We start from the raw sequence: 144,179 nt of genomic DNA on the forward strand, positions 1-144,179 counted from the left end.
ATTTGTGATTACATAAATATTCACCCTTTTATGTAAGAAAGCAACCTAAATCATTACTAAGCACTTTAATAATTTTGTTTATTAACCATAAGGGTGATACTGAATGAGACAAGGAATCATTTTGTAGCAAAGGAAAGGAAAAAGATAAAGAACAAAGGTGAGTCAACCTGTGACATCCAGAGGCTACGTCCCTATCTGCTCCTCGTGTATTTTTTTTATTATTAGACTGTGTCACTACAATCTGTTAGGGCGGCGCATAGCATTCACCAAAGAACAAAAAATCTGAGACCTTATCTCGTAATTACGAGATTACGAGATCCGGATCTCGTATTTACGTATTTCGTAGCTTGTATTTATTTTCCTCGTATTTACGAGATACGAGACTTGATACGAGATACGAGAGTGATCTCATAAACATGAGATCGTTTGAAAACCTGCCTTAGATTATTAGGGTTTTTAGGATGTCTTCAGTATTACAGTAGTTCTTTGATAGTTTTCAAAACGTCCAATACATTATTGTAAAACAGAAATGTAGATACAAAATTCGGAGGATTTAGGTTTTCGAAATGTCAACAGATAAGTAAACTGAGTGACACATCGTATCCATGGCAACACGATACCGGTTTCCTGTAGAAGTTGGTCACACAAGTAAAGTCTTTAACGTTTAATGTGACATTATTTAAAATTCTATGTCGAAAATGAAACATGGAAATTGATATTTAGATCATATTCAGTAAGTCTTTGGATCGCCTAAATAAAATTGAGAATTAAGAATTAAATTAAGTTATCCTAAACCATAATGCCATTGTCGTCTTAAATAGCGACAAATAAATACCTTTTCTACACATCTTGAACATTGGATTTTTAGAAATTATTACACTCTACACTCAATTTTTACATGCCAAATTGGCTATTAATAGAACTAATAGATATGTAATAGATTTCTAGGACTACTGTGATACTGAAACATCCTAAAAATCTAATTAATCTATAAGGCAAGTTCTGATACGTTCTCATATTTATGATTTGACTAAGTCCCGTATCAGGACCTGTATCTAAGTCCCGTATCTGCATAATTCGTAAATACGAAATTCGGATCTCATAATTACGAGAAACATAACGTTAGTTTTCTCGTTTCTCGTTACAAGACACGTTTTTTTTCATGAACTTGTTATAATGCAAATTTTCTAGTCGTGATTACATTTGTGTGTGCGTGAGTGCATGTGTTTTTCTGTTTGTCTGAGATTTTTTTATAAAACCACTGTAAAAATACAGTTACATGGGGAAGGCTTGCATTCATAATCCTACTTCAATAAAAAGTATCCCAGAGTTATGTTTCTCGAGTTCTGTAACTCGTACGAAATACGGATCTCGTACGAATCGAAACGTATCTTGTAATTACGGGATACGATCTCTAATTTGTTGTCTTTGGTGAATGCAATGCACCGCCATATATATGGAGCGACAAATCACAAAAAAATGTTCACATCATTTGTACTTGAACTTACAAGCAAATAGTAGTTTTTATTTGTTGTTTTTATTGAAGTATGATTATGAATGCAAGAATTCTCCATGTAACTTTATTTTTACAATGGTTTTGTAAACAATCTCAGACAGACAGAAACACACACACATACAAATGTAATCACGACTAAAATAATGTACATTTTAAAAAGTTCATGAAAAAAAATACGTGACGTCATTTATAAGAGCACATGACCAACTATCGCGTGGTCATGTGACGAACAGAAAGCATATGACTGCTTGTATTGGCGGCCACCCGCAGCTTTCCAGGATGGAGCGGACTGTGGTTTTGTCTGTTTTGTGTTTCATTTTGTCTGTGCGGTTCTGCTCATCTCAGACTTATGTCCTGGACGATAAACTGGGACTGGGGAGAGTTTTTGACGGAATTGGAGGCTTGAGTGGCGGAGGGGTGAGTTCAGCCCTTGTTTCAGTACTTCCTGGTTTGTTATCGGAATTGTCCTCATTAGAATCAGCATTCTGGATTTACTGCTAATAAACCTTTTTGTAAAGTAACGTTAATTTACCCTTTAATGTCCTGTAGGCGACATCTCGGTTGCTGGTCAATTATGCGGAGCCATACCGGAGTCAAATATTGGACTACTTGTTTAAGGTGCGAGGAAGTCAGTCAGACGATTTGGAGGTGACTGTAGAAACTAGCGTTAACTATTTTGTTTTATCATTCTACAGCCAAACTTCGGAGCCTCTTTGCACATGCTAAAGGTAGAGATCGGAGGAGATGCTCAGACTACTGGTGAGTAATATTTAACACTGCGACCACAGACAAAGTTGTGTAGTGTAAATGAAATAAAATGCAATGAAAATGCAAACGAAAATGCAAATTTAAAATAAGTTGAAACAGGGACAACAAAAGACAAAGAAAAGTTGTGGAAAAAGCATAAGAAACAAAATTACTTCTAACATCTAATAAGGTTGACTGACATCAGGCCAGTGTGATGAAAACCTGTCAGAATTGGATTTTTTTTTGGAAATGGTCTGCACTTATATAGCGCTATTGGCACTCAAAGCACTTTATACTGCTTCTTATTTACCCATTCACACACACACTCATACACCAATGGGGGAGCTGCTATGCAGCTGGCCAACGCTCACCAGGAGCAACTAGGTTGGGGTTCAGTGTCTTGCTCAAGGAAAATTCGACATTTGCCCGGAGTAGCTGGGGATTGAACCAACAACTGTGAGATCGGTGGACAACCGCTCTACCTTCCTGCTCCACAGTCGCCCAAAATCATGGAAACTGTGCTAAAGAGGAGAGGGTCCATGTGACAATTTATCAGTACACAGTTCAAAAGCTGGCATCTTTAATGCATATGGCATGGGTAACTGGCTGTGAGCATTAATTGAGAGATAGTTGAGATATATGTATGTAATGTAAATGTATGTAGATACACACACATACATTTACGCACTTACGTGCACACGATAGGTTTTGGCACCACATGCTGCCATCCGAATGCTGTCTTTTCCAGGATAAGTCTTGCTCATTTAAGCAACATAATGACCAACCACATTCTGCATGTATTATAACAGCACGGCACAGTAGTGAATGAGTTTTTTCCCCCAGAACTTACAAGTCTGGTGATGCCAGCTATATATAAAGCGCTATATAAAGACACAACAACAAAACGTAGATTATACAACAGTTATCATGTAATACATGCCTTTCTTTACTCAAGTAGAGAGAGTAAAGAAAGGGTCACAAAAAACATGGAATCCACAAATGGTTTCACTTTTGCTATCTCATTGTATCTTATTGTTTTGAAATTGGATTGGTATAATTTTCAGATGGAACAGAGCCGTCCCACATGCACTATGAAAATGATGAGAACTACTTTCGAGGCTATGAGTGGTGGCTTATGAAAGAAGCCAAGAAGAGGAACCCAAACATCATTCTCATAGGTAAAGAATTCATTTTATTGTCTGCTCTTTGCTCAAAAAAGGTCTGACAAACACATCATAAGATTGTTTAAATGAACTAATAAGTTTTACAAGGTTTTTACAACATATGGTTGGACAGGTTTATTGAGCATCAGGGGACACTTTCTTTGCTATGTCACAGAATTGCTACAACCTTCATAAACACTACCCATGTTGCATTTGCTAACAATATGCAGGGCTGATTGAAAATATCTTACTGGGCATATAAACTTAAGACTGATTAAAGTTCAGCTGGGGGTTGTCAGTTTAGTGTTTCCTGTGTCCATTGGTGTAACAAAAAATTGTCATACTTGCATATGTTTGGTTGGTGTCTTTATGAAGGTTTGCCCTGGGCATTTCCTGGTTGGGTGGGCCATGGTAAGAACTGGCCCTATGATTTCCCAGACATCACAGCAGAATATGTGGTCAAATGGATCCTTGGCGCCAAGATGTACCATGACTTAGACATCCAGTATGTTGGGGTATGTACTTGGTTACTTTTTAATCTCAACACTGTTCAAGTGTTATGTTATAAACAAGTAAATGTTCTGCACTTATATAGCGCTTTTCTACCTATTGGCGCTCATTCACACTCACACACACTCATACACTGATGGGGGAGCTGCTATGCAGCTGGCCAACACTCACCGGGAGCAACTAAATTGGGGTTCAGTGTCTTGCTCAAGACACTTTGACATGTGACCAGAGGAGCCGGGGATTGAACTTACAACTGTGAGATTGATGGACAACTGCTCCGCCTTCCTGCGCCACAGTCGCCCAGGTGACTTATTTAGATGTTGTCAGATGATACACAAGTGCAATGACTGTTGCTTTACTTTACTAAATGTGTTCCCGCGTATTTCTTATTCTCTTTCTTTCCTAATACCAGAACTAGAACAAATGAGAAAGTGGCCATATCAAAACAGGATGTTGGATGTGTGTGGGTGCTTGGCTGTCAAGAACTGCGGACCTACTTTATTTATTTGCCTTTTACCCTCTCTGTTCTTTTTGGCTACTTGCAAAGAAACATTACCCTTATCTAGAAAATGAATAGTATGCAGTTTGCTATGTTGAATGTGTTTCTGCCCCTATATTCATACTTTTGGCCAGCCTTATTGTTGGTAATGATGACACTGAACTTAACCATGGACTCAGCAGCATTGTGTAAACAAGATAACTTCCCTATGAAACATGAGCTGTCAAGTGATCAGGCACAAAGCAAAACCTTTGCATAATCATGTTTATTTATAAGTAAAAATGTGGGTGGACAGGAACTCTATTACCTAATCTGTTGCAGAAATCCTGCATATCTTAAACTGTGACAATTTGTTCTGTATATTTGGAGATAATTAGCAATATTACATGTGCTACATTTAGCTTTCTGAATATACAGTTGATTAGATAATCTGGATTCCCCTTGTTTGATCATCTTATTGCTTCTGGTGGTTGGTCCTTTTTTATTTTTTATTTTGTTATTTGAATCTGACTCTTGCATTGTTGCATTGATGTTGCTGCTCCTACATCTAAGCCATTAACTGGAGTTATTACAGATGCAGGTAGATTAACGCAGTGTCAGGTAACAGTCATTCCGTGTGTGCGTGTGTGTGTGTGTGTGTGTGTGTGTTCTTTCTATATTTATATATAAAGAGATCGATAGAGGGAGGGAGGGATAGATGGGTCAAGGAGAGATCATTAATGGAGCGATGCCGCTTCGTATTTAGAACAAAGTCCCTCTAAAGTCTGACAGAAAATTTAACCAACACAAAGTGACTTGTTGAGGTCCAAATAAGTCTCTTTCCTCTGTGAATTATAAAAAAAATTCCATTGTAGATCTTCTGTGTGTCCCCTTTTTTCCTGTCTCTCTCCCTGCACTTTCACTCTGCTGCACAAAAGAAAAGTCATAAACCATAGTCATAAGCATTTTCTGTCACTGTACAGTTAAAGTTTATGTGCCAGGCTTCTAAAAGTCTTAGTTGGAGGAAAAATCTGGTTACTCTGGTGCTGCATGTATATGCGGATTGCCAGTAACCACGTTTCTTAAGTGCTTGTAAATACTATTCTCCTGTTACTTAGGTACATGTAAATGCAGTCCTTAATAAAGTCTTTTTAGAGTTCCTCAAGCTAAATAACGTGCATATACATGCTACTGAGCAAGTTAATCAAACAGCTGACTGAAAATGTATCTTTTACCATAAAGTTGGGATGGTAGTTGGAGGGGCAATTCCGCTCTTCTTGTTGTAACTGGACTCTTACTGGATCATTTTCCTTTGTGCGTGGGGTTTACATTAAAAAACAATCATGTAGCCTGCAGACCCATTTGTCAAAAGCTGCGGGTCTAGAAATGATGTGTGTTCAGGGACACAAGAGTTCAGTCTGGCAGTCAGACGTACGAACATTGTCAATCCATAAACAGACTTCTACTATTGTTGGCCAACACCTCAGTATGTTATGGGCATGTAAGAGAAAAGTAAAAGTGTGTAAATCTGCTGAAAAGCTTTCTCAGGAAAGCCTTGAGATTTAGACATGAGATTTAGTTTCTCTGTGTGCGGGGGTGTGTCCTCAACTCACCATTGTAAATGTGTTGCTCAATATGGACACCCATCAGCACAACAGTTAAGCTACACCTAAAAATACAGAAAAGTATAATATGGTTTGTTTAGTAGAGGTTCCATAATTTTTGATCAAAACAACTGTAACTTATCTTGCATGTTACTTTTTTGCATGAAATATTATATGTAAGACTGGATTGAGTTTCAGCACTAAAGAACAATAAATCTGGATATGTTTGCTGTGTTAGTAAAACTCATTTTCATCTGTTCAGGTTTGGAATGAGCGAAGCTATGACAGCAAGTACATCAAGGTAATCCTCATCTCTTTATCTTTTAAAGTCTAGTCACTGATCAGACAAATGCTCAGCCCAAAATGTAAATTAAAAAGAAAAGCAGCCACCAACATTGGTTCCTCTGAGAGCATGTCTTTGTTGCCAAGGTGCTCCGGAATATGCTGGATAAAGTTGGTCTAACTGGTGTTGGCATCATCGCAGCAGATGGCAATTGGAGCATCGCTAATTCTATGATCTCTGACCTGTCTCTTAATGATTCCATTGAGGTGATTGGGTAAGTACTGTCAAACTAAGAGGCCATGCTGCACTACATTTGAAAGTTTGACTCTATGACCATTAATTTGACCCAATCATACTGCCTTTGTGCGGCTGTAGTTCAGTTGGTAAGGCAGTCGTCCATGGACCACAGGGTCAGTGGTTTGATCCCTAGTCCCGGCTATATGTCGAAGTGTCTTTGGGCAGGACACTGAATCCCCAGCTGTGCGGGGATGGGAAGCCCTGAAATTGGGGAGGGTTGCGTCAGGAAGGGCAACTGGTGTAAAAATTGGACCAAATCAACATGCGGACAATGATCCGCTGTGGCAACCCTGAACTCATGGGATAAACCAAAAGGACCAAAAAAAATACTGTTTTTATCACTCATGTTGGGCTTTAAAGGCATGACTTCCACCATGCAATGATGTGAGTTTATCAAACGGCAATTGGATCCCTGAAAAATGATTGACTAAACAATTGATGCACACATGGTGAAAGTGTGCTGGTCATCTAGCTATTCTTATATTTTTAATACTGAACTGTGAGCCAAATGTTTGTGGCTGTTTTTCTGATCTGTTTCTAGATTAATGTGATATATGCAGTTTTTGGAAAGCATGACTTTATCACTATTGATGTAGCACGCTTAGCATCTTAAGTGTTTTTAAAGCTGCCCTATTTGTTTAAATTATTTTTGTTTTATACTATAGTGGATCAAATAATGTGTAAGATATTGAGTATAGTGACAAGCCCACATGCAGTTATTACCAGGGTTTAAATGAAAATCTCTTCAGTCGGTGTCAGGTGAAGTAGCATATCCAGCAAATATTCTTTATTTTCTATTTGCACATTAAACATGTATAGCACATAGGCGTCCATGAAACCTGGAATGCAATAACACTTACAAAATTAAATTCATAAGGATCATTCAAAAGAAAGCAGTTGCTAACTGCTAAATTTATAGCAGAATAAATGAACATTTCATGCAAGAGCAGTAACTAAAGAAAATAACATGAACATGGATTTATGTGGCTAATACATCTTCAAGATGACAAAATAATTAGAAGAAATAAATAGAAGCTAATCAAATAGGGAATTAGAAACTAATGGTGCATTTACATGACCAGTGCCAAATGACTGGACTCTAGTAAAGCAGTATTCCTAATGGTGCGTTGTGTTTTACACTGTTACACTCCTGTGTGGTGGGTAGGAGTGCAACTTTTTTTAATTTAACATGCTGTGCCTGGTTGTTTGTTTTTAAAAGCCTTTCTTTTTATTTAATTATTTGTGTGTGTGTTCTTCTAACATACATTGTATAATGTGATAAAAACACCTAGTAGTTAATCAGTACTTGGTGTGTTTGCAATCAGATTTTCCTTTGAATTTAAAATAATTCATGTCAGGTAATAAACCTATTCTCTGCTTATTAAGTTGGTTCTAATTAGCTCTTGCCCAGCTGTCACTGATCTCCTCCACAGCATATTTACACAAAGTGGAGCTCTTCTAAACCTACTGGGATTTGATGGCTGTTACTGTCCCAGGGATCTGACACCAGAAGTGTGAATGCACCATAATGCACCTCTTACAAATCTTACTAGAGCTTACTAAACCCTAATAATCTGACAGTTATTCTCTATAATAATTCATTGTCTTGTTTTATTAATTTCCAGAAAACATCTGAAAATGGTACAATATGCCTTTGCACAAGTGGTGTTATTTTGTCAGACCAACAATTCAAACGACCCCAAATATAAAAAAAAAAGCAATACAGTGCATTTTTAGTCTTTGAGCTTATCACTTAGTTTTAAAGCCTGAAAGCTAATCCTAAATAATTTAATTTAGTCACTATAGGCAGCTGTTTTCATTGAAAATGCCCTGCTAAACCCACTCTTAATGCAGCTTTATAATCAGTTTTTATTACATTTGTACTTACAGGTTTATGATTTCTGTGTGGTTGTAGCAAATATTGTAAAGCAAACCAAAGCCCAGACTGTCACAGTGTAAATCTTTTTTCTGCTCTCCTTCTCCCTGTTTGACTGACTGGCTGTACTAGCTGCTGCGGTACACTCTGGATAAGAATGGTCTGGAGTGGGTCAAGATCATAGCCAGTGACAACCTGTGGGAGCCCATTGCTTTCTCCCTGCTGCTCGACTCTGAGCTCAGCAGCGCTGTAGATGTGATAGGGTAGGATTCTTCTGAGAATGATGCCTCTTTTGCTAGCTACTCTTAATGTTGCTGTGACAGTCGCCATTACTAAAGGTTTTGAGTGTTTGGTTTATGATGCTTGATAACATGCCACAGTACTAACATAATAACTGATATGCCTGTGATAATATTTTGCATGCAACTATCTTGGATTCTTTCGTGTGCTTGTTGATTTCATGGTGTGTTGCTTATATCATCTTTTTTAAAACCTCTTGTGGAGACAGAAACTCTCAAGTCCAACTGAAGTGAAATGTCACATTAAGTTTCCATCTCCTGCATTCATATCTGCTGCCAATCTCTTGTCCTCTTAGATCAGTAAGAATAGTCTTCTAACCTAAACCTTAAATGCATGTCCTGGCTTGTTGAGCAATCTATTACACAATTAGCTGCTCAGCTGACACACATTCGGTTGCATGTAAATATACCTGCCTGTGTCATTTTGCTCCAGTTAGATATTGCTGTGCTCTTAACTCCTCAAAACTACTAACAACATAACATGTAGCTACAGCACAGCTTTATATACTTTGTTTCCTTGTTCCTCCCTGCTGACAATCAAATGCTGACACTTGCATATGACACAAACGGATGGCACTCACACAGACACTATCAGAGTGCTTATGACATTCTGTGAATTCTCTAAAGACTGTTATTAAAAATTTGCACTGCCTGAACTGCCCACAACATAGCGAAACAACAATTTAATATCCAGATAAAGCATAAATGCTCAGAGCTGAATGTGTTTTTCTACTTTTTTTTCATCAGTTAAATTTTCGGTTTAACTTATTTATTTTTTGGGTTGTTTGATTGGTGCTCTCTTCATATGTGTGTTGGTGACGCTAGATCTTGCACTTCCACAATTGGACACCCATTTGCTACAGGTTGTTGAGCTCTGTTATGTTATTATATCAACCTGACCATGTATGTAATACATATGACATCCAGGGCCCACTACCCAGGCACCACCACAGTGAAGGAGGCCCTGCAGACGGAAAAGAAGCTGTGGTCGTCGGAGGACTACAGCACTTTCAATGATGAGGTGGGGGGGGGCTGTTGGGCTCGGATCCTCAACCAGAACTACGTCAATGGGAACATGACTGCGTAAGAAACTCCAAGAAGCTTTTTGTGGCACAATAATCAGCACTTCTGGGGATAAATACATTTTTCACCAAGTGCTGTATTTGATTAACGTGGCATTTACTTTTTAAAATAGTTACATTCATTTTTAACAAAAGTTAAAATGTACTCAGTTTATCCTAAGTAAAGGAAAACTAAAATACAAGTCATCAAATCAAGAGAACCAGAAAGCATAGTGAGTCCAGGAATGACTTTAACTACGTAAGTTAATCCAGTGTTACGATGCTTGCTTCATCTTTCAGCACAATCTCCTGGAACTTGGTGGCCAGCTACTATGAGGAGCTGCCTTTTGGCAGAGACGGGCTGATGACAGCTGAGGAGCCCTGGAGTGGAAACTATGTGGTCGAGTCTCCTATCTGGATCACAGGTTTGTATTACGTCTATTACAGTATGTAGTGATAGATCTCTTGTGCTATTATGGGCTATGTTAACAGGAAAAATCAAATAAGTCACAGAGTTACTAAAGCAGTGCAGCTGTTAATTTGCTGACAGATGAACAGCTTTGTCCAGTGCTTGGCTAATGAGTTTGTACAAATTACTTAACAATATGTTTGCTGATGTTGTTTTTTTTCTTTTTTTTTTTTTTTTTTCTGTAGCCCACACCACACAGTTCACCCAGCCAGGATGGACCTACCTGCAGACTGTTGGACATCTGGTAGATGGTGGAAGTTATGTGGCCCTGACCGATGGGAAAGGAAACCTTACTATTGTCATAGAAACCATGGCAAGTTAGGCATTCCTGTATTCTGAACTTTTGGGTTGCCTGTTTTAGTGCAACACAAAATGCCACTGAAATGCACCCCCCAGTTGAGTCATAGACAAAGATGCACCAAATAATAGACACATTTACATGCTGTCTGCGAGTGAAATTCTCACACTAGACTGCTTATTTGTCTGCAGACTGTTTTTTATCAATTAGCCAGCATGAGCGCAGACATCGGCCGATGCCAGTTTTGAAGATGTTGTCCCATTCATTTGGTTGACCATTAGTCAACTATGACTCCACCACCACCACCACTATGCTGCTGCTATGGAACTTTAATACACTTTTATACAGAATGTTACAGTAAACCCATTTTGAATTTGCAGTGTTTAAAGGTGGGGTTATACTTCTGTGTTCTGCATGTATACGTACATACGTGGTCCACGTTCAGGTAATGTTTACATGTGTTGGACATGCATGTCCACAAGGGGCAGTTTCTAGTTTAACAAGCCACAAAATGAAGAAATTGAAATTAAATGCGCATGTAAACAATTCACAACACTTAACAAATAATTAAAGAATTTAAATGATAAAAGGGATAGGACCTGATAAACTGAATTTCACAGAAGCATAGAGCAAAAAATTACATAGACAAGAGAGAGAATTTGAAGTATTTAGAGTTTCCTTGTTTTACCTAGTCATTGCTAAGACAAGGATATGATGTATTTGATAGACATGGAGAACTACAATGTCCAGTGTTTTGTCATTATTTCATAAACCTATATAAATGGAAGAGAACAATGACCAAATGCTAAATTGTGAAACTATTTCACTTGTCATTAAGCAAATAGTTTGTGTCCCATGTGAAGTATAGACTTTTATGCAAACCCAGTCTTTCTTATTTAGCTTTTTTTCCCTAAAGCTGAAATGCTCAAAACACAAAATTTAAAGAACCCTGTAGCGTTCTAATAAACATACAGCCTTTGAATGTAAATCTATTTGGATGGCAACTCAAAACACAGGAGAAGAGAGAGAGGCAGTCAGAGAGAGAGAGAGAGAGTCAGAGAGAGAGAGTCAGAGAGAGAGAGAGTCAGCGAGGGAGAGAGAGAGTCACAGAGAGAGTCAGTCAAGAAATATCATTCCGCCTTAAGAGGGCTTTCTGTGTTCAGTGTGTGGGGGGAGCAGTATATTCAGTTAATCAAAAGACGCATGAATTAGCTCTGAATGTGTCGAAATAACCCCACTGTTTGTCCTGGTAAACTAGTTCTCCTTGTTTTTGTAAATTTTAATTTAAGTTTAATTTTTTCATAACATGCACTAATTCACTGTTAAGGTTTCAATATTAGATTTTAGAATAAAGAGTAAAATAGCTGGTATATTATTTTGTTATTTCTAAAGAACTACCTTGATTTGAAACACATATTACAACTATTACTGCCATTTAAAAATGATCGGTAATCTCTGAACAAGCAGTCTCAAGACACCAAATTTATTTATGTCAAAATTGCAAATTGTAGTACTGTCAACAATCATCACAATATGAGGTAAAGCCCTACTGGTAATGTTTTCACCTCAAGTTCTGCACAGTGGACTATTTACTTCAAAACGATCTCCTTACTTACTGTAAGAGACAAGATGAAAATGAAGACAATAGATCTGCATATCAAAGTTTCAGTTTTCAAACTGAACTTAGGGGTCAGGTCTCCAACTGCACATGCACTGACTGTAGTTACACATTAACAGTTGAAACTTCTCTGATGAAGGGTTTTTTGCTGCCTTTATAGACTCATAACCATTCCGTCTGCATTAGACCCCCACTCCCTCCATTCAATCTGACATCCCAGAATGCAACGTTCCAATTGAAGGGATCCTTTGTAAGTAGACTTTCTATCAAACTGTTGGTGAGTAATTCCCTTTGATTTAACATTGTTCCTTTTCCCCAGGCCTTCATCAAGGAGCTCCAAGTATGGCGGTCACAGTTTAACTTCAAGACAAACAAGCCCTCTTTCTTTGAGAAACTAAAGCCACTGAAGGTGAAGACAGTTTAGAAATGTATTAAAAAAAGGTTCTTGTTCCATAAAATGTTCAGAGTTGTTTATGACAATTGTAGCTTCTGGATGGATCATTCACCTTAAATCTGGCTGAAGATGAAGTTTACACCTTAACCACAATCACAACAGCACAGAAAGGTGGGTATCCAGACCCACCTCCTTCAGCTCGCTTCCCTAAAGCCTACAAGGACAACTTTAATACTCGTAAGTACAGAAGCCAAATGATAATTCATTTCTTAAAATAATTGTTCACGGAAAGTTTTGGACAAAACTATAATGAACGCCCCTTTGATTACATTTCACAATACTTCAGCTACAGATTTGTCATGTTTGCATTGCTTTAGGCAGTAGTCATGAGTACTTTTACCACTGTGTGTTGTATTTTCTGTCTAACTCATGCTTTCTACACTCAAGCCCTCATGGTGTAAATGTCACCTTTATTCCCTCGTAGCAAACCCTCTGTTCTCTGAAGCCCCATACTTTGCTGACCAGACAGGAGTGTTTGAGTACTACAGAAACCTGACTGACCCTGGACTTCACATCTTCACTTTACGACAGGTTGTTACTCAGCGACCTGTCACATGGGTGGCAGATGCGGACCAAACCATCAGTGTCATAGGAGACTATCAGTGGTGAGATGACAGGACTTTAAAGAACCTTAAAAATGTACACTGATCTTTGCAAATAAGTAAACTGTAGTGGTTTTCTATCCATATCCTGTTGTATTACAGGCAGGACCTGACAGTTATATGCGATGTCTTCATTGAAAGAATGTATACCGGTGGTGTTTTCATAGCAGCACGGGTAAATAAAGGAGGCGAGTCAGTCCGCAGTGCTAAAGGAGTCTTCTTCTGGGTGTTTGCAGATGGCACCTACAAAGTTACCAATGATCTTGGTCAGTAGGATCAATCCCTGCACCATTACACATTTTACTACAGACTGAAAAACAGGCAAAAGATGTAGGATTTTAGTATATTAACAATAAATTCAACATTGTTATTAATAAAGTATTTTTTTCCATAGAAGATATAGTCCAAAGCTTTGTTATTGCTGGACCTCTCATTGGTGTCTAATGCTGTATTGCTTCAACAGAAGGTCAGACTGTACTGGCAGAGGGAAAGTCTGGTACCCGTGCATATGGGTGGTACACTTTATCACTCACTGTAAATGTAAGTAAACAATTTATAAATTATCTGTTTTCTTTTTCCCTCTCTCTATATATTCACTTCGGTTTTAGAAATTGTGGATTCAACTTGAGATAAGGATTACATGACATCAGTGGACTAAACTAAGCTTTAGGGCATGAAACTCACCCCGGCTCAGTGTGTTTGGGTTTGCAAAAGTTTCAGCAATAAAGGTGCTAATAAAAATAATTTCCCCAACTAAGGAAAATTACTATAAGACTTGAGAGAAATAAATAAATATTGCAGTGTGCATATTAGCTCATCAGTTCCTATGCATTTCTGATTTTATAGGTATATCGCAACATACACCCCCAAAAGGGTGCTTAAAATAACTGGGTGAGATTTAAAAAGAATGACTTACACATTTGATCTGACATGTGTAAATAAAATGATTTTGTAAATAGATGTAATGTAATGAATAATATTAAAAAGAAAAATGGAACATTTCATCAAAATGCATTCTGAGCTCCCAAAAAGTCCAACCAGGTGTATATATGTAAGTGTATATAACATCTATCTATATATATATATAGATAGATGTTAGGAGTCTATAAAAAGTGATACTACATATGTTGAAGTGGTTGAATGTCTGTACTAAAGTGTTTATGTCTGCCTGTCACTGTGATTGTCTGTCTTCCAGGGCCAGTATGCATCAGGGAGTCTAAACGGATACACACTATGGAAGAACGCAGTGATACTGAATCCAAAGAATGGTTGGGCTGCCATAGGAACACAGTCATTTGAACTGGCTCAGTTTGATAACTTTGCTGTTGTGGCAGACTGATGAAACTGAAGTCATGATTTACACTGCACTAATAATCTAATTAATTTATTGACTTGATTAGGGCATTGATTTAACAGTGTAGATGTACTCTTATGTTTGTTTGTTATAGTTTTTTTAAATGGATCGAATAGATTTCACAAAATGATCAATGAAGCAAGTGGGCACATAATGTAACATACTAAATTGTTGGAATTTGAAGGTTATTGTACAATGACTTTTAATGAATAAAATTAATACATAACTTTTTAAAAAATGGCTTAAAGCTTTGTATGTAATAAAGGATGAAATGTGGCAAAAAAAGATCAGGAGCAATTAACAAATTTCTTTGTTTTTCTTTACATCACAAACTTTACCCAGATCACAGACAGAATATAAAGTTTAGGTGAGTAAAAACACATATGGAGCTTGTGTATCTTGCTCATTTATAAAGTTTTAATTATCAGGATGCTCAGCAACATGATTTTCTCCCACAGTCCAAAGACACACTTGGGTTAATTGGTGTTGCTAAATTGCTCCTAGGTGTGAATGTAATTGGTCTGTCTCTGTAATTATCCCGGAGATGGAGTGGTGACCTGTCCATGGGTGGACTCTGCCTCTTGCCCTATGATAGCTAAGCCAGGCTCCAGCCCCCAATGACCCCACACCCGATAAGTGTTACAATCGGATAGGTATTCGGGATGCTGCTCTGTAGTATTGGAGTTTACAGATTCACTGTTGAGATAAAAAAAAGTACCTCATCACCTGCAGCTGTAATGTAATGTTTTCTACATTACAGTACAAAGTCTTAGCTTTTATCTGAGTAGGTTCACATCATTATAGAAAGAACTATGTGAGTAATACAGATTTTTAAAAGCAAATGGCAAGTGTGACAATGTTTTGGACAATCATATGTCAACTGTTAGCAGGCTGAATGCACAAATAAATCAGACGTTCGTTAGAAATGTTTAAGAGTCGCCTTTTAGATTTTATGTGTAGTTGTCTGTCAATATGAGGTGACCACGTGCAGAAAAAAATTAGGCTTGTGTATCCAATTACTTTTAGTCCCTAAACCTGCAAAACTAATTTTGCAAGCAGAATCCTCAATAATGTAGTATAGTACTAATACTGCAATCCTTACTGCAATTTTACACCTACGCACTTTAAAAAAATCTTAAACTAAAGCGGTTTACAGATTCGCACCAGAATAAACCAGCCTACAAACTTGTGTTTAAAGTTTCCCCTGTTACCGGATATTTTCAAATTTCAAACAGGGCGAGGACGTGGGCAGGAGCACGCGCGTGAGCGCGCATCACTACGGCAACAGGACACCAACAACTCTTGCTAACGCTTCAGCCGATGATGGAGAAAATCAAACAGTCACCAAAACGAGTTTTTATCAACAACATAGATTGTTACGCATCCAAATGCATTGCAAAGGTAAATATATTTGATTGTTGGATGTCGGAAGTCACGGTTTTAATTTGACTCAGCAGTTGTTAGGCTAAGTAACGAGGTTAGCTCTTTAGTAGCCATTCTTACTACAGCAGGGATTGTAGCTTAGCACACACTGATTACCGTGGAACACTTTCAGCAACGCAAAGCTGATAATGAATGAATCTTTGCAGTTTTTGTCCGAATATGTCGTCGGAGCATTACCTGAACCAGATGAAGAAGCGGAGGAGGAGGCGGAGGAGGAGAAGATGATACCAAACCAGAGCAGAACTCCAGATTTTCAGGTTGTTGGAACCGTTTCTGAAATACTTGTTGAGGACAGACCATATGTGCTGGAGGAATATTTAGTAAGTACTTAATCCAACAATAGCTGTCCATTTAAAGTGGTGTGCTGAGTGTTAAGCCTTTTCCAGTTACTTTTAAACTTTGAGAGTGGATTTCTATTTATTTCTTTTTTTGTTTGTTTGAATGCAAGCACATGGGCAGGGATGAGCTTCTTCCAAAACTGTTGAACTGTGATGTTGTCATCTACAACATTACTCAACATACTGATCAGGTAGAAGAAGCCTTATGGGCTGTTTCAGGTAAGCAGTACTGTGTCGCTCCAAAGTCAGTTTATTGTCTGTTACCTTTAAGACTGTTCACAGTTCATTTGTCAGTTGAATCAGTTTTATCTACAGTAAGTGTCACACAGAAGTGCTGTGTGTTATGTAATGATCCACAGCCATACTGTCTTTCTGAGAGTAGTAGAGCTACATACTGTATCATGAACATTATGAACTCTTAATCTGTATGTACAATGTGATCAAAATCTGTTATCGAAATCAATATACAGTATGTCCATTAATGTCATGAATGACATTTTGTATGTATTTTTGTATTTTGTAATGTATTAACATTTGTCTATGGAAAATATTGTACTGTTTGAAAAAACTACACTTCTGTATACTGCTGTTTCCAGGTGTTTAGAACAATGCCTGATTCCTTATAAGTATTTTATTTGTTATGTTTGTAAATTATATTTGTTTTTTGTTTTGATTCAGTTAATGTCCTTTTCCTTTAAAAAAGCATCCCAACTAAAGGGAAATCACCCTAATAATCTGTGTCTTCATTTTTTTAAAAAGCTCATATTACGCTTTTTCTAGATTTTAGTAAAGAGACAAGTTAAATTAAACATACATACAGAGCTGAGGAGGAAGTATTCCATAAAGGCTTATTACAAGAAAAATTACATTTTTGTTTTTATTTTAAGTTGTGTAAAGCTATTTAAATAGAGCCTCAAAATAAAAATGATTTGATATGCCAGAGAATAATTAGGTTTATAAAAAACATAAATTTGGTAACAACTTATCTTTACTTACTTTACCTTTAGCTCTCCACAATGAAATTAACAGTTTTTCTGGACCAAAGATGTTCATCCTCATCTCCACAGTGATGACTTGGGCGTGCAGCAAGTCTATTGATCCTGTAAGTAATCATAGAGCACCTTTTTAGAACCTGACTTAACAACAGGTTGTTCATCTGTGTATTTATTTAGTTTTGTTCCTGTTGAAAGTAATTGTGCATTTTTTTTTTGATCATGTGATGTGGTACCGTGCCTCGCAAAAGTATTCATACCCCTCGAATTTTTCCAAAGTTATTGATGTTACAACCACAAATGTAAATGTGTTTTATTTGTATTTTATGTGTTAGACCAACACAAAGTGGTACATAATTGAGGAGTGAAAAGGAAAATGATACTAGGTTTTCAATAATTTTTTTTACAAATATCTGAGCACTTTGCATTTGTATTCAAACCCCCTGCGTCAGTACGTGGTAGAACCACATTTGATGGCAATTACAAATACAAGTCTTTTGGGGTATGTCTCTACCAGCTTTGCACATCTAGATAAAACTTTTTCCCATTTCTTCTATGCAAAATAGCTTAAGTTCAGTCAAATCTTTGAACAGCAATTTTCAAGTCTGGACTTTTGGGAATTCTTTGCTTTGAACTAAACCATTCCATTGTATCTCTGGAAGGATGCTTAGGGTCGTTGTCCTCGTGGAAGCCAAACATCTGTCTCGGTATCAAGTCTTTTGCAGCCTTTAACAGGTTTTCTTTTAAGGTTGCTCTGTATTTGGCTCTATCCATCTTCCCATCAACTCTGACCAGCTTCCCTGTCGCTGCTAAAGAAAAGCATCCCACAACATGTTTTACGGTGGGGAGGGTGTGTTCAGCATGATGAGCAGTGTTAGGTTTCCACAACACATAGGATTTTGCCTTTAGGTCCCCCACATGGCATGTGGGGACTTCTTATGGCTCTTCCAACAATGGCTTTCCTTTTGCCAGATCTGGGGAGTGCATGACTCATAGTTGTCCTGTGTGGGAGACAGATCTCCCACCTTAGCTGTGGAGCTCTGCAGCTCCTTCAGAGGTACCACGAGCCTCTTGGCTGCTTCTCTGAACCGGAATGTCAGTTTAGGTGGAAGGTTTGCAGTTGTAAATGGTCTGCACTTATATAGTGCTTTTCTACCTATTGGCACTCAAAGCTTTACACTTTACACTTTATTCACCCATTCACACACACACAAACACTCACTGGGAGACAGCTCAAGGACATTTCCACATGTGACTGGAGGAGCTGGGGATTGAACCAACAACTGCGAGATTGGTGCACAACCGCTCTACCTTCCTGCGCCACAGTCGCTACTACTGTGTAAGACAGTTGTGCCACACTCTTTCCATTTTTGGATGATAGATTGTACAGTGAGATGTTCAAAGCTTGGAATTTTTTTTATAACCTAACCCTGCTACAAACTACTCCGTAACTTGTGTGTGTTCCTTGGACTTCATGATGCTATTAATTCACTAATGTTCTCTACCAAACCTCTAAGGGCTTCACAGAACAGCTGTGTTTTATACTGAGATTATATTACACACAGGTTGACTCTTATTTATTAATTAGGTGACTTCTGAAGGAAATTGCTTCCACTTCCACATTTCAGATATTTGTAAAACGTTTGAAAACCATTTATCATTTTTCTTTCCCTTCACAATTATGTACCACTTTGTGTTGGTCTATCACATTTACGTTTGTGGTTGTAACGTGAAATTAATTGGAAAATTTAAAGTGATGTGAACACTTTTGCAAAGCACTGTATGTACTCTGTAGTGTCCGAAAAAATAAAACATACATCATAGCTTGCCATGTGTGGGACTGTCCAGCTGCAGACTGGTCAGAAATGCATAAATAGTTCCCTTGAAGGCAAACCACTGTAGACCTGGCATGTTATCAAAAGGTGGGCTTCCATTGCAGGATTTTAACTAAAGCATAACCTGGACTTTTCCATAACTAAACCTTTATTCCAATGGTAACAAAAGCAGAATGTGAACCAAGGTTTTAATTTTCAGTTTCAGGACACAGTAGCCAGCAGTGTTGATGTCCTGGTGAAAACTTAAAATTCTTGTAATGAACAGTGGTAATAAGTGAGCTACTCTAAGTCAGCATAGTAGATGTCATATCTAACTATGGATACTAGAGAGGATTCTTTTTTCAGTTTGATGTTGAAGTCTTTTATTTACATTTACTTGGGGAGATATCTCTCTCTCTCTCTCTCTCTCTCTCTCTCTCTCTCTCTCTCTCTCTCTCTCTCTCTCTCTCTCTCTCTCTCTCTCTCTCTCTCTCTCTCTCTCTCTCTCTCTCTCTCTCTCTCTCTCTCTCTCTCTCTCTCTCTCTCTCTCTCTCCCCCCCTCCCCCTCCCCCTCTCTCTCCCCCTCCCTGTGTTCTGTAACAGCATGATCCGGAGCTTCCTTTCACTGATGAGGTTTTCTGGCAAAGAAAAGCACATCCTAATTTCAGTCAACACATTGACTTAGAGAAGACTGTGGCCAAACTTGGCAAAACTGTGAGTTTTTTTATTCTTGATTTGTTAGATTTTGTAGTGAAAACACCTAACTGAGACAAATCACCCTTCTACATGGTTGTTACTTATAGAACAGAAAGCTGTTCTCGACATACGTGGTGGCATCCGGACTTCAGTATGGGATGGGAGAGCAGATCTTCCATTACTTTTTCAAGGTAAGGTTTGAAAAATAGAGACTTGCACATGTTGCTTTGCTCATTAATGTGTCTTTTATATTTTTGCTATATGATTCTCTATTATTACTGTATGTGTAAATTTGTTTTGGGTTCTGTTTACTAAAATAGAATAACTTTCCTCCTGAGCTATTAACACCACCGAGCTCACACACAGCCATATCAGTCTCCCTGAGTACATTCTTAAACAATGTCCAATAAGAGTCGCTCTATTAAAAACAATGGAGCTTAGTTTGATGTTGTGAATTCCTCTCAAATAATCCTTGATAACCCAATGGGCACTAACTAATTCAGAAGGGCAGATAGAAAATGCAAAGAATCCTCATATATTAAGCTTCAACTTATTGTATGAGACAAAAGCAAAATCAGTGCTTTTTCTTTCTACCCAGTTGAATCATGACACTGTTATTTATTTAGAATAGTTGATTTTTGGAACAAAACTGATTTCAAATGCCATTTCCATAATTAAATACCATAGTCAATTTACTGAAAGTGGGCACATTATTTATTGGTCATGTTTATTTAACATTGCCATCCATTCTAAATGGGGAATAAAGTGATCTACTACATGAGTAATTAGTAATCAATTACCCATATTATTTACATTAAAGAAAGTCTAAATGTAAACTGGAAAATGTTAATTTGCTGCATGTGTTAATAATGCAAATACTCTGTTTTATTAGACATCATGGCTGGGACAAGAACAAGCAATACCTGTTTTTGGAGATGGCATCAATGTTGTTCCTACAATTCACAATAAGGACCTAGCAAGGTCTCTCACACACACACACACACACACACACACACGCACACACACACACACACACACATAGATTGCTAATGCCAAACTGTAGCATTAATCAGCAGGTTTACAGCATTTTAGCAAATAGTACTTAAAATTTATGCATCCTAAATGAAAATTGGACCATATTTATTTATTTTAGGGCTTATAGTAAAGAGCTATTTTGCAACCCTTTCCCTGGTCCCTTCTGCCTGAAAAGCTCTTTGGTTCCTTTACCGTGTTAGATTATTCTCATGCTGAATGATGTAATTTCAGAAATTAGACTTTTACTGGACACTGGCTGGCATCATTTATTGTTGGAACAGTAACATTTTTAGCCAAGATTGTGTTATTTTATTCCAGATTTATGCTGTAAAGTGCAGAAAAAAAGTATTCTAACGATTCAAATAATAATGTATTAGAATGTATTAATAATGTAATGTAAATAATTTACTTGAAAAAACCTTTATGATTTCTTTGTATACATTTAGTGTGATTCAGAATGTGATTGAGCATTCACCCAAGCCATATTACCTGCTAGCTGTGGACAGTTCCAACAACACCATGGAGGACATCGTGAAGGTTTGTGTCAACCGATCAAGACAGCTTTTTAAAAACATAGATTGTGAATGTGTTAAATATGTAGCAATGAAAAATCATATCTTTCTCTACCAGACAGTTGCCTCTGCACTTGGACCAGGAAAGATCCAGAAAAAACATTTTGAAGAAGTCTTCCTCACACGGGACTTAAGTGTATGTTCAACTTGTTTGGGCTTGGTTTGCTGTAATGCTAAGGAGAGGTTCTTATTTTTTTAATTTTACGGCTTATAAAAGAGAACAAAATTCCTAACAGCTTAGTAATAATATTAAAAGAACTAAAAACAATGGTAAGTCCATAATATAAAGCTCAGATTATGATATAAAATATAAAAATTTAAATATTAGAATTATAATAATTTCTTCTACTGGCAGAAAAGGGTCTCTGTAGAAATGTAACGGCTGATTAATTTCAAACTACAGTATTTGACTATACACCATACCAGGCTATCAAAAAATAACAACATTAAACTGAGCCTTTAATCTACTTGGCTATATTCTGACTCATGATTACATTCATGTTTCAATGATACAAACTTTACGACATTTAGAGCCTGAGAATAAATAGTTTGACTCCCACTAAACCGTTAAGCTGACTAGAACATTCTTCAAATCTCCAGATATTTGCAACTTTGCAATTGCAACAGTTAATTCAACCAATCCCACATACATTCTGCATGACCTTGCAAACATTGCAACATGCATTACAATTTATTTTAGAAAATCTATCATGAAATCAAGCCTTTTAGGCCATAACAGGCCTGGAGGACTGATTTATAGTTGAGTGACATAAATAAAAGTGATAGAATATGCTGAACTAAGCTAGGTTTATTTATCTTTTTAAAAAGGTGTCATCTCATTGTTTAGTGTCCAGACCACATTCTTCACTACTCACTTGCTCAGCAGCAAACATCGGTTAGACACAGTTAGACACCACTGGGGAAACCAGCGAAACATGTAGCAGCTAAAGAATCAAAAAATTCCCGTGGTAGTCGGTGGAGTCCAAAAAGAAAAGAAATATTAGACTTAAGCTCATTAAGTGGGCACAAACGTGATTCCAAATGAATGATAGTTTTGCCCTGTTACTGCTGGTTGTGTAAATAAGAAATTCTTGAGCTTAAGTTCAAAATATTCCAGTGCTTTGTTCACAATTTGATTCATGCTGCCCCTAAAATCATTTTAGAACCCAAAAAGCAGGCACAATTTTTTTTAAAGAAATAATTGAGATTAGAGAGATAATAAAAGATATTAAATAAATACATATTTGTATGTATTTATTTTAAAAAGAGCATGTGAAGGTAGATTAAAACTTGTATTTGTATTTATTTATTATTTTTCCTTTTTTTAAATCAGGCAATGGAAATTGACTCCTTACTGGTCAACCTTCGCATGGAGAGTGTGTATCTCAAGGAACTGTCTATCAACTGGTTGTGTGAGTCTGGTTTGGTCGAAAACATAGAGCTGGTGGTGGAGGAGTACCGGCAGACCAGGGGACTGTTGGTAGGTTCTAAAGCAGAAACGTGTACACTAGCACTTAAAAACAGGAAATGTTTCCATCAAAAATAAATGGGCAACTAAAGGTTTTCAGAGAAATAATTATTCTGCTAGTTCTCCATTTATATTACATTTGTGTGTCAAATTATTTATTAACTTTGTAGTTTTACTGGTACACTCCATGTAGTATGTTCTCCCTAGCCCATCCGTGTGTGTGTACTGGGTCCTCCTGCAGTGGGAAAGAGTACAGTGTCCAAAGAGATCTGTAAACACTACAAGCTGCATCACATCAGTCTGAAGGAGATCATCTCTGAAACCATCACACAACTGGTGACCTCTGACAATACACATATTCATGTGATCTGTTATAAATGTAGATCCATTGATAATATAGAAATATTGACATAAGCAAAACTGTATGGACGAGTTAATATACCTTCCTCTTCATATCTAGGACAATACCTTGAAGAATGCTGATGCAGATGCCGAGCACGAGGACTCAGCAGCAGATGCCCAGGAGCTGCTCAACAGCATAAAGGACAGTATGGAGAAACATGGAGGTATGGACAACTAAGTAATGGTAGTTTCTTGTGTTAAATGGAATTCTTTTAAAATAGTATTAAGGGCAACACATTAAGTGAAACCCACAGGACTCGTGTCAGGTAGATGCAAGTTATTGATTTATTCCTTGATTCTTTCCTACCACAATTGTGTAAAGTGTAAGTGATAGGGGTAAACTCTACACTTTATGTTTTGTGAAGAGAGTTAAACATGAAAAGTTGTAACGTCTGGTTTGACGGTTGCTTACATCTTAGCCCCTTAACCATGTAAAAAGCCACCACATTGGCAAAAATCTATTTACCTCTGATTCAGGTCGTTATTAATTTATTCCTTTAAATTACTTATAAAAGTAGTTATAAGACAAACGCATAGTAGCAAAAGCAGTCCCATAATATCTCCCCTTATAGTCTATCTTTGTAGTTTATTTTTTTCAGGTTCTTAAACTTAATTTTATTTTTTTAAGGTACTCGTATAGATTGCAGCCTTTCAAACTGTTAAACTTATGCAGCACAGTTGTTTCTGCCAATATTTAGACCTCTTCACTTTTTGCAAAGTTTGCTGCACTGTTTTTATTTTAAAAATACAAAAAAACTGCAACTTTTGCCCACCGAGCTATACGCAACCGACAATGACATAGTGAAAACATCATTTAAAATAAAAATTTAATTGAAGTATTTAGACATATAATTCAGTACTGTGCAAATGCTTCTTTGGCATTAATAAAGGACCTTTTTGTTCATTTGCTCATATTGGCCTGAGAGCCAATTCTGATTGTTCAGGTGTTTTTCCATTTAAAAATATTAGAGCCAACATGCCACATTCAGAGATTTAGAAATGGGTATATAGCCTGGAACCACCATGTATAACCATGAAAGCAGAATTGGTATGACAACATTATGGGTTGGTCACTTCTGTGTTATCAGCCAGTGCCACTGGCGCATGTCATTAGGTCTTTTTTTTTTTAATTTATTTATTTTTTGTCCATTAGGTCTTTTAGATGACTCGCTGCTGGTGAAGGTGGTGAAGTATAAGCTGATGTCAAACCCATGCAGAAATCAGGGGTTTGTTCTGGATGGCTTTCCCAAGACATACGAACAAGCCAAAGAGCTTTTCTCTGGTGAGACACTGACAAAGGTCCTCTTGCACTAGCATAACCTCAACATGCAGATAGTATGAAATACATACATGCACATCTGTGTATTTCCTATTTTACAGCTGAAGAACATGAATCAGAGGATGAAACATCCCATTTTTCTTCATTTAGCAAAAAGATTCTGCCAGGTCTGTATATCATCACAATGTTATCTTATATGAGGGAGACAACAGGCTACCGTACGTTTTAAAGAACTACAGCAATATCTCTACAATATGTGATGTAGTATTCTGTGCCCTGTATGTTGCACAGAGTTTGTGTTGTGCCTGGATGCATCAGACACCCTCCTGAAGGACCGGGTGATGAACCTGCCTGAGAGGCTGGTGCAATTACACAACTACGAGCAAGAGCACTTCCAACAACGTCTGGCAAGATACAGAAAAACCAACATGGAAGATGAAACTGTTGTCAACTACTTTGATCAGCTGGACATCAACCCTCTGTACCTGGGTAATACATGAAGCATGACTACATTCTGTAAAGGGGTAATATAGGGAGAGCTATATGTTTCCATGTAAGCCCTGAAATACACTTGTGACCTGTCTGGAGTGTACTATGTTGTTTGCTCAATGACCCCCCACATCCCTTAACAAGATAAGCTTTTACTTATAATAAACTTTATAAATAATAAAGTAATAAATGAGGCTATGTCTTTAATTGTAAAACATGATGGGACACTGTTTTGTCAGTTTTGACACCGTTCAAGCTAATTTACCATAATTATAATTGACATTTTTTATTTATGGCACAGATTTAGTGCATTACTACTATATCCATATATTACCAAACTTGGCTTTGTTTCTTCTTGCCCTTTCCAGAGATCACTAGCAGTGATGAACCTGACTGCCTGTTGCTCATGCAAAAGATTTTTGACACAGTGGGCAAACCCAGGAACTACGGCCTCAGCACCCAGGAGATAGAGGAGGAGGAGCGGAGGAAGGCTGAGGAGGAGATGAGGAGAGAGGGCCAGGTGAAGGCAGAGGAAGAGCAGAGGGAGGCGGAGGAAGCCAGACAGAGGGCTGCACGTTGGGAGGAGTGGGTAGGTTCTGGGGTTTGGTTTTAGACAAGCCTATCTGTTTAAGTGCCATGTATTATGTGAATTCTAGGTCTGTGGATGTATAATGATGTATAACTTTTTTAAAGATCCATGCCCTCTACATGGCATCTACATGACATTCTTTGTGATTGATTCATCATGGAGAGTTACAAAAAGGATATTTTTTTCAACTTGTGTAGTTAAGGTAGGGTCCAGGCATTATTTAATTACATTTATCACATTGAGGTATTTAGGAAAGTAAGTAGAAAACTTGCTGTCAACCTTTAAAAAATAGTCTTTTTAGTCATTTTTAACAAAAAGCCATTTTTGTAAATAGTACAACATCAGCATTTCAAATGTGACATTTTCTTTGGTTCATAGTAGTGTTTTAATACACTGTACATTTGTGGATGCAACATCAAACTGTGTTCACTGACCGTGGTTGTCAGAGGTGTCAATCATGTCTGTTTTTAACGCAGTGCTATCTATCTAAGGGCCTGAAGATCTTGGCCGTTCAGTGTCTGATTTTGGCCTGGTTTCTTTTACAGAAAAATTTCCAGGTTCTTTGAATGCTATAATGAGATGATTAGGAACTGTAGATTATGAAAATCCTTTGCAGAATTTCTATTGAGAAATGTCATTTTCAGGGCATTGAACATGCATTTTGTGGTGAACCTCAAACCATCTGTTTTTGCCTCTGTTGCAACAGTTTTGAGACGTTGTTGGCATCAAATTCAAAATGAGCAATTACATTTTTTTTTTTTTTTTTTTTGCAGTTTAAACATTTGATATGTTGTTGTATTATTTACAAAAATTGGGTTCAGATGATTTGCAAATCATTGCATTCTCTTTTTATTTACGTTTTACACAGTGTCCTAACATTTCTGGAAATTAATGGTAAATGTTCTGCACTTATATAGCACTTTTCTACCTACTGGCACTCAAAGCACTTTACACTGCTTCTTATTCACCCATTCACACTCACAATCACACCGATGGGGGAGCTGCTATGCAGCACCACTGTGAGATTGGTGGACAACCGCTCTACATTCCTGTGCCACCATCGCCAGAGTACAAATGAAGTCCGTACTGTCTATTGTTCTTGTTTTTAATTTGTCTCACTTCATTTCTCAACCTTAACACCTTTGTCATCAGCATACAATGTGACAGTGTATAATTCTTAGCTTTACGCTAACTATTCAGCTAACATTATATAATGAGTCAAAAACACTCAACACACAAATCTTTTTCCATTGATTTTGGAAATCACTCCAATAAACTGTAGCTTTCCTTCTTCACAAGGACAGTGGTAAATTTGAATAATGATGTAGCTTAATTGAGGTGAGGAGAATAAACCAGAAATGGGCGTTACACTAGGATGATCATTGGGTCATCACTTCACAAGGATGGATGCTTTGCTTAGCCTGGTGCTTAGCAAATCAATAAATACATCAGCTGTGTCTGTCTGATGTTTGTTTGCACTGTACATGTTTGTCAGACTAAGGGTTTGGAAAAAGAGAGGCAGCAGGAGGAGGAGCTATTGGAGGTCCAGTCAGTCCCTATGAGGAACTACCTGATGAAGCATGTCATGCCCATTCTGACCCGTGGTCTGATGGAATGCTGCAAAGTACGGCCACAAGATCCCGTGGACTTCCTGGTATTACACTACCAGTTTTCACTCAATTCTTAATATTATGAAACATCGGTAGATTTTGATCCTGATCATTACTTTTGCTTTCTTTCATTCCAGGCAGAGTACTTGTTTAAGAACAACCCAGTTGAGTACTGAAGATCGAGGTCATTTCTTGTGGTTACACCCATACATCATGCAAATACAAACGTAAAAACAACCTCAGAAATTTAACCCTTAAGCAATCGTAGGGACATTTTGTGCCATTTAGTTTTTTTTATTTACAAGCCATTTTGGCTGTGTTGAATGAATATAGTTCAAATTTGCAAAACGTTTGGATTTGAACATTTTAAGAAAAGGCTCAAGTAAGTTCCTTAAATTAGCCTATTGGCTAAGATACACAAAAACCAACACATTTGATCCTAACAACAAAAAATGTCCCATTGAAAATGCCATTTTTGATTGCACATTTATCTTAACAAACTAAATCATTTTGGACTACTAGCTTTCTATTTTTAATTTTTATATTCGTCCACCAGATGGTGCTAAAATTTCCTATTCAAAGCATGCAGCTAAATTTCCCACTTTTTTTATGATTTTCTGCAAGGGTGCCTCAATGAAATGAAACGTTTGTCATTACTGATGCTGGATTGATGGTGTGCGTGCGTGTGTCAAAATTAAAGTGTTTTTTCCCTTGAAAACTGGAGTTATGTAAACATAATGGCTTTTAAAGGGTTAAAAACATTATTAATATTTGATATGTTTATTTCAGGCTGAAGTGATTTTAAAAGATGGACTTGTTTAAAGTGAAACAAATATATATATTAACAGCAGTTTTTGGGAAGGTGACATTATTTGGTATTAGGGGCAAATGTGTTAGGATATTAAAAGGCCTCTAAAGTGTTAAAAAAATTCGGAAATAAACTCTGTTTTTTCTTTATTCTAGTTTTCCTGTGTTCTGTAGTATATTAGAGGGTGAATTTCTGTTAGAAGTAACCTCATGGAGTCTTTTAGTGTTTGAGCCATCATATCGCTAAATGTCCCTCAGTTCATGCTGGGATTTTGATTAGGTCTGATTTGTAAGTGGCCCATTCTCCTGCCCCTGTTGTATTCACACACAGCTATGTTGTGGCTCTTATGTGCCGGCCATTATTTAAAAGAACCCTAAAAAAGCAGATGAAAGTGCGTATGAAGCCAAAAGCCAATTAGGAAATTAATTTGTGTAATGAACTTGGTAAACTCCAAAGTAGACACACTCGGGTCATAATTGCTTTGATGTGGCTTCCGATATCCAGAAAGGATAAATGTTACAAATGGCAGCTAATTTGTGTCTCTCTCATGTCGGCACTCGCGTCTCCAAAGTGTACATAATTGGTTGCGACAGAACACCAAATTATTTCATTGTACATACTTAATCACCACATGGGGAAATTAGTTGAGTTTATTTGGGAAACATTGTGACGCAAGTTACTGCAAGATAATTTGACTGCAGCATCTGTGAGTCTTAGATACAAACACAACATATTAGGTTTTCTAGAATAGAGAGTGAAACACACATACAACAGTCAAATAAATATATATATTTAATTCACACACGCGTGCACACACAACAGCAATTTTTCTGTTGCACCCTTGTAGTAACTGGTCAGTACATGATCACCATAAAAACTAAGAGCTTTGAGGATTAAATGATACAGAATTGGGATGTCACAATATTTGTGACATTATTTATGACACACTGAAGTCCTAAGTTTTTAAATGTTTTATCAGAAGATCAATATGACAAAGCAATACAAAGACCTGATCCATGCCTTTGTAATCTGCTACAGTCCACTGCAGTTTTTTAGCTTCATAATAGTAAGGAGGGAATTGTTGTTGTTTTTTTTTTTCTATACATCTTTATAGTCTTGACATTGTTCTGTAAAGTGTCTTGAGATGACTTTGTTGTGAATTGTCGCTATATGGAAAAAAGTTGAATTTAATTCAAACACATCCAGTGAGGCAGGCTGTGAGTGTGTATTGGATTGTACAAGTTTGAGATTATTACAAAGCTGTCTTTGTCATATCACTTACCTTTTACCTTTTTGCAGTTTACAGCACAAAAATGAAATGTGTTGACAATAAATGGATTTTCTCTTTAATAGTTTCATTAATGTGTTGCCCCCTAAAAGATCAATTAGTGTAAAGAAGAAATAAATGTACATAAAATAAAAGACCTGAACATTATTGATGATTGTTCCACACTGGAACAAATGTGGAGCAGAGTTCAACATCAACAGCACCATGTTCAATACTGTTTCAAATACTTTTGGATTTTTTTTCAGTAACTTAGTCAGATTGCTCCGCAAAGAATTTATTTTCTTAGTGGAGAACTTGTACATTTGTATTTTAGAGCATTTACCTCAACATGAGTAAAAATTATTATGTAACACTGCTGCTTGTTGAAAAAGTTTTTGGGGGCAAGTAATTTGCTATTTTTATTGATTATTAAGTTTGTCTACTTGTGCCACTTCTGAAGGTTATGGAACAAGTTGGGATTTGAGGCAGTAGCCAGATTCAGTTAAACACTTCTGTGTAGAGGGATGATTTTTAAAAACCACAGCTACAGTTGTTTATGAATGATCGTATGTGGGTCTGTATGACCAGCAGGGGGAGGCATAACATTCCTTTTCATGTGCACTGATACTGTGATAATGTCACTTCACTAAAATGCACCAGAGAAAGTATTGTAGTTTGAAAGTATTGTAGATGAGGAAATCCCCAAATAATTAGCAATTTTACATTAACAAACATTTTCAAGTTGTTAAACACTTATTTTTTCATAGTGATCAACCTCACTCTAACTTTACCTCTGAAAGACAGATCTTTGTGATTTTATTTTATTTTTTTAATTTCTATTCAGATTTTAAAGTTAACACTACAAAACTACAAATTACCACATTGTAGTTGTTTCCCTCTGTAAAACAAGTCCAGTTGCAGTTTATATGTATTACATGTGTTTCTGTTCAGACACATATTCTTGACATTTGTACTAAATTTTAAGAAATTGGTATAATGTATATGCAATGGTTTATGCAGATATTTTGCAAATGTCAGGTGTACAGTTTGTGACAAATTGTAAAAACCTGCAACTAAAATGCTGCTTTGACAGCATTTACATATTTCTAATTATGTTTCAACACATTCAGGCTTCTTTAAGCTGATTTAAACATGAACAAAAAAATAAATAAATTGGGAGACATTAGTTTCCTTGACTTAAATTGAATATAGTAAACGTTTTGGCAAAAGTAACATTTTGGCTAACTAAGCCTTTAACTGGGTCTCATGATATAATTTCATGAGCTGAAACAGGCCTGACCTTCACGTGTTGTACCACCAGGTGTCAGTCTTTGATCATCTATCACGGAGCCAGACACTCACTAAGTTTGTATACTTTTTTTATTAGATAATCTGTGAGCAAACATTTTAATTGTTTTTTATTAGATGCACAATTTTAGATGTTGTAACTTAACAAACAGCAAATCAAATGTTGGTAATCTCAGTGCTTCCATATGTTAAAGTGTGAGTGTCTGTGCCGGTTCTGCTCTTTGGGTCTTCAGTTTCACACAATCAGGCTGATGAACCGCCTGTGCGACAGTGTGGGTCCTATTCTCACAACTTTCTCTTAAAGCCTCTGAAAGAGTTTTGGCCTGCGTATAATTGTTTTCATTCTGATGAAAACATTTCAGAGTTATGATCTGTAAATGTTTGATTGTGTCTATTGGTTAACTTCACCTGTTGATTTGTAGTTCAGTCTCTTTTGTATGTATTTTGTTTGGCCTTTGTTTCAGTGGCTTCTATTAACTCAAGTCCTCCCTAATTAGTGTAATCAGCACTACCTGCACTGGTCATGTCACGTTTCTGCAAATAGCGGAGGAGTGTGTGTCTGCACTGGTTTGCTCACACTGAACTAAGGTCTGTGTTTGCACTTTGGAGCATAGCAATTTTTATTCTAAGACATCATTTTGACTTTTGATAACCCAGTCCAGGTTTTTTTAAGATCGGTAACAGAGTTCAAAGCAAGAAGCACATTATAGGATAAGTTCAGCGTCCCTTAGATGCATGTGCAATTCTGGAGGAGCTTTTTTCTCTCGTTGTTGTATTTTTGTTTAGTCTGATATATGAGAAATGATCCCTTGATGGCAGCAGGAGGTTTACATTAACTTGGGCTGGGAAAGAACATAACAGCTGGCTTGCTACAAACTGAAGGTGTGGGGTGTGGAAGAATTTCCTTTCCTGAGGCCTATTTGTATGAATAAGATGTGCTGGGGCTTTTGATAATATCACATGATCTTCATCAGCTGGATGGGTTAATACAGTCGTGCAGGGATTGTAGAATGTTCATTTGACTATAAAGCACAATATTTTCAACACCTAAACATCAACTTTGAGTAGATGTCTTTTGTCAGTCCCCCATCTTGTTGTCCACACAATATCATGTTGCTTATCTGCTACTTTAAATAGAACTTTACACTTTCTGCTCCTGCAGAGGTGTTTACTGTTTATGTGATGAGAAATTTGTCCTGTGTCCATGTGCTGCTTGGAATTTATGGCTGCATGATCTATAAGTATAGTGCTATAGAGCTATAGTATAGTGCTATATTGTATTGTATTAAAAGTGTTTTGATAAGGCAACACGAGCAAACACAAAATACAAGATTGAAGTTTAAACTGTGTATATTAAAACAAAAACATGGTCTTATACCACCGAGGCCTGTAGGGAAACGTATTCACCCCGAGTTACTTCATCCCAAAAACTACCAAACTCAAATCCATCAGTCTGGTGAGGGTTACAAAGCTGTTAAGAGTCTCTGAGATGGCACAAATTCACTATCTACTAATGCATAAGACTTCAAACAATAGTGAATCTTCCAGTAGGTGGCCAACCTTCTACAATTAGTCTAAGAGCATAGTGACCGATTATCCAGGAAGTGAAAAAAGCTCCAAATAAAACTTTCACCGACCTGCAGCCTCTCTCACCTAAATAAAGGTCAGGGTTCATGAAAACACAGAGGGTAGAAGTGGCATCATGGGAGCAAACTGAGGTGAAATCCACTGCTAACTCAGAAGAAGAACGTTAAGGCTCGTCTGAATTCTGCCACAGCTCTTCCTCACACAGATGATCCGCAAACCTTTTAGTAAAAGAAAAAAACTTTTCAATGGACTGATGAGTCAATGAAGTGGAATATAAGTGGAATAATTTGGATGATAAGGGTCCTGTTACGTCAGGTGTAAACCAAACACAGAATTCTACCATAGCTACAATTAAGCATGGTTGTGGTAGTGTGACGGTGTGGGGCTGTAGACAATGATCCAAAGAATGAGGGTTAGTTACTAGAAAACCCTTTTGCTTAAATCAATACTATTTTCATTTATGTATTTTGTGTTTTCTCAAGTTGCCCATTAGGTTGAATATCTGAAACTTTTTAGTGTGAGATAGACAAATGGAGAAGAAATCAGGATTTTTCAGCACCTTAGTTTATGTAATTACTGAACAGAAGAAAATATAAAAATATCACCAAATCACAAACCAGTGACAGCCTTTGACATCTGGCTCCAGATGATATATGTTCCTCCATCCTAACTAATACAAGCCATCAGCTACAGTAAGCCATGTATGTCTGAGTGTGTGGCAGCATCTGGACTGAATCCACTCTCAGTGATGCTGGTCACTGTTCCCTAACACCCCTTAATCCACACAAGACTCTCTCACACACACTCGCACACTCACACACACACAAAGACATACATGCTCAAACATACAGAATGGACAAACATTTACAACCTGGCTGACGGACGAGACCAACTCATGCACATGCCTACAGACTTTAAACTACAGGGTCATCTCCAAGTACACAATCTGACACTTTTTATAGACAGACAGAATGCCACACATCAAACTGCTGGTTTAAGTCCTCAGGGGAACCCCCCCAGCCCCAAATCCACACACACACACGTATACAAACACATACATACACAAACACACACACTTCCCAAAAAACACTGCCACCAGCCTCATTCTGAGCACTCAGAGAGAGAAAATGTGTTTTGTTGCTAAGGAACAGTTTGCCTTGCGTCTCGGCAGGGGGTCTCCTTCTGAATATCATTATGTCCCCCTCGATTGGGGAGGACGACACATTTTTCTTTTCTGCCAATATTTATCTTCGGCTCCGCTCACTCTCTCCGGAGGCCCACAAAAAAATGTTTTCATTGATTAAAGGCAGTGGAAGGCAGACTCCAGCGCTGCACCTCTTTTAATGTAAATTCATCAAAACGGCTGCACAGAGCCATGGCAGGTGTCAAGGTTAGTGGCAGCAAGTGTTCTGCTTTTCTTTAGGTGGAATCATGAGCAGAGAGAAAAGATGGTTATTAAGAATAAATGAATGTATGGTTGTTTGAGATCTTTCGCCTGCTGCAGTACAGAGCTAAAAAGAAACAAAATACTGAAACTCATTCAGACACTGATTCTGTGCCCCATGCTTTTTTTCTTAAATGTAGTATATTTCTTTACATTAGGGCTCATGTGAATGTCAGCTGTAGCAGCTCTTTTTGCATGGATGTACACAAAACTATTAAATCTCAAAAAGCTGGTGATTCTCAAGCAAGATTGGCAGTTGTCTAATGGGCCTTTTCTAATGTCTGAGATTTCATCGAGGATTATTTTTAAAATTTATTTTTTTACTCTTTCTATGTGCCTTTCTTCAAGGCAAACACACAAACCATACACAGTAAAATGAGATATTCAAATTTACTTAGTGTGTCTCTCTTACAGTAGTAATGAATTAGCAAAAGTTTTTTGTGTGTGTGTACTGATGTGAACTGGCTATGGGTTCCCAATTCACTTTAGCAGTAGCTGACTCAAAATGAGAGTAATGAATCCATGTACAGTAAGTGGTTCTCTTAATTGACCCATAGGAATTAAATTAATCACACAACTACCTTAGTTTAATTCCTTTTCATTTTTTCACATTTAATTATTTTAATCCAAAGTCAGTGTCTGAAAGCTGCAATGGTCCAAGACAAAAGTCTGACAGCACCAATGAAGCAGTGCATAAACAGACAGTCCTGCACTCTGCCATATCCTTCAGATATAATCAAGTTACAATACAAAAAAGAGTGCTGCCGATCTTACTAATCAAGCTAATTAGTGCTTTCTAATGAGTCTGACTTATCAGGAGATGTCAACAGCACCTGGACAGCACAATGACATACATTTTTGAGAATATTTTTACAAAAGAAATTTGTAAAAAGACACATTAGAGGTTTTCTTATATCACCAGCACTTCCGTGTGAATACAGCAAGTCTTGGAGGAAAGATACAGAAGATTTGTGACAATATGCCTTATAATAAACATTTTAATTAAAAAATAAGTAAAAACCATAATGATGATAATATTGAAGCATGATAAAGATTAAACGCATTTACATTAACAAAGTCAACATAAAAACACTGTTTGAGTTAAGTGTCTGAAGCCTTTGGAACAACTTAAATTGTTAGGTAACAAATTCCAATGATGGGCAGAGCTGCTTCTCCGTGTTTATCACCTATTTCAACCAGAGGGACAGTCGTTAGAGCAGTTCCTGATCTTTTAAGTTCATTGGTGAGTCAGTAGTTGACAAATCTGTTCATGGACAAATAGTTTTAATTGTAATAGTACAAATTATAGTTACATGTTGCTTGTGTTACTTTTACTATTTTTAGGCCACAAATAATGAGTTCAATTTGTCATTAGTAACTTTCAGAAATGTTTGGTGCATCCAGAACTTATCCAGAACTTCTGCAACTTCCTATGCACTTAATTCTTTATTTAGGTGGAAAAAGTGTTTTTTTTTAGAAATTTCCACTGCATGTCACAATCTTCATTGGCGAAGAGAAGTGGCAGTGACCTGAGAGACTGCCACTTCCCTATTCTGTTAAAAATAAATAAATAAATAGTTAATACCTGAAAACCTGACCTGAAAATACATCCTCACTTGTACTTGTTCATCAGTCATATCTCTAGTTTCATCATTTCTTCCCTGAGCATTGCACCTTTATTGTTAAACGAACAGACCTGGGGTCTTGGCTAAGGGTTGCTAGCAGCTCCACATTCAGCAGCAGTTCAACAGCCTTTGCGAATGAGCCATGTTTGGTTTTCACTGGGAGGATACGTTAAGACTAACTTGCCATCCTCCCGCTTCCACTCCTGTCGTTTTGTTTCCCAAAAGTTGGCACAGCCACAAGAGCCCTGCAGAAGCTTTTCCTTCCTTCTCTTCCCTCCATGTTTCCCCAGTAATGAATGGGCATGTGTCATTTCAACGAGCAGGCCAAGAGAGGAAGAGGAGCAGTGTGCTAATTTTTTCCACTAATGTGTATCAGCAGCTTCTTGGCTTTTATCAAAGAAGAATATCTGCAGCATCTACACAGGAGAGGAAATTTATAATAATCTGTCTGTTCAGCTTGATGTGCAGTATAACCAGTACACACTGTATAGTATAGTGCAAGTTCACTGATGGTTTATTTAAGGCTCCTTTGATTGTCAAGTCCCAACACTGTTAATGAAAAGATTTGCAGATATCCAGGGTCACGTGATTTGGGCCTTGACCTTCACCTGTGCTCTGGCTCGGGCGTTGACATGGATTTGTAGGCAAGGAGCTGCATCACAGTGGTTTCCTGTAACAATAAGTCAATGGTACTTTTTTTATTGGCTTTTGGTTTATTGGCAAAAAAGTATTTCACAACACAAGTTTATAATTTGCAATCGTATGATTGTTGATGCCTACATACAGTCACCAGAAGTGAAAAGCTATTGTTAAATTACTTTGACTTAAACATCTGTGGGACGAGGGAACTAGAAGTTGATATGGTTTGAATTTAGCATAAAAAGGCATAAAAATGTGGACTGATTTTCAGGTTTTAGAACTCAGTGCTACGGTCCCCTCCTTAGTCCAGAATAAAATATTTTCCATGCAAATCTGTATATGCAGTTATAGTCTGAGTCCTTCTGATGTCGGTAATGCAAACTTTCACACCACAAGCTTCACATTTCTGGTTCGGTGTGTCTTTACAACTACACCCCTCATGGCTACATGTTTGGTTTGCACATTCATTTACTAATTTTGGGGATGTCTTTTCATAGAACACGATTATATTGTGGGGTCCTTGTCCTAATATGTTCAATACTTTGTTTGTAAGTATTGTGGGGGCGGTCGAGCGGTCGTCCACCAGTCTCACAGTTGTTGGTTTGACCCCTAACTCCTCCGGTCACGTGTCCTTGAGCAAGACACTCAACCCCAATTTAGTTGCTCCCGGTGAGCGTTGGCCAGCCGTATAGCAGCTCCCCCATCTGCCCATCAGTGTGCGAGTGTGTGTGTGATTGTGAGTGCGAATGGGTGAATAAGAAGCAGTGTAAAGTGCTTTGAGTGCCGATAGGTAGAAAGGCTCTGGATAAGTGCAGAACATTTACCATTTATAACCCAATACCTGCAAAACCCAGTGCTCACACAAACCGTATCGACAACACTTGGCTTTGCAGCCTTGTAGACCAGATCTACTACATGTTAAAGTTGATAGATGCCCAGTAAATGCAAATGTCCACTAATGCAGTTTACAGTCAATCATATTTGTCTTGTTTGTCTTGGGAAAAACTGATACTTTACTGGTTTATTTACTATGCTTCTTTCACATGTTACATAACGAGTGTAACTGGGACAGAAAATTTAAAAAAGAACTCTAGAAAAAAAATGTTAAGAAAGGTCTCTCTCTCACACACACACACATACACACTGATTTGTGTGGAACTCAGCTACAGGATACAAAAATGTAATGATGGTAAATTAGACCAGTTTTCAGCTCATGAGATTTTAGCTGAGCATGGTAGAATTTGACCTGCATCCTTTTAAAGATTTGGTTTCAGGGCTAAGACTAAATTAAGTTGGATATTACAATGTTAACATATAGAAAGGGTAAAGTACAGCTAGAAGCAGGGACAGAGCTGCGAGTTTGCAGAACTGATGTTGTAAATCAAAGGTCCCCCCCCAGTGTCCAAATACAAACGTGTGTGTGTGTTTGTGTGTGTGTGTGTGTGTGTGCAGTAGTAGAGGGACCAGAGGAGAAGCAGAGAGCACCCAGAGGACACTGCGAGGGGCGGATCGGCCCCCGCTGGGCCTGGGCCTTAGAACGGATGGATGGAGGGATTGTGTTGACAGGGGGAAAAGATGAAGAGGAGGAAGATGAGGAAAGGCAGCCACACATTCAGCAGGGAGGCTGCGAGCACCGGCCAGAAACTCATCAAACCGGTGGAAACACCTCCAACAGCCCAGCAACAGCAGGACATGTGTGTGTATGTGTGTGTGTGTGTGTGTGTGTGTGGTTGGTTGGTTGGAAGAGGCAGGGATGTTTGTGGGTGATGGATGAGAGCACTGAAGGAGGCTTCGTTCAACCATTGTTCATTAGTAAAGTACACAACTGTCCTGCCTAATTGCTCAGCCATAATGTCAGGCTGTGATGAGTGATTACAACCACTGCTGAACTGTTCTTTACATCAGTGCTCAGGAAAACTTCACCTTCTCATCCCCTAGAGGAACAAAGGACGAGACACATGCTGTGTGTATACTTAAACAGCAGAGTCTGTCTTTTATGCACAGTTGTACAAACTGTTTTTATTTCCAAAATGTGAATGATGATGCCCTGCATGCTTTCCATTACAGAAACATGCAGTGTAAAACATGAAGGCACACTTAGACGGTTTTGTTCTGGATGATGCTGAAAAGCTCAGGTAGGTAGTATCAAAACCAAAGTCTTCCACCTGTGCTCTTGACCCAATTCCTACTTCCTTTTTGATAAAGGCTTTAAATGAATTGTCTGAAGAGGTTTTAACTATTATCAACCACTTTCTGAAAATGTTTTCAAAGCTCTTAAAATTGCACCTGTCAGAGCAATTTGAGAAAAAACATCTCAGATCCATCCAAACCCGGCAGCTATTTCCAATATCCCGTTTTAAGTACATTTTAGATACTGGTATATACCTGTTCACAGCTTGCAGGTTATCTTAATACAGCCAACAAATTAGAAATTAGAAACCAGACTGAGATATGTCTCAGTCTGGTTTCAAACTCCCAGTACAGAGACAGCCTTGGTCAAAGTATTTAATGATCTCAATAGGCATGAATGTAAATAGTGGGCCCTGACAAGAACTAGAATTAGGCAACCAGTGTAAGGAGTTGTAAAAAGGTATGTCAGCTTCAATATTGATTTAAAAATTATTTCACTTGTTTTTTAGGAACTTCATAGTCTTACTTGTCTGACATGCTTCCAATGTGTGAGCCAGTCCATAATCTTCCTCTGTCTTTTAAGGACAACTTTTTTAAGGACAACTTTTTTTGTAAGGCAGCTTTTAGTCAACTTTTCTAAACACCACCTTAAACCCCAACTGTAGTATGAGATTGTAATCAATCCAACCTGAGCATCAAACATACTGATGCTTTTTTCAAAGCCTGTGGTGTTTCGTAGATAAATGATAAATGTCCTGCACTTATACAGCACTTTTCTCCCCATTGGCACTCAAAGTGCTTTACACTGCTTCTTATTCACCCATTTACACTCACAATCACAATCACACACACACACACACACTCATACACCGACGGGCCAACGCTCACTGGGAGCAACTAAGTTGGGGTTCAGTGTCACCTCTACATGTGACTAGCGGAGCCGGGGATTGAACCAACAACCGTAAGATTGGTGGACAACCGCTCTACCTTCCTGTGCCACAGTCACCCCTGACTGAGCAATGTATCCTTTTACATCAGCATGTCACAGAAAGGGTTTGACCTTCTCTGAGTAGTTACAGGGTTCAATATTTATATGAATATAAGTGATTGTGTGAAATCGGTTTTACTAATTACTGGACAATTAATAACCAGACTGTTATAAAGCTTTTAATAGTTCCTAGATGCCAAACATCCACGTTTGTGAAACATGGATCACCCACACTCTGTACTGTCCCAAACACACTGAGCACCTGAACTGCTGCTGCTCACATGTTGGTCGTGTTCACATCTTCTACAGCAGGCAGCTGTAGCTCAGTTGGTAAGGCAGTTGACCATGGACCACAGGGTCAGGGGTTTGATCCCCTCTCACGGCTACATGTCGAAGTGTCCTTTGGCAAGACACTGAACCCCAAGTTGCTCCCGGTGGGTCAGGTGAGCACCTTGCATGGCAGCCATACACTCACTGGTGTGTGAGTGTGTATGTGTGAATGGGAATCAACATTGTAAAGCGCTTTGGATAAAAGCACTATACAAGCAAATATTTACTTCTTAATTTTTGATACTTTTGCATATCTTGATTAAAACACAATACCCTTTTCCTTTTAAAGTTGCTGTATCATGGTAATCAGGGGCTGTGCCACTATAATGTCAAAATGAGACTGTTCAAATTATCCAAACAAAATTTTCACTAATAAACGTGAAAGGCCCTCAAGGCACTAGCACTAGCAAACTGGTCATTATGGTGCTTCTTACATGCAATGTATCACTAATGTTGGAAAGAAAATACTACGACTATGACTACTGTTTGCTTGCTGAATGCATTTTTAATTGTAAAAGCAAAAAATCCACATACCTTTGTACAACTAATTGTCATGTAATTCACCACCTACTTCATTCATAGCCTTTTCGCTGCAGTCCTGTTGTGCGCATGCTTGTGTGTGCACGTGCATGCATGCATGCTGATTTTCATGCCTTGCCTCCACTCCTTCCTAACTATGATAAAGTAGACTCAGTCGTGTCATGGACACTGCCCTACTCCCACTGCCCAGGCATCTGCCTCCTCTGCCTCTGCCATCAGGACTGGACCAGGTTCAGATCACCCAGGCTTCGGGGAGAGTTAGAGGGGGTTGGGGGTGAATAAAGAATCCAATGAGTGGGCCCAGGTTTGGGCTTAGAACCAGTTCTGGGGCCACCTTGGCTGGAGGAGAGGGAGGTTGGGTGGCTGCCATGCCCACATGGGTTATGATAAAGGAGGCTGAGGAGGAAGTGGTGGATAAAGACAAGGAGCTGAAAACATCAGATGAAGTTGGTGGTGGGAGTGTGAGAGGTGAGGAGGTTGAGTCACTTTGGCGGCCACATGCTAGTCTAGTTCCACACACTTCAACACAGAAATATCACACATACACCTCCCACTCTGGATTGGGGGCAGCAGAGTGTCATCTGGGAGGATGGTGTGTGTGTGTGTGTGTATGTGTGCACGTGTGCATTGAGTGTGAATCACAGATCCCAAAGAGGGAAGCAGAGATCTCCCCTGCTAAATCCACTCGTCTGATCTCATCTGTCAATCACTGGACCTTCACAAGTCATGTGCAGGAGGAGGGGGAGTGCTGTGCATGTGTTAGTCCTCACAGCGATGAAACGGATATTCACAACAGATCACAGCACATTCACAACTTAGTTTGATGGCCGGCTGGAAATCCTGATCCACAGAGGCTGCAGATACAGCTAAAAGCCAAAGTGCTGTATGGTTACCATCTCCAACACCCTGGTAAAGGGTGTCTTTGCTAGGAAAGGTCTCTTTTGTAAAACTGTTTTACACGAACAGTATAGAGGAGGTCAAAGTATACACATACAGATGAGTAAAAAATGTTTGCATCCCTTTGATAAAACCCTTAGATAATTAATGGTAATATGTAGACTTTAAATTTGCAAGTGGGTAGATCACCAGTTGGAGTCTCAAGCTGTTTGCGGGAAAGAACAACAACAACAATGGATCATGTAGACAGTTTTCCTAAAACTGCAAAGGGAAATAAATATATTTAAAAGAGATAATAGTATCAACTCTCAAGACCATATTCCAGACATGGAAGAAACAAAGACACTAAATTTCTTTGGAAGACCAAGAGAAATAACTAAAAGAGGCACTACAAACCTTACTCAAGAGTAAGATCTAAAACAAAGAGCAGGGGTCCTGCCAAAGTCCTAAGAGGCTACTGGAACAAAGATCCACATCTCCACTGTTAAGCACAGTCTGCACAAGTCTTTATTGGTTAAGCAGAAAAGAATGCGGGAAGCCATTACTTACTTCTAGACATAAAGCAGCCTGGACTAGGACCACATGAACAAACCAAATGAGGTTTGGAACAATAGATGTTGTATTGTTGCCTGTCTGGGATAATTTTGGTGAGCTTTTGTCTCTTTAGAGTAAGTGTGTCTTTTAGGTCATTTTTTGTTCTTTTTGTCGACGCTTTTGTCTCTTGGGTTTTCCATCCATCCATTATCTGTAATCACTTACCGTGTTTGGGCTGCGCAGAGGGCTGGAGCCAGTCCCAGCTGTCATCAGGGAAGAGGCAGGACACACCCTGGTAGAGGGTGTCTTTGGTAGGACAGGTCTCCAGTCTAGCTCATGGCCAACACAGAGAGACATACACAGACAAACAACCATTCACACTCTCATTCACACCTAAGGGCAATTTCTGCTTCATAAATTAACCCTTACATGCATGTTTTTAGAGGAAACTGGAGCTTCTACAGGAAAGCCACACAAGCATGAGGAGAACATGCAAAGTATTTTGTATCTTTGTTGTCATTCTTTTTCATTTTGTCATTTTATGCCACAGAGGCTCTGACACGAGGACCCACCCCTAACCTCTGGGCCCCTGGGCCTGAGGAAGACATCCATATGGAGTTTTCTGCCACCTGATGATGCCAGCAAGAAGCACAGCGCAGATTGAAGGAAGAATCCATTCCAATAAGCATCAACAAATGACCGTGCACGCTCTCTTGTTCTGAGGAAAGTGCACTGTACACACTGCACGTTAAGGGTCTCGTCACACACTTTCAAAGTAAAATATTTGAGAACCTGGATTGATTTGCAGGAAAAGGCTGAAAACCCATCATTACAGAACAAGAAGATTAAAATGAGAAAAAGCTCTTGTACAGGCCACAATTGTTGCATCTGTTTGTATTTTTTTAGTTGCTAAAATAAAAAGGAGAACTGCATTAACATTTGAAGAAAGACTCATTTGAATGTTTGTTTGCTGCAGTAGTTGTATTTGCTTCCCAGTTATGAAATATGGTATTAAATTGCTTCCTGATGAAAACCTAGCGGGGTCAATATGTTGCTATTTCACTGTAATAAAACGTTTTTGGGTGTGGACATTCAACTTTTTTAGCTTTTATTTATTTTACTGCTGTAAAACCTCACATGGAATTTTATTTTCTACTTTTGTTTTGTGCACCAGTGCTGCTGCTAGAAGAAAACATGAAAAAGGGGCAAAACACATCCTGCAAAATGATTATTTATTAAAACATTTCAAAAGTCTATTCTTTGTACTGATGCATCACATTTTTAGAAGTATTTTTGTTTTAAAGATACACCATTGATATCACCATGTACCTGCTCAACAGGGCCTACAGATACTCACACTCACACAAATTACATAACAAGGCTTAAGGTGAGTTTGGGTGAGTAAGAATACACACTGTGTGTGTGTGTGTGTGTGTGTGTAAGGGGGGGGGGGGGGGGGGGCGAGTAAGAACAGGAGAAAGGGGGGAAAGAGGAAAAAAGTTGACAAGGAAGAAGTGAGAGGAGGAGGAAGGCGAGGGTTGGAGGGTTGTAGGAAGAAGAAGAGGATTGGAGGACTTTCATGACTAAAAACAAAGAAAATAACTGGAAACAAACTTTTCCCAAAAGAAAAGTGTGTGTGAGTGAGTGTGTGTGTGTGTGTATGTGTGTATGTGTGTGTGTGTGTGTGTGTGTGTGTGTTAGTGAGTGATACAGTGACCTGTGCTCCTGCCTTTAAAGTACAAGTATCCACCTCTCTGCCACACACAGCTCTGTTTCCTGTATTGTACTGCTGTTGACTAGGCTCATCCACATTAATCAGCAGAGAAGAATGAGTCCACGGCTCCTACCTTTGTCAGAGTAATGACACCAAACACACACACACACACACACACACACACACACACACACCTCTGAGGACTATCCCGCAATGCAGCAGTGTGAACATTAAGTGATGATGGAACACAAGCAAACAGGGATTTGTATAACACACACACACACACACACACACACACACAGATCTAGTATGAATGTTGTAGGAAAAGGAGGGTGGGGGAGTTCATAAGGATGTGTGTGTGGCGTGGTGGGGGGGGGGGGGGGGGGGGGGGGGGGGGGGGGGGCACTTCTCTTCATTTCTAGGTGATTCACGTTTGAAGTGGGGTTACAAAATTGCTTTATGGAAAGTGGCGAGCGGCTCGGCGGGAACATTAGGCGGGAAGCAGCAGGGAGGCCGGTGCTTCATTAGGGAGCTCTACTCTGCTTTTATTACCCAGATTTGGAGTTTTATGGTTATCATTATTTGCGATAGAATTATTATTCGCATATATCTGCTAGTCAGCTGTTTGGGTTGGGGACACTGGGGCACAGTGTCTGTGTGACTGAATCCTTGAGTGGTTTCTGAGGTGATCCGTACATGGTTAGCCATCTTTGCTCTTTGGTGCAGTGTGTGTGTGTGTGTGTGTGTGTGTGTGTGTGAGCGAGAAAAAGAGACAGAGCGAGCTTAGGTTGCAGTCATGCTGTCAGCTGGTCCATAAGCCTCAGAAGGTGACATTTCAGGGGTTTCCACAGCAAGGCCGGAGAGCCTGCCATTGGCGAGGCAGCGCTGAGTGATCTCCAAACGAAGCCTGGTATGAGTCTCCCTCAGAAACTCATCCTGTTGGCCACACACAAGAACAAAACCATTACAGGCTTCAAGAGGAATCAGGATTAGACAAGGAGACATATTGACATATGACATTTTTGATGCAAAATGAGCAATATTCCCTTTTGTTTGAGGACAAATAATGGATTTGTGTGTGGGACATCCCTGATGCCTCATGTCTGCTTGGACTATTATTTCTCTGTGAGTGTGATCATCATTTTCACAACTTTTACTGCTGACACATGGGACCATAGTAACATTGCAACTAAGGGTTTAAAGCTTAAACACCCAGATTATGAAAACCACTTTGTTTTGGAGGTTTTACCTGTGTTTCTGTTGCTGTGGTGGCAGATATAGTCCTAGCTACTTCTTACTATTTCAGTATTTTTGTGCTTTTGTCATTTCAAACATCTTCACATTTGAAACAAAAAAATCTGTTTTCTTCATCTCAGCTACAGTGACCTTAATCTTCTGGAAATTATCTTTAGGTTTGCAGACTCAGTATAATTCAATCTCAACAACTGTGAGATTGGTGGACAACGGCTCTACTTTCCTGCGGCATTTAGAGACTTTTTCACTGTGTCATTATTATTATTATTATTTTTTAAAAAAAAGAGATTTAGAAGGGGAGGTTGCAATGAGGTGCTGCTAATCATCAGCCCTTGACGGACTGATCATCAGCAGGTGTGCACACCTCTTTAAAAGTAGAAGTTTTGAAACGTTGCTGGTCTGGAGCATTCAGGTGTGTGTTAACACAATGTTAAGAAAGTCAAGTAAAGAAAGTTCGGGAAAGACCTAAGCAGTGGTTGTTTCTAAATGTTTGGAGTTCAATAATCTACAGCAAGACAGATTATTCACAAGTGTAAGCATTCATAAAAGACACCAGCTAAATCTCAGCCCCTACAGACCTCACTGAGAATGTTAAATGTTAAAAGTCTATGACAGCACAATCAGAAGAAGACTTAAAAAGTACAGTTTGTTAGTTGTGCTTTCATGTTCTTTTGAGACAGAAATACGTTCACCTTACAACCTGTTTTACAACGAGTTTTGCAAAACTGCATCTGAACAAACCACAAGACTTCTGGAACAATGTCCTATGGACAGATGAGACCGAAGTGGACTTTGTTTGGTTTTCACAAAACATGGATCCGGAAATTGAGGCCAAACACAGCATGTCAGCAGAAACATCTTGTAATGACTGTCAAGCGTAGTGGTGGAGGGGTGATGGTTTTGGCTTGTTTTACAGTCACAGAACCTGGAGTTTGCCTTAAAAAAAGACCAGTGTTCAAAACGTTAGTTACATTAGTGACTTATGAAATGTTACTGTGCTTTCATTCGTTGTATATTTTAGTGGCACTAAAGCAAAGATCACAACATCACTAGTATAACAAATCGCACTTTGAGGAGCATGAATATCAGCACATCTCAAAATATTGTTCTGACCAAAGTGTTGGGCAGACAGACTTATTCTCATTGATCATCCTCCTTCTTATATCTCATCCATTTAATTCTACAACTGGAATTTATTTGGTGAATAAATGTTCTAATATATTTAGACGGCACCCAGTTTTACTCAACTGGGTACCGGTCGAGTTCTACTCTGTCATAAACATCAAAAGGTTGTTGCAGAACTGGACCAGAAAGTACAGCGGGTGAACTTGGACAAAACCAAACCAGAGGGTGGTGAATAAAAGGACAGAGCAGTAGACAGACAGTGTGCTGACTTCTGGCTGGCTGCTGGCCACCAGAATCACTGATGCACTTTCCCGCCTCATAAATTATCACCGTGACCAGGGGTGTGATGCTGTCAGGAAAGCCCAGCATCCCGAAAAGCAACAGCAGAAGCAGCTCGAGACAACCTCCCCCCTCTCTTGCTACTCTGTCATCACTCACTGATTTGTCTTTTTAACACATGGAAATAGAATATGACACCAAGGAAAGATCCATTTTCTGGCCTAGCAAAGGAGAAGAAGCCTGAGTGGACCTGAGGTGTGATAAACAAGTGCTACCACCACTGAAACACCTGTCGGTTAAAAAAACATGCTGAAATACAGTTGGCTTTAAATGTTTCGACATTAGTAATGAAACAACTGACAGAAGCTGTCAGTAAATGCAAGTCCACAGGGAATCATCACCCTGCTCTGTGGAGTGTTTTTAGTCCCTTTCACCCTTTTTGTTTTGGATTTCATAAGCTGAAAATTCACAAATAGCCAGTTCCAAACAACACTAACCACTGAAATGATAGCAATTGTAGTGAAAAACTAAGTTTCCAAGCTGCAGTGTAAGTCCTGCTCTTCTCCCTCTCTCCTTCCTCTTCACCTCCCCCTTCCTCCCTCCCAGTGGCGGCGGTCTGCAGCAGAGCAGTTAATAAAGAGATTGATTATCGGCCTGTCAGGAAGTGACAGTTGGACAGGGCTGCTCTGCGTGAATGACAGAGGGCATGCTCACCACGCAGCAGCCCGCCTTACACACACACACACACACACATGCGTGTGCCAACACCAGGGGTAGGTGAGGTGGTGGAGAAGGAGGAGGATACGGGGCTAGGTGGGTGAGAAGCGGGCATGTGGAGAACAGCAAAGCAACCTTCTGCTGGTAGAAGTGTGTGTGTGTGTGTGTGTGTGTGTGTGTGTGTGTTTGAGAGTTAGTGTTGTAGAGGGTTCAGAGTCCATAGCCATGGGCTTCTGGAGAAAGAGGCGAATGGGGGAGGGAGTGGTGGCATTGCCAGTGATGCCATCCACAGGAACCAAAGGGGTCACAGGAGGCTGAGGAACACACTTCACCCTAATGCACCCGCAAACACACACACACACACACGGTTTGGCCATGTATTAGCATACTATACTATACCAACAGACATTGTGTAGGTCTCAAGTCAAAACCAAGGATGCAGCTGATTCATGCACACAAAGTTTGACACCATGTGAGTTTGTTGGACATCCACCAATAATCAAACCCACCAGAACCTTAAGTGTGGGGTAAAACCATAGTGGTAAATTGTTGCCAAGGCTTCTGTGCTTTTTTTCATGTCGCTCAACTTCTTCAGGCCCAAAACAAAGTCTTAGTGGAGGATTATCTTTTTCCATGGCAGTAGGCAGCTTTCATATAACTGAATGTTGTGCCATCTTAGAACATGGCATTCAGTTTTCTAGAAGCCAGTGAGGTGAAAAGCCAACCAACTTTTGATCGTTTTCACATCATTGTGGAACTTTTTTTTTAAAGCGTGTTACTGTACTGTCCGACTATATAGGTTGTTTGTACTAACAGAAAAAGGACTGCTGTGTTTGTCCAGTGCAAAAACTTGTTAGTTACCTGCTGTTTTGGTACAATTCTAAGAGACAGCAGTTGCAATTTTGGTGCCAAAAGGCTGCAATTTTAACAAACGCCTGCCTCCCTGCATGGGAAGGCTGTTTCAACAAAACATCATGTTGGTCGTATGAGACAAATGATATCTGTTGAGACGACTTTTGATCTCAGGTTTTTATGGAGGATATCTCTGTACTTCAAGTACTCCATTTAGCTTTTCCTCAACCTTGACTAGTCTCTTAGTCCCCGCTGCTGAAAAAACCCTTAGCATGATGCTGCCAGCACCATGCTTCACTGTAGGCATGGTATTGGACAGGTGATTAGACGTCCCTGCATGGTTTCCTCCAGACATACCATATTTAGAAATGAGACCAAAAAGTTCAATTTTGATTTCATCAGACTAGAAAATCTTTTTCCTCAGAGAGTCCTTTAGGTGCTTTTTTTTGCAAACTTTCATGTGCTTGGACTGAGGAGAGGCTTTTGTCTAGCCGCTCGGCAATAAAGGCCAGTTCGTTGGAGGGCTGCAGTGATGTTGACCTTCTGAATCTCCACAAAAGACCTCTGGAGCTCATTCAGAGTGACCATCGGGTTCTTGATCACCTCTTACTAAGGCCCTTCAACCCTGATTGCTAAGTTTGGCCAGGAGACCAGCTATTAGTAGATTTCTGGTTGTGCCAAACTTCTTCCATTTGAGAATTAGGGAGGCCACTGTGCTCTTGGGAACTTGCAGAACAGCAGACTTTTTTGTAGCCTTTCCCAGATCTGTGACTTGCAATAATCCTGTTTCTGAGCTCAGCATGCAGTTCCTTTGACCTCATGGCTTTTGCTCTGATACAGTATGAATTGTCAGAGAGGTGTGTGCCTTTCCAACTCATGTCCAATCAATTTAATTTACAACCTTACCAGTCAAAGTGTAGAAACATCTCAGCTCAGGTCAAGAGAAATGGGATCAACTTGAGTTAATTTTCAAATGTTAAGTTTAAACACATTGCTAAAATTTAGTTTTTAAATTTTCATGTTATGGTTGTGATTATCAGGCTGCAACATAAAAACTGAAAAAAGTGAAGAGGGTCTGACAACTTTGAGTGCAGTGTGTGTGTGTGTGTGTGTGTGTGTGTGTGTGTGTGTGTGTGTTTACAGTTTAGGTTAACTAAAGGAAACACATCTAATGGTTATGTAGGTTATTATGGTTATGTATATGAGCTCCTGCTGCATTTGTTAAATGTTAACTTTATCAACCTGATGAGTCATGGACGATTAATTGGACACAAACTGGCCTCTTTTATAAATCAGCTCCGTTCATGTTTTGACATGTTTGGGCCCCTCGGGAATACACCTGCTTTGCCATGAGAGGTGAGTGCTGCACGTGCACACGCTGCACTGGTTCCAGTTTGAAATTTAATATGCACAAGTGGAAAGAAACAAAGAGGAATTGACATGGTTGGGTATATTTTCTGTAACCTGCACAAAGCAGCCCAGTCATACATACGTAGAAACTGTTTTTTGTACTATTTAGATTTCTGCTAAGCAGATGCAATTTGTGTCTCATTTGTTTTATTGCAGTCTTTTCATCTAGGCTCAGGAGTTGATGGAAATCTGGTCATGGTGGTCTTGTTAATAAAGTTTAGTTGTGTAGTCCTCTACAGTATGTTTCTAATCCAGTTATTGACATTTTATGATGTAATTTAAATGAAAGAAAACTTGTAGTGAAGAGGTTTGGGTGAAAACAAGAAATAATCTCTTTACTGTACTGTATTAATTGTTAGTCAGTGTTTGTGTATTTTAACCCAAAGCATAATTGTGTGACCTACTTAACTTATTAGTATGTGGAGCAGGTACATAAAGGCCCATGGTGCGATGCGGTTACACACTCGCTGCTGGTTGGCATTCGTGAGTCACAGCAATGATGTTTCATGGTTCACACCATGTTATTAGAGTAAAAAAAAAAACATGATATTTTCTCTTTGTTGGTGATGTTTTCATCTTTAGTTTAATAAAATACTGTCACAGTTCAAGAATGAAGTGTCCCGTTTGTATCATAACTGTTTTTAAAATTTGAGGCTATATGTACAATAAACATATATTCTTTATTCCTTTAAATCACATTCCTCAGTTTTACACATGTGACATGTTTTCTTTATACTTTTTACAAACAAATATAGGTTTAAATTAATTATCAAATCACAACTTTTCTAGACACCGTGTTCTACAGTGCTTTCTTGTGTTTGCAAAGCCTTCTGAGCACAATTCAGTTACTGCATTGAAAATATATCTTTGCTAGGTCCAGTACAGGAAGTTCCACCTTGTCCGATATTACTTTTTGAAACCACTCTTAATAATATTTTAGTATCTGATTCTTTCTTGTACATTCTGATGTGTAAAATCACCATACATCTCATGGGAATGTCACGCCTTAATATCTTTTTTAGTACATGAAATGGAGGTGCCAGACTTTCAGCAAAGCAAAACTAATTTACTGATTCCACAAACACACACACACTCCTTCCCTCAACCCACACCACATATATTTTTTTCTTTCTGCACTTGATCGGCAAGTGGAACAATCAATAACTCTGGATTGAGTAAGCAGACTGCTGAGCCTAGAATCAAGATGTTTTTTTTTCTTTCTTTTTTTTCTTTTTACCGGCAGAGGAGGAGAGCATTTCACACCCAAAGAAGAGGGATAAGAGTGGAAGAGGAGGAGGGAGGAGGAGACGCAGATGGACAAGTGCTTTTACGGCTGAGTCTTCCTCTGGCTCGGTGCCACGGCCACAGACTCTCTTTGTTTGCCAGGCTACTAAACTAATAGAGATAAAGGCAGGTTCCTGCTGGCCCTGAATTAGAAAGTCATTAAGGAATATAAACACACATGGGAGTGAACAAGCACACACGGTAAATGTACGTGCGCATGTATACACACACACACACACACACACACACACACACACACACACACACACACAAAAACATGTACATGAGTATAACTGAAACATTTGTGCAAATACAAACACACACACACAAACACACACGCACACACACACACACACACTTCCTGTCAGTGCTCAAAATCCAAACAAACTTGTCCACCGACTTGGTGCCAGGGGGAACTCCTGTTTTGTCACCACAAAATTACTTCTTTCTTCACATTTTACTGCATTTTCTGCCATGTTAAAATTCTGTTAAGGTGTGTTAAGGTGGTCTGGTGTGTGTGTGTTTTCTATTATTATATGTGAACCATCATTGAAGGTCATGACTAAAGGTAAGTGCCAAAAGTGCCTCAGTCTACAAAATACTGTTGTCTAAAAATGAATAAGATATATTCATTGTTTTCTCTTGAAGGTGTAATCTAGAATATTCTGACTACATAGATCGGAGTTCTATTCAGTATACAGGTATTTTTCTTAAATAACATTTTCTAATATCTAATGTTCTGTTGTAGAAACTGAGTCCTGACTTTTATCTTTTTTAAAGTATTCTGACTTTTTAAATTTTTGACTTTGTGCTCAAAACTTTGACTTTTTTTCTAGAATTTGGACTTTAAAATGACAGAATTGTTACAAATGGGAACATAATCCCCCTAAATTTCATTGATTGAATAGAATGCAGAATCGGTTTAGAGCAGCAGGTTCTAGCTTGTGGCCTGGATCCTTCATGGAATCGCAACATTTTTTAATGTGGTACAAAAACAATTCCTGCTAAGGTGCATGGTAATACATTCGGAGTCAGAGCCCAACTTATTTTCTGGCTTTTTTGGAAAAATGTGGACTGCTGCTTTAAAACACCTCATAAATATAAAGTTTCATATATAAAGCTCACTGCAGTTTTAATGAAACCTTATTCAAAATGGAACAAATAGAGCACATTTTGGGGACTACTTGGGACTACTGGGGATTAATCCAGATTTTGTATCCATTGAGTATTTGTGGCAGCAGGATGTGGGATTGGGTCAAAAAATCATAGCATTGAAAGGCCTCAGTCACTTCTGTAATGTAATGTCAGGGGAGCAACCTTTATTTTCTGCTGCTGTAGTTGATACTGAACAACGGATTTTGGGATGGGGGCTTCTGATTTGAAAATAATCCCCCGCCTTACTGCCGGATGATTCCATGCACCCACTGCACCCTACCCCAGCCCGTCTTTCTCTCTCTCTCCGTCTGCCTCCTCAATGTGAGTTAAGATGGCTGCACGATGGCTGCCGGGGACGAGAACCTTTAAAGCTCTCTGGGTGCAGGCGCCTTAAACACATGTTAGCTACACGTTCATGCTATCCCAACACTACACTAAAACACACACTGAAAGGTCAACAGGGTCAGATTACATCTTAAACATGAGGGCACATGTCTCACTCAAATACCAAATTCAGTCTTATTTTAAAATTAGAGAAGAGAGGCAAAATAAATCAGAGCAAGAGGGAAGAAGATGGTGTTTTACCAAATGTGAACATGTGCAGGTTCAGAGGCAGATCAATTTTTACATTAACGCACACATATACACACACACACACACACACACACACACAAACTATACCTGTGCCTAAACCAGGGCTCAGGGAGCATTAAAATGTGTTCATAAAAAAGCAGAGGAAAAAAAGGAAGAAAACAACATATGGAAGTCCCAGCAGAGGCATTCTTATTTCTATCTGTGAAAATTCATTACGCATTCGCACAATGAGTGTGTGTGTGACAATTCGCCGTTTGTTCTCATCTGGAGCTAAACAAAGACACATGTGCTCGTTTTCAGAGCAGGATGCAGAGCTGCCTGATTTCAAAGGCACAACTTGAGAGACAACAGACAGCTATTTACAATATTTATACATTTAGGATGCTGATACTTTGCATATTATGTGTCTATCTCTGCGTGTGTGTGTGTGAGACGACAACAGTGGGGAAGGGAATCGCTGATGTAAAAAGGTTACTTTGGAAATTCTCTGATAATTGGTGCCTTAAAAGGAGCTCATTTTTAACTATGTCACCACGACTGCTCGATGACAATTAATCTGTTTGCGGCTGCTTCCTTGGCATCTGTGCCAATTACTTTATATGCTAATATATGTAAATGACATCTCAGATGCCAGTTTCAAGTATTATGCAAGTGGCGTATTGTGTCTATTATTTTTTTAGTCATATTGTTGAGGCTGATCAACAATGCATGTGCTTGAAATTTGGAAGCGTGTTAAGTTATAAATTTCTTCCTTTCCTACATGTGATACATTTCAAATGAAAACAAGGGTTTAGCTTGAATTTTGATTCTTGTCAGAGTATATACATGCGCTACCAAAAATGTCTACTTTTAAACCAAATTCTGTAATTATATAGACATTGTTAAATATTTTTCAGACTTTACTCTGGTATAAGTGTTTTCCTGTAACCTTTAGTTAAGGGATCAGCTCAGTTTTACTTACTTAAAAAAACACTTTAGGTATCTAAACAATCAAATATTTTTTTATACGTATAGAAACAAAACCAAAAAAGACTAGATGAAACCAGTCCTAAATGAAATGCAAAAACAAGCCCTCAGGTAGAGAAGGCCCAGTTTTGAGAAACTACACTGAAAACTTTATTTGAAGCCCCCCTTAATTAGAATGAAAATACTTAACAGTTTAATTCACACTGTAGTGTAAAGTAGAGGTAAATATGTTCAGTGTGAGAGCTTATTCAGGGATTTGTCAATTACTATTCCATCTTCTATAAAGCACAACTACTGGTTTGATGATGATGAATATGATGATTGTGAACAAATCCACATTATGTTATGTTGTATTGGAGCCAAACTTATAAAATGTAAAAACTAAATTCAAACTTACATATAAATAAATACATATTGTTCACATGCAGATGTGTAACTAACTATATTTAGTTAAGTACTGTTTTTAATTTTTTAGTTTTATTTCATCTTAACATTGTCACAGAGAGCTATATTTTATCTGACATTTTTAGTTACTAGTTACCTTTGTAGATTAACCAGTTAAAAAACACTGATGTATTATTATGGATAAACTAGCTGTCAGTACATTAAGTTGTTAAAATCAGCTTCACCTCAAACTGGCTGTTTTTGTAGCACAAGTCTCAGTAGTATCAATGCTCTTTCTCCTTTTATTTGTATTATTACTAGAAAAATGTCTTTGTCCGTTTAAAATTTTAAAGGTGAAATAGCTTTCTTACTGTAGTACATTAAGTGCTTTAAGTAAATGTTAGAGTATGTAGTACTTTAACTTATACGACACCTTTAGTGGAGTATTTCTTTTCTTGCACTTAAGTATTAAGTTACACTTAACGTACTCCTATCAGCTCTGAGTAAATTGTGTAAGCATGTACATGCAACAATGTACACACTCCTCCACACACAAATGGTGTTAATCCATAAATGTATGTTTGTGTACCTATATATCTTGCTGTTGCTGTCAGCTTGATTTTATATGTCTGTGCAGAAAAAAACAGTCAGTTTTGGAAGACTTCTGCAATTTATGCGGATGATGTTAGCGAAGGGTTGGTTTCGGAGATTGGTGTTTCACAGCATGTGCACAAGCAGTTCAGGTGTAAATATATGACCACGTGCAAAATTAATGAACAAATAATTCCAGAACAATACTTGAATTATTTTCCTGACATAGGAAATGAGTATGAAAGCTTTTTTAAACTTATAGATGACACAGTATTGATGTGTAGTATCCAGCAGGAGGACGTCTCCCTATGGCAGAGAATTTAAACTGGTTAAGTATCTTAAAGTTGACGTTAGATGTCTTCAGCTAAATTCTCCACCTATTCTCACGCACTATATAACAACATTAAGTCAATGAGCTGCTTCCCCACGTCAGGAGCAACTCTCACTGTACAACTGACGATTCAGTGGACGATTCAGTCAGTGGAATAACGATGAGCAAATGTTAATGAATGCACTTTGAGCCCCTTTTTTCTGTCTATAAATGGCAGTAATTACCAGCATTCCCTCCAACACACACACACACACACACAAACACACACACACTTTCTGAGCTGCTTTAAGATGCTTCTCTATTGTTCCCTCTTCCTCGTCTCTGTCCTCTCTCTCCCTGCAGCCTTCCATCATTTGAACTGAAGATGTCACTGTTGTATACTAAATATCTGCTCCGTCAAGTGCTGTTTGTGTGTGTGTGTGTGTGTGTGAGAGTGTGTGTCTGTGTCTGCGAGAGAGAGAGATGAGAGAATATGTTTTCATGTTCATCAGTGAGGAACAAAGCTATGTTGTTGTATTTAAGGCGTTTGGCTGTGAAGTTTTGACAATGCAGGGGGTACAACAGACAAAAACACAATCCATTAGAATGAATCCAGCCGGGTGATCTTTAAATAAGAGATGAAGACATTAATATAAATGTAGCACAACTAGATTATATTTTTGCATTTGATTGTTGAGCAAATAAAGTGTTCAAGCTGAGAATTTTTCACTTTTCATATTTTTCTTGTCATTTTGCATCCAATTTACTACTAAAACCTTGCAAATCACATTGCTTTTGTGCAGTAGCATAACACACAGTGCAAAAAAAAATTTAACATGGCCTATGAAAACACAGAAATAATGGATTATATTCCACAGCTAAAGTATTCATTAAAACAATTATAAAAATGACGCCTGGTCTTTAAGAGGTGGGAGGTGGCGCCACACTCAGTTTAGAACAGACATGCATTATAAACATTAACATACTGTGAATGTTACTGCATGATGTGATGAGTATATACTGAATTCACTGGGAGAAAGAAATAATTCAAAGAAATAAAAGTCACAGGGATGAAAATAAGGTGCTGAAAATGAGATGCTCCAAAAATGATGTGTGAATAAACATTAATAAAACATAATTCTTCGACTATGAATGCATAAACAAACACACACACACCTTAACCCTAGCAAATTACTACAGTCGGTGTATTTGTGATTTTCTATCTCATAGAATAGATTCACAAGTTGTTTAATAACTTTTAGAGATGGATGTTTTGTGTCTGCTTTAACATTTGTGAAATCTCCCTTTTTTGTAGTGCAGGTTTGGTGCGTGTGACTGGGGAAATTTAGGTTGACTAAGTTCAAAATTAATATAATTTCTACTTAGGCCTTTGTTGACTTTGGTAAAACGTGTACACTGTATGGAAATGTTTCAATGTAAAAAAGTAAAATCTGCATTTTTTTCAATCTGCATTTTAGCTGCAATGATTTTTAACATAGTCTCAATAGACAGACTAATGCTGCACAAGTATTCAGCTACTCCCTGGCCTTACAGTGCACACACCTACCTCCTCTCGCTCCTCTCTCCATCCTACCCTGTATTTATCAGTCTGTGTGACTTTCTAATCCCTCTCTTTAGCAGCAGTGTGTGAAAGCTAACACTCTTCATGTGATTATGAAGAGCCCAGGGCTGCTGATTATCTGAGAGACCACCACAGAGACCCCCGGCCCTGCTCTCCCAAGCCAACACTGCTTTAATTCTGCCTAATTGATCTTCACACTTTTATAACTTTTTTCCTACTAAATCACACAGGTAAAACCGACAGTTTGAATGAAACCAGTCTGTCTTGCTGGATGGTTAAATAAATTTCACCTCACTGTTTCAATGTGCCACTCAAAGGGCTGTGTGTGTGTGTGTGTGTGTTTGTGTGTGTGTGTATATATATATATATATATATATATATATATATATAATTGTGTGTGAATGGTTTTTGTGACATTAATGCAGTGTATTTGCAAATTAGCCAAAAAAAACCACACTTTCAATTACATGTTGTAACATTTTTGTAACAAAGACATCTATAAAACCCCAGATCCCAAAAAATCATCAGATCCCTATTTTTCTTTTGTAAATTATACAAAGACAACATATCAAATGTTGCAACTGAGAAATGTAGGAAATATCTGCTTATTTTGAATTTGATTGCAACATGTTATAAAAAAAGTTGGGACAGGGGCAACGAAGGAAAATATGTTGAGTAGTGCTAATATAAAACACCTGCTGAAAACCGTTGCCACCTAATTACATTAACTGGCAGCAAGTCAGTACTACAATTAGGGATAAAAAGAGCATCCCAGAGAAGCGGAGTCTTAGAAGTAAAGATGGGGTGATGTTTATGTTCAACACTACAGCTCATAATTTTTTAAGCAAAACATTCAGAGAATCTGGAACAAGGATAAAAAGCCATGATGAATGACCATGATCTTTAAGCACTCATTCAGCACTGAATTAAAAATTGATAGGATTCTTGAATTGAAAACATTTTTTTAGAATTTATTGTATTTTAATTATTTTACCAAGATATTTGTATTCCCCAACTCGCATAATTGTGTTTCTACTCACTTCTCTTTTTGTGCTTGTATATAAGTCATATTTATGTGTTTCTGACAGTATTTGCTGTCAGCACATATTCTTGTTACAAAATATCTATTAGCTTCAAATCAAATAAGACGAGGCACAAGGAGTTACAATAGAACAGATTACATTAAAATACCTTCTGGTAAATTTGTTTTTCTTTGCAAAGAAACAAACATATATAAACAAGATCCAGAAAGAATGCTGTGTTCCCCGAGCCTGATGAGCTCGTTTAAAATTAACTGAGGTGAAGTGGAAAACTAGCCTGTGATTCACAAAATGTGATTAGTCTGGAAATTATGGATACTGCAAACTCAGTGCTAAAGAGGAATCATTTTCGCACTCTGTTAATAAAGTGACAAGTTCTGTTGAGGATGAATTGCAAAACTTGTTCTATAGACTGTATTTACATCTGTTGGAATTATAAATAAAACAATATAATTTCTGTTTGGTGCTAATATTTTAGTATGTCCAGAACATTAACGTCTTGAGGTTTAGCAGTTTAGCACCAGTGCTATGAGGCAAACATTTATCTATCTGGCTGAACCAAAACTACTACATGCAAGCTCTAAGAATGCAAACTATTCTGCTCCTCCCACCCCTTTCTCATCCTGCTTCATTACTCTCCACCCAGCCCTTCACCTACATCCTCAGCTAAAGCAGGAAGTGCTCGTGAGTCAGAGGAGCATCTTCCAGCAGCTCGCCAAAAGAAGCTTGAAGCCTTGATGTGAGAACAATAATGGATCATAGGTGCATTCACACACATTGACAACTGTGAGCTCCAACCAGTGAATTTGGCCTTTTGTGACTAGTTAAAGATTTGTGAATAAAAATCCATATTGCTCCCAGTGGAAACTAAAGTTCAAAATAATCATTACCTTTGAACGATATGTACTGAGTGAGTAAACAATTACCATGAGACTAAAGCTGGATTCATACTTTTGCTGGGCTGCACTTAAAGCAGCCACATGTTTAGGAGGGGGAACAACTTTGTTAGTCTTCTACTTTTCAGTGCCTAATATAACCTAATATAACGCTCCCGTTAACACTTTGTGTCACCTTTAAATATACAATAAAAAGGTATTTTTCTACTGTGACTTCCATTGTAAACAATTCAACTGTAAACCAGGAAGGAATAATACAAATATTAAGAAAGAAAAATAGGAGTTTTATCTCCTCTGTAGCTTTACCAACATTCCTCAGTACCACTTCTCTGAGGCGTTTAATGACTTTGAGTGAGTCGACGGCGGCTGTGGCGCTACCTGTGACTAGGTCTTTACACAGGTGAATATGCAATCCCGTGCTTGCTAAAAAGCCTTTATGTCTGTGACATTTCCCAAATGGACTCCCTGAGAGCAAATTTCACCGGCTGCCTTGCTATTAGTGTTGTCTCTGTGTTGTCTATAAAGCTGGCTGAATTACAGACTGTTTCAAAAGTCACACTTCTCCTGGAAAACAGAGAGCTACCCCCTAAGTCTTATGCACTGTGGCATTTAGTTCCACCCTAAAATTGGAATATGGAGAATTGGAATTAACTGTTAAATGCCTTGTGTGTATGTCACCTGCTGTTAGGACAAAGCCACAGTAGATGAAAAGTTAAGAATGTGTGGCATCAACTAATGATAGCTCTTTATCATCAGCACTGAGCAATTATCTGATAAAGTCATGAGTAAGTACAGGCAAATAGTTTTTACAAGTTATGTAGTTATGTAGGAAGGTATGTATGTATGGAAGTGTATAATTTGTATAAGAGACAGACATAGGAAAAAGATAAGTCCGCAGGAAGTAGTCAGTTAGAGAGGTACCTGGCTGCCGACAAGATGGTCGACTTTCAACACTCCACTTAGTTGCCTAACTCTAACTATCTTCATCTTAAGGGCCAACTCCTGCCGAAATTAACAATCAGCCCCATTTATCTGCAACTAGATACTTCTGGTCCATTTTTTAAGCTTTTGTCTGAGTTGAGCTGCCATAAGTACGAAAATGTTTGAAAGTGAAATGATGACATTTAGTCGCCACATTTAATTACCTCTTTTTGTTACTAAATAGTTGCAAGATGTTTAAAATTGAGTGTATGCATGTCGTTTTGTGTTTTGTAAAGATGAAGATAAGCTATAATCTCCATCTAGGAACTATAGAGCCGCTAGTCAGTGCTGCTTTACAACAAGGAGTGACAATCATTTTAATTGATTAACATCAACTAATAACTACACTTTGCCAACATATTATTAACTCAGTGACCACATACAGTACTTGCATGGCCAGATCTTCACCTGCTCCTCACTGTCCTTCTGCCACTGGGGTCATTGACTCTATATTGACTCTATCTATAAATCAGTTTGCTTGCTATCAAGTGATATAAAAGGTGAATGTTGTGGTCACATGTTAACAGGTGTTTGTATGGGTGGGTTATAGAGGTTTATTGCCACAGTGTGGAGTTGATATCTTAAGATCTAACCTGTAGATCTTCAGAGTGTCATGTGTGGTCATGTGTGGATTTACACATCAAAGACACACATGAGGGATAGACTGGGATTAATCGTGTCATTAATCGTGTGTGAAGTGGTCGTTGGAATATTTTTCACTGTGAATCCAGGCCACAATCTGTCGCTAACCCTAATGAACCCGCTGTGACTGGCCAACCAAACAAAAGTTTAGTAACGTTGTAGTCAAACAAATTGTAGTACAGATTCAGATATTTGGCCAGAAAAGAGACTGCTTGTCTGTGAATATGTTATTCATATATTCAGCATAAACACATTTGCAAGAATTGTAAACATACCCTTATTATTTTAATAAAAACAATATTGCAAATATGTCAACTATGAATGAGAGACATTGTACAGGCTGTTGTAAGCTGGATAACAGAAAGAAGTCTTAAATCTGTATGAATCTTGTAAAAAACTATCATGTTATTTTCTCCCAGTAACTGCTACATCACAGTGACTCCAAATTACACACTCTTGAAACTACTGAAAACATTTGTAGGTCTATGAACAACCAACAGGTGAAGATAAGTTCTTTTAATTTGGTTGGATTGGACCCTCCACAGATCATCTAATAACCCCAGTACTACACTTAATGGACAGCACCATTTTTTGTAGCTTTATGAAAAGTAAAATACACTAAAAAGGGCTCTCTTTTATTAATCATATTCCAATAAATAGGACAGGCAAAAGTAATACATGCAGCAAATAAAGCATAATGACTGACTGCTCAGAACTTATTGTTCCCTTAAGGGCACATGCATTGCTTATGCAGCACCCATGGCTTTCATTTGGATTTCTTTCATTACTATTTCTGGGCAGGCCATAAACTTTTTAATGGAGTGTTTTGATTTTTCTTTGTGTTTTTGTTTTCAGAGGACTAATAACTCACTGGTTCTCTGAAGGTTTGGTAATTGTTTTGTCAGGCTTGGCCAATTTACAATTGAAATACACTGTATTTATTTTAAAGCACCACACAGCAAAAACTGCCTTTCATAAACACTGATCAGCCATAACAATATGACCACTGACAGGTGAATAACATAAGACCTTGTAGTGGGTGGAATATAATAAGCAGCAAGTCGTAGCAGAAAATATGAGAAAACCTTGACAAAGAAAACCTTACATTGGCATCAGTGAGATTTGACTGTCCATGCCCCTGTCATTGGTTCACTAATTTTTCTTCCTTGGCACACTTTTGCTTATTCATGACCATTGCACACGGAGAACATCCCACAAAAGCTGCAGTTTTGAAGTTGCTCTGACCCAGTTGTCTAGCCATAACAATGTGGGCCTTGCCAGTGTAATCCAGCAAAGGACCTACTATAGCTCAAATTGCTGAAAAATGTTTTGAGAAGATACAAACTTTATCTATCAAGAATAAATCACTTTATCAAAATAATTTCATCAGAAGAGGTAAAAAATACTTTATTCCAACTTTATGGGCAAGAGTTTACTTTGACTAACTGACTTTAAAACTCCCTTTTTTTAGGGGAATCAATTACGTCCTTGTCAAAAACAGTTCTGAAGTTTCACTGGAATGCAGACACATTGTTTATAAAGTGCAAGAAAAAAATTTGTTCCCATATATCTATTTTACAAAGCTGTATAGCCATCTGTAGGCAGATCAAAATATGTGTTAAAAGATAACACATTTTGCAGGACACTGAGGACATATCTAATTGATCCCTGATGGGGTGAACTGGGGGACAACTGCAGTGAAGCCCACAGCCACTAACTTTGGCTACCCTCCTGTCAGTGCTTTAATAAGATGCCTAGCAACACAGTGCATCATGGGGAATGCCAGGACACTGGCGTCTGGTGCCAACATTGCCCAGAACCACAAAGGAGTGTTTGGGGAGGGTTTCTCTGACCTCTCCAACAAAGCAAAGGGGGGACGAGCATCTGTTTTAATAAGGCTGCCCCACTCTTCATTCACCATGTCAACCCCCTTCCCTCCCCAAGCTGTGGAAGGGGCACTGGCACCAGAGGAAAGGTGGCAGAGGTAACAGCTGGCTGCAGCCGTGGCGGCATGGCCGTGGCATGACCACAGCTTTATTAGTGGCTTCCAGGACACCAGCTGATCCTCTCCCAGGGTCCCTGTCACACTGACATCTTCATCCCTAAGCTGAGCAGACAGGCAAGGCCTGCCAGCCAGTGGAGGTGACAACAAATCCAATTACCTCCCCTCCATGGTGCCCGGCCAAACATGGGGGTATGGGTGTGTGTGTGTGTGTGTTGGGGCAATGGGAATGGGTAATGTTGCTGAGATAGAGAATGAGGGACATGCAAGTTAGGATGGTGGAAGAAGAGAAGGTATACTGACAGAAAACTGACGTAGTTTTCAATTTAGATTCCAGATGATACAGGCAGGAGGGCTGATGTTTTTTTTCCTGTAACTCTACTACTGTAACTCATCACATACAAGACAAAGATTTGTGACTTTTAGAACCATTCAGCTACGTGACCCTGGGAATTTAAAGATAAACCCAAGGGCTGCAGATCATATCAGCATTGCATTGCATCTATGAACTGTTCATCCATCCATCCATTATCTGTCACCGCTTATACTATTTGGGTCACTGGCGGGCTGGAGCCTATCCCATCATCAGGCAAGAGTCAGGCTACACCCTGGACGGTTCATGAACTGTTAACTAAATCACAATTAATCTTCATTATCAAAGAGATAGTCCTGGTTTGAGATAATGGTATTAAATATCAATGTGATCAATCCTCTGCATACCAAGAGCCACAGAAGAATGGAGTTTGACTCCAGTTATGAAATAAATCAGTGATTAGCAAATCTGGTCAGCAAAATCATTTTAAAAAATACCTCCCAATGTTTGTATACGACCTAACTGTAACCTGACTGTCTTTGTGGCTAAGCCTAACCAAACACATGTTTGCACAGTGTTAATACAGTGTTTTTGTTTACTCAGGGCATAAATTTTGTGAAAATGTTTGTCATTGTGACCCAACTGTAAGTGGCTGTATCTGTCATTGTGGTGCCTAGTAACAAAAGTGGAATTCTGGAACCACTTTGACACAATCCATTAGATGATAACAAATAAAATATAGGGCTGCACATATCAAGATGTTGATGTTTTGGCACATGCCACTCTCCTATTACCCAGTATCACCTCTGCATAAGTTTTTCCTTTGTCTTTTGACTATTTTTATCTGTTTGCTAAGTACGTCATGTGCAATACCCACTGATTCTGCTACCAAAACGTGTCTAAAGTAACCACTAAGACAAAAATAATCAACAAAAAACCCTTCCCTGTTTAAAGACAGTGTGGTTTGATTATAGCTTTAATCCTGCCCATTCCAGGTTCATTTTATTAAGCCCCTTATTTTATTTCCATACCAAGCAGCAGAAACTCATAAAACTCAAACCAAGTGAAATGATAAGTCCAAGTTCTTAAATTCAGCTACTGTTCTGCCCTTAAACAGTAACTTTATGAAATGCCCATAAACAAATTTCACTCTTCTGATCAGGTCTGATCATCACAGACCATTATTGATCTGCAATCAACCCACCTGTGCCCTTTGTAAGAGAGATGAGAAGCTTGTTTGGCAGACAATAGAGGGAGGGCCTTGAATGAGAGAAAAGCAAAAAGTGGCAAAGCGCAAAGCAAAACTCTTCAGCCGTTCTGTTTTCCCTCAGTCTGTCAGCTTTTTCCACCAGGACCCTGTGTTGTATTGAGGGGATCTCACCTTATCATCCACAGAGCTTTGGTGTTGGAAGTTTCGCCTTCAGTCGGTGACTTTGGTGCCCAACCGGAGAAGATCATTCACCACTTCCTCCTCTGACACCCTTCCATACAGGGATGGGATGATCGATTCATAAGTGCAAAAAAAAGAGGGGATACTGATACTACTACAGGGTGTGTGTATGCCAAGAGAGTTGTTGGGGCTCTCACTTTTGAAGGTGGTTGAAGTCTTGCCAAGACATTTCATATTCATAGTTAAATATTCAGTGCGCATGGTGGACAGGGGCAATTTCTGCAGTCAGCCCGCCATTCAAAAGTGAAAGGGATGTGGCTTGTGGATGAAGGGAGCGGGAGAGATAGACACGCATGGGGCTTCATGGTAGTCAGATGAGAGGCTGCCAGCTGCTGATGGGTGACTGTTTGAGCGTGGCGCCTCAGGACATGCCCGTTGAAAGGCGATGCGATCCGACACCCTCACTTATGCGGAGCTTATATACATATGCCCCCTCTTATGCAGAAGAGGGCCATATCAATTCCAGAACTTCCAGTGTTTTGGTCATTATACCAAGTTGTCTGAGCAAGTGTCTTGCCATGTCTGAATGGGGAATGTGGACTTACTGGGCTATGACCACTGACAAAAGCCTCTTCTGCATAAAACAACCTTGTGGCTTCTCAAAAATGTTGGATCTCACTAGCTGGTGTGTGTCAGCAAAGCTGCTAAGTGAATAAAGTTTTGATAAAGCAACTGAGTTTCACAGCTTGAACTGTACTCTGCAGTGCACAAAAGCCAGTAATGCTCAAAGTTTGATAAAAGGACAATTGATGTATTTATTGAAATTTTTGTGTAAAAGTGACGACTATACCTATGGTACATTTCTTCTCATACCACTCATAAGACAGATTCTTTTTGGTTTTCATAGGACACAAATATTTCATGTAGGTGATGGTACTTTTATTTTGTATGTGTGTGCATAAAAAGTTAGACTAGGATGAATGACAGATCAGTACAGCTTGAATTTTACATAGTATGTGGACAGCTGTACATTTTGGGATGTGTTGAGATTAAACAATGAAGACCAGGAATGAAATCTTAAACATGATTTGTGGTTGAGTATGCATTCCCTACACTGTAGCATGACATGCACCTTCCCAGAAAAAATTACATGTTGTGGTGAAGCCGACTGCAAGAACTTTGACTCACCCATTTGGTCCTTTATGCATCAATCAGTTCAGTAGTCATACAGATGACCTCCTCAAATGTCTTGCTGTAATATCAGTAAAAGTAACTGCTGTTCAACATCTTTCAACAGCTTTCAACCCCCTTCAGGGCTCACTACAGCGAAACATGTTCTGCACGTTGATTTGGCATGCGTTTTTACGCTGGAAGCCCTTCCTGCCTTCCTGCACCCTTGCATTTTATCTGGACTGGGGCCGGGACCAGGGTTGCCCTTGATGGCTGGGTGAGGCCACAGTTGATGGGGTGAGATTTGAACTCGCCACCTTCTGTATCCCAACCAAATGCTCTACCACTGATCTGCCAGGCCCCCTTCATCTATTCGCTCCAACTTCATCAAAAAATCCCATTGGCATATAAACTCTACTACCATCTAGCTGTTTGGTGGTGTAATTGCAGAGTGACACAGACAAACAAGTGTATAAATGCTCACAATTGGGTGCTGTGCAGCGTAGTGTCTGCATAGATTAAATGGAGAGACATACATTTATGTAGCTTTAATCAGTAGCTTCAGAGGAGTTTTGTACTGTAGGAATATATTTTTTAGATTGGGCAGAATAGTCGCAATAGTCCTAATAGATTTTCCTGTTATCTGTTTGTGTAACTATAATAGTTTTTTTCCTAGAAATATCCACTGTAGCTTTAACATAACAAGGAAGTTTGATGCCTTATATATTTTATTTGATGTCATTGTAAGTAACTTTATGGTTAACAAGCCCATACAGAATATATTTGTGAGGTTCACGTTAGTAAAAAGTTAGTTTGTGAAACTGAAGCTGCTCGAGAGGAAAACTGAGGGACACTCGTATCACTTATTGTGAACAAGTGATAAGTTGTGTACCGTTTTGAATGTTACAATATGAAGAATTTAACAACGTTGCGTTTCGCTGTTCCACCTCCTCTTCTGAACCCCTGTCCTCACCACGAGGATAAAGAAGCACATCCCTTCTTCTTGCGATAGCTCTGGTCGCACCTCTTGGTTTGGAAGATTGGGTTGTAAAAAAAATTAGACCTGTCGAGTGTTACTCATCAAGGCACTCCACCTCGCTCCGTATCAGAGACAGCCGGTCCACTGGGGCAACCGGGGCGGGAAATGACTCTGCTCCCCTCCGGCCCCAAACCAAACCCCGAAATGCTGATCCCCCCCTTCCCCTGACTACACGTCCAAGTGATTACACTACACCCCCCGCCGAAACCCATACTCACAGACAAACACATACACGGACGAACACACACGCTCAGAGGGGCTAATTAAGGCTTTAATATGCAAATGAGAGCCGCAGTAAATTACACAGCTGGCAAATATGCCTGTTTTTGCCTGAAAATACATCAGGAGTGCAGCGAGGAGTGTGTTGCTGCTGTTGTTGTGTTTTTAGGAAGACAGGGTATTGCTACCTCCCCTTCACATACTCCCCCCCCATTCTCATCTGAGACTTATCCAGAGGTATCCACAAATAATATGTTTTAGTGAGGGACACAACTGCAGTTTAGTGGCATTGAATATTAATGTATGACTGATATGAAGCTGTCTGTGAGGTGCAGCTTTGATTTAATAGTAGAGTCCCTCAAACAGTCTGGGAAACCTGCCATGCACATTTTGTGGCACATTTTCAGTGATGGGTTTTAAAAGTCTTCACTCAGAACCCCAAACATTAAATCCCATAGGCTCACTGACACCGAACATGTTTAAAAGTTATGGATGGATCATGAGAAAATGGACACCAGGGCACCTCAGAACCTGACCCCCAGACAGAACCTTTTGTTTATACTGTTATCTCTTCCCTGTCAGCCAGCCCACACGCCAAATATGATGTTACAACCACTTGCAAGGTGCAAGGTGCATTGTGGTGGTGTCATTTCAGCTGATCGTGAGGATCGTGATTTTTGCAACAAAAGAGCAGATACAGCACAACACAACAGTGTGCAACACTAACTTGGCCATGGTTAGTGCTGTAGTCTGCTTCTTCTATTCCTATCCTGTTTTTCTTTGTTCATCATGTGTCCTTATGGTCATAATAAGTCTCTTTTTTGGTAGTTGGGATCATTTTGTGTCTTGTTGTGGTTATTTTGTGTTCATTTTCGGTCATTTGGTCTTTTTCAGATCACTTTCAAAGTATTTTATAACAACTGAGTTCTGTCACTTTAGAAATAGGCCTTTTAAAACTCATTAACAGAGAGGATCTACCCCATGGGCCCCCTCCAAGGCCATTTCTGGTGATAAACTTACATAGTTATTCAAAACAGCATTTCCTTTACAATCTCTGAGCAATGCGATGCATTGCGTATTGAGGTTCCAGCAGGTGACTGATCTGGTATCAGTGTGAACCCTGCCCCCCCCCCCCCCCCCCTCCTCCCCTGACTTCCATGAACCATTCCCTTCTGCTGCCCTCTGAGGCACTGCTTGGAGGGTTTTTTTCTGCCTGGTTGCTGTTGTCTGCCTCGTACTCGACTCCCCAGAGCAGCAGTGTCATCATGATGTGAGCTGAAACCTGAGTGCTGACTACATGCATGGTCAGGCCGTCCTGTCACCTGGCCAACTGGGACTGACCGTGACAGGAAGGGTGCCCAAGAACACACCCAGAGAGCTCTCAGTTTCACACTGCTCCTAAAATAAGCATCCACGCTTCTTCAAACAGTGCCCTCTGTGCAGTACATTTCCCACAGCAGTGTCTCCAAACACCCAGGGAGACACATGCAAGTTCTCATATTCACGGAAATGTGATGTAAACTAAAGTAAGGTGTGAACTGTCAGACCTGTTTGGGCAGTGCGAATCTTTGCACTCATATCAACATACAAGATATCAATAAACCACGCTATAGTTGGACCAGTACTATATCTAAATATGGTTATTCACTACAGCAAAAATACCACAATTAAACATAACATAACATGAAGCATAAAAAACCCTGAAGTTTCTATAAATACCAGTTTAAATGCTCCCCAACTATTCCTTTAAGCTTTGCTGTATTTCGCCATTAACCTCATAATTTGACAAATATAAAAGAATATGAAAACGTTTACATATAGCATAATGATAAGTAGTACTAAGCACAATGTGCAACTTAGGCTGATGTGAATTCATTAGATTTGCGTGGAATTTGATTATAATCCATATGTCAAATATGGCAGTAGATTGTTTTGACCAACAGCAATGTGATATAAAAAGATAATCTGTAGTCTGTAGTAATAATGACGTTAGTAAAAGAGAAAGTTGGTGCTGTAATTAGAGAGTAAGGAAGTCGAGGCAGAAAACCCAGGATGTTCCTAAATGAGACTCCTGACCATATAGGAAGGTTGGGACCAATTACATAAATGGTTGTTTAGGTTGGAAAACTACTACAAACTCAATAAAACATCTCACCTGATGGTGTCATATAAAAGCCAGGAGAACTTGATTATGATTCTAAATCTAAATATTTGTATCAAGCTTCATGGAAATCCATCCAGCAGGTGGCAACGCACATTATATTGAAAGAAAGCACCCATAAGATGCAGCACAATGGTCAACTTCTTAACCTAACCAAGAAATAAAAACTAATCTCAACAAGGAACATTTCACAGAAATCATGTGTGAACTGAGTTAACCAGCCTGGTAATACAATCTGTTAATGATACACGATAAAGTAGGGGTAAGTTAAAATCCCTGAACAGGTGGACTGGCTGGTTTCTTGGGCTTCGTCTAGACTTGGGATGGGATCATAAAGGCAAGAGAAGGAATTAGGTGTTTATAGTGATCCACTACTCCAAGTTGTGGGTCGAGGGTCTTTGCTGGGTTAGTCCAGGCCTGCTGATTACACATATGAACTCCAGACAATGGGTCTCATGCAAGAACCACACATTTATGGCATTTCCTAATTTTCTCATACTTCAATTACAGTAGGCCAAGTGTTGTACCATAGTGTTGATAGGTACTGAAAGGCTCAGTGTCTCAATCAATATTCTCCAGAGGTGCATGTGCAATGGTAAAAGATGACAGCTGTTTACATGCATCAAAGTCAGGCACATAGAGCAGAAGCGCTCAATGTAACGTTGAGTTCCAATCTTTTTATTCTTTAAATATGAAAATACAGCTTTTCCTTCCTGCGCACACACACACAAACACACACCTGGCTCCTGTAACAGCTACACCTCGCTGACGTCCAGCATTCAGGAGAGGACACTCCTCAGTCAGAAAACAGCTAACAGGACGTTCATATTGGCCAAATCCACATCCAAATATCTGAGGATCAAACCCATAACCAGGATTCACGTTTCCCTTGTCCGACCTGTAATAAAGAGCACGTCAGGCAGGAGGGAAGTTTAGTTCATTAGTTGGGTTGACAGAGTCCCCTGATGTATAAACAGCTCAGAAATGCAGTGGCTACAGAGAGAACTTGCCCCTTGGAAAAAGCTGCTTTCTACTAGGGCCAGGGTGCATGAATATTTTAGAAGGGTAAATAATTAATAATTAACAGCAAACAGGCCAGTGATCAAATGGAGAAGCGTGGCAACAGACAGAAAAAAATCAGGCTCTTGTAAACAAAGACGAGAGGACCCAGATTTCCTCCTCACTTACCACCTTCTTTTCTCGCCTTTTAAATATGCGCATCTTCAGCCGCTCCCCCACCCCCCCCCTGCATCGCCATAAAAACACACACAGGCGTGTAGGAACACACATGCAGTACGAGCCACTCTGTCAACACACACAAAGTGCTGCCATAACCCCCTCCATCAGTCACTCACATTCATACCCACACTTATTTTCCTTTAGAAGAATGAAATTTTCACGTATTCCTTGGCGACCCGGGGAATGTGACTGAGCGAGAACATTTGATCTGGCCACCCACTGTTTTCTGATGGAAAGATTTGCTTTTTAATACAATCGTCACTCCTCCCACCTGGATATGCCACGCCAAGACAAATCCCAGCTGTGTGACTCCAAAACCTGACAGAGCTTAAAAATTCCCTTATTACCATTCCCTTAAAATACCCAGCCACACTACCTCCCAACAATAGTGGAAATGCTAATCACGTCTCTCGGCAGCTTAGAGAAGCATGAAAACAGAGCCGCCAATATGGAGGCTTTGGTGCATGTGCAAAAAGTGAGGAAGAAGAAGTAAGGAAGACGAAGAAGTCCCCGGTTTAATGACACACATTCACAGAAGCATCATGCCTCTTAAAAGCTGCTCCTCCAAAATCTGGCACATGTTGCTGCTTGACTTTAGCCAGAGGAGACATTTCATAAAAATCAGACTTAATCGTGTAAACAACACGCAGACAAACAGAAAACCACTGCAAACAAAAATAAAACAACTTTGGAAGCTGTGCACAGATCGCCTTCAGAGTTAATTTTAAAGTAAGCATCCCGCTCCTTGGAGATTTTAATTAATGCTTTAATATGCAAATAAGTTAGCACAGATAAAATCATGACAAACAGATGGCAAGTGTGGGTAATTATTTTGTGAATCCAGCAGGGGCATGTATTAAAGTTATGGTATCGTTTTCCTCAGGCCTCTGCAGCCATGGAAGGTAGAGAGAAAAAAAACAAGTAGCACTGATGAACTGAGACACAAATGACTTAGTTGTGTCTCCAAGTAACCAATCTGTGACCATACTTACTCTAAATATATATCACAAAGGACAACGTGTTAAGAGTAAGTAATCCTTAAATCAAATATCTCTTAATTCTAAACTGGAGGGACATTTTAAATTAACAGCACCAGAGGCCTACTGGCAGCATGAAGATCAGTTAACGGCCGAAATGCAAGAGGCAGCACGATGAAAGAGACCAGCCAAAGTTTTTATGCACCATAATGAACCAACAAACATAGCAATCTCACCACAAAGTCCATTTAGGATTTTTTTTATAAATTTGGAAATTTCAAAATCTTCTATTGCATGAAAACTAGACAATTAAACAATGTCTTGTCCATATAGAGATGAAACTGAATGTTTCTTGAGTTTCTTGAGATTGTCACCACAATAATCCTATTGTGACGCGATCTGAGTGCTGCTGTAAGGGGCGCTGAAACGACAAGAATAAGCCGAATGCTTCTTACTGGGTTAAATTCTACTGAAATCCACCAGTTGGAAGAGTTCTAGCTAAACATGTCCATATACACAAATATTTGTGATCCTTTCCATCACTTCATTCAGACAGGAGTACAACTAAGTATGCTGGAATGGAACGTCTGGAGGATTTAAAAGGTTAGTCATAAGGGGGGCAGGCTCAGGCCTCATCAATCCTGACCAACAACAGCACTTCTTCCTCATATACTTCCGCTTTAATTTGAGATCATGGCAGAGAAAATGGCAATGACAACATAAATTACAGGGAAGTACTATAGATGTGGGTTATTGTGAACTAAACTTTCACTATTACCACTGTGAAGTGAAGTTGCTGCCAGGATCACTTGATCCTGCACCACTGGCAGATTACATCTCGCTTACATGTATTGTTAATTTCTGAAAACATGCACAACTGACACTCTGAATGAACTCAGGCTATGTGAGGGCACCATTTCGTGTAAGCGTACAAGTAGTTAGCAGCAAGTATATACAGGCCCTCAGTAGCACTTTCCTCCTTGGATTCTGTTTGTTTACAGCTGTGTTCATGGAAATGCTCAGAGTTTATCAGACTATATTGCCACTTTGTGAACAAAGCTGGATCACATGCACACTTGTGTCATCGCACAAGCTGACTTGGTTTTCTAAGAACACACAATTGTGAATGCTAAAGATGGCAGGGATGTTGTTAGTTCTGCAGGTATGCAGTCATAGAAATGTACCTGTTGTTGGTGAGGTTGGTCTAAGGAACATGAATGCACCTCTCATTTAAAGGCAATGTATTTAATAGTTACTGAAATCTTTCCATCAGGCCCACACTTGCACGGCTAAATATCAATATGTCACTTATATTATTTTTAAGAATGTAAAAAACATAACAGCTGATATTGCTTCTTTAATTATTAAAGGATTGTGACTTCAATATGTACAGAACTGGAGATTGTGGAATTGAATGCACCAATCTCCAGAATAACAAATCTTTACAGCGTAAGGTTAAGCAGCAACACTATGTGATGAGTGTACAAGACCAAACCAGAAAATCAGGTGTGTAATTATGAAATTGACACCCACCTGCTCCTGTGGGGTAATGTGGTCCAAATCCAGACTAGCAAGAGAGCGGTTGATCCTCAGGGCCAAACACAAGGCCATAAGGCCTCCAAGCTTCACCTCATTCTTGCGGAGGTCCAGACACTCAATATGATGGTTCTCAGCAAGGAACTCAGCCAAGGCCACAGCACCTTCACCAAAGAATTTAACAGGGTGTAGCTGCCAGGTAGCTAAAGTTTTACCAATACTATATTTTTTTAGGACACTAGATTCTTTAACCCACCGTTATTTTAACTGGTGCTTAGATAAAAGTTAACTGAGGCTGAGGCTCAGACAATGAAGTTTGCATGCAAATTTCATCAGCTCTGCCTTCTTCTATCTGAATTAACAACATTTATTTTTTATTTTTAGGGGTCTCATCCTGTTTAACACTGAAACATCATCCAAAAATTCATAGCATAGTGTATATGGATTGTTGTACCTTCACACGTGATGTTTGTTTGAGCCAGGCTGAGCTGCAGCACTGAGCAGTTCACCATTAGAGGCTCCCTGATGACTTGGATCCCTTCATTCCCCAGGAGGTTCTCACCCAAATCCAGGACCTGCAGGACCTTTAGCACTGGCTGTAACATATGGATAGAGAGGTTAGCTCTTACCTGAGACCAAGCAGTGTTCAGAATAAATCCGAGGATAGTTGATTCCAATCAAATCAGTGGAATGTTAAAGAGGAAGACCAACTTTCTATAAGTTGGAAATGTATGTTTACAAGCATATGCAGTGACCTCCAGAGACTATAACTGCCAGCGTCTGTTATTAGTTTGTGCAGTTGTTTAGAGATGAACTACAATGTCCATATATTTTCTACTGAAGAAAAAATGGGCACAGGCAAAGGATATGGCCACCCGCCCACTTTGTTATTGGTCGTGTGTTGTGGTAATTGTATATTATAGGGAGTTTTATTTTTTGCGTCATTTTGTGTAATTGCAGTTGTGTGACAACTCTTCACAGTCATATCATGTCTATTATTGATTGTTGTTTGATTTTGGTCATTTTGTATCTATTTTTAAACATGTTTTTCATTTTTGCACTTGACTTTTAGTTTGAGGTCATTTGTATTTGCTGTGCATTTCAGTCATTTTTAACAGAGCGCTTTTTAACAAGAAATAAAATGACACTATGTTCAGAGCTTCTGGCTGATGCCCCCCCCCCCCCCCCCCCGACATCTCGGGCTTCTCTACCTGTACAGGCTTGTGTTGACCCATTAATTAATCCATGTATGCACATTTGTAACGCAGTGCTTTACTCATGTTTTCTTTTTAGTTTTTGCACAACAATGGAGCTCTATGACACATAAAAATAAGCGAAACCAGGTTCTGGATACACAGACGTTACAGTTAGTAGAGTTAATCTTGTTATTTTACTTTTTTTAAAGAAAATCACCAGCCCTATTTAATCACTTTAAGAGCATTTCTGCGTAAATAACTTTAAATTACTTTACCCAACAGTAACTCTGTGTGGTGTGCTACTTTCAGTGTGCACGTGAGTGTGAAAAGGGCTGAGAAATTTTAATTATCATTATTAATATGCGGTGATTATTATTCCTTTCCAAAATGTTACTTCTCATGTTAAATGCTCAGAACTTCTGTTTCCACTCTCCAGAGCCACATTAGCATTGAAGGTTGATTAGCTGGTGCATAAAGCTGGGGGTGTCTGGGGCGCATGGGGCCCATGTTGCCCAACAGCTTAAAGAGGAACGTGCCACCCACTCTTCGGTTACCCCCTCGCTTCACCACCCTTGTTAAACTCCTCTGGTCACTGCTCTGAAGAGAGAGGGAGCGTGGGGGCGGAAAGGAAGCCAGGAAGGCAACCGACAGACCCGAAGAGCGTCTTCTTCTGAGTTAATTTGCACCGTGGTGACAACAAACACACTTGAGAGTCCCCACCCCCCCTCGCCACACACACCCTTTTTTGCTCACTGAGTTGCGGCACACAGAAGCACCGGCACATCCAACCCATGGCGAGGCGCTTCTCTGGTGAAGAGGGGAGGAGGAGAGGGAGGAAGAGTTTCTCGAATGGGTATGCGCGAGGGATAATAGCAGACAATTAAAGAGACGACTGCGTGGTTGAGAGTGTGTGAGAGTCAAGCTTGGTTGAAGCCTGTCAAATGTAAACCACGGGAGGGTTGGAGTGAGAAGTTTGAGGGGGGGTAGGAGTGTGAAACCACCAAAAACGCAGTATGCTTTCACACATGACATGCTGGCTTTAAACAAAAAAAATCAGCGGAAGCATGTATAGTAGGAAAAATAGCCCTACATGACACATTTACCTCAAAGTAATCTTTTTTCACTTTTTTGGGGGGGGACAAAGCATAAATTTAAATATCATTAGGCAAATTGTGGAAGTCAAAGTTAAGTCGATTTGAGCCCAGATCTACACCCTCTGCTCATCTGAGTCCTTTCAAAGGCAAGCCACCAGTGAGCCAGGGGGACAAAGAGGAAAAGCAGATACACCAACCAGAAAGGTTAATAACAGCTCTCCTTGTCATCATATTCGACACAACCTAATTATCATCATTATGGCCTACAAGGACATCTACTTATCCCCATGACTGGCAGGCCACATGAGCAGCCCTCCTTAACACACATCTATTATTTAATCAAACTGTTCCTTCTTTTGGTAGCACTGGAGGAGACGTGCGAAGAGTGTGAGTGTGTCTGTGTGTTTGTGTGCGTGTGTTTCCACGAGCGTAAGAAGCAGGCCTTTAATTTCTAGCCTTTTGACTTCCACAATCGCCACTCACATGACAGGAAAGTGCAGTTTATGCTGCCAATCAGGCAGAAGGAATGCATGTTATTAGGAGCGTATAAGGAAATGTGTGGAGGCGGGACATTCTGCACAGGGGAGAATTCTCTGGATGAGGCCTAATGTTCTTTATTTCCTCAATACTAGAAAAACGAAAACAGGTATGAGTTGGACACTTGATTCTGCTAGTGCACAGCTATTAGGACTGTTCTGATTACTTCTTCCTCAGAAATACAATCACAAATGTATCTTCCTCCTTTTCAGTATAAAACTCAGTTTATAGATCGTCTTCCCTGAGCTGTGGGAGAAGGATTGTAACACCAAAGAGTCACCAAAGGGGCTGTAAATTTAGACACATTTAGCAAGCTCTCCTTACAATATCTTTTCCATACAGGCTTTGGTGTTAAGCTGCTTTTTATTATTATCCACCATCGTTTGTGTCACTTTTAACTCTTTCAGTCACATGCTTGTCATCAGTTTTTCGTCTTTAGCCACTTTTACACTACCCATTCAAGATAGGATTATTGCAGAAATGTGCTGCCATGCCATCCTGTATGAAAGGTGGCATGCAAGGTGGGATACTGTCACTGTGGGTAAAATAGATTTACTTTCATTGAGACTCAGGCAAAAATACAAAGGACTGCTACAATTTGCAAGTGATTTGTTACTCACTAGAGTCTTGGCCAGATGGACCATGCCTTTTGCAGTAATGTGGTTGTTCTTCAGCAGTAAGACCTTCAGACCTGTCGTCTGCCACCTCAGACCATCACACAACTCCTCCAGACCTGAATAAACACAAAAACAATAAATTATAGAATTTAGCAGAATGCACTTAACTTAACTAGTGTTTGCAGGATATATACCACTGACAGATGTTTAGTGGGAGTGTTGCTTGCGACTTGAGCTCAGTAACTGTGATGAGGGTTGCTATGTGCTTAACCTTTTCACATTTCTATATTAACTAGATAATTAGATAATAATAGAGATGGACTGTGCAAGTTTGCAAACTGACAGTGTGATAAACCCTTCTGCTGTATTAATATATTAGGCAAAATTTCTGAAATAAAAGCACAATGGAATTTTCAGGTATTTCACAAGTGACTAAATAGGGGACTAAATATAAGGCTTAAAATAAAGGTTGCAAACTAATACATTATGGTATAGATGGTTTGATGATGTTCAAATGTACATTAAAAGTATAAAAGAACTCTGGACATCAATAGGAACAGCACAATAAATAACCATGTCATCAGCATAAAGACAGACATTGTCACACTTTCTAAATGTATATTTAATTTTAGTAGGACCTGAAAAAAAGAGGAGACAGCAAGGGGAGGTTTGAAATCTGAAAAAGGGGGTTTATTAGCAAAAGGGTAAACAACTCAAAATCACTCATTGAGGAGGGCAGGAATAACACACGAAGTAATAACCAAATAACGTAAAACAGAACATGAACCTAAACACACTGGAGGGTAAACATAATTTAAGCAACACTGCTGGGGAAGCAAGGAAACTAACTTACTAACTAAGGGAAGGCAAACACGAACAACAGACACGTACATTTACGCATATAAGTAGAGATAATTTATATAAACACAAAACAGTAAAGACCCTAGTAAAGAACATTGGGGCATCCTGCTGCTGTAAGGGGAGATGATTTCATGCCCTGATCTTACACACATTGTTGGCTCATCAACGAATCAACCTACATCTTTATTTGATCGGCCAATTTTAAATGGTGGATTATTCACCACTTTGAAAACTATAGTGTCCAAGGCACTGGAATGTCTATAGTGTAAAAGTGCACAAAGTTGCAGAAGTTGCACAATGCAAAGATATAATTTTGTACCCTCAAAATATAAATAAAAGCACTTTTTGTTTTTGCATTATATTTCTTACCAGCGTCTGCTAAAGCATTGTTGCTGAGTTCCAGAGTCTTTAAAGTGTTGTTGTACCGTAGCAGGTCTCCTAGCTGCAAGGCGTCCTGGTAGCTGTTGAGTAGGTTGCTGGAAAGGTGGAGCTCTTGCAAAGCCTTGTTTGTCTTTAGTGCACCAACTATAGGCAGCAATAAAAGAAAACTGCTCAAAAGACTAGCAATGTGGTATAAAAATAGCATTAGTCCCTCAAATTGAGTCCTAGTATTTGGGCCCAAAAATCTCAGAGATATGATGTCTAACCATATGGTACTCCTGATGGCATAAGTCTGCCCTCCAGAACTACTGCAAGGAACCTTGGAATTTATTTATGACCAAGATTTGTCCTTTACCTCATATATAAAACAAATCTCTAGAACAGCCTTCTTCCACCTATGGAACATTGCCAAAATTAGGAGCATCCTGTCTCAAAGTGATGCCGAAAAACTAGTCCATGCATTTGTTCCTTCTAGATTGGAATACTGTAATTCCCTACTTTCAGGATGCCCCAGTTACTCCCTAAAGAGCCTGCAATTAATCCAAAATGCTGCAGCAAGAGTGCGGACTGGAACTACTGGGAGAGATCATATTTCACCTTCACTAGATTCTCTTTCTTGGCTTCCCATTAAATCTAGAATAGAATTTAAAACCTTGCTTCTTACATATAAAGCTCTGAATGGTCAGGGTCCATCATATATAGAAGACCTCATAGCACCACATCATCCTAGTAGACCACTTCGATCTCAGAATGCAGGCCTACTTGTGGTTCCCAGAATTTCCAAAGGTAGAATGGGAGGTAGAGCCTTTAGCTATCAAGCTCCTCTCCTGTTGAACCAGCTCCCAGTTCAGATTCGGGAAGCAGGCACCCTCTGTACTTTTAGGTCTAGGCTTAAAACCTTCCTCTTTAATAAAGCTTATGTTTAGTTATAGTCATGCTGCTATACAATTAGACTGCTGGGGGACCCACCCCTCTATGCACTGAGCGACTTTCCTCCTGTCTTCTCTCTCTCCTCTCATCACACATTTATTTGTCATGACTTTATAACATTAATCTGGTATGTTTTTTCTCCCATAGTTGTCTTTCACCTTCTCTGTCTCCCTCCTAACGTCCGGTTCTGCAGGTGTCCCTGGGTTTCGAGCTGTGCGTTTTCAAGTTCAAAGCTACTTTTCCTACCAACCTGCCTGATGTTTTGTTTTTGCTTTTGTTCCACTTTATTATCTCTCTCCACTTTCCACTCACCCCATCCAGTCAAGGCAGATGGCCGCCCACCCTGAGCCTGGTTCTGCTGGACCTTTATTCCGTTAAAGAGAGTTTTTCCTCTCCATTGTTGCTTAGGGCTTGCTCAAGTGGGTATTGTTGGGTTCTCTCTATACATCTTTATAGTCTTAACTTTATTCTGTAAAGTGCCTTGAGATGACTTTGTTGTGAATTGACGCTATATAAATAAAGTTGAATTGAACTGAAAAATGTAATTACTCTCCTCAAAATTTGGAATTAGTTTGATGGTGAAAGCAGTCAGACAAAACTACCAATAATATAGAGTGGCTTAAAGGATAAGAAAGGTTTGTCCTTATCCCCCCCACAAATAGACACCCTTTTTCAAGTGGGGGCTAGTTTATACCAAATTCCAGCACTGTGGTAAAGATTTAGCAAAGGCCTCATCAACATGCCTGTGTGTACTTTATACTTTAATATTGATGTGTTGTGTGATAAAAGAGTATCAGCGAGAATGAAAGGAAAGGTGTTCAAGACGGTGGTGAGACCAGAGATGTTGTTCGGCTTAGAGACAGTGCACTGAAGAAAAAACAGGAGGCAGAGTTGGAGGTAGCAGAGCTTAAGATGTTGAGGTTCTCTTTGGGAGTGACAAGGATGGACAGGATCAGGAATGAGGACATCAGAGGGACAGCTCATGTTAGATGTTTTGGAGATAAAGTCAGAGAGGACAGATTGAGGTGGTTTGGACATGTTCAGAGAAGACATTGTGAATATATCGGTAGAAGGATGCTGAGGTTGGAGCTGCCAGGCAGGAGGTCTAGAGGAAGACCAAAGAGGAGATTTATGGATGTAGTGAGAGAAGACATGAAGTTAGTTGGTGTGAGTGAAGAGGATGCAGAGGACAGGGTTAGATGGAGGCACATGATTCGCTGTGGCGACACCTGAAAGGGAGCAGCCGAAAGGAAAAGAAGAAAAGAAGAAGATTAAAAAACACCATCAGATAGAAAAGGGAATCACCTTCTCACTCTTTACCCAATTAGAACATATAGATCGTTTTAAATTGATATTAGATATGATCCATCATACAAGTAAGTTTTCTGAGTGCTAAACACAGGGCCTCCAGATTCTAACTGTGGGAGACTGATTGATGGCAAGTGAACTTGAGCATAAAAACAAGATCACAGCAGGAACTGCTGCCTCCTGAAATTACTCCACCAAAGATCAAGTGATACTGCTTCACCAATATAACACAAACAAGACATTGTCACAGCCAGTGTTGTGACTTTATAGAAAAGCAGAGCTTACAAAACACCTGTCAAAGTTTGTGACCCTCTTTAAAAATGTCAGTGTGAACACCATTGTTAGAATCTTTCCATTATGATACATTGTCACTGCTTTAAATTGTGTTATGGAAAATTATCTATTTACGTGTATGTTGTAGGTGTTCCCTGTGTATTTGTGTGTACTGTACTGTGTTGCATATGTGGCTGGGCCCTCGCTGCCCTTGTGTCCAGATCGATGGCGCAGATTTGATCAAGCCTGTTGGGCTGCATGTGGAATGCCAACATTGTCATCAGGCACAGTGGGAAACAAATAGTGGAATTGGTGGGATTGATCCGGTCGACTCCACCGAGAGCGTCCAATCCCACAATCAGAGGCCCCTCCGATCGAAGGCAATGATCCTAAGGCGGGACCCCCTGCCAGGAGAGAAAGGGAGGTGCCGGCAAGCTCGGTAAAGGCAGAAAGGATGGGTTGGGATGGGGTGAAGCAGTGAAGGCAAGAGGAAGGGGGGAGTTGTAAGATCCTTAAATATCAAAGAGATCCAGGAAGGGGCTGAAAATGTTGGAGGAACAAGTTGCTGTCAGAAAGAGTGGGCAGCATACTGTGTCCATTTGGGTCTTTTTCTGCTCCCAGCGGAGAGGGGATGAGGGGCTATGCTTACGGTTTGGAGTTTTGTCCCAGTAAAAAGTCAGACACAGATACTGCTTTGCCCTGACATAAGATCATGCACCAGACTTTTTATAACTATATTATCTAACAATGTAAATTAATATATAAATAAGAAATTAGATATTAGGGACGGTTGTGGCAGAGGAGCTAGACCGGTTGTCCGCCAATCCCAAAGATGTTGGTTTGATCCCCGGCTCCTCCAGTCACATGTCAAAGTGTCCTTGAGCAAGACACTGTTTTCACCTCAACTTAGTTTCTCCTGTTGAGCGTTGGCCAGCTGCATAGCAGCTCCCCCATCGGTGTGTGAGTGTGTGTGGTTGTGAGTGCAAATGGGTATATGAGAAGCAGAATAAAGTGCTTTGAATACCAATAAGTAGAAATGGGCAGTTTAAGTGAAAAACCATCTACCATTTGAATTCAATCTCAAATTAAATATGTGTGCATTTATGGCCCTTTGATGACTTTTACTACTACATAATTGTATGTATTGTATTGTATGTTGTTCAGCACATGTAACTTAATATGAACTTCCTCTGTTGCACATGCAGTTAATTTGTGGGTCATGTGACCCCACTGATATCTCGATACCTTGGCTGCTGTAAAATCTCCAAGAGGAAAGGAACAATCAATAAAGGTGAAAGAGGATGGACCGCACTGAGGTTACTGTGTTGTGTTGTTAGTTGTTTGGATGTTAGTTGTTTGTGTGGAACACTGTACATTAATGCCATTGTTGTGAGGACTTGATAGAATGTCCTCAAACTGTCAAAGGGTTGTTTGAGGGACTCAGTTTAGAGTTCAGGTAAGGGTTAGTTGTGATTAGTTGGGATGGCCAAGGTTAGGGTAAGAGGCTCAAGATACAATATGCGAGTGTGGGTCCTCACAACTATTTAAAAAAAGGCAAGTGTGTGGGTGCCCTGGCGGCCAGAGCCTTTATAGATGTGTGTAGCCGTGTGTAAAGTGACAGGTAAGAGATTAGGCCTCTAATCCGGGTCCAAACCTGCAGAGAGGGTCGCAGGTCAAAATCTGGTCCTGCTGGTCACAGGACACACATACAAGCACATCCAACCACCCACCCACCAACACACATACTCATATTTACACATGCTTGTACGCACATATGGTACAGAGTGTGAAGTGTGTGTGTGTGTGTGTGTGTGTGTGTGTGTGTGTGTGTGTGTGTGTGTGTTAATACATCATACCCAGTGTGAATAGCGGCATGCCGCTGAGCTGGGCATTGTGAAGGTGCAGCACTGTGAGCCGGCTGGTCAGCAGAGCTTTAAGTATAGACTGTGCTGGGTAGTCAACCACGGGCATGTTACACACATCCAATCTGGACAGACGTAAACTCTGAAACACACACACACAAAATGTGCAGAAACAGCTGAAGACACGTCAGAATGCTCATCTGGCCAAACTACAGAGCTTCACTGTCTGCTGTCAAACACTCAGGCCTGTTAAAAAAAAAAAATAGAGAAGGTGCTGGTGAAGAGTTTTCACTCTAACACTGGACTGACCTGTCTGTGCTCCTTCACATCAAACACCAGGAAAAAGGAGAAAACAAGCCTGAGTGATGACATTTTTATTTTATTTATTTATTTTTACTTTATTGCAGTATTTTCATTTTATATATTTACATTACTACAAGTATTTGAAAGCTTTGGTTATTAGTTACCTTATTATTCTATAATAAAAAATACAATCATCTAATAAATGTTCAACACTGTTTGAAATACTTATTTTTGAAAATACAGTTTTCTTAATTACTTAAAGCATGCAAGTACTACTACTTGTATTAAGTCTGTGTAATTATTGTGTAATAGCAGCTACAGTATATCGTAGACTATTTTGGATGTGATACAGGACTTTACAGGGAAGGTGTGTTTATTGTTGCCTGATACTCCTTATATCCTTCTCAGTTTTCCATTGTGAGGACTGGTTGCTGTCCACAGATGAATATTACCTTATTTATATGAGCTCACATGGATATGCACACATCCATTGTACCAGTTCTAAAAATTAAAGAATACTGCTAGATACAGAAATAGTGATATGAAAAGCTTCTTAATAGAGGTTGACTGGTAGCTACACTCTTAGAAATAGGGGTACAGTGGGAGTCCATTTCTGTGCCCTGAGGTACAATGTCCCCTCTAATTATTGGAGCTCAGTGTAACTATGTGTACCCTTTGAGAGAAAAAATTAATGTTCCCAAGCAGTAAAAGGTGCATGTATGTACCGTTTACTCTGTTAAGCTACAATTTCAGGAGGCAGTCTAATGATTTATGAATATGAAAATTCAACAATGCCATTGTCATTGACTAAGTTAAATGAAAAGCAACAACATAAATGCACTCACTGTGGCCTTCTAGAGCTTACAGCCCCAGTGAAAAACTGTTGTATCCCTAAAAGTCCAACAATGTCACTTCTTTTCTGAGTGTAACTCCATGACAGCTGTCCTATTATTTTTTAAATAATGTTAATCAGAGTCAAACTTATCATTGATTACACACATTGTACATGAAAGCGACACAGGATAATTTAAACTGAGATTGAAAATTTAAAAGTTAAATGTGGCTTAAAAGTTTTTTCCTTGGCTGTTGCGGTATTAAAAGCAAAATGCAACAAAGTTGAGTGGAAACTGATTTAGAAAATGCAATAGTTTAATGGCAACTGACTGGAAAAGTCGTCTAATTAACCACTTTCCTTGACCTGCCAAATTCTAATACTCCCAATAGAGAAGTAAATGGAAATGTGCATAAATTCATGTGATGAAATTCTTTTGATGAAATTTACAATATGGATGGAAATCCACTTATCTGATATCTGTGATGCTGCTGTTTTGTACCCTGTTTGCTTTGCCCTCCAACTTCGATCCGTGTAATGTGCAACAAACTCACTTTCTAGGATGTACATCATCCCCCTAGAGAAAGCCTACAAGAAAAGATTACTATTCCACTGCGTCAGCCAACCTGTTTTATCAAATGAGCGAGGGCCCTCCAACCGGATGTTCCCATACTGCTGTTGTCAGAAATGTCAAGATGGGTTGTAGATTCATAGTACAAAATCATATCCAGCAAGGACGATGCTCCCTGTAAAAGAAGGAAATAGTGAAGAAGAAAAAAAAATGAAGAAAGTGAGGCGCCAGATTTGACAGGAATGTTATGAAGTTCTTTTGGGAGGAAAAAAATAGCCTCTAATCTGATACAAGGTAAGGCCTGAATATGAAACTGTATTGGAATTGGAAGACGAAGATGAGGAAAATAAGTTTTGCTCATAAAACTCACATTTTCCTCCAGTTGGGCTGCCTGCAGATTGATGAAATCAAAGTGCAGCGATTTCAGGACGACTTCCAGAGCTTCACAGGAGCGGTGGTCTAATCGCTCACCTTGATAGAGGCAAGCAATCAAACACAAGATAATTGGGAGGCTGTTTGCTAACAGGCAAAACTGCACGGCTCTAAATGTGCTTTATCCATTTCTTTTTTCTTTTTTTTTCTTTTTTTTCTGAAATGAGCATTTCAGCAAAAAATCATGACAAAACAACTTCCTTTATAGGCAAAGTTTATCCAGGTGCGTCGTATGTATGTTTTCTTTTAATAGAGTTCTGAGGCTTAATCAGAAACACAGAAAGAGAAATTATGATGACAGCTCCAGTTAGAAGAAACCTGCTTTTTATGATTGGGCTTCTAAAATGTGACTGCCTGAGTGTCCATTGATTACTGACTGCCTGCACAACAATGAAATCAATAAAATTACGTACAAACCAACTCAACATGTCAAACTCTTTAACAGAGTCTGATTCCTTTGAGACACTTGCTGTTCCTTTTGAATCACAGGACAGACTAAACTACCAACAAATAAAAAAGCATATATTTTTAATATTAAACAGAAGTTAATGGTGGGGTGTAACATTGTTCATAAGGACTATATTCTTTAAGATGGAAAAGCTGTAGTCACTAGTTACTTTGCAGATAAAGATTGTACTATACACTAAACACTATATAGTACTTCAAAGCTTGACATTATAATACCAAATTTAGTCAACTACATTTCAGAGGGAATTACAATTATAAATGCTGCTAAATTTTACAGTTTCTATATAGTTACGTTTTGTAAAATTAGAGTAACAATATAAAATATGATAAACTAATAAATGTCTACGAAAGCCTGAAGGTGGCGTCCTGGAAAAAAGCTAAAATAAATATTTGGTCACTATTTCATAATAAAGAGACCATTTTTGAATTTCACATTGTAATAAGATATTTTTGAATGTTCTTTATAATTACGACATCAGGTAATATGTAAGGTATTGAGTAAGGTCAGGTATTATGGCAAAGTATTAATACGAAATTGACAGGAATGTTAATTATTCTGTTATCATCATATCAGCACATAGCCAGGCCACTCACCATAAAAATGTACAAAAAATTTGAACATCCCTAATACACTACATTTACATCATTATATTAAATATTTAACAGCAACAATGACCTATTTGGCTGATGCGCCGCTTAAGAGGATATTCTTGGAACTTAAGCCCTTCTACCACATTTGTTCGTAAGTGCATTTTAGTCAGTTGCCATGTGGAAACATGCACAAGCTGCACCTTGTTTGGCAATTAGGCAATACCCTGCCAGTTGGATCAGTTTCCTCTTGTTGACAAAATTTAAACTGCACTTATGGTAAACCAATATTGTCGTTTTTAAACTACTTAATAAAACAGCATGTAAGTTTGAAGATTAACATTTTTTTTTGTTATTATTATTAGCAGTAGAAAAAATATGCTCAAGCCTCCTTCGACCAGAGATGTTCACTTCTTAAGGTGTCTGAATGAGGCTCACCCCTCTGACCAATCAGAGAATTTCATTAATATGAAAACTTAAAAATCCTGTTTGGTTTATTTTTCCTTCTGATTACTAAACGCAAAGCCAAGGTCTTATTTCATTCGTACCAAACCCAATGTACAACTACTATCTTTGATTTACTGTGTCATGTACGATGTGCAGAGAGAACCATCAACCATTCACTTAGATGTCGAAACCTCAAAAAAAGAATAGGCGGGGTCATGTCCGACCACTCTCACCCTTGCAAAGCCCTCTTCCAAAACCTCCCCTCCCAAAAAAGAATCAACCGCCAGAACCAGAACAGCACCTGACAACTCCACAGCTTCTTCCCTTAGGACACAGACACTTTCAACCAGCACACTGAAAGCTGTTAAGCAGCACAGAACCTATTTATTTCACAAACTGTTCCTGTACACCAGTACTTATCTATACGCTGCTTCTTGCACACTGACTTTAAACACTGAAGCTAAATTATTCAATATCCATCGCTTACTGTTATGCTCTGTTCATTTATGTATCGTTATTATTCTTTTTTCCTGTTACTGTATCTGTGTTACTGTATGTTTTTATTGTGCTCTATGTTGAGTCTGGACCACACACAGGTAAGTAAATCAGGTTCTGATTGATAACATGTTTCCTAAGAACAATAAAGCACGAACAATAAAGCTCCCTGTTTTTTTTTTTTATGTAGGTCTGTCTTTCTATTACCACTGCAACTGTATGATTATATGTCTCTCCCTCATAGTTTTTGCTTAAGTAATCTATATTGAAGTAATTACAGTCAATGTTTTGTAATCCAGTAATATTTACTGTTGCTCCCCGACCCTGATCAGAAGCCACACTCCAAATCAAACTATGACTGATCAAACAAATCCATGTGACTTTTAATACTCAACCCCCCTTCACCCAGCTCTCTCTTTCTCTCCTGGGTTAATTCTTATCTCCTCAGCCAAGAAGGGGGGAATGATAATTAATGTCATAATTATTTCCAAAATGATACTTTCCCCCTCTGTTTTAACAATAATCAGTTAGCTGACTGATGGAAGAGGGTGTGTGGGGTGGAAGGGAGAGCCATCTGAAATCCCATTTTTCTAATCCGCCCTGTGTCGAGAAGATAATAAGGCAGCGACACCCGCAGTCAGATGTCATCAGTGCGTGACGACAGTGAAGCCCATCATGGCATCACACACAACTTTACACTGCTGTGGTATACAGATATGCTTGCTCTTGGTGTAATTTAGTAAAACTCTTGATTCCAGGTAGGACATTCTTATATAAAACCCATCTCAGATCTTTAACACGAAAAAGTATGTAATGTCACCTTTTATGTTTACGGTAGTGTGGTACCAATATTTTTTGCCATTTCTGTATTCAAGCTTTTAGCTGTTCAGATGATTGTTTGACTCTTTTGAGAATTCACAACAAATTAAAATTCAAACTTATTTTAGGTTAAAGATCTGAACTTTGATTAAGTTTAGTTTAATGTCAAGCGAATTTAAGCCAGAGTTAGTTGAATGTATTGGAGACCAACCCAGTCTTCTGTCTCAAAAGTACTTCTTGCAACCACAAATGTTTTACTTGGAAATGTAATCAGTGGTCGAAACTCTCCCATCTATTGTACCAGCTACAGAGTCACAGGAAGTGGTTTGGGTGGATCTTGAGTGCACAACACACATGACCATCACAGCCCTAAGTTCAATACAAGAGGCCTGTGTGGGTTTAAGTTTAGAAGACATGAATTAATTTTTTAATAAAGTTCAAGACCAGTCATGTCTGCCCTCCACAGCTCTCCCTCTCTACACTCAGACACAGCTTTACTTTGCTCCTTAAACACAGTTACACTCTGCACAGCCCTCCAGATTTCCCACTTGAACTGAAATTATAATATGAGATATAAAACTATAAAATAAAACTATGAAAGAACTATGAAATTATAATAAACAATATGTTGTTAAAAACATACTAATGAAGCAGAAATTGATGACCTTGTCTGACTGGTCAGAAAGGTGAGCCTCACATACACAATAATCACAGCACCACCACACTTCTCCATTTTAAGATAAGTTCTGAAGCAAATATATCAAAAATATTGCATGTTGTAGCTTTAAGGTACATTAATCATTATGAATAATTACAATTTTATATTTTATATAAAACGAATCTATGGCAATATTTTCTGCAGCAATCAGTATTATGAAATGACAATAAATAATAAAAATAAAGGGCTATTATAATTATTAATAACCAATCAGAGAATTATTAGAAAGATGAGTCTCACTCAAATTTCAATAAGTCAATATATTTACATAGCTGCCAGTGCTATTTAATAGATGAATAAGAGGCTTTTGACATCAACACTCAGTATTTTTACCTAAGAACAAAAAGTCATAAATGATAGCTCTGACTTTAGATATAGAATTGAATAATTTCCTGTGTTGTTTTATATACTGATATTTCCAGTGGGTATGAATGAAGATATTTATATTAATGAATTGATTCATGTTTTTATGAGCTACTTTTATGCCTTTTTAAATTGCCTCTAGGGGACAAATAAAGTGATTTGAATTGAATTGAACTTAAATAGGAACCATTTTATGATATATAATTAGATGTCATTTTAAACATTTCATTTAAATGTTTTAGTTCAATACAATTAATCAATTTCTCTCACTGCTTTTAGGTTATATTTATTGTTTTTTAACCTTTCACATCTGTTTTTCTCGTAGAGTTTTCATTGGAACCGTACTTGCGGTTCTAATGGTTGAAGGTGTTTCTTTGGTCTGATTATGGAGCACACAGTAGGTGTCAGGCATCTCGGACCTCCCACTCTTGCATGCATTTCTTTAAGTAATCTGGGATCACACTTGTCAATTACAAGACCCACCCCTCTGCCTTTGTGCCAACATGATGATTGGTCCAAAACCACACAACTACATACCCACCCATGTTGTTATAGATGTCGTTATTAAATATAATATATATATATATATATATATATATATATATATATATATATTAATTTATTATATGTTTTTATATATATATGATTGGTTGTTGTTTTCCACACCCAATTCTATTTAAATGTCTTTTATAATGGCTACAGGCCGAAACACAACAATTGGTAGTTTGATCTTTTCAGTTTCTTTAAAATTATACATTGATAAATTTCAAGAAATATCTTGAAGCCCTGAAGCAGTTTATTATGGGTTTATCCAACCTTACAGTGCAATGCATTGTTTTTTTTGTAAACATTACTAAACCATTACAATTATCAAAAATAAATTGAAGCAGATATATTTTTAACAAGACCATCTCCATAAATAAACACACTTGGCTACTCTTCAAGATTTACAGTTCGTGTAAGATACAGAGTATATTACAAAGAAATACAGTGCTTCATAATTGTCACATAAAGTCCTCAGTCATATTTAATAATGATGGAGTGAGGTGTTCAACTTACCTTTGAGATCCAGACATTTCACACTGCCACCTACACACACACCCTGCTGAGAGAGAGACAGAGAGGGGTAGAGGCAGGAGGTGTGAGGGAAAGGCGCGAACATACGCACGCGCACGCACACACACAGATATTTGGCAACAATTGCGCATCTTCCACCCTTCCCATTCCCTTTTTGCACGGCCTCTCCATCCATGCCACACAGCACCGGCTTGATCAGAGAGGCTTATTGAACACCAGAGCATGAATTATGAATTTCACACAGTTTACCGCCACCGTTGATGGTGACACGGCGTCATAATTAACCAGTGTATAATAATTAGAAACAGCTGGTCATCAGTTGATGTGTTCATTGCCAGAGCCAATGTTCCATATACATCTAATTTGACTGCATCAATCACCGGAGGTGGCAGATTTGTGCAGCTTTTTTTTTCCCTACTGACAAGCAAAACAGACAACAGGGATTTTGTTTTCAAACCTGCCTTTTATAGATGATTTTAAGATGAGTTTCTCTCATAGGGATCTGGGTTAAGCTAAAATATACACCTGATTTTATAATAATTTTGCTATGACAGCCACCAACAAGTTGGTTATGCTGAAATTAAAGTAAAAAAACACCTATTTAGGGACTCTGAATATACCCTCCCCTCTATTTTTGTCACATTTCTCATTGATTTGACATGGGTGGGGCTTAGATGTTTAAAAAAAAGCCCCATCAGGATTAACCAACATTTAAAACATGAAAACATCATAATAGCTGTGGTTATTTGTTAATGTTGGCACACAACAGCCAATCAGAACTGTTGAAAATACACCCACACTGTTTTGATTAAGCTGGATTCTTGCTTCCTGCATCATCATAGCCAGCGGGAGGACCCCATGCGGGCCTGCTGCATGCAGATTGAAACCCAGACTCAAACAATTCCTTCTCCGCCTCCTTCCAACACATACAACACAGATAACACGATAACCAACATACAACACTGTAAAGTTTTGAAAAAAGAACCATAACGTAGCTTCGCCAGCTTTCTTCTTCTACAGCAGCCTCCTGTAAATGGGTCCACAGCACCCACTACAGTGTCCAAGAGCAAGAGCAGCATGAAAAGAACAGGGCTATGCACAAATTGGCAACCTCAACCCCAGAGGAGCTTGAGCACAAACCTCTGCAGGAAGCATGTTCCAGCCCTTGACTAGATATTAGCTCCCTTCTTCAATAAAATTGTCCCCATCGACATTTATTCATTTTTGCTTACTTAGACATGAATATGCTATTATGCTATGAATAATATCTAAAGGATTCGGTATCTCTTAAATGGTTTAGCACACCACACACACACAACCTTTGGGTGTCAGGTGCCCACTTCCCCTTGGGGCCACGCAAAATCTAGTTTCTGCCCTGTCACCCTCTTCACAACCACGTCAGTCCAACCCTGGCTTTCTGACTGCCTCTTCCCCACCGACTCATCTTGGCTGGCTCCCTGAATCGCCGCCTTCTTCTTTGCTAGCAGCGCCTTGTTTCCTCTCTTGTTGTTAAATATGATTCATTGTTCAAAGGGAAACGGGGAGTACAAAAGAACTTGGAAGGCTCTCCTCGCTCGGCTCTCGCTGCAGAGAGTGGAGCAAGGCAAGGGAGACAAAAGGACGGTGGCCATAATGCGCTCCTGTTGAAAGAATTAGACAGATCAATGGGACATAAATTGCTCTGTTTATGTATACAAGAGGCTGGTGTGTAATTGGTAGAGGTGGTTGAATTTCCCCCGGTAATCATCTTAACAGACACATGCACACGCTCATGTACACTGTGTGAGAATGTGTGTGTGTATGTACATGCAGTGCTTACGTAAATATAAAAAGCTTTCAGTCAGTGTTAGTTCAGAAAGCAAGATTTGGAGATGACATTGACCTTATATAAGCTTAATTAGATTATTTTATTTAGTAGGACTCCAAAAATATAATAATCCTAACGATTCACGGGCCTGGCTAATATATTTACCACTGGATTTAAATTCGGCTCATCAGCTACATCATTTTTTGTTTTATAAATTACAAAGGTTCAATTAATATACCCTATGGTCCTGTGTATTGTTTATATATTATCTTATTTTCTATGTAAAACAATAGAAACTGTTGTGTTTGTGTGTTCACTAATTGTTCTCACCTATTACACTTATAACAACTCACTACATGACATATACTATCTGACATTCAAATATATTGTGTGTATTTTTCCAGACTATAAACCTACAGCTCTGCCTCTGGAACCTAATTGGAGAATCCGTCTCAATCCCCATCAATGTCATCATCCCCACTCTTAGTGGTTCACGTTGCTTTCACCCCCACTAAAGTATTAAAGCTTCCTTTTAACCTGAGGACATAAAAAGTCTCCTTGTTTCCAGCTGGACTTCAGGCATGTTTGTAGTGATTATGTCCAGTTTGGTCAAATCCTATCATTTGCTGGCATTTCTGTCACCTCTGAAAGAAAAGAAGACAAACTAAACAAAATCAGCATCACTGTGAGCAGGCGTCCGGCTGCTTGTGAGACCGGTTGTGTTGTGGCACAGAGCCAGCGAACGATGCTGCTCACTAAGAATGTGAAGGCAACTTGCTGGCTGGCTAAACATATCACACTTGGAAATTCACAGACACACACACATACACACTCACACACATAAAGGAAGCGAAAGAAAGAGGCACACAAACGTTCAGCATTTCGTCCTTCTCACAAGAAATACAGTCGTGGCTGTTTTTCATCTTAATGAATTTCTGAACTTGTTCGTCCCTCTCCGCTCGCCGCCGCTGCCTCGTGGTAAAAATCAGAAACTGAAGGCACCAGCTGCCAAATCGACTGATGTGTTAGGAGGGAGGGAGCGATAGAGGACAAAATGGAGTGATAAAATAAAGACGCAAGGAAAAGACAAACTTGACTTCTACAGAACTCATCTCTGGTGCATTCACTGTTCTCCACTCAACCGTGTGGAGCTGCTTTGCCTCTCTATGAGGCTTTGTATTAAAAACTGCTCAATTCTTCTTCTTAGCTCATTTAATTAACTGACAAAAAATTCATATAAATATATACATATGTATTTTGAAAAGCTCTTCAGGGTTAAAAATCACCCCCACATTTTCCTTTTAGCATGTTTTCTGCAATAAAGGATAAATTATTTAAAATAACACGACCTTTTATCTCACACCCTTTGAAGGCAGCAAATTAAAAATGTAAATTGGTAGCTAATTAATATGCAAATGTATTCGTTCTCTGTTAACAATTAGCAATTAAAGCTGCAGTGTCTAGAAAGAGCACAGACAAAATTAGTAACTTCATTTATCATTAAAAAGAGAGATCTAAAAATTGTACATAAAATTCTAATTGATTTCTACACTATTTGCCACTGTCGCCGTCTTTGTTCATTCACAGCACTTCTGAAATACATGATACCGTGTGTTGAGCGACTTAATTAATGCCACTTTGTGTAGAATATACTGTCCCAATAAATGCTCAGTGTCAGAAATAATGTACATATTCAGTGGTGAGTGGCAACTGCTTGGGTTGGAAGTGTGTGTGTGTGTGTGTGTGTGTGTGTGAACATCACAGCATGCAGCCTCAGTGCTTCAGCAGTCTGATCTGTGTGTTTGGCTTTTTTTGTTCATTTAACTGCTGAATTGAACAATTAGATCTGCAAGTTGATTTTGGTATATGATGGAGGGAGAAAGAGAGAAAGCACAGACAAGGCTGCAGCATTTGAATCTGACACTAATTACTTATGAGAAATATTTAAAATACAATTTATTACAATGATTATCTAAACCAAAGGGTACATCTATATTTGATAGCAAGCTGTTCAACATAATAAATTATTGTTTTCTGTAACATTTCTGAATGTGTCTTCTAAAACAGACCAGGTTTTGTGCATGTTAAAGGGTAGAAGTGATGCATTGACAGGGTCTGTTCACAGGCAAACATTTGATTTGATCATCAAACCAGATAGTTGCCCATGTGCACACAAACGTCATTTAGGTCTTTGTGTCAACACATTGCAAAAGTGTAGGTCTGTAATGTATTATACCTTTGCTTTTTCACTTTACAGACACCACAGTGTCTAATGAAAGCAACTCATTCCTCACACAATTTGGGAGGAAGTAGAAATTTGAGCTGTGTAGTTTTCAGACAAGAGGCTGATTCCTTCATATTAGACTATATGAAATATAAACACACGCTTTCTAGAAAGGTTGGGATGCTGTGAAAAATGTTAGTTATAACAAAATACCAAAATTTGCAAATCATATAAATTAATCGTTACATATAAAAATTTTGTTTGTGTTTTTTGCCAGCGACGCATCTGAGTTTTGCTTATTTCAGCGACACAGTGCTAAATGACATTCTGCACATATTACAACATGGCTCAGTAGAAAAAGAGTCCAAGTAAGAAAATCACCTAGTGAAACATTTAGAGCAATATGTGGAGAAAAAAATCACAAAGTAGGCTGTGAAGTGTTGAGCAGCTGAAATTCCTATTTGTTTTAAAACTAAATCGTCCTCAGTTTCCTGTTTCCTGTTTGCAGTGATGTTATAAGAAAAGGTGATGCAAAACAATGCCCTTGTCCTACCTTTTTAGCAATTTGTGTTGTTGTAAAAATGAGGAATTTCTTATTGTCTTATTGTTGTTACTGTAACCAGATGTGTCGCCAGAGGGGACACAGGCCATCCACAAAATCTGGTTGGTCACCGCTGAGGCCACCCATGCCACATTTTGGTGGTAGGCACTGGGCTTCTTGTTCTGAGCATTTCTTTCAGAAATCATTTAAAAAATATTTATCTTTTCTATATTTTTATTGTAAATTTAGGGGTATTAATAAAGTCTGTCACACTAGACTGCAGCTACGTACTATGAGTAGGTTTTTATCCCTCACTAACTGTTTACTATTTTAAATTTAAAATAGTAGTTGTAATTAATTCGGAATACATAAAGTTACATATTAAATAAACACATTATAAGATCCATAAAAAGTCTCAAAAGCCTTTTTTATATTATAGTGTGACATCTGAAAACTTACTGTAAAGCCCCAAATGTGCCACCCTTCTCTGAGTGTGTTGCCTCGTCCAGCCACCTTGTTACAACACAAAGTAATCAACAAACCTTTAGTTGGCAGAAACTCAATTCAAATTACAGCTCTTTGGATTTCTTTGCAAACACCCAGTGTTCATCTGCTTTTTCTGCACACACAGATGGAGCCAGATTAATACCTACAATTTGATTATTTATTTTTTGTATTCATGCTTTTCTACATCGTCATTTATTTTAACAAATCCTCTGACCTCTGTTAGGATGATTAGGTCAGGAGTCACCATCATTCCTGAGTAGTCACACATTCTGTGGCTTCCATAAACTGACCCATTTATGAAAATCTGGATAAATAAAATCTAAATAACTATATTCCACTGGAGCTATGTGAGAATATATATATGCTACACATGCAGCAGTTTTAGGGCAGTTATGAAGTAAAGAGAGGGTGATCACAACAAGTAAAAATAGCATGATTAGAATATTATTTCCATATGCATGAACCTGACAGATGTAGGGACTCTTTACGTGTCGACTCCTCTGATGACAGGTCCTCTCCTCGGTGTGAACCGTCACTGCGTCCAGGCATGTAATGTTATCCCACTCACAAAAGCACTCATATTAGTTGCGCGACCAGTCGACCGTGCAAATTCAATTCAGCGTAATAGTGCACCACCAATAGTGCATCACACATGCCTTTCACTTTAACTGCAACTGCTCCCAATTCAATTAGCAACAAAGAATGTAAAACAGACTCTGGTACATGTGGACAAGATGTTATCCTTTTTTTTTTTTTTTTTTTTCAGTTATGCACGCTGTTTCCCAAGCAGCATTAAAGCAAGATGGTGGAAAGGTACACTGACTGTAGCATGTAGTGGTTGACAGTGTGTGGAGGCCGTCTGAACGTCAGACTGGAGCATGTGTTAGTCGACCCTGCTTCTCTTTTTTTCCTCCCCCCATGTGATCGGCCACGTCTGCTGCTGTTTGCCATTTCAAATGTGCCACTAAGCGCCCCGTTATCGTCGTCTCGTCCTGTAATGAGAGGAGCGACATATCCCCGCTGTTTCCTGATAAGCCCTCGCACTCAGACGCTACTCTTCCTCTTCCTCCTCCTCCTCCCTCTCCTCTCTCTGCTTTTATTTTGCATGCAAAAGCTGCTAACAACCACCAAGGAAAATAGTGTGGCACTTACTTAGTGACATTTACCTCGCTGCCGACTATTCCACACACGGGAGGGTGCCGCAATAACAATCAGCATGCATTTAATTTAAAGAAAAAAAAAAGTTCCCTTTAGAATTACACAGGCAAGGAGAGATATAGCTTTCTGAGTGTGTGTGTGTGTGTGTGTGTGTGTGTGTGTGTGTGTGTGTGTGTGTGTGTGTGTGTGTGTGTGTGAGGAGCTATAACAGTTGTGCCGACAGACTTCTGCAGTGCAACATTAATGCTAATAAAAAGAGCAGAGAAAGCAGCGGTGGTCTGTAAAAACAGATTTTCTCTTGTCTTTTCATTTCTGGAGGGATTCTCTCTTCCCTCCTCCTCCACCCTCCTCCTCAGAGGGATTTATCCCAGAAAAATAACATTTTGGGGAATTGAATCTGACCCTATGAATTTAAGTGAAGCGCCTTGTCATGCAAAGCCTTTTTTTTCCTTGGCTGTGGAATAAATAATGAAAGTTAAGTTGTGGTAATTGATTTCTCTGCAGTCCACTCAACTGAATAATCTGCAAGGGAAATAACCACTAAGCTGTTCATTAGAAGATTTGCCAACATGCAACTAATTCCGAGCTTATATTCTCCAAACATCATGGAAAGAATACAAACTTGCAGTTGAAGCTTGCTTGATTTCGAAGCTTTTGTGTTTGGAGAGTTGGAAAAAACCTTACATAGAAAGAACCTTTTTTTCTCAACAAGATGAAAGTAATTAAGGAATAAATAAAACCATTAGGAGCGAAGGAATATTGAGCCAGTCTGAGCTTAGTTCACTTCAAATAAGCTGATGTATGTGAGCAAAATTACAATTTACACGATACAAGGAAGTTCCCTATTATATTCAGAAAACAATGAAGAGTAGATAATAAAAATAACTGTTGTGATGTTAAAAGATACCATTAAACATATGTGAAAGGTTGATTTAGGCTCATTCAAGAAAAAAGTACTACACTTTAAAAAAGTGACATTAGAAATACCAGTGCCAGTATTTTTCGCAATATAAAACTGCAAACTGTGTAGCTTGTGTTTTTAATAGTTTACCAAAAAGAAATGTGCTCAATGTAATTATGGTTTAATAGACATTATTAGAAGTAGAAATGAAATGAATAAAAATTCAGTAGCAAGCAATTTTTTTTTTACAATGTACCAACCCCAATTAAAAAACTTTGGGGCGATGTGTAAAACGTAACTAAATAGAGAATGCAATGATTTCCAAATTTCATCAACCCATATTTTATTTACAGTAGAACATAAACAACATATCAGATGTTGAAACTGACACATTTTACCATTTCATGGAAAATATTAGCTCATTTTGAACTTGATGGCAGCAATACATCTTAAAAAAGTCAGAACAGGGGCAACAAAAGTCTGGAAAAGTAAGAGGAGGGGGACGATCCAGCTTGTTATCAGCAGACAGTTCTAAAGCCTGCTTCTCTGGTGGTGTGGGGTGCATTAGTGCCTATGCAGTGGGCGGCTTACACATTTGGAAAGGAACCATCAATGCTGAAAAGAACATACGTTTTAGAGCAACATATGCTCCAATCCAGACAACGTCTCTTTCAGGGAAGACCTTGCATATTTCAAAAAGACAATGTTAAACTACATTCCTGCATCCACCACAACAGCATGGCTTCACAGGAGATCAGTCCTGGTGCTGAACTGGCCGGCTGCAACCCAGACCTTTCACCATTAGAAAACATTAGGCGCCTTGTGAATCAACAAATTCAGCAACAAAGACCTAAGACAGTTGTCAGCTAGAATGGGACAACATTCCTCTTTTAAAACTCTAACAACTCGTCTCCTCACTTCCCAGATGTTTACAGACAGTTGTAAAAAGAAGAGGGGATGCTACACGTGCAGGACTAAGCAAGCAGGCAAAAGGAAATAGGTGATTTGTAACAAAAAAGGGTTTTTATTTAAAATATTGGGCCCATAAAGGGGTCAACAAACCAAACTGGACTCAGGTGAATAACAAATTATCTTTAAACCGCACTAACCGACACAAAGTAGCACGACTTAAACTCTGTTTTTTTGATCATTTTTTACTTTATGTTTATTTTTTTGAATGCAAACAGCACTAACCATAAGAGTTCTGAATTACTTAACATGCAGCTTAACATTATTCTAACTCTAACTCAAAATGGCTCCAAAATGAGTTCATCATAATTACTGCAGAACTATGGGTTAATTTACCCTTCAAATGAAAACAATAACTTTAGACCTTACAGTAGACACTTTATAGAAGTACAACAAATGTTCAAATGAATTCAGTTGAAAGATTTTTAATGGGTGAATTAAATCCATGAACAACACAGAGATTTACACGAGACCATTGAAACTAACTGACAAAGATTTTTAAGTTCCACCAGGCAGTTCACTCAATTCAATTCAAATCAACCAAACTAAGACAAGTCATAACATCCTATCGTGTCAGTCTGTACCCTTCTAGACATTTCTGCACTCCCCTTTTCTGACAATGATTCTTATTTTGTATTCCTGTGTTAAATTTTGATCATATTACATTTTCTTTGAAGACTGGACAAATCAGTCCATCCATCGATCAGGAAATGCCCCTTACATTTTTACACTACCACCGTATCAGCTTCTAACATGATCCACAGTTATTTCTCAATTAGAATAGAAATCAGCATAGTTAAACACTTCCCTTGTGCCAAAATAGTCATGTAGAGCCAGAGCTTGATCATCTCAATTACCTTTCTGATCACAAAGTGGGCCCAACAGAAACATGCACAATTGACAGTTTGCACAGTGGAATCACAGAGTTTAAGCATGTTGGCCTTAGACCCCACTGGCTCTAGCCTATTACTGTTTACCACTCCTATGAAGATGTCACCGACAGCAATACTGTTTTATCCACTTACAACATTTCAAAGGAGTGTAGAGGGGCCCAAGGGTGCAAATAAAAAAAAAAAAAAAAAAAGCTTTAAATAGTCTTCAGTGCTCGTCCTCAGGGGGATCGCCCCTTGCCTGAAAAGACCTAATTTAATAAATTTGCTCTTTAGGCATTTATCTTTTCGTTTTGCATCGTCTTATTATAAATTCATTCACATGCAGCCCTTTTGGTCTAAATATTGCCCCTCTTAGCTAATGCTTAACCATACATATTTTACTCTTTCAGGAGGACCACCTACATTCGTTTCCAATGCAGTTGGGTTCATTAGCACCTCAGAGATAATACAGCGGCTGTGTGCTTAATGTAAGCACTGCTAAGTCTCTAATTTTCCACAAATAATTCCCCTTGATCTCAAATTAAATTTATGCAGGGGGTGTTGGTGGGGTGGGGAGAATGCTGTGTTTTTTTTAAACGTGGCTGGTCCAAGTAAAGTAAGTATGTACATAAAATGAATTATAAATGGCAGACTGTGTGTTTCAAGTGTTGCTATGAGAGTTTAAGTGAGTTTGTTTTGTTGGAGGGTGAGAGAAAGAAAGAATGTGTCTATGTGATACTAGTAGCCTAACACAGAATTCAATAGCAATACATTTTCCTGTATAGATATATCATGCTGTTCCGTTTATTGTCTTTTAGTGTCTATCATAGTGAATCAATCAATTAAGACAAATGGGGGTTTTACTTCTAGAGGCGCAAAAGTCAATGGAAAGGCATGATTTGCCACAACTAGACACAAATTTGCCTGGATAGGCACCTCAGACACCTGATGAGAAAAGGGGCCCCTGGGCACAGAAATGAAAAGACCCCCCACCTTTTCTTTTTCGTATAATTTTACATTTGTTTTCGGGTGGTTTTGTATTTTCTTTGCCATTTTATGTGTGTCTCTTGACATCATTTTTTGTTGTCTTGTGTTTTAAGACATGTTGTTTTTGGTTGTGATTATTTTGGTCTGATTTATCTTACTTTCAGGTTATTGTCCATGTATGTGAAGTATTTTTGCATCTTGTAGTGCATCTCATTGTGTCTTTCTAACTGAGCACTTTGAGAAACTAATTCAGAGGCTCTGTCTCTCAGGCCTTGGGCCTGCGCCCTGTATGCTCTTTGATCATCTTTGGGCAAAAAATTATTTTTCTAATCTGAAACATATTTAACTTCTATTGGAAATGATTTAACTTCCCTGGGCTTTAGAACTTTTTTTTTAATCCTTTGACACAGGAGAAAAAGGAGTGTGTTTGGAGGAAAATGGCAGCTACTAACATCTGTTTGTTAACTGTCACTGTTCAACATGAATAAAAGTGGACTGCAAAGTGCATCAGTCAAATATGGGCAAATAATGCTGGTGAAAATGAGCTTTGCTTTCTGTCTGAATGCATCTACAGACTACTCACACACAATCAAAGTGACAGTTTCTCTCTCATCACTGAGGAGCCGGATTTTGCATTGAGCTCCTAATTTAACTACTCTGCTCTGGACATTTACTGCATGTTTCCATCACGCTACCTGTGTGGAGTAGAAATTATCATGAAAAACATATGAAAATATGTTCTAAAGTGTGACTGGTTGTTGCTAGGTCGTCTATGTTACATTTGCATAAATTGCCACTGGGTTGATGCGTTCTGAAGTTCATTTTACAATGTGACATTTGTTAGCTTCTGCAATTTTGTTCAAAAGTGAACAGAAAGGACAGAAATCTACTTCCTCTTTCAATCTCATACATCTAAAAGAAGGTTGAAGAATTACAAGTAACAAACTGTACAGTGGTTTGTGATACATCAGATTGAGACAAAGCTGATATAATAGAGATAATTTTATCCTTTATGTTGTTCAACATACAAATGAATCTACCATAAATATATATGTTACACTGTTAGTAGACAGACCAAATCATAACCTTGGTAGATGTCCACACAATCCCCTGATGAATCAATTGCCTAAACTACTAAAGACATAAAATAAGTAAATAATTCAATTTTAAACTACTACTTGCATTTATAGTGTGTACTAGAGGGAAAAAAGTCTCTCACTAAAGTCAAGATCATATGCCAGACAACTGAGGTCAAATGCAACTAGACCCATGCCAACAACTGGTTTAATTGCAATGACTGACTGGGCAGCATTTTTTTTTTATCTTTATCTTTAAAATAATGATATCATCACTCATTGTTCGTCACAAATGCCTACAGTAAATGTGCTGGCAGAACCTGATTGACAACCCAACAGAAAAGATAATTTGTAACCTAAAAAAAAAAAAAAGAGTTAATTATTTTATAATCAGAGGTACAATAAATATTTGTAAATGAATAATCTCTTCTCCCTAAATATCAACTTGCATCAAGTGTGTGTTTGTGTGTGTTGTTTGCAATTGGAAATTATTTGCATTTACTCTAAGTTGAGCTGTGTCTAGGAGTTAACCTGCTTTTATCCTCTTGTTTAAAGTAGAGATGCTCTTAGCTTGCTGCAGCAATAAGCCTGATGGACCCAAATGTTTCAAATTATCCAGGGGATATCAGTATTTGTGCATATATATTCACTGTGTCAAGAGTGAGTGTATATGGATACAGTATGTATTGGTACTACACAGTCAGTATTCATGTGTCTAGAATTGTCTACTGTTACTGCACATGAACATGTGTTTTTAAAAGAAAATCAGAAGCTTACTATCAGATACAATCCGAGGGGGGGTGACTGTTTCATTTCTTTTGGTCTTGCACCAGGTTATAGTGTTGATATTGATCCTCCCTGGAGTGTTGTAATATTATTACATGGTACTGTTATTTTGTGAGCAGAGTTGCTGATGTTGCATAGCAGAATATGGTTACACAAACTTGTTTTAAAGCAATATTTCAATTTGCTGGAGCATGTTTCTTCTCTGTTGGAGTTTAGACCTGTTTTCAGTGTTTACTGTAAGTCTTTAAAAATATCACCACCCTTCTTTCAAAAAGAAAGCTGTAGGGCCTTGGAAAATGTTAATAAAGAAACAACCATATATAAACAAGATCCAGAAACATTGCTGCCTTCTTTGAGTTTGAGCTCATTTTAAATTGAGTGGGGTGAACTGGAAAACTGTCCGATGTATGAAAGTTTTAACCTTTTGCTATTGTCACTATATCAAATAATTTTGGGAACCTGTAATATTAAAACGCTGCTCCTGTCAGCCACATGTTGCTAAAAAAAAACATGCACAACACAAAGTTGTTGGTGAATCTAGAGGCATGCACGCATACAGTATGTCTCAAAAAGGCTGTAAAGAACAACGTCTTATGACAGATAACCATGTCCAATTTGTCATGATCCGGAACCTCAGTTCCACTTCCTGCCCAGGACTGTTATTTTGTAGCCCCTTTTACCTGCTTCCTGTCTCATGTTAATTCATCATATAGTTTTCACCTGTTCCCTGGTGTATTTATACCTGGCTCTCCCCACAGTCCCCTGCCAGATCCTCCGTCTCACTCCTGGACAGTGCACCTTGCTCCCTGGTGTACCTGACATGTGTTTTTGGATTCCTGATTCTTGTTTTTTAACTCTGTTCTCAGTTCCCGATCAGTTTCGTTTGTTCTGTTTTGGTTACCTTATTCATTTATCCTGGTGTTTACTTAGGTTTTGTAGTCTAGGTTTAACCTTGTTCGGCATAGCCCAGTGATTTTGTTACCTGCAAGTTTTTTCATGGTCTCCTCTTAGAAGGGATCTTCTGTTAGTTCTTAGTTGATTCTTGAGTTTTTGCCTCATAAACCGGTTATCAATTTACTCCCTCTTGCTGTCTCTTCACTTGGGTGCGTCCTTACCCACAACGTGACACAATTCTGTATTAGTTCAACAAAATGCACAGATGTGATTTGATTGTATTTTAGGGATTGCCTTATTAATGCTATCATTGAGTGTGTTTTCATTTATATTCCCTACATCGCTCGGCACCTTTTTGCTGACACTGAAAAATGTGTGCATAATGAGTTGTGTGTTATGTGTATTTGCAGGTTAAGGTCTCCAGCTTTAGTGACGCACAGAAAAAAGGTGTTACTGTCACTCCGACACAAAAAATCACTGCCTACAAATGTTTAAATACACACGAACCACCTCCCTGTGTAGTGAGCAGAAATGGGCCAACAGTATGGTTACCATGGAACAGCTTTCTATAAAGAGCAGCCTTGTAACCATTTTTAATCTTATGATTTTAATACACAGAACTTTTGCCTGGTTTCCCTGTACTAAACACATCTTGAAGATCTGAGACAAAAAAAACTTGGCAGGAAATTCTAAGACGTCTTGACGTTGCAAAGAGCTGTTCCAGACACTGCAGTTTTCAAACAAATTTGACTTTATCTCAGCCAAAAACGATGCGATTGTAGTTGCAACACCTTGGAGATGACGCTGAAGACGGAGATGATCATCTCCAGTAGTCGCAACAGGAGGTTAAGGCAGAAAGGAAGGGCATAAGTAGACCCATGCACACACAAGACGTGTATCTTTACTCTCAGTAAAACAATTCTCTCGTGCAGTTTAAGTACAAAGCTAGCATTACTACTATATGTGAGGCAGCATACCTGGAGCTGTTGCAGGATGTGTGACCTGGGTTGGACCTGGTGTCTGCTGCAATTCTGCTGGTAGGCCACCATTACCTCTTTCAGGGTGAGGCAGCTGTCACCTAAAACAGAAAAGTACAATTATTCACTGCAGTAATGTCTCAGCATCCCAGTGAGCCGCCACCACCAACCATGTAGAAGTGCTTAAGGGGTTTAGAAATACCATACGGTAAACTGTGCAGTCCTCTGAGTGTGTGTGTTAGTGGATATGACAGGGAAGGTGGCAGTCAGTGAGAATGACATTAGTGTCTGTCTTTTAATAAATCAACCAATCAGGCATCCCCATTTATCAACCACAGCCTTCTGTGATGAGAAATACCAGATGTGTGGGAATACAGAGGGGTTTTTACAGCTGAAACATGTAAATGGTTTGATCTTTATGTATCCTTCAAAGGCTAAATTACATTTCATATTTATTTAGTTAGATGCATTTTAGACTTACTATATGCTAGAATGGTGGTGGAACACTTGCTGTAAACTACCACAGGATGTGCCTGCTATTTTGTGAAGCATCTACATGGACATATTGTCCATACTGTATCTTATGATCCCACATAATATCTTACCACATCTAATCCGCTTACAGTTGTTTCTCTCATTTTTATAGTCATTATTTGTGTTCAGGGGGTGAACAGACATCATTTGAGATTCCTTTAAGGATTATAATATGACATGCTATAAGGAACAGATCTGTAAAGGGCTCCAACTCAAACTGCTTAAAGCCAACATATCCCCACTAAAGGAGAGAAAAAAATGATCCCAGTCTGTTTTTGTGGTTATTTTGCACATTTTGTGTGACATTTCGTGCATCTTTAAAAATGTTATGCTTGTCTATTTGTGGAAATATTTTGTGCCTTTGTTTTAACTTTGAAAATGTTTAGCATCTCTTAAAAGTGGAGTTGCATTTTTGCATCTTTGTTGTCTCCTACTAGTGGTTTTGCATCTGTAGTCTATTTATATCTTTACTTAGTTGTTTGTAGTTTGTAGTCTAAGGTTTTTGTACCTCTTTGTTGATGTTTTGTGTGTCTTCGTACATGTTTACATCACTATTAAAGTGTTTTGCATTTCCGTGTGGCCCTGTGTAGTCACTTAATACATGTTTTGCATCTCTTCGTGGTTATTTTGTATCTTGTGTCATTTTGTGTTTCTTTGAAGATCCTTCCTTTAAACCTTGTTTTGATGCTGATACTTATTTGTGTGTCTTTGCATTTTTTTGTTTTCTTTCAGGATGACCCCTCAAAACTTCTTGGGCCTCTAGTTCAGTAACCCATTTATGTTGAGGTGGTAGGAGAAGACACAATTTGTCTGGCGTGGAGTCTTCAGCACTTTTTGTGTGCATATTCCCCAGACAACAGTAATATGTTCAGAGGCATTTTTGCACACACAAACCGTATGAAAACTAATAAAAAACTGAAATCATCAGTTATGATTATCAGAAGTATACTGTACACTAATTTTTACATTGCATAGTTATTTAATTTACCGGCATTAAAATTGATTAACCAAACTATTTACTGTATGCAACTTGACAAAATTGTTAAGAGTCACTCACCCATTCTGTCAGTGTTTCTGTGCTCAGCAAATCCAGAAACTATCTGTTCATCAGGTGGGAAAGAGACATGTTTTCCTCCTTTCCTCCTCTTCTCCCATTTCTCGTTAGGATTTTCAGCTCCATTATCACCCTGCTTCTCATTTTCTTTGTCACTACAGCGTGTCATTCCTCAGTTTAGATTTCCACTAGAGAGCTTTTAAAACTGAAAGCAAAGGGTCAGCTCACTTCAGGCACAAAACACTCAACATGTCAAAAACCCCTGTATCTCCTACATGGAGCCATGGCAACAGTTCCTAAAGTAATCCTGTTTTAAAGAGGGAGCAGAAACATGTTAATGTACAAACAGTTGTACTGGCGGCCCTCTTCGATGTGAAGTGCTGCTCTCTCCACTCTGTGGCACTTGGAAAAACAAGACACAAAAGAAACAATATCTTATTCATGAGTTGTGTGCCAGGTTGCAAGTGAAACCCAATATGTTTGTATCAAATGACACATTCAAAATAGGTGAGACTCTGCACATTTACATACCTATTCAAATTCAGCATTTACAACCACATCCAGAAATATATTGGCAATAAGATGGGCAGGTATTGTATAGGAAACTACGTGTTTATTTCCCTGGTTCAATATGAAGCAAAGGTGCTACATTTGCATTGCTAACCCTTTTTTTCTTTTCTTTTTTAAATTCTGTTGAAAATAAATGGAATTGTCCAGATCATATACAAAATGTGAGGACACAAAGTTCAACATAGCCGTTTAATGTTATATAATATTAAATCTTGTTAAAAAACAAAAAATATATTTAATATTACTTTATATTAACATCTGCACTAATTAGTTGTTCTCATGATTCTAATGTCTATTCAAAATGTAAAGTGGGTCACTAATTGTGACAAATGTGTAAATAATTACAGTGTCAGTCTGCAGCTTTTTAACCTCTTTTGAGCAATTACTTAAGTTTTCTTGATGAAAAATTCGCTATGTTTTTTTTTTTTGGCTTCTGTAACACACAAACATTACAGTCATGATATCATGCTATTTTTGGAATATTGTTTTTTTTTTTTCTGGTCAGCTTTTATGTCTTTCCAGCACAGCATCTCAGGTAAACCTTTTTTTACTAATGTAGGCCAACTCAGAATGTACCATCTTCCTCCAGGCTATGCTACAGTATAGCATTATAATGGAACATACTAAAAGAAAAAAAGAGTAAAAAAAAAGGATAAAAGAGTCCCATAGTAATAATCTAGTTTTAAGATCTCATTAATTTATTATCCTTATAGTATGTGGCTACATTTAATGCGATGCTTAAATCGATTACCACAAAATCTACTACACAGAAAACAGTGATTTTGAAAACCAGGAAGGAAAGTGGCAGCCTAAAGCTCATTTTGCCCTGGGCTGTTGGTGTGTTGTTCTGGCCATGGTTGTAGACCGGTCACTACTTATTTTTGTGTGATTTGTGTTAATATTTCTATGTACTGTTGGAGAGAGGTTAGATGTCAACTTAAAAATTAAGAATATCACCATCTATCATGCCATTTTAAAATTTTCACAAATTAATATAAATTAACTTGGTAATTTATACATAAATATATTAGATATATTAAATATAAATATATTATAAATATATTATTATATATTATATTAGTGTAAATATATTAGATTAAAATTATGAGTCCTTTCCAGCGCAATAAACCCAAGATTTGGACTTTTCACCACAGGTTTCAGTAAATGCAAAGTGTAAAGTCAGAGAGGCCAGATTTAGGTGGTTTGGAGATGAGATTGTGAATATATCGGTAGAAGGATGCTACGGTTGGAGCTGCCAGGGAGGAGGTCCAGAGGAAGACCAAATAGGAGATTGTAGTGAGAGAGGAACTGAAAGTAGTTGGTGCGAGAGACGAGGATGCACAGGATAGGAATAGATGGGGGCACACGATTCGCGTGTACGTTCCTGATGATACGCCATAGGTACACTTACGGGAAATCTCTAACGAAATTACGCAGCGCATCGACCAATGGCGTAGCACAGTGCCGTGACGCCATTTCCTGACCAGTAGTTTTGCGGGAACTTTGGTCTTCATAACAGTATAGCCACAGTCAACGATAAACAACAAAAGAAAGGTGTGTATTCATATTATAAATTAATTAAACGTGGAAGTGTCCGTTTCACTCAAAACTTGGGTAGCGTTTTCTTATTAAACGTCGTCTTTTACCAGATGACGTAAGATGTCGAGGCTAAGAAGATAGCGCAGTTAGCAAGATAGCTAGTCAGTGTTTATTAAAACGCAATGGTACTCGGTTTACTATCTAGCTAATGCAACGTCTCTTGAACTGGTCTGCCCATAAACTTTATGTTTCAACGACAGGATGCTGTTGTATTTGCATTACGCATGTTGGTAATTGTGTGAAGTAAAACTGTGTTTAATTAACTTACAGTTTAAGCTAGCTAGCTACTAACAGGTAACTGGCAAACTCCGGATGTGGTTCACTTATTTCGCTAGCAGACATTTCGAAGAACAAATTAAGAATTCAACCATGAAATGTGGCACCGCAGGTGAAGCATCCCTTTGATATAGATTTCAATACGTTGAATCTGGGTATCGAGCATAGCTTAATATGATACTCTCAGTGCAAAGATTTGCTACGTTTAATTACATTTTGAGAAGTTACATACATACTAACGTTAATATATTCGGCTTTAAAGTGTCGAATTTCATTAACGACTTTTCGCTTCAGATGCCTCCTAAAGCCAAGGCGGCAGGAAAAGGCAAAGCTCCAGCTAAGAGGAAGTTGGCAGAAGAGTTCCCACCTGGTGAAGTACTTACTGACACTGGGAAGAAAGCCTGGAAGCTGGGGGCTCCAATCGGCCAGGGGGGCTTTGGTCTCATATATTTGGGTAAGATTAGATGATCAAGTTCAAAGTTAAAGAGAAACGGAAGCTATTTTGGCTACATGGCTTGAGTCTGCATGTATGCAGATGTCATCATGCTATTATTCTCATATTTTCTGCTGTAAAACAATAGTTTTTACTTTGATTTCCCTATGTAACATATTGGGCAATTTTCACTAAAGACTTGTAAATCTTCTTGGTGCTTTGAAAATTACATGGTTTTTGTGGGGTAAAGTAATCTAAAAGTGTTGTGAAAGCACCAGTTGGTCTAAAGAAATTTACTAAGGATCAACCAAAATGAACCTGGACACCAGAAGGGTGTTTAGATGCAGCTTTGTTCTGTGTAAGATATAACCTACGAAATCTGACATTTTAGTGATTTTTTATTTATTTATTTATTTAAGTAGTAGTTTGTACTTTATTTGTACATTATGTTATTGCTTTTTTCTTTTCTCTAGCTGATGAAAATTCTGCAAAACCAGTCGGTGCTGATGCCCGCTATGTCATTAAAGTGGTAAGTATCTAAACAAGCTCGGAAATGTAATTGTGTCCAACTGCATCATCATTTTTTTCCATATACATCCCATGTGCACTTACTATACAAAACTTTATATTTCGTCTATGATATGACCACGATCCACTTCCTTGAGTACAACTTAGTTTTCAATACAGGTTTTACTCCTGTGCTTATCCAAAAAGCTCAACAGTAACAAGTCACTTTTTGTTGGTTCTCCATCACATCTAAATCATTTAAGTTTAAAAACACTCATAGCAAATTAGCTATGGAAAATACAATGTCTTGTCAATGACAGGTAGATAAATGGTATTTAGCAAAAAAGTCATTAGTTGTCGCCCTAGTTGTAGCTGCAGGTTGTGAGCACTAATTAAGCTTCCAGTCTTCTCAATCTGCAGATTATGACTATTACTTCCAATTTTAGTACCTTTCCTAAGTTAAAGGTAAAAACTAAGTAAAAAGTAAAAACTAAATGATTGAAACAACTGAAAATAGTCAAATAGTCAAAAAGGTAATTCAGGTTGGTGTCATGCACCAGTCTTTATTCTGAAATCAAAGCACAGACTGCTTTACCAAGGACTTTTATATTTTAAAGTCATTATCCCTTTCTCAGCTTCACACTTTTTACAACACATATTCAACATATTATGATATGTAGGTTACAGGGAAAAAAATAAACTAAGAAGTATTTGTGTTCCTAGTAAAACACAGTGTTTCCCTGGGATTTTTGTTCAGTGGCTTTGTTGTTGTGCTCAGGCTACCACACAAGTTCCAATAGAATTACTCCAAAGTGGGCAGGGTTACTCATGTTCCCTGGTACTGAGGCTCAGCTCTGCCTGAGAAGGTAGGATATAGTTAAGACTTCAACCAGAACTGCTCACAGAGGTCACACTCACTCTTGTGTGGAATTCATTCCAATCTAGTTGAAGAAAATAGCTCTAGTTATAAAAATGTTCCCCTCAGTGGGGAATATTTTCAGACCTTCTGCAGCCTGACTGTCCTGGTCCTCTGCTGCTGCTGCCACCAAAAAAACTATAATTGATGTAGAATTCCCTATTCATAAACTTCACAAATTACTCTAGTTAGATTTGTAGCATAAACATAGAGAAACACCTGAGAAACATAGGAATTAACCTAAAATGATCTAACATTCTTGTTTCTGTGTCCACAAACTTAACAGCAGCTTTTTAGTACTGCACTATTAAAACAAATCTGACATTTGGTTGATTTCATTTTAAGAGTGGCCTAGTGGCTTTTAAAGCAGCCTGGTGGCTTAATGGGTAGGACACAAGGCTGGGATGCAGTAGTCTCCCAGTTCAAATCCCAGCCAATGCACCCGGTGTGTCCTTGAGTGAGACATGTGCCCATGCGCCATCTGTGGCTGCCCGCTGCTCTGTGATGGGTTAAATGCAGATACCAAGTTTCATTGTGTATGAATTGTGTATTATGTATGTGTTAAATTAATATGTACTTAATGATGACAAAAAAGAAGCTTCTTTTTCTAAAGTCTGGGTTTAGTTGGTCATTGTAGCCAGTGTAAAAATGAAGTGATCAGAATTGATACATGCTGTTTAATTAAGACAAATGTAACTGTTTTATGTCCACAGGAACCCAGTGACAATGGCCCACTTTTCTCTGAACTCAAGTTTTACATGCGAGCTGCTAAACCTGAACTAAGTAAGCCACTTTATAACTTCTCATAAACACATACACACCTACACTTACAAGTATGGTACCACACAAGAAGTAGCCTTGTGATCATAGCATGACATAATCTCTCATCACCAGGGCAAACAAACAAAAGAAAGCTAACTTTCTTAATTAAAAAAGACAATCATGTAGTAGAGGAATGTGTGTGGGGGGGGCGTTGGCCCCCAGGCCACAGCTTTGCATTTTATATAATAACAATCCAAATGTCAGTCTCCCCAGACAATTAACTGTTATATTACTAAGCAACCAAAGGCTCATATTTTATTCATGCTGGAATTTCACGTTGTTGGTAAATATTTGTCCCAGTAGCAGATTAGCTTGAGGCTCCACTGCCCGCCTCCCCCACGGAATTATACTCTTATTACTTTGAGCATCACAGCCTTCACCCACTTAACACCACCAACACTTAGCAGTGTGTTCACAGGAAGTTTCAGTAACCAAACTGTCTTTGAATTACATGATGTGCATTTCACAAACTTGTAAAACATTTTAACCAAAACAAGAACTGCAAATCTTTTTGATAAATATTTTCTTGTCCTACAGTTCAAACCTGGATGAAGTCTCACAAATTGAAAAGTCTTGGAGTTCCTAGGTACTGGGGCTCAGGTCTGCATGAGAAAGGAGGAAAAAGGTAAGACCTTAACCAGAACTGCTCACAGAGGCCACACTGAGTTTTTCTTTTTTCTTTGTTGTTTAATTTAAAACCATTCCGCTCCTGTAGACTACTTTTTCAGCTTAAAATATAAAAAAAATAAAACAGCAGCTGACATCAGCCATCAGTAAGGTTAATTCAACAAAGTGACAAATGAACGTGTTGTCTGTGTGGGTGCTCTCTGCAGGTTGGTGGTGAAACAAGCTTCAACACAACACAGCTGTCCGATTGCATATTTAAGTTAAGAAGTATCACTCTGTAACAGCCGAACAACCAGTGGACCAAGTGTCTCTGCAGTAGTCGTTGACTACGTGATTGGGCCAGTCTTTGACATCTAGACTCAATTGGTTATTATCTATTTTTATGTAGAGTAAGTGTACTTTAAGGGAGCTATTTGGTCTATGCTCTTGTATGTACTCAATTATCAGTTTATAGGGACACCTACAGCTAAAATTAGGGCAGTTTAATCCAACGGGCCTAGAAAACCTTGATAAAAGTGATAATGTTCAGAGTGTTTGCAACTATGTTTGGGGAGTTGATTCAGGTATATAATCATTGTGTATACTAGTATATACTACTGTTACACTGTAATACAGATAACTGTTTTTGTGCCAGCATATCGGATCACTGATAAAATCTGGTAAAATAAGTAATAGAAACTCCTGGAAGTAGAACATGACACAAGTTAAAAAGATCAAACACATTACAGCCTTACAGTTATCATACAGGTGAAACAGCTCATATCAACAAAAACTCTATATTGTAACCTGAGAGTTTATCAGTGTATTAGTTTCACCTACCATATGTGAAGTGTCAGTAACCAGGTTTATTAAGTGCGTCTAAGCTCTGTTCTATAATTACCTGCGTAAGCTGGCTTCTCGGACTAACCAATTTTCTTAAGTGCATACTACAGCAAGAGCTCAGTGTCACAGCCCTTACTGTGGCTGTGCGTAAAAACATTTAAGTTTTTCCGGCTTGACGTGATCTTAGATTTTTGAAGATAATTGTTTTTTTTCTGGCCTGTCTCTTCACTTCACCCCAATGCTAATTATCTTCCTCTTTCCATTTAGCAGTCCATGCAATACCTTAAACAATAATAATTCATGCAAAACACAGTGAACTGAATATAGGTATATGGATTAAATAAAGGCTTAATTGAGCTTCTCAAGGAATAGTTTCAAAGCCCGGTATATATTGAAAACAACATCCTAAAAAAACATGAGGACTAATGAAATTTCCTAATGATAAAAAAGACTTAAATAAATATTTTATGTATTTTACACAATGTGCAGGCATTGCCAAAACGTTAGCAGTAAGTTAGCATCATCAATACAAGGGAAGGTTCCGCAGTGCAACATGTCCACTGCTTTTTCTGCAATTACACAATATGCTTGTTTTGACACTTCAGAAATACTAAAGAAGTCTTCTGTGTGCCCTCTAGGTACAGGTTCATGGTAATTGACAGGCTTGGCACAGACTTGCAGAAGAAATTTGAAGAATGTGGCAAGAAATTCCCAAGAAAACTTGTCCTGCAGCTTGGTCTTCGACTGGTTGGTTATGTCATGGTCACATAGTTTCATTTTGCTACTTAGTTTTCAACTGAATTGCAGTTAAATGGTAAACAACACATTGATGGAACCACATGGATATCCTCTGAAGCACGAAAATCGCTTTTAGCTTTGGCAACTTTATTGTTTAGTTCCTTATGGCAGAAGTCTTTTGCTAGCATGCAATCTAGACTATAGGATCATAGGGTTGTTCCTAGTCATCCAACAGTCAGATTATGGTTGTCTTTGGTCTGTGCACATGATGATATCAGTGAAATCTCAAATACAGTAAGGTTCATATATATTGGAACTTTTTTTTTTTTGGCATTTGGCCTCTGTACACTTCCACATTGAATTTGAAATAAAACCCTCAAAATGTGAGTGACATCAACACTTTTAGCTTTGATTTAAGGAGTTTAACAAAAGTGTGTCAGTAACGATTCAGGAATTAGAGCTATTTTCATTAATACTTTGGTGTAATTACTTTGTACTTTGCTTTGGCTGCACATGACCAAATGCTGTTTTATTCCTCAAGATGCTTTGCCAGGTCTTTACTGCAGCTGCCTTTAATTGCTGCTTGTGTGTGGGTCTCTCTGCGTTCAGTCTTGTCTTCACTTAGTGAAATGTTGCCAGTAAAGAATATTGCATTTCTCTGTCTTCAGAAAATCTTGGGTAACTTTCCCTCTGTTTATATTATCCATCTGCAGTGTGGAGCAATGTCCTATCAGTCCTATCAGCAAATGGCTGAATTTGAGCATAGGGTATGTCCCTATACACTTCAGAATTCATTTTGCTACTTTTATCAGTATTCAGGTTATCATTGAACACCAGTGACCCAATTCCATTGGTAGCCATACATTCACATCTAATTACACTGCCTTCAAAATCATTTACAGATTATGTGGTAAGCTTTGGATCAAGAGCGGTTTGTTCCCTTCTCCATACTTCTTCTTTTAGGTGTTTTCTGGCAAAGTCTAGTCTGGCTTTTCTGTTCTTTTGGCTTCTTTGGTTTGCAGCTCATTGCGAAGCCTCTGTATGTACATTTACAAAGTTGTCCCTTGACTGTAGACATTGACAAAAGCATGCATGGTTCCTCAAGAGTCTTCTTGACCTAACTTAGATGTTGTGAAAGGGTTTATCACCATGAACAGAATTTTGTAGTCTTCCACTTTCGTTTTTTTTGTTTGTTTTTTTCTCAGTGGTTTTCCAAGCCTTTTGCTGTTATGGAGTTTGCAAGTTAATTACCTTTTTTTTTTTTTTTAGCATGTAAAGTGCAAAAACACAGAATACTCCCAGTGTTTTTGCTATCTGTCTGATGAAATTATTTTTATCTTTTCAGCCTAATGATGGCCCTTACTTGGACTGACAACTCTTTGGAACTCATGTTGAGAGTTCAAGTAAACAGCTACAAAATGCAGATATAATACACAGAACCACCTCCAGACCTTTTTTTGTGCTTGATAAGTCATGTAGTAGTGAGGAAACAGACCATGCTTGGCCATGCAACTGCTTGCCAACCAGTTGTTATATTACTTATGAGCCACCAGAAATGGGGCGGGAGTGCGTATTACAATGAATAGTTAATGCCACACTTTTGTCAAACCACATGAATTAAGGCTGAAAGTCTTAACTTTACTCCCATAATGAGCATTTCAAATTCAATGTGGTGGTGTACAGAGGACAAAAAAAAAAAACATAGAATTGCTCCAATATTTACAAACCTAACTGATGTTTTTCTTGTTTAGCTGGATATTCTGGAGTACATCCATGACCATGAGTATGTGCATGCAGATGTCAAAGCATCCAACCTCATGTTGAGCCACAGTGATCCCAACCAGGTCAGTAGGAGTCAAAGCATTGTGAATAAAATCTCCTTAAAATATTCTTAATGTTGCAAAAAAAAAATTGTACTCTGACCTCAGGACAGTTACTAAGAGCAGGGAGATGATTGTGTATTTTGATCACAATACTCTTGTACTGCTTCATTAATTTCAATTAAGACCTGTAGAGGAGAGAGTATGTGTGTTTTTGTGTACGTGTATGTGTGTTTGTGTTCTAAGTAGGAGGTAGCAACAGAAATGAGATTTTTCTAGCAAACAAGGTGGGGGCAAGGGCAAACATTTAATTTGGGGATTAATAATGTATCATTCGTGGTGTTATTAGAGAACTATTTATAAATGGCAATTTAAAAATTGGCCCCTAAGGATTTTAATATTAAGTAACTTTTCTTAGGTTCTTTTGTTTTTTATTTTGTGTGCTGTGCTATTTTTTTGATGCTTTGCCCTGAAGATACTGTATATTTCTTTAGTAAAACTAATAACCAACTGTAGCACATAAGCATAAATACTAGCACTAAATAATAATAATTATGCTTATGTAGGTGGAATTATAATGAGTAAGTTCCAAAAGGCTGAAATCATCTGCCTGTCCTGCTTTCAGTCTCTGAGCTTAACTCTCTGTCTACTTTTTTCCTGAGGCAGAATGACTGTACAACATCTTTAATAGTTGAAGTTGAATTCAATGTACAGTGCTTTATTCTTGTGGGGGTTTTTTTAATTGAAAAACTTGCATGTGTTGCATTTAAAGTATTTAAATATACCTCTTCTCTTATCTTATCTTCATCTGACCATAACATTTTTTTCCAGAAAACTTTCTTTGTCCGAGTCTTGCCCTTGGCAAATTTATAGACATTTCAAAACGTGTGCATGATTAGTTTTGAACTGAAATGTAAATATTTTGCCTGATTTGATGCCAGGAAAAAAATTTAGCCATCAGTCTTTCAATGAGTGTAAATAAACATTTTTTTTTGTTTTTCGAAATCTCATATGCATTTATTTAAATGTATGTATTTTTTTGCATGTGCATTTGTATTCTGCCCTAAATTGTCTTTGTTAATTGTAGGTTTACTTAGTAGATTATGGACTGGCATATAGGTATTCGCCTGAAAGTGTCCACAAAGAATACAAGGAAGACCCCAAAAGATGTCACGATGGTACCATTGAGTTCACAAGCATAGATGCCCACAAAGGAGCATGTAGGTAGAAATTTACAAGCAATGTTTCTATAAGACTGATCACAGATTATAAAGCCAGGCTGTTGGGTCTTTTCTTTAAGTTAAAATTTTATTATATTCTTACCTTAAATGTTGGCATTGCCGTGAAAAGCAGTTTTCCAAAGAACTGGCTGACATGGTTGTTTGACTCCAGCACCATGTAGGCGGAGCGACCTGGAGATCCTGTGCTACTGCATGGTTCAGTGGCTTTGTGGTCGTCTGCCTTGGGAGGACAAGCTGCAGGACCCTCTTTATGTCAAAGACTCCAAAATCCGGTGAGACAATTTTTGACAAAGTTTGTGCGTGCTGGCAGGAGTTTTATCTATATAGTACTAACTGTGAATGTTAAGTACTTCTCTGGAAAACCAAGCTGCTACTTTCTCTTACAGGTGTCAAGAAAATATCCCCCAGTTTATGCTAACATGCTTCTCCTCTGAAGCCAAACCAGGTAATAAAGATACATTTGACATACACAAGTATGAGTGTAGACTTGTCATGGTAACTAATAATTAGAAAATCATTAAGAATTCACTAGAGTTGCTTATTAAGCTCCTGTTTCTGCATTACAGAACTGTGATTTTTTTTTTTTTAGCTGTATTAAGCCTCTTTCCCACATGCACTGGAATCCTGAAATTCTCTGGACTTTATCTAGAGGCAGTCTATGTTTGAACACAAATGTCAGAGTGAGATGGTACAGAGTTTATCCTGCAAGCCCCCTAGTGCAATGTCTGTATTATGTGTGTGAGCCTGCTCTCTCTCGAAGTTTTAGGAGGCTTGAGATAATGCATGGTTCTGATATGCTGAAAACAAAGCACGGTTCATTCCTCCGGTACATGCTGACCATCCATGAAATCAAGAAGAGTTTCTTTAGTGAAAACACTTCTGACTTGGACAATCAACCTCTGTGTGTGAAACTCCAGACAGTGTCTAGTAGTGATTTCTCTGAACAATAGTAGGACAAACATGGTTTTTAAAGTGGTTATATAGAGTAGTTATATCATACCTTAATAACTATAACTGATATCACTCAACATTGCAATGTTTGCATGTCACATTGCAGGACATGCATTATCAAGTAAGGCAAATTAACTTTAACTCATTTTAACTTCTGCTGTTACAAAAAAAAACTCAAACATTCCCTTTTCCAATGACTAATCTACAAGAAGCGTCTGCCTGGACTTCTCCTCCATGGCCTCTACAAATTATGGAAGCGCTTTTTTAGAAATTGTTGGGACAATATTTCACCACTTCAGGGCATTTGTAACATGTTAACATGGAGCGACTATTAATATGCCACCCACCTGTGTTCACAGGAATTATAATCAATGCACTGATTGTTACAGTCTGTTAACACTAACAGCTTAAAGCTAGCAGACTGTGAAGCAAGGACACCTGTGATGGAGAGTAGGTTGAATTCAGAGAATAGATATGACATTTTAATTGAATAAAGACATGCAAAACGCTCTAATCAAGCACACGTTGAAAATCAGTGATTGGTTAGAACGGCGAACCTCGCATAAAAACTATAAAGTGAATCTGTGTACTGCTGACATTGCTGTTATCTGAGTCTGACATAAAAGGGGGCTAGGACAACACCTCTAAAATTAAAAATAGTTTATATTGTACAAAGTATATTTCTTTAGCAAGTAATGTTAACCTTTTTGTCTTGTCTTGTACCTTCATTTTAAGTAGCTTTAGATAAAACCGTCTTCCAAATGACTCAATGTTAACATAACCAGGTAAAAGCAATTAAGCACAACGCTGGGATCAGTGAAAAGCATTATGGTGGCGACAATATGTTAAGAATAAAAATAACCGAGACTGGACGTTAACGTATCTTTCCTCATGTTTCATGCTATTTTATAACACTACATCAAAAAGATTGACCAATTCACTTAACAAGCTAATCTTTGAGTGTCACAAAATTGTCATCATAAATCACCAATCCGAAGGATTTAAGGTTACGATGAGCTGTTGCCTTTTTGAGTTACAGATGAAATACAGAAGTTCATGGAGGAGGTTAAATCTCTGGCGTACCAAGACAGACCACCCTATGAGAAGTTGCGGTCCATCCTGCAAACTGGACTGAAGACCATCCAGGCTAAAGATGACTGCAAGCTGGAGTTCATTCCCGTCAGTGGGGGTGGATTACCAACTGCAAAGGTGAGTGCACAAACTCACTCAGACTCACTTCCCAGCTTCATGTCATTGTGAAATTATGACCTAAATTATTGTTTGTGTGTGTTTTTCATATATTTATTTATTTTTTTTCTCTACTCTCTGTTTATTATTGAGGTCATAGTGGGTCGTGAAGTTGGAATGGTTCTAATGATTTGGCCCCTCATTCATTTTAAATAGGATGGCCAAAACATTAGAACATCTCGTAAAGGGTGACTTCAACTATTTTGAACTTGGTTTCTATGGCTTTAGTTTAGGGTGTAAATTTACATTCATTCTTTTAAACTTCCCTATGACTTTCCTGTATTAAAATATCCCGCGGCTTCTAGCTAAAATACTCCTGAATGAGTTTTTCACCATTACGTGTTTATGAGGGGGAGCTCTGGAAAAGAATGTTGACCATGATAACAGCCTTCATAGTCTGAGCAGCAAGATGACATAATCTGAACTAAAGGTTCCTTTAAGTGATGTCCTCTGGAAGAATTTTTCAGATCGAAATAGATTTAACAGATCACCTCAGATAGAGATATTTTAAAATTAGGAAGTCCTAGGGAAATTTAATGGCATATATTTACATGTACTACCCAAACTAGAACCAAAAGATACAAGTTCAAAATTAGTGAAGGCATCTTTTAATATAATGAAAGGAACAAGTCGCTAAGTAACAGACTGAATGAAAGGAGAGATCACTAATGGGACAATACCACCCTGTTCTTGTTTTTGTGCTGTAGCTCATCTGTAATTCTGATTCATAGCACAAACTGTCAGAAAAAACCCAATGTAGTGTTTTTAGTCACTATACAGTCTGTAATCTCTACTTCCAAAATAAGTCTGGCATGGAAGAGAAATCAGATTACTCCTCTGCTACATCTATATGCTAACCAGGTATCTTAAATGTTGGTAAACTCTGTTTTCCAATTATTTGGTTTCTCCAAGTTACCTTATTATTTAAGTAACTGTAAACACAGTCTATATTAATTGTTGCATTGAATGTTCATAGCTTTGTTGTGTTGCTTCCAAAATACTTTTGTTTTCTTGCGAGGACGATGTCTTTATTTTTTGCACACGGCACCAATAATGTATTTATGATGGCCACAAAAATTATTCACTTCTCTTAGAAGTCCCTCCACTGTATTTTTTTAACAATGAGTCCAGTTTATGCTTTTCTCAATTTAGGACTCCTGCAGCAAATTGACACAACAAACGTCTTTAAATATTACTAAAAAACAGGGTCCCTTACTATGGCCCCAATTTTGACAGCTTTCATAATTTAAAAACACTCGTTGTATCAGCTAATATTCTTTCGTTTCTTGTTTTGTGATACTTTAGTTTGCCTTGTACACGCATGTTTAATCCTTCCACAAATTGTTGTGGCAAGGTCAGAGGTTTGATTTTTATGTCAGGGGACTGTGACAGCTGTTTCAAAACATTAAGCTTGTTTTAAGTAGAGGATTGGGTTTTAGTGTTGGGTCTGCTTTCGATTATTGTCCTGGTGTAAAAGCCAGCCTGTTTGAACTGTTACCATCTTGACTGACTACATCCAGATTTTTAGCAAATCCATGCAATTGCAATTTTCAAAACGTCATATATAAAACCAGCTATGACTTTCTCAAATACAAGAAAACAAAAACATAATTTTAAGGAAGCCTGGCTGCACAAATCTTGATGTGAATGACAAATGTAAGGTCCTTGTTTGCTAACGTAAGCAAACTTTTCTGCAGGATGGAAATTAACTTGTACCAGACATCACTGCCCACCCACAACATCACCAACAATAAATGACAGAAACAAGAATTACATTTACACCCTGAGTCGAAAATTAGACACGGCAAGAAATTTACAAATGTAATGTAAAAGAAAAATTGAGCAACTATTTGTTATTAAGGCATATTTTGCAAAAAATAATAGTTAAATTAAATTAGCAGGTTAAACTTTATTCATCAAAAAAACGAAACTGCAGATGTCGGTTAAGATTCTCAGTCATCGAGGTTTGATTATAGGTAAGATTGAATCATGTCAACTGAACTTCTCTTCCTGGTTAAAAACGTTTGGCTACTTGTGCAAGCAGCTTCTTCAGTCTGTCAACTGGACTGAAGAAGCTGTTGGTAGCGAAACACAGGAAAGAAACTTTTTTCTTGCAGAAAAATTATGTCCTCTCCAATCGGTCATTGTCCAGAAAGAATGTCATTCCTCTCCAGTATGAAGTTGTATCTATGCTGATTAATAATGTCTTACAAATCATGCAGATGACACACTCATCTATTGCCAAAGCATCCCCAGATACTCATGTTTCCACATTTGATGCTGACTAAGGCATCCATTGTCTTTTAATGAGGTCTGCTTCTGAAACATTTTTTTTTTTGCTTGGATCCAAACATTTCAAACTTCAATTTGCAAGACTTTGTTTTAGTCGAATAAAGTCTACTGTGCATCTTGGCCCACTACAATCTAATTCTTATGATTTGCCAGCCTTGGTTTTTTTTTTCTTGGCAACTTTGAGTCGAGCAGACCTGAATCTGCTACTTGGCCACTTTATTCGAAGTTACCCTGAAAATGACAGGTCACTTTCACTATGGAGGAATAGCCAAATCTAAACTCATATTATTGGTCTAGTCGACATCCACACTTGAATTTCAGTAAAAACTAATCCGTAGAAAGCCACAGGTTTTTGTGGAAGTTATTGTTGACAGTATAGTTTATCGTACTGATTTAATTTGGCCATTGTTATGTGCTCAAATATGCTTAAAATAATAAAATTTTTGTATGTTTGTGTTCTGTGATCTGTTTACAAACGTTTATTTGAACAAAAGCTACAAAATCTAATGATTTTGATATTTTGCCACTGACTCTGATGTGACTCTCTCAATGGAAACTCTTTGATACACTGGCAAAAAAAACACCTACATATCAGGCAGAAATGAAACTAATCAGTGATCTATGGAGTTGAGACATCTTTGCCTTCTGTTTTCTATCCTCTGATTCTCTTCCTCCCTCCTCCTTGCTCTTTTCCGTCTTTCACTCTGTGCACATGGAAGGTGCCACTGGGGAGGGTTACTGGCTGAAGGGTTACCAGTCCCATGCGCTGGTTCTTGTATGTAATTATCCTGCCAATCTGTTCACCTCAGTGGGTGCCGCACAGTGATCATGAGGTAGCAATCGTCAAAATGGAGGCAAAAATGGAATGAGGGTTCAGAGGGCTGAGTTATAGTTCAGACTGTGAGTGGAGCTTCATTATAGAGGCCCACGAAGTAGAAGGATGGACGGAGGAGTTGATTGCCTTCGTTAAGTGCATAATTCTCAGACCCCTTTTTCTTCTGGTTCTTCAGAAGAACCTAAACTAAACTCAAATAATGTCATAGTTGATGTAAATGTCTTTACTGTATTAAAAGTGATTCTGAGAAACAGGTTTTGAGCCACAACTGATATAAATATTTTTTTTTCATATGTCTGGTCTCTTTCAGAAGACGAACAAGAGAAAAATAGCAGCAGAAGATGAAAGTGAGACTGATGGAAGTCCTATCAAGAAGAAGAAGAGTGTTACGAAGAAAAAAGGTACAATCAAAGACTTTAGGTCATTTTGACCTTCTATTGTTTATATATTAATAGTTTATTTATTAATAGGTTTATTTTTCTACTTTCGTCAACCCACTTTATCACCGAGTTCCTGGAACTGAAGGACACAAGTGTTATGTAATTTACAGGGTTTTATAGAAGTGTCCAGCAGTGTACTTGGTCATGGTCCCTTAAGCAAACGAGCTTTTTACTCTGGATTGATAAAACACTATAACTCTATAAACTAAAAAAACTGCTACATAAAGACTGACCTCTTACGCTTTTTATCTTTCTCCCCACATCCTTTTCAACTGTTTATCTTCAATGAATGATGATAATGTCCTAAAATAAAAGGCAAAGCGTGTTGTCTGGTATGATATATTTGGCAAGCAAAAGTGTCCTAAATAATGATACACATTTATATGTAAGAAGAAATAGAGCTCCTAATTAGTTTTGTGGTGTTGCGTGCTGGATACTGTTTTCTGGAGTTGGCCTCTTGTTTAACTGAAAATGTGCCAGCACAAGACTACAGCCATGTCTACAATCATGCTAGCAATCTCTGATAATACTGGCTTAGGCAAAAGCTCCAGTGCATTGTGCACTATTCTCAAACGTAACAAAATGTAACCACAAACGCAACACAGTACATAGACAATCAAACACAAAGTAGAAAAAAGTAAATTCTCACTGAAAGAAAGCTCGCAGGGTTAACGAACGCTGCTGTAGTCACTACTCAGACAAATGATAAAGAAACTTAATGTCTGTAACAAAACCAAATGAAGCATAAGAGTCTATCTTTCCATTGAATGGGTATCTTTGTTGTAGGCCTGTCAACTCGGCTTAAAACGAAATTGCAAATAAGTGGCCAAAATGTTACAGGGCTCAAGCATCTGGTTTTAGCCTGGGTTCTCCTACCAGCTGGCTGTGCCTAGAAGACCTTCATTGGGAGGTGCCCAGGTGACATTGTTATAAGATGTCTGAACTACTTTAGCTCTCTTCTTTTAATGTGGAGGCTCTACTCCAAGGTGCCTTTTTTGCTAAATTCGACGATCTGTAATGGTATAAGAAATTAGTCTAACTAATTCCTTATACCTTTTTAAGGTGAAATGTTTTACTGCCGTGCTTAAACCTGGTGCATTTCTTCTGCAGAAGTGAACGGAGTGAAGAGGAGTCCTAAAAAGGCTTCTAAACCAAGAAAGGTGCCCAACACTGGCAAACGGGGTGATCCCAAATCCAGACTAAAAGAGATGGGCACCCAGACCTCACCTGGACTCGCTCAGAAATCCAGAGGCAGACCAAAGAAAACAAGCACCAGCTAAACACTTAGCACTGTCTATGCTCTCCACCCCCTCCACCCTCCTGTCCTTTCCTTTTTTTAACTTTTTTATTGATTTTCTATCTGTTGGGGGCTGGGTGGATCAGTGGTAGAGCATTGGGTTGGGATTCACAAGGCAGCAGGTTCGAATCCGGGGTAAAAACACGTGCCAAATCAACGTGCACAACATGTTCTGCTGTAGCGACCCCCGAGGGGACGAGCCAAAGGCCGTTGTTTGTATTGATTTTCTGTCTGTTACACAGTGATGGATGCTGATGTGTAATTGTATTTAGTGTGGCTTAAGCTAGAAAATAAAGATTAAATTAAATTGTTCATTTTATGTTTTTATTGAAAGGTTTCAGGGTTGAGAGGTGGAGTTTGACTGATTTAGAAAATATGTATTCGCATTGATACCATGTCCCTGATTTTTGAACTAAATCTAGTTAGTAATTAAATGTTTGTCTTCCAGTGGAGCTGTTGAGTCATTTTTTTAAACAAACCCTCAAAACTGTGAACGCGTTATTCTGACTGGTGTTTTTAATTTGTCCTCCCCTTTATCGATGATGATCGTCTGCTAAATACAGTAAGAAAAACACTGCAATGCTATGACAAGTCACCCTCAAAAGTGTTTAGAAGTTATAATACATGGTATTATTAAAAGAAATCATTGTTTATTAGCTATAAATGAGTCCATTAGAAAACTTTGGAGACTGTTCAGCAGTGTAGCAAATTAATCTGAATACAAGGATTTTAGAGATTTCCTCGTGATGAGAACCACATTTTTAGAAACGTTCAGACCCGTATCTTTGGCCTGCATTTGAACGTGGCCCTGTATGTCCTCCTGTCTATCTCTGTCAGGCTGGTGGAAGGTTTTTGACAGAAATGTTTTAAATTGTTGTCAAATCATCAGAGCTACATTTCTGTCACAGTGAGTGTACAGGAGACCATTTCACACTTGAGAAGGTCCTGACGTGCGGTCCATGTTCCCTCCATCCACGTCTCTCCTCAAATTTATGGTCCATCCCCAATGGGACCCACCCACCTTCCTCATTAGCTACCTACAGGCTACTCCGCCTCCCACTTTTTTTTTGTCTCCCCCGTGAAGGAAGACATCTCAAGTAATGTAAGCTTTGCTAGGGCCCTCGAGGGCCCCTGTGGCTTCCCATCGATTGTTTCAGCCTCTTCAAGAGTAAAGAGCTCCCCTGCCTGCAGCCCAGACACTGACCTCGGGGGCGCCACACCCTACAGTCCCACAGTAGGGGGCAGCAGTACATAATGATAGCAAATAGATGTAGGTAGTTGGGGGGGGTGATGTGGCAGGGGAGACGGAGGCGAAAAGGGATTGCACTTAAACACAACACTGCCACCTCTTTTTGTCTACAGAGAGGTTCACATTTTCACCTCAGCTGGCCTTTTTCATTTGGCGTGGGTGTGTTACCACTGGCCAGTCTGGCAGTCAGTTGTTGTCATGTGTTTGCTGTGGTTGGCCTGTGATTGGTGAACCAGCGGAGCATGAAAGCATCGCAGCAGTGGCCTAACCACTGCTGTCATGATATGGATGCCAACCATCCCCAGGACCATGCGCCAATAACTCAATAACAGTTTCCCCAACCAGTGGGTTTCCTGTGTTTGTGACAATTTTCACTGTTTTGATGGGGCCGGGCAGGAGGGGATCTAAAGGATTTAAACTAAAGTGTAAGGTACTGTGAGGTTATCACTTACGTGTTACACTTTAAAGTCATGTTTGGAAATGACAACTGTTATGTACACGAAATGCACGATTGTAGTGATTTTAGTATTTTGGCATTTTAAACTAAAATTAACTTTTTAAGTTTTAGGACAGACCATATTTTTCCCAATTTGAACTGAAGTTTCTCAGTGGTGCACATATCAGCATTAATAATTCCAAATGGTAAATGCTCCGCACTCATATAAACCCCTTTCTACCTATTGGCACTCAAAGCACTTTACACTGCTTCTTATTAACCCATTCACACACACAATCACACACACACTCATACACCGATGGGGGAGCTGCTATGCAGCTGGCCAACACTCACCGGGAGCAACTAAGTTGGGGTTCAGTGTCTTGCTCAACAACACTTCGACAACACTGCAACACTGGTTGACAACTGCTCTACCTTCCTGCACCACAGTCGCAGGAAGGCATGCATATGTGAAAAAGGATACAATAAACTAAAAGATATGTTTTATTTTTTCTTCTTTTTATCCAAGAAGTTGGATGAGACCATTCAGGATGTGCAATCAGCCTTAAAACAACTTTACTACAACAACAATATGGCAAAAATCCATCAGATGTGACTTGTGCTTCCAAATGGCAAATTTGTGTGTGCAACTCTAGGAGAACTCACATGATATTAATAAATCTATTAGCTATAATCTAATATCATACATCTTCAAAAATCATAAGATAACCAAAAATAATAGATACATACATATTATTCTTTTCTATATTGAGTAGCTGCTGTTAGCTCATTTGATAAGAAAAGCAATACTTGTATTGTATTCCATCCAAGAATACAGTTAATTATTACACGCTGTTGGATAAGCAGTTTTTTGTGGGTTTTAAAAGGTTTGAATCCTATCTCTAGTGGCTTCACATGGTTGATAAAAGTGTTGCTCAGATTTAATATTGAGCCTAATTATTCAGCAAGTAATGTTTTCCAACTCCGTTATGTAACACGATTTTTCATACATGATACCATGTTGTATGCCACCAATATCCACAATCAGATTACAAGATGTTTTTCATTCTGTAGACATCCCTGTTTAGTTTAGTTTGTTCTAAATTGCAAAAATATCAAATGTTTGAACATTTTCAACACTATTACTGGTTTCACTGGAGATATTGACACAATCTAACATTATAAATGCTTAGGAATCTGTAACATTTGATTTCCAAAATAAAAGATAACACGCAAAACCTTGACCTCAGGACCAGATAAAGAGCCAAATATTTTGTCAGAACAGAGGTAAAGGGAATCATCCCCTCAACTTAATGGTTATGTTGCCATGTCTCTGTATCTGCAGGATGTCAGAATAAGCAAATTTGTTAGGTGTAGTGATTTCAGTGGCATGTTGTATTAAGGGGTCAGATTCCAGTTGAGCATGAGATTCAAAAAGACTAAATTGCTGTGAACTGTTTAATAAATCATGCCATTTTTTTCCCTTTCATTATGTTTTAATTTAAATCATATAGACTTCTTTGTTGTGCGGTTGTGAATATCTGCTGTGTCAATGTGGCCTTGTGTGTCTTCTCTCTACATTCCCTGCCTCAATTGTCACAGCTTAGACAGTAAATCTGCATTTCACACGCCACGCTCACCTGAAAAAAAGTCAGAAACACAAACACTCTGCGTTTCAGCCACCTACCACCCAAAAAAAGTACAATAAAAACTCTTCAGCAGTTGCAATCATCCACACCTACCTCCTCCTGAAACTCCTGGATGAAAAGATGAGATGGAAATTTCACTCTGTTTGTGCTGTAATTTAGCCCGCCCTCTCCCTCCTCTCCCAAAAGACAAAAACACTGAAAAGTATGCACACCGGTTCCAGGTGTGTGTATGTGTGTGTGGGGTGGGGGTTGGGGGGGGAGTTACGGTACATTTACCATTCTAGTTGTGTGTAAATATTAGAAAGCAGCAGGTTCCTGGCGTGAGGAGAAGCCAGCCAAAGCGGCAGCACTAAGACCGGCATCCTTATCGGTATTGTGTTCAGACTCCGGCGTGCTCCTGCTGTTTGTAATCTGCAGCCGCCGCTGTGAGCAAAACTGGACAGGCATTTATTGTCCCAGCAGGAGGACGCTTGACAAGAGAATGTTAAACACTCTGCTACCTGCTATTTTCAAAAGGCGATAGCAGACATGATAAAATATACACACGTTTAATTTTAGCTCTTTTTTTCTTAAGGGGAGGGAGGAGAGAGATGGGAACTTGGAGAAAAGAGTGAAGTTTCTTTCACATCACACTGTTGTTTATTCTGCGTTTGAATGCGTGTGTGTGTCAGTGTGTGCGTTGATGTGATGATGTAGGAAGAACAGGATGAGTGTCAACATCTTTCTTCAGATCCTCAGGGTGATGGACCCTTCAAAAGGAAGTGCCAGAGTGGTTTAACCCCAGGCCAAAGAAGAGCTTTAATTTGATTTCTGGCTGGCAGTGGTGCAGCGGTCATCAAGAAGACATGTTCATCAGCACTCAATCCTAACCACACACACTCACTGTAATATATATATATATATATATATATATATATAAAATGCTGTAGCCTGCGGATGCGAGGCAGGACACAATTAGTTCTGGGATTCTTGTTGCATTAATGTCGTTGGCAACTTTCGTAACAGGTCTTTTGAACAGAGGCTGTGAGAACCGGATTTTTTTAAATAAAAATAAAAGCATGTGCATTTTAAATGCTTCTTTCATTTCCAAATAAAACACAACAAAATGCAGGGGTTTACATTTAATACCCACAACCACAACAACCATAAACTCACAAATATAACTTGAGAACCATAGATGTGTTAAGGAACAGGCCGACCCAGAGCACTCAGTAGGCTTAAAACTGAAAGACACAGTACTGCAATAAGAGATGCAAAATGAAAAGCAACAAACAAAAACCTTAAAGGACAATAAATCAATTACAAAGACCGCTAACGGTTGAAAAATGACCAAAAAGACATTCTTAACCAAAACTGTCATAAGAGGAAAAAATAAAAAGGAACACAAAACAACTTTAAACATTTGAAAAAATGACAAAGAATTGATACCAAATAACTGCAAACAATGTGATGCCCTTATTTGTAGTTTTGTGTCTTTCAGTCTCAAGCCCCTTTCACATATGAACACCAGACATTGTCTGGAGTTCTGTTTAACACACAGCGGGAGATCATCCGAGTCAGAAGCGTTCTCACCGGAGTAACGATTGATTTAGGTGAGGCGTCAGAGCATACACGAGCCACAACATGATAGATAAAAGATAGAAAATAGTTCTTTGGTTACAGCACACTGGAGCAGTGCATCTAAAAATATAGAAAGACACATTGGCAGACAAATGGTGGAAATGTCGTCAACAACACATTTTCAGTACTTTACATCCTTCAGGACAGAGCAGCATACAGCACACACACAAGCTAATGCACAGAATTCAGACTTTGTACTAGGGCCATTGCAGGATCCTTCCTTTCGGCTCATCCCATAAGTTCAGGGTCACCACAGCAGATCATTGGTTTGCATGTTGATCTGGCACAGTTTTTACACCGGAGCCTCCCCAATACTGGGGATGGGCTGTTGGGGGTTCACTGTCTTGCCTAGTGGGCAGCCACTCTACCAATTGAGCCACTGCCATCCACATACTAGGGGCATTGCAGGATAAAGTCCAGATAATGTCAGGAGCTTCTCATTTGCATTTTTTTGGACATATGCATTTCCACATACACCCCTCAGGATAAAGTCTGGAATATTTCAGAATTTCAGTGCATGTAGGAAAAGAGGCTTTGGGGTGCAACTAAGTCCATGTATGTTTTCCCAACCCACAGTTGAAATTTGGTTTGAAACCTGAATATGCTTTTAACACTTTCTTTGTTGAGGAAATTGTCTTTAAAACTTTTTGACAGGCTGCTTGAGATTACAGGAAGATCTGTGTTAGGGGATCTTTGAATGCACACACTGTACCGATGTCTGAAATTCAGTGCAGGCCAGCTAACAAGGGTCCTAAGTCCCTATGGCCTTTATTTTGAAGTCTGTGAAAGTTCAAGCTATGGATGTAATCTCCAATTGCTGTACAAGGGGTAACGGCAGATACAGATACATTCCTTCTAGTCTTTCTTGTGTTGCACCCACCTGTATATTGAGACTGGGGTTGACTGGAATTAAGCAACAACTGAACTTGGAGTTTTTTACACTTTTCACCAATCATCCGAGAGGCTTCATCAGTTTAAAGTAAATTATTGACTTACTATAATTGTGTTAGGACATTAGTGTCCAGCTTCAGCAGCCTTCATGGATGGCTGTAATAAGGTGACCATTAATTGTGATCTTGTGGGGTCTGGGGACGCTCTCCTACCCTGAGGCAAGCTACCACTCCAACTTTATTGTCACCAAATTCCAATTTACGTCCCAAAGAAAAAGAAAAAAAAAAAAAACACCCAGGCTAAAGCCCTGACCCATGTTCAAGAGTCTGATCATGGATGGCTTTGTTTTCACATATTTGGTAGGACGGTAAAATGATACTGACAGCAATGACATTCCTCTGCTCTGCTTTGGCTGTGTGAGTGATGGCTCTTAAATTGGGTCAGAGCGACTAATGGATGTCATGCTGAGATTGCCATTAAGAGGAAATAAACCTATGTGGACATATTTATTAAGCAATTTACACCTCAGGCCATGAAACATCTATTAGAGGCTAATCGAGGGAGCTTGTTGACTGCTGTCTGACTGTGCTCCTTCAGGTTTTACACATAGCATAATGACTGGATTGTTCTTACATTGGTTCAGTCTTATGTGGGGGGTCAGACTATGGCTCATACTACTGCAACTTTGCACTTTAACAACACTGTGTCAGTGGCTACTGTTTTGTTTTAATCCTCTTTAAAATCTCTAGATCTCTAGTTCCAACAGAAGCCACTTCAAATCAGGTCTGACCTGTAGGAAGCCCATAGAGGGATGCAAGGACTGGTGTAATATGATCAAACTTCTGCAGTTTCCTGGAGCATCTGGAGGTTTCTAATGCACATGCACTGCAACTCTGAACTTCTCTAGACATGATCCGAAGGAGCTGCATGTGTCACAAAAGTCCACATCTGTTGGACTAGCTCTTAAACAGACTTCATCCTGACACGTCATAGTGTTCTAGAAATGTTTGATTTTCTATTATTACTGTGATAAAAGTTATGTATCCCATGGTGCTCTGATTACTCCCTGGAGGGACAGACATATATCGGAAATATCGGAAAATGTGCAGGATGAGTGCTTCTGACCATGAAGACGGCAAAGAAAAGGGACAGTGGTGCATAGTTCAGCTAGAAAGATGTGTGAATAGCTGAGTAAAAAGTAGTTCTTTGTTCAGTTTGCTGATAACTCAGTCCTTTGTATTCTTTGTGCTTTTTAAATTCTTTATACTTTCTAATAAAACTGCTCAAAAGACTATGTTGACAGAAATTGTTTTTATTTCATTAAGACAAAACACTGTGCTTCAGATTGAACCCACATGTGAACAGTGCAGGTCAGTATCTGCAGAATTTGCATTGAGGGGAGTGGGTGCGTTGGTGATGTGTCTATTATCAGAATAGAGCAAAACTGATGCTTTTCAAACAAAACACTGGGATTTACACATCACACTTTTTGTATCACCCCCCCCCCCCCCCCCCCCCCCCCTCAACTACACCACAGACAGAAATCTAACAAGGACAATCTCCTTTTATGTGCTACATGTGTGAAAACGCGACCTAATTCTCCGGACATTGTCCAGACTTCACATGTGAAAACAGCTTTGACACCTCACCTACAATTTGGAACAAGCTGCCTAATGGCTGGAACATGTCTTCTGCAGAGGATAATGTGTAAGCTCCTCTGTGGGTGAGGGCGCACCGTCTGCAACAAATGTGTTCATGCTCTTGTTCACATTGTTGTTGATGCACACAGGTGCTGCAGAAAAAGAACACGGGCGAAGACAGACATTACGGTTCGGTTGTGGGATCTAAATTACAAAGCAGGAGCTGAATTCTGCATGTTTTCATGTTGCTTTGTCAGTAAATTAGTGAAAGAGCTGCAAGTTTGGTGCAAAATCAGGCCTTTAGTCAGAATGACTACGATTATGAAAGTAAAGCCAAGGCTGAAATGTAAGAAATGTCTTTTATTCCTTTAATGTGTCTTTATGTTCTCTGGTTCTGTTATTCTTCACTTCACAGTTCTGTAAGACACACAAGCTGCTTTCTGACACAACTTCACTTACAGACCCAGTTTGTGTCATCAGGGTGCAACGGTCAATCCTGGGGGACACATTTTCTTTTCCCGGGATGTCTGGAAGCATGGACAGAGTCTGCCTGTTAGACTGGCCTCAGGCAGCACTCTCTCTGACTGGGGCTGGAGTGTTGTAGCTGGAAGTAGAAGGTCTTCTGCTGGGATGGAGGAGCTTGTCTGTGAATCCACAGGGAGGTTGTGCTCATTCAGTGAACACTGAGGGCCAGTGGGCAGCCCCGGGCAATGTCCCACCCCAGGTCCACAGAACAATGTTGTGGTGAAAATCTCTCAGTTCATCTACGAGAGTTGTGGTCAGCTGAAAAACAGATCCTGCCAGAACCTTTCTTTTGACTCCAGGTTAAGCCATCGATTCATGTCAATAATCCACAGTTCAAACTCTTTTTGTAAGCTTTAACAAGCATGCTTCATGTTCACACCCTATCTCCCTAAAGGAAGGACTTCCTTATTTTTGAGGTTGTGGAAGATTTTGAAAAGCAGGGTCAAAGAAAGCAAAGACGTTTTCAGGAGATATCAGCTCAGTTGACCCAACTCACCTTTTGAGAAAGTCTGTAAGACAGATGCAAGTCAACTCAGAATCAAAGATGTGCTAACAGGTCACTGGTCCATGTAACACATATCTATACAGTTTTCTATTTGCAAAACAATTTTTCTTCCCAAAATTTAATTTAATTTTCCAAATTGTTTTTTACCCTTTGTCAGATGATTGTAAAATTAAGATTCGGATTTTTTTTTTTCAATTATCTCTATGTTTATATGTGGAACACCATGTTGGTCCTAGCTTCTCTTGTGCTGATTGGTCCTCACTGGCTCAGCAACTACTGAGACAAGGGCTATAAGTTGTGCTGGTGATGGTCTTTTGACTGAAATTCATTCCCCTCCCACTTTTGCACACAAACTAAATTGATCTTAATCTGAAAGCCCTCTTTGCTTCTTTTTATCTTAACAACCCACTAACTGCACTTAAAGATTTCCAACTTCATCAAACACAACAATATGTTGAAAAACACACAGCTAGTGCCTGTAAAGTATTTCTTCACTGATGGGGAACAATGGCTATGGCGTTTTACAATGAAATATTTTTAATGACAACTAAATTTAAACAATTCCCGTAGCATACTTCACTTCTCTGCGGTTCTTGCAGATGCTCAGTATGTTTCAGACAGTTATTGTTTTTCCAACCACATGATACCAGACGCATCCATATTACCATAGATGAGGCTAATTTGGCAGCATGTTTCCACATGTGTATGTTGCCTTTTAACACAGTGTTAAGAAGCAGATTTTTATGAAACACCCTCAAGGAAATAAGAAATTGTGCATTGTGAAATATTTTCTTAAAGACCTGTGCGCCATTCTTGCAAGTACATAAAACCCATACATGTTTATGAAACACTCCAGGAGAGAATAAAATTGATTACAAGTGTCTTTGTGAGAAGAACATTTTATAAGGACATTGCAGATGTCCAAACTATCTTCTAAACCTGCCTCAGTAGAAATATTTGGCAACAGCAAAGGAGGCGACTGTTGCGCAGGAAGGTAGAGTGGTTGTCCACCACTCTACCCACCAATCTCGCAGTTGTTGGTTCAATCCCCAGCTCCTCCAGTCACATGTTGAAGTGTCCTTGAGCAAAACACTGAACCCCAACTTAGTTGTTCCTGGTGAGTGTTGGTCAGCTGCATACCAGCTCCCCCATCGGTGCATGAGTGTGTGTGTGTGATTGTGAGTGTGAATGGGTGAATAAGAAGCAGTGTAAAGCGCTTTGAGTGCCAATAGGTAGAAAAGCTCTATATAATTTCAGCAAAGATCCATTTGATAACAATTAAAGAAAAGAGGGAGATTTCACTTTGGTACTTAAAGATTTTTGCTGAATAATCATTCTGAAATTTAGAAAAGCGTCAACTGACATGGACTTTAAAACTGCTGTCCTGCACACTGAAAGCAGTTTTCTGGTAAGAACTCTTCAACATCTGAACAACCTGTCCTACCACTAAGGGTACATAATGTTTGATTTCTTTAAGTAAGAATAATGTTGTGAAGCTCAAAGTAAGATTTAAAAAAAGGCTTTAGATTTTAGTGGTATTTTGACTTAAGATCATTCAGACAAAAGTTGTAATAACAAATCTGGAATATTAAAAAAAAGGCAAGATAACAAGACACTTTCTCATTACCTACACTTCACAAGTTTAAGAAGTTGAATAAAGCCTCATACTGGGGTTGAAATAAACTTAAATATGTCCACAATCTTCCATCTCCTGCATATGGGAAAAAAAACCAGTCTCTATATGAGATTTCTTTTGATTCTAAACACAGAGATTTTCTTACCTGAACCTCAACCCACACCAGAGTCTCTACTGTGACACTCGTGCTTGAAACAGCCCCTCTTTGTGATCCAGCTTGTTAGTAAATGTAGCTCCTCATGCCATTAAAAGCAGTCAAGCTGCAGGGGGGGCACCATTTTTAGGGGAAAAGGTTGAATAAATAGGAACACAACTTTTACACTGCAACAATGTTCTAATTTCTTAGCCTTCCACTACCAAGGGTTTCAAATATCAAAATCAGTCAAATCTTAAATAAGCTTATTTGGTTTTGATTAGAAGGTCTGAAGTAGAAGTTCACATAGAAGTACAAAGTACAAGTATTTCAGTAAAAATATGCTTCTACCATTAGAAGTACTGCTTTAAATAGTTTACTTACGTTGAAGAGCCAAAGTTCAAGCTGTAAAATTTACTTAAAGTACAAAAATACAAGTAAACAATTAATTTTAAATAGTACTGAATTTAATGTTCTTGATAATATTAAAATATGAGTCTAATACAGATTTAGTAATTATTTAATAATAATCCAAATTTACCTAGTGAGTTGAAATAGAACAAAACATTTTCTGTTCTAACTGTTCTTAACTGTTCATCTGGTGATTCAGTGAGAGGAATGCTGGGAGTATGGGACCAGGTTTAAGGTGGATTTCATTAGAATCCCCCTCTGTGGTTCAGGAATACAGATCCAAAAGTCTGGGGCCATCAGAGTGTCCTAGTGGCTCCTGTTTCAGGAAGCTCAGGCCTCTGAAGCATCTGACACTGAACACAGAAGACACTGAATCACTGTGACTATCCAAGCTGCTGATCACTGATCTGTATCTTCAAAAAGTAGAAAAGACAGTATCACACATAGTGTGGTGAGTAATTAATTCCTAGTCTTAAAAGAAAGTACATCCACAGTTATGAAATTGACTGTATTTACACTTTGAATTACGGTGGGTGAAAAGCCAGGTGACCCTGATGCTGAGTGGAAAGACTTATCTCCTTGGGGAATATATTAAACATTTCATTATGAACTTTATTTGAGAAACCGATCTCTTGACTGATATCAATTAGCTTTAATTCACATTGCTTTCAAACTAACCAATGTTATAGTCTTGAGTTCACAACAAAGCATTAAATCCAAAGAAGTTTTCCACAGCAGTCATCAGAAGGGATCCTGCCTTATTTCTTAAATCACTGCATATTTCCCATTTGCATAGAGGGCTAGGGGATAAACAACAGCTACCAGAGAGGAAAGTTTTCAAATCTCTGCATGAAACTGTTACAGCAGCTTGCTGTGTTCGCTCTCTGCCCTCGATGCAAGAGCTCGCTTCATCCCACTTTCCATTTAAACTGGTAGCTACAAACTCTGATGCCACTGATAGGCGGTAATTAAATGAGCGAGGCTGGTTCTTTGCCCTGTAAACCAGCTCTCCTGGGCCCGATACTACATGGAAATTCAGCTCAGAGGGTCCTCTTTCAAATGTCTGTCTGAAAAAATACACCCGCTCAAATCCACACAAATACACTTAATGAATGTTTTAACCTCAATATTTTCTCCCACAAATGCATGCAGAACTCAATGTATGTATGATCTGTGTTTGAGATGTGGGCCTGATTAGTCATGATTTATTTATCTGAGAAGAAAAATAGGGACAGGGAAATCCCTGTCTCGAAAAATTTGTATGGCATTTAAAAGAATCTTGTGGCTTCAAATAAATATCCAAGTTCAGGATATACTCACCAAAAGTGTTTCAATTCAAAATTAACTGGTTGGCATTTAACGTAAAGCTGTTTTAAATTAGCTAGGTATTATAAACTGTTTTGTGTGATATTTTGTTCCCTAAACTATACTGTCCTTAAACATCTCAAAGTGATCTGCTTTCACATTCAGCATGTTGTACACACATCAGCCACAACATCCAACGGCTGGTGGTGTTGATGTTGGGGTGGAACAACCCGTTGTCATCCTACAGCTTCAGAAAATGTTTCCCACGTCGTCAAATTGCACCACTTTTTATGTCTTTTGGCGTATAATGTTGACGCCACACTTTGATGCCATTAGACCAATTCTACACACACACAAACTGCGTAAGGATTTACGCAAACAGTTTCAGAGTAAACAGAAAACAGTTTCAGAGTAAACGTATGTTACAAGACAAATTACATAAAAACAAAGGGCTACATGCAGTGACAGCAGCACATATTTACTTCCTTACATGTTGTTGTGTGGACAAAGCTCTTTTTCTACAATCCTCCACCCCGTCCACATCCCTGAGAAACGTTTTCCTTTTATAAATTCAAGAGTCTGTGTTTCTATTGTAGTACACTAAAAGCTCAGAGCCTCAAACTCCGACGCAAATGGGTACCCTTACTAAGGACCTAAAGACACCTAAAGACTGTCAAAGAATAGGCGGTTCACACATAAAGATCGTTTCCATTAACTATCACAGATTTCTAGTCTCTGGCAGCCTGGAAGTAGCACACACCTGACGGCTGAATAAGCTGAGGGCAACATACTTAATGACTGGTCGGGAATGACGGGACATTCTGGAGATAGGAAAACCCTCAAATCCTGTGAGAGTGGGAAATCCACATGTGTTCTTGTGTCAAAACAAATGGTGGCGACTGGGAACTTTTGACTTTGTATATAGGCAATTTGTGCGTAAAAGAACAAAAGACAAAAACGCAAAATCACAGATATAAAGCAGAACAACGTGCACTATACAACCTACAGAGGAAAATGAAGGTAAAATAACATTAATTGCTGTAGGTCTCTCAGTTGTGACATCATCTGTCGCTGATACTGGTCATAAATAAAAAACATTTAACATAATTAAATAATCGTTGTCAGAACAAATGAAAGAGACTGTCTCTTAAGACCAAATTCTAGAATCCTTAAACAGCACACACTTAGCGCCTCTGCCGTCTGTCACTGCTGACTAGGCTGGACTGGCACTGACCAGGATCAACTAGGTTCGAAAAGTCACGACTGAATCGAATTTCTAATTGGCTGTACAGTTGTTATGTGTAAACCAACAGGTTTTAGTATGTTTAGGTTAGATTTTGAGAGATATGAGTGATTTTTGTACGGGTGATTTTACATATTTTACTTAACTTCATTTTCTCCAGTTTTTCAGTTTTCAAGAGTTTAGCTGATTAGCTTTCATTTTGAGGTTGTTAAATAGGTTATTCACCTTGCTTCTCAGATTCAAAATGACATCTTGTCTCCCATAGACAGCTCTCTGATCTGTTGATTTATCCTTCTTTACATCAAATACAGTCTTTACTTAAAATATAGCTGCCCGAAGTGTGACAGCCGTCAAACCAAAGCTGAAATTTTGATTATCCTATGATTTTAAACCCAAATGTTTACGGTGTCCTGCAAAAATGAAAATGAATGGACCTTGCTGTTCCAAAACTTTTGAAGGGGACAGTAATTTAGAAAAGCTTAGAATTTATTAGCAACAATGGGCCTTACTCTACCAGCCCTTTATCTCTGCTCTCCCTCCTCCTCTTACAAACTGCACAATCTTTATCGCTTTCAAACGCTCTCTCTTCCCATGGTGGATGGATGGATAGATGAAGCAGGGAGGATGAAGCCAACCCCTCCAGGCTTAGGTTTCTCTACTCCACCTCCTTTTTTCTTCCTGCTACATACAAGCTTGCAGCCTTGCCGCAACCTCTGCCCTCTCTGTCTCCCCTTGCCCCTTCCTTGGCCTCTCTCACCATTATGTCCTCCACCTCACTCACCCTGCCCTCCAGACTAGTGCTGTACCGGCATGGGAGAGAGGGAGAGATGTGACTGGCCCCCTTCCATCTGTCATGACTTCAGGATCGAATAATAGGATTCTGTCTGAGAATAGAAGATAATTGCAGTCTCTATTCTGCTCCCTAAGTGTATGATATTAACCCCATGCTCTCCGCTAACCCTGCAGAAAGGGGCAGATGGTTCTGTGTTTTGATATCCGAGCCAGGGAGGAGGGTGACAGGGGTCAAGTTGAAGTTTAGATCCAAAGGAGTGCTGTTTCTCACCCTCCTTTAGCCCCCCCTCCCCGATCCCTGTGTTCCCCTCCCCTTCTCCTTCTCTCCCACGCAGGATCGAATATGGATGTCATTCAAAAAAAGGACATTCCCTTCTCGCCCGCTGACCCCTCAGAGCCTCATGGAAGTGAAAGACAGGTAGCCTTAGACCAGCACTAACCCACTTACACTTACGGTGAGTGGCAAGCAAAGGTGTTGGGGGATGTGTTGTTGGACAAAGATGTTGGGGGTGGGGGGAGTGGTCAAAGGTGAAAGTGAGAGGCCTAGAGAATAGAGCCTGGTTTAGGCGAAAGATTCAATCTTCAAGCTGCATAGTGCTGAGGTCTCAGACAGCTGAACGGGTTATGGAAAGGGCTATTCAAATATGTTGCACCCATGTTTATAAAATTTTAGAGTTTGTCCAAGCGCAGGATGAAGGTCCGGGGGTGTACTGCAATAAAACAAGGCAGGGTGAAAGTCACAGAGGGAGTAAGGACAGGACTGGAGCAAAACTGATTTGGTATAATGAAGTAGATAAATGTAGTATATTCAGTAAAGAAGCAGTATTTTCATTTGCATTAATTAGCAAAATGAACTAAAATAGCAACAATTTGTGTGTGACTGCTTTGGACCTTGACAGAAATTCTGATCTGCACGTACTTTGCAGTCTTAAAGGCCTCTCAACATTTGAAAGACAAAGCTGATTTGCTGTGAAAGTCTTGTTGTTCTACATTGTACTGACAATAAACAACATTTCTAAATGAGGCTACCAAAGAGCCATTACCTTACAAAGCTCCACAGTCACACAAAGGGCAGTTATGTCCACATCAGTGGTCTGTTGGAGGTTGGATACACCAACTAAGCCTGATAGAAACTGCCAGTTCCCCAGTGTTTGAGTTGGGTTTGGTCAGAAATTTTGAAATTATATTCAGGTTTAAGTAGGATTCGTTCACATAGGTCAGTTTGGACAGAAATGTGCAGCCCAATCCCTAGTATCAGAGTACCACCATAGTGACCTTTTAGTAATTTCGTATTACTATTACCAGTAGCAGTATTTCAGTATTTATTCTGGCAGTTGCTGTTATTTTAATTATCAAGAAATATTTTTTAATAATTTTTTTTGAAATCCAAAAAGTCAATATTTTAAATATTCTTCAAAAGTACACAGATCCAACAGAATTTTCAGGGTTGGGTTGAGACATATAAAATTGATGCAACGAGAAGTAATCCCCCCCCCCATTTTCAACCTTCCTAATAACTTGTACAGTGATATCATGGCAAAGGGCGGCAGAGGATCTTAATAGCTGATTTGTCTGTTATTACATCAGTCAGTTTTCAGCCCTAAGTGCAGTTGAGTAGGTGAACTTTTACTTCTCAGCAGGGAGAGAATACAACAGATGCTCTGGTGACTGTTGGTGACATAGTTTAAAGACAAAACTCAGATGGGAAGGAGGCTGAGTTAGATGGCTATGAGAACCCTAAAGTAGGTGACAGCAGTTTATTTCCTATTTTGAACTGACAGTGAATGTTTAGCATTTTAACCCAAACCACCATCTTTCCCTAAATCTATGCAGATATTATATGTACCTAAACCCAAGAAGGTTCTAGCCCATTGTATATTATTGTATCATAGCTTAGGAAGAACTGATTGGGGCTTTGAATGGTGTGACAGTGTTCAGATTAAGTAAATGATGACACATTTTATAATTTATTTGATTACAAAGTTGCAACTTAGCTTATGAAATATATTATCATCTGATAGCAATATAGCAAATCCTTTTGGGATAAAGTGTTAATATAAACAAATGAACCTAAATAAGACCACAGTGAAACAAGTTATCTAGTATGGAGTCGTACTAAATCCCATCTGGTGATATTTACATTTTTATGGTTGTAATTATATTATTATTAAGTGATGTTGACCGTGTTTAACATGCAAACTACTACTCACACTTCACAAAAGAAATGATGGTGTGTGTAATTGTTACACCTAAAGACCCCCAGGTTGGTGCATTGGGAAATACAACTATGGGCTGTATACAATTGTGTGTGTGTGTGTGTGTGTGTGTGTGTGAGTGTGTGTGTGTAAGAGAGAGAGACAGAGACTGAGAGTGAGAAAGACAGTAACAGTTTTATGAAGTGTTTCACTATGATGTATGGCAAGCGTGTACAGTAAAATGAGCTACAAGTGTGTGTGTGTGTTCATCTCTGGATTATCACTCATCAGTCCATTTAACAAGTGCTGCGGGTTCAGCCTGCGCTCTCTGTGTCGGGCTCTCCGAGGACAGGAAGCAGCAGGCCTCTCTCCAGCTAACCTGCTCTCCAGACAGCAGATAAGGAGGAAGATGGATTGGAATAATGGCTCATGTAAAAAATCCATCCATCTCATCAGCCAAAATCTCAGCATGGGGCTGCAAAGGAGGAAACTGAGCCATCCTCACTAATTAGACTCAAACTGCTTGTCCAAAATTTTGTTTTAGTGCTGACTGTGGTTACGAGCAAGTATTGTTTCCCCATTATGACAGGTGAAATGCCAGGTCCTGTCATGGCTTATCATATTTTGTCTTCTTTCACCAAAATGTCTTAGAAAACTTTAGGCATGGACGGTGTGATGGGTACTTGCCCTCTTAATTATTTTTGTGTATGTGTATGACAATATTTTTAGATCAACTACTCATCTGTTTCTCTTTTTAGCAGAAACCTTCATCTACAAACTGTACTTACTTTTCATTTGGTGGAATTATTACAATCTATGTCCTCTGCCAGCACACATTGGATTTAATCACTATCAGCACTATCATGTTGTTGATACCTTCAATTATATGTAAGATTTTGTGCAGAGATGCTGCACAAAAGAAGCGTTGTATTCTCTTAAAACATAAAAAGCCTTTTTCTCAACCGTATGTCCTAGATTATCCTCCATAGGTCATTTAGGTTACGCAACACATAGACTATACGTGATGTACGTTGTGTAACATTAAGCCATTGATTGAAAGCCTATCTGTGATATTTTTTCCTAAACTTAACCCTGATTTGTTTGTGCCTAAACCCAATCAAACCACAGTTGTAATCCATCCATCGTATTTGATTGTTTGGTATCTGCAGGGCTGGGGCTGCTTTTCCAACAGATACTTCTGTGGCTTGTATGAGAGGATACGGACACACGACATATACAGGCTTTGAGGTTGAAGGCCTTGTTGACGTATCTTAAGGCCTTCACATAGTGAGGACCGGCGCCATAGGGAGCTCAAAAGTGACTCAGCCTTGCATGAAGAGTTGTATTTGTTTCAACTTCCTATGCAACATGATGACATCTGGCTTGGTAATGCATTGGTGAGTATGTATTCCTGGTGAACCTTGTACTGCTGCTTCCCTTAAGGTAGTCATGACCAAAAGTGAACAAATTGCTGCTGTGGTAACTGTCCAGAGTTTTACAGTGCTGTCACTTAAATCTGTTCCTTCAGCTGGTGCAGCAATCACTAGCACTGGCAGTACCTACTTTCATATTTCATCTATGACTGTCACTGGCAGGATTCCTTAAGCTGCTAAATCATAACAGAGTGGGGCCTTAAAAGGACAGGAGATAACATGAACTGTCTGAGCTGAAGAACAGGTAGTGCATTAAGGTCCATTATTTTAAAATTATGCAATGGAGTGTTTTCTATCTTTAGCTGAATAAACCAGAACCAAATCAGTCACACAATAGTTTTAAAGCTATTTTGCTTTGTGGTTTTTTGCCATTCATCTTGTCGCCAAACATCATGGAAGTGCTCAATCATTTTGCTTATCTCTAATTTGATTACCTTTAACCACATTTAACCCCTTATTAATGAATGATTTTGTCGCCAAGAGAGCAAAACCCCATTCCCTACCCACCTAACCCGTCCCTCCCCCTCTCTCTCTCCCTAGCTCCACCTCCAGACAGAGTGGGAACCAGGAGGGAAGTGACAGTGAAAAATCATCACTAAACTACATATATTAACTCCTGGCTGGGAGAGAGGAGACAAAGCGAGGAAATGCAGAGGAGGACAGGATCACAAGAAAGAAACAAAGATTCTTTTTATGGCATTTGTGCTTCCAAAGTCCCCAAACTTCAGTGCAACCATCAGCCACTGGGGAATACTGCCTTTGATATCCAGGAAAGCTGTTCCTCTGTGGCGCTGTGTTGGCGTTGAGTCCAGTGGAAGTGTCCAAGCTCAACAATCACTGAGATTTAACACTATCACGGTTGCACTCATCCTCAAAATAGTTCATTTGAGTGAAGTTTTTACTTCAAAAGCCGATTATTGTAGCAGTGTTTAGTTTGTTACTGCTCAGCCTTTTTTCAAGTCTGTGCACATGGCGAGAAAATATCAAAGCTGCTCTAATGCAAAATGATCTGTCACATTCACTACTCTGCCTCTCAGAGTTTCTCCTCTTTAAAAGAAAACTTGTTTTAATAGCTGTTAAGTGTTTGTTCACTTCAAGTCCTACTCTTCAAGATTCTCATTTTTACATTATTCCTGCGTGCTAACTACGTTAGGGTTCAGGTCTGGGCAGGATCATTATTCTTCCTAACCCCAGATCATTCAGCAGTTTCCTTCTGCAAACTGTTTCAGGACGTCACTTAACCACAGCAAAACTCACAAGCTCATCACAACAAAGTGAGACCTCAAGTTACCACATTCGTTTCAGCACAAGGAGTCGTGCTGAGTTAACTATGGGATATTCAGCAGTCTGTTTCACAATTTAAAAAAAGACTTAATTTGCCAAGCTTAGCCTATAAATAACCTTTCTGAATTAAGTACCGATGATGGCAGCAGTAAGAGCACTTTTCTATTATTCTGTGCTAAATCATGTTCGAATAACACAATTGCATCATATTGATTCAGTCTGTAACCCCATGGGTCTGGTTACCTTAAATATTAAACACTTAAAAAGTTTTGGTGTTCTATTCTCAATTATTATAATTTAAAACCTGTTTTCTTTTTCTCATGAGGAACCTTTATGCTGCACTTCTCTCTCTTTGTTCTGTTTTTTTGTCTCTACTAACCTCCTGACAAAGCTGCTAAATGCTCCACTGTGTTCACCAGCTAGTCTCTAACTGTGTCAGTGTGAGCAAGTAGTGTACAGTGTACTTGCCTTGTGCTGCCGGAAACCAGGTTGATGAAAATTGTTCTAGTGAAAAAAATCAAATCAAGTTTTTTTTTTTTTATCGCCCAGCAACACAAATCATAAATTTGCCTCAGGGGGCTTTAACAACCTGTACAGTAACACCCCTAGTTCTTAGACCCTCAAATCGGATAAGGAAAATCGTCTCAAAAAGAATCGGGTAATAACTCTCTGTGGCTTTGTCACTACAAGAATCCGTCTTACGTGACACAGTAATCAGTTTTTATTATATTAATTTTAGTAGCTTTAATGGAGTCTGTTTCTGGGTCATGAGTGTCAGCAGTGTCAGCAGAGCCACATGAACATAAATGCAACCAGGGCAGGTGGTATCAACAATTAGTCCCAATTAATTAATTAATACCTAAATATGTGAAACACTTTCCCCTTATAATTTTAATCTGTGTAATATGTTATTTTATAGTCTACTAGGGTTTAATATAGCTTACAAGAAATCTTTCCTCATAAGAGCTATATTTACAATAATCTGTGTATCTCTGTGTGATGGTGTGGGCCAACACTAACAGTGTGGTTCTCTTCTGTGAGTTTGCAATTATGGAGGCCAGTGGACGAAAATGTACAGGTTAATTTATAGTTTTGGAAGACACGATTTATTAAAATTAAAGTATATTTACCACAGAAATACTTACAAGTAAAGGTTTGGCCTTTAAATATTGTGTAAAATAAATATTATGTAAAAATACAAATGTGTTACCTCAAAAAATATTTGAAGTTGTACTTAAATTTAACATCAATGAATATGATATTGGTTTTCTTTAGTGTAACATCATGATCATCTCTTCAATGTCGAAACGATGGAGCTGATTTCAATGACCTTAAACACTGTTTGTTTTTTAATTCAACCTATCATGGACAATACTTTGCTCTATTGAATTTCACAACAGTAGTCAACAAAATCTTATGACTGATTGACTGATTTTTAATGACTAATTTATATCTGATAAGTAAATAACTGGTCTGCATTATATAGCACCTTTTTACCTATTGGCACTCAAAGCACTTTACACTGCTTCTCATTCACCCATTCACACACACAATCACACTCACGCACTGATTGGGGAGCAGCCATGCAGCCAATCGAACCAACAACTGTGAGAGCGGACGACCGCTCTACCTCCTGCTCCACAGTCATCCCAAGTAGCAAGTTATCAAATAAATGTAGTGTAGTAAAAGTTAATTTGCCTTTGTAATGTATGAAGAAGTAGACAATGGAAATGAGGTAGAAATCCCTCATAACTCAAGTCAGTGTACATATATATATTATACCACTGCTTATGTTGTCATCTGAAAATCAGGCAGAGTGCAATGAGCAGTATGAACGTACTCTTTAACCTTCCTGTTTGCTTCTGTAGTTGTTCAATGCGCCTTTGTTTGACTTATTTTTCTATATTTCTGTGGGACAAAGAAAGTGTCTTATCTCATGAAATAAAGCCACTTTCACATAAGGTTTTGTTCACTTGCTGCAGTCCACTATGTTGTAAACTGAATTACAGCAGGTTGAACACAGTTACTCTACTTATTGTTCACCCTGCTTCCGGGTTGTTGGAAGGTACATTTTCAAAAGTTCGAAATCTAGACGGACCTAAGTGTTAAGCTTTACAGAACATAATGCATCCCAGTATAGCATGGTCTGCAAGAACCTACCCCACTACTCACCTTAACAGCTTAAACCTCACTGCCACACACACACACACCTTAATCCAAAATGAAAAGCAGCATACCTCATCATTCAGACTGAAAGCAGTGATTTAATGTTGTCCCTGATGAGGAAATAAGGAAGGAAGATGCAGGTTAATCTCTTTCTCTCACACACACAAAACAGCAAACATACAAAGCTCCACCAGCTCCACACCCCTATACTCATATCAGCAATCGAAAATTTCACTTACATTCCAATTGAATACAACCTATCATCACAGGCCGGCTTTATCTGCTGTGATATATACTCAGACTGAAAGAGGGAGGAAGGGAGCATCACAGTGAACCTATTTGTGTTTATGGCTTTGCAGGGAAAGAGATAAATGACCTCCTGTTTTTATTTGGTTTTAATGAAGTAGGGACTGAGGGACTCCCCAGCATCCCTTTCTCTCTCACTGCCTGTCCTCTTCCACCACCATCCTCCCCCCCGCCATCCTCCCCCCCCCCCTACACACCCACCTCCATTTCCTTGTTTGTGACCTAGATGCAGGATGGTTGACAAAAGGACACAGGTTGGGAGAAAGACTCACCTCTTTCGTGGTGTGAAGTGTGAAGTGGAGTGGACGAGGCATCAGACAGAAACTTGTTAACCCATGCGGTTTTGCAAACTAAGAGGAGGTCCCCTGGGTGAGGGCTTTGGGGAAGACAGAGGCAGAGGAGGGGCGGAGACGGGAGCTGGGTTGGGACAAAAACGTTATATTTGGCCAATGCAAGTCCGCCACACCAAACAGCCATGCTGGCTTGCCCGTTAATTGGACGCTCGGGCCCCCAATTAAGGCCATGGCTCAAAAGGCGACTTGGGAGAAAAACAAAGGGGACACACACACGCAAAAAGCCCAAACACACACAACACACACACACACACACACACACACACTCTTCTTCCTCCCTTCCATGCTTTCCATGGGACTTCATTAGGAGCATGGTGACGGGCCTCCTGTGGGACAAGAGACACAGACTCATGTACATGTAGTACACACAAACACACATGCATAAATGCGTCCATAGCATGGACGTCAACACACTAACAAATGTTACTACACTCTTGATGGCTCGGTGGTCTGCGGCAGGAGCTTTCAAAACACACAAAGACACACACACACATGTGAGTGGTCAGCTGATGGCTGATGTAGGTCCAGTCTTCAGAGTGGACACACAGATGTTAAGCTGTTGATGGTTTGTGGTAAGTGCTGACCTGTGACTTAATTCTCTCAAATCTTTTCACTGACCCAGTTTTAGTAAGACAAATGTTTCTCTTTAATCCTTCATGTGGTCATAGATCTTGAAATTACTGTCCTGTCTTTAGGTGGAGCAGGATCCACCTTGTGCTTGTTGACCTGAGTGCAGTTAAGATTTTGAAATGTTTTAGCTGTGTTTTAATGGGTTATGCTGTTACGGGACACAGAGGGCTAATCACATGGTTCAAAAATAGGGAACTTTAAAAGAATAAAAACATAAATAGAGAATACAGTGATAATCATATTATATCGATAATGTTCAAATATGAGATACTATATCCACTATGCTGTGGTCAACACCACACTACATCTTGAAGTCTGCAACAGAATTAGAAGATGTGCTGAACATTGATGTGTAAGCTGGTTTGCCATGAGGAGAGAGTTTGTTGAGCAACACACAAGATGAATGGTTTTCACATTTTCAGCTTGATAACAAAATATATAAAAGTACAGTACAAATGGTACAACACAGAGGTACAATTCTAGGAACAGCCACATGGTAAAGAAGGGAAATGAGTAGACTGTCCTACATGATAAGTCCTTACACCTTTCTAAAAACTGCATGTCTTTAAAAGCTTAAAAGTTAATTTTCAAACAATAATTCATTACATCTTCAAGTACCTTTATAGGGTATAACTTATATACAACAAAAACACTGGAACTTTAATAATTTATTACAAATTTAAACAGTCTATTCATCAGAGCCACAAAGTCTTACTGTGGTGTCTGCTGTCCAGCTTCCTCTGACTCTCACAAGAACTGCATCAGTTTATCATCCAGTTTGCATTGTACTGTAGCTGGGCTGGATCCAGTGTCAGCAAATGTGGTGACAAGGCTACAGTGTCCCAGTACCTAAGATGTGTGCACCAATAGTCCCTCTGATGTCCCGACAGCAGGGAAAACCAAGTCTTGTTGCCCTCCCAGAACGTCCTCCTTCTCCAAAAAAGACTGAAGCATATGGTCCTTCTCTGTATAGTGTTATTTTTCTTGTACACTTCTACAAGAGTGGCCCATTTCCTGGCTTCTATATTTGAAGCCTGTTCCCGTGTTTAGTTGTCCGGCTTTATTTCCTGTCATTGGCTTTTATTTTGTTGCTCCTCCTGTGCCACTTCCTGTTAGTCTGCTTGGTTTCTTCACCTTCCTTGTTTGTCCTGAGTTGTTCCACCTGTTCCCCATGTCCTTTTATACCCAGCTGTCCCCGCTTTTCTCTGCCAGTTCGTTTGCATTCTGTACCCTTGTAGTGCTTTCGCTCCTGGATCTTCCCCGTTTGAACACTCCCCTCCCTGCTCTGCCTGTTCCCCGTTTTTGGACTATGTCAAATTTTAGTCTTTGGTTTAGTTATCTTTTTTTTTTTTACATTGTAGCCTTAGTTTATACTCTTCCTGTCTGTTTATATCCTGCTCCCTGTATTAGTTACTCTAGTGTATTTCCCCTCTGCCTTACATTTAGTTTTAGTATTCTTTATCTTTGTCTGTCTGTTCCTGTTTAGTCCTGTTCATTTGTCCCTTTACCTATGTGTTATTGTTTGTCTCGTCCCTGAATGTACACTACTGTTAGTCCCTTCCAGTCTGTATCCTGTCTGTTAGTTGCTTTAGTTGCTGTTTGTCTGACG

At 38.8% G+C, this 144,179-nt stretch overlaps 4 protein-coding genes across 5 annotated transcripts; 3 read left to right on the forward strand and 1 right to left on the reverse strand.

Annotated features, from left to right (window-relative positions):
• Positions 1-1,730: 1,730 nt before the first annotated feature.
• galcb (galactosylceramidase b) lies at positions 1,731-14,763 on the forward strand. 2 transcript variants are annotated; one of them, XM_067480007.1, is made up of 17 exons: positions 1,731-1,933; positions 2,066-2,134; positions 2,212-2,275; positions 3,328-3,441; positions 3,802-3,941; positions 6,281-6,319; positions 6,448-6,575; positions 9,701-9,856; positions 10,135-10,259; positions 10,489-10,616; positions 12,380-12,469; positions 12,539-12,628; positions 12,706-12,850; positions 13,098-13,278; positions 13,378-13,541; positions 13,739-13,815; positions 14,471-14,763. In XM_067480007.1, exons 1-17 carry the CDS (start codon positions 1,757-1,759, stop codon positions 14,612-14,614), a joined length of 2,031 nt encoding a protein of 676 aa, XP_067336108.1. In that variant the 5' UTR covers positions 1,731-1,756; the 3' UTR covers positions 14,615-14,763. The 2 variants fall into 2 exon arrangements, with proteins under 2 accessions (XP_067336108.1, XP_067336107.1); XM_067480006.1 differs by lacking the exon at positions 6,448-6,575 and adding an exon at positions 8,607-8,737.
• Positions 14,764-14,901: 138 nt separating this feature from the next.
• ak7b (adenylate kinase 7b) lies at positions 14,902-28,189 on the forward strand. Its single transcript, XM_067480005.1, has 18 exons — positions 14,902-16,030; positions 16,219-16,392; positions 16,521-16,629; positions 17,418-17,512; positions 19,820-19,930; positions 20,020-20,103; positions 20,805-20,893; positions 21,394-21,484; positions 21,578-21,655; positions 22,853-22,999; positions 23,195-23,323; positions 23,448-23,553; positions 24,543-24,671; positions 24,770-24,835; positions 24,960-25,157; positions 25,526-25,746; positions 27,242-27,400; positions 27,494-28,189. Exons 1-18 carry the CDS (start codon positions 15,950-15,952, stop codon positions 27,530-27,532), a joined length of 2,106 nt encoding a protein of 701 aa, XP_067336106.1. The 5' UTR covers positions 14,902-15,949; the 3' UTR covers positions 27,533-28,189.
• A 14,712-nt stretch (positions 28,190-42,901) lies between these two features.
• Positions 42,902-103,177, reverse strand: si:dkey-288a3.2 (protein phosphatase 1 regulatory subunit 37). The gene is made up of 11 exons (XM_067480911.1): positions 102,738-103,177; positions 101,147-101,247; positions 87,430-87,475; positions 82,411-82,511; positions 82,096-82,215; positions 80,329-80,476; positions 75,950-76,105; positions 74,723-74,835; positions 71,730-71,871; positions 71,273-71,439; positions 42,902-44,103 (listed from the first exon to the last, which is right to left on the reverse strand). Exons 1-11 carry the CDS (start codon positions 102,901-102,903, stop codon positions 43,951-43,953), a joined length of 1,413 nt encoding a protein of 470 aa, XP_067337012.1. The 5' UTR covers positions 102,904-103,177; the 3' UTR covers positions 42,902-43,950.
• Positions 103,178-104,702: 1,525 nt separating this feature from the next.
• vrk1 (VRK serine/threonine kinase 1) lies at positions 104,703-120,615 on the forward strand. Its single transcript, XM_067480331.1, has 13 exons — positions 104,703-104,858; positions 105,474-105,633; positions 106,086-106,141; positions 107,749-107,818; positions 108,395-108,482; positions 109,945-110,053; positions 111,796-111,888; positions 112,952-113,084; positions 113,257-113,377; positions 113,492-113,550; positions 115,096-115,265; positions 118,742-118,832; positions 119,982-120,615. Exons 2-13 carry the CDS (start codon positions 105,474-105,476, stop codon positions 120,149-120,151), a joined length of 1,320 nt encoding a protein of 439 aa, XP_067336432.1. The 5' UTR covers positions 104,703-104,858; the 3' UTR covers positions 120,152-120,615.
• The last annotated feature ends 23,564 nt before the right edge of the window (positions 120,616-144,179 follow it).

The sequence above is a fragment of the Channa argus genome, chromosome 16 (assembly GCF_033026475.1).
Source record: "Channa argus isolate prfri chromosome 16, Channa argus male v1.0, whole genome shotgun sequence".
Lineage (NCBI taxonomy): Eukaryota > Metazoa > Chordata > Actinopteri > Anabantiformes > Channidae > Channa > Channa argus.

Excerpts from the sequence above, each read along its gene's own strand:
- galcb (XM_067480006.1), top strand. The coding sequence starts at position 1,757 with ATGACTGCTTGTATTGGCGGCCACCCGCAGCTTTCCAGGATGGAGCGG. Across the intron at positions 3,942-6,280 it reads TAGACATCCAGTATGTTGGG|GTTTGGAATGAGCGAAGCTA; the intron begins GTATGTACTTGG and ends TCATCTGTTCAG. Across the intron at positions 12,629-12,705 it reads AGAAACTAAAGCCACTGAAG|CTTCTGGATGGATCATTCAC; the intron begins GTGAAGACAGTT and ends TGACAATTGTAG.
- ak7b (XM_067480005.1), top strand. The coding sequence starts at position 15,950 with ATGATGGAGAAAATCAAACAGTCACCAAAACGAGTTTTTATCAACAAC. Across the intron at positions 16,630-17,417 it reads AGCCTTATGGGCTGTTTCAG|CTCTCCACAATGAAATTAAC; the intron begins GTAAGCAGTACT and ends CTTTACCTTTAG. Across the intron at positions 20,894-21,393 it reads CACAATAAGGACCTAGCAAG|TGTGATTCAGAATGTGATTG; the intron begins GTCTCTCACACA and ends GTATACATTTAG.
- si:dkey-288a3.2 (XM_067480911.1), bottom strand. The coding sequence starts at position 102,903 with ATGACACGCTGTAGTGACAAAGAAAATGAGAAGCAGGGTGATAATGGA. Across the intron at positions 82,512-87,429 it reads GAAATGTCTGGATCTCAAAG|GTGAGCGATTAGACCACCGC; the intron begins GTAAGTTGAACA and ends GCCTCTATCAAG. Across the intron at positions 74,836-75,949 it reads CAATGCTTTAGCAGACGCTG|GTCTGGAGGAGTTGTGTGAT; the intron begins GTAAGAAATATA and ends GTGTTTATTCAG.
- vrk1 (XM_067480331.1), top strand. The coding sequence starts at position 105,474 with ATGCCTCCTAAAGCCAAGGCGGCAGGAAAAGGCAAAGCTCCAGCTAAG. Across the intron at positions 108,483-109,944 it reads CATGAGAAAGGAGGAAAAAG|GTACAGGTTCATGGTAATTG; the intron begins GTAAGACCTTAA and ends TGTGCCCTCTAG. Across the intron at positions 113,551-115,095 it reads CTCCTCTGAAGCCAAACCAG|ATGAAATACAGAAGTTCATG; the intron begins GTAATAAAGATA and ends TTTGAGTTACAG.